This window comes from Notolepis coatsorum, assembly GCF_963971535.1.
Source record: "Notolepis coatsorum genome assembly, chromosome: 3".
Classification (NCBI taxonomy): Eukaryota; Metazoa; Chordata; class Actinopteri; order Aulopiformes; family Paralepididae; genus Notolepis; species Notolepis coatsorum.
The window spans coordinates 203250895-203395073 of NC_140167.1; the positions used below are offsets into that span (position 1 = coordinate 203250895).

Sequence of the window (144179 nt, forward strand, 5' to 3'; positions counted from 1 at the left end):
CATCACTAATGTCACTGTCTGGCGAATAGATAGATTTTTTCCCCTTAACAATTGTATGTTTTGAGCTGTACTGTACTGTACCCATTCTGCAATCTGTTAATAAACTAAAGGAGACAACAGACAAGAAATTAATTTTTTTATTTAAAATTAGACGTCATTGGAAGAGTTTGGCATGTAGCCTAGAACATACAAGAAATACATTTTTTTATTTAAAATTAGACGTCATTGGAAGAGTTTGGCATGTAGCCTACTACTAGAGGCATGAACATCCAACCTTGCCTTTAGAGGCTTTCATAGCTCGTCCCACAGTGGTTTCGTCCTGTGAAAACCATTGACACAAGAAGACAGTGATGTGGTCAGTTTACTGCATTTAGCACAGAGACAACAGAGTGGAACAAACAGACAAACAGCCTCACCTGATCGGAGATGCTTTTTCCATATCGAGTCAGTGTGGCACAGTGCTCACAGTTATTTGTCATGAGTTGATAACTCGTACTGTTTTTTAACAGGTCGATGATGGTCGCCAACTGTCGTTCTCTGGGTTGTTCCTTCAATCCACCATCTGAACGATTGGTATTCTCATAGTGGTGATCTACCACCGGTTCAGCCTTTTTCTTGTTGGCTGCTATAGTGTCGAATTTACAGCCTCCTCCAGCTGCAAAATAATGTAGCCAAGAGTAAAGACACTAACCCTATCAAAACAGCAGTCAAAGTGTATATTTTAAGCACTACATTTGTTTAGCAAAATATGAGCTTATAAAAATCTCTGCACATTGCATCGGAAACCGGATGATTTAGGCCCCGTTTAGACGGAAACGCTAGCAGGTGAATCCGCAAAAATATTTTTACGGATGTGCCTTTCGTTTATACGGAAACGGCGTTTTTACGGGGTGAAACCGTAAAAAAGTGAGACTACCTTCCAGGGTGGAATTCCTAGAAACGCAAAAGCTTTGCGCTCTCGTCTAAACTGTTAAACCGTATAAATCTGTTAAAACGATGACGAAAGGGTTGTCACGGCTCTGGTCGCGCGTACTGCTTACGTCACAGGTAGCAGGTATGCGCCAGAAGCCGAGACGTAAACAAAGCAAGTATGTCTGACTAACATCAACGGAGATCACCTGAAGGCTACATTGGCAGTACTTTTAAATACACAAGAATCTGTCCCGCGGCGTGAGTGGACCCACTGTCTGTGAGTGACTCTGATTTGGTCCAATCACATTCCCCATCCACAGTCTGCGAATCAGAGGCAGAGTAGGGCGGGTCTTCACAGCACGTCATGTGACATATGCGCCAATCGTGTGACAGCGGTTCTCCGTCGTTACAGCCTCGTCTGCACAGAGAATTCCACCCCAAAACGCTTGTCTAAACGCAAAATTAAAAGTGAAACCGCAAGATGACTTTTGCGGTTTCTGTTCACAAAACGCTCGTCTAAACGTAGCCTTAGATGCGAGAACATGACTCTGTCCTAAGAAAGAGGAGACACAGGGCTTTTGATTTTTCTAAATGTTATAAAACTACACTACCCAGCTCACACCAGCCGCAGTCAAAGCTGCAGCTGCTTGACGTGGGAAAAAATCGAATCTAAGATCCTCTTAACAATTGTATGTATTGAGCTGTACTGTACTGTACCCATTCTGCAATCTGTTAATAAACTTTTCAATCAATCAATCAATCAATAGATAGGCCATACTGCCTCATTCTGCGCCGGATTGTGCCGACGCTGACACCGTATACTACTGCAATTTCAGGAACAGTGAAGCGTTGTTCAATGAGATACTGCAATTGGTCTTGAGTGATGATGTCCAATGGCTGGTACATTTCTCATCTGCAATTCCTCCAAGGCTGCATGCAATGTTGCAAATATCTCTTCTTCATTGTGGAGCGTACAAGTAGCTGCCAATCTAGACATAATGTGAATGATGCTCTCTAGGCGGTAGTAGAAATGGTCCAGATCTGCTCACTTAATGTGGATAATAATTCTGCGATATTGTCTAAAACCTCCTGAGGAATTGTTCCGTGTTGGCTGCGGAAAAAAAGATTTAGGACAAATTATTATATATATACAACAGTTGACCAATGGTTAATGGATAGACCACCGCAACACTTCCGGTATTCTGAAATCATGGGAGAGAGAGCGGGGGGAGAAAATGTATGTGGTTGTAACTACGGGTGTGTGGGGGGGGGGGGCTGATCCAATAGACTTGTATACGCCTCCTGAACACTGAGCGACCAATTCCAAGTTGATCTGTGCTTTCTCGGCCGAGCTATAGTCACTTTTACGCACCTACTCCCGAACGCGTATGGAGTCTAGGTTAATCAATCTGCGCATGCATAGTTCGGGAGTAGGTCCAAAAGTCTATTGGATCATGTCTACAGCACCCCCACAGCCATAGCTACAACAACTTAATTGACAGATTGCAGAATGGGTAGAATACAGTACGGCTCAATACACACAATTGTTAAGGGGATGCAGACCAGAGAGACTTTCGTCTTGTTTACATCATTTACACATTTTCAATTCATCAAGACATTTATGACATACAGATATACAGTAGTTTCATCCTGGCATTTATGACATACAAGATACAAATATACAGTACTGTTTATGAGAAAGATCATACAAAATATATATATACATTCGAGGGCGAAGAAACTGTACATTGGAGGGGGTTGGGTGGGTGGGTTTGGACATTTACCGGGCCAGTTTCAAATAGAAGCCACCCGTAGGTGCTCTTTGAGAGCGGTTTTGAAGGTGGGTAGGGATTCACATTTTTTTACGGCTGTGGGTAGGGCGTTCCACATTGATGTGGCATAATTGCGAAACGTGTTTAGTCCCTTGTTTGAGCCGAATCTGGGTTGAACATGACTTGTGGAACTCCCTCTGGTGTTGTGGTCGTGGAATTCACTGACCTTTGGGAAGTATTTCGACATGTACATGGGTATCTTAGTGGTGTAGTGTATCTTTTAGACCAGGCCCATTGCAAGTTGCTGTACTCTGTCGTATACTCTAAGGCAGTCATCCTAGGTTGTCAAAATGGGCAGGGGTGAGGTGGGTTCTAGGGGTAAGGTCAAGTAGTAGTCTGACCAGTTTGTTTTGTGATGTTTGTAATCTTGTTTTTAGCGCCTTTGAGGTGCTTTGGCACCCAATTGTCAGTATACCAGGTCTCCTGGCTCCTTGGACGAGGCGCTGACCTGCTCCTTGGACGAGCCCTCACACTGCTTGCCCTTCCCCTTTGCAGCCCACGACCTGTCAATTACACAAATATACAATGATTACCATAACTAACTAGCCTACCCCGTACACCCTACTGTAGACAAACATTCCTATAACACAGACCTGGGCATTGTACGGCCCGCGCGCGGGATGATTCTGACCGGCCCGCGAAAGATTACATGATAATAAAAAAAAAAAAAAAAAAAAATAATAATAATATTTGTTTTAATATTTTTTTTTTTTTTTTACTTTTTTCTTTTCATGTCAACGTTCACACGCACAATATATGCTTAGGAGACATGCTCAGAAGATGTTGGTTCTCTTTAGATCCACCTACATATGTGAACAGACATTCTCAGTCATGACGTTTACCAAATCCAGGTACAGATCCTCTCTCACTGATGAACATCTGGCAGCTGTGCTTCGCATCTCCACCTCAGACATGCAACCTGACTTTGATGGACTTGTTAAAGCTCAACAGAGACTGGATTTATCACACTGAATGAAAAGAATTAAATAACTGAAGAACACAAAAATGTGGAAATATAACAAGTGAAATGGGACACTTGATATTTTTTTTCTTTTTTTTGCACAGTTCTGAAAACATTAAATGTTTAATATAGGCATGTAAAGGGGGGGCGGAGCTGAGCGATCATGGAGTAGACGTGTTTCACATGAGCTCCCTTCTACCGTGCTGAATATACGTTTCTCCCCATTAGTCTTTATTTTATTTTTATTTGTTTTTTATCTGTTTGCTAGGTCGTCGTGTTTAGTATACATTCATCAACTTTTTTCGACTTTCTACGATGGCGGGGGTGGAAACCAGAGCCATGAAAGAATTAGGCACGACACCGGCACCGCCGAGCATGGCCGCACCGTCTCCCGCTGTCGGGGAGTTAAGCGAAGCTGTGCTCTTGGTCATGACCAAGCTACACGCAGACTCTGAGACACGCATCGCTGAAGCACAGAAGAAAGTACACGCAGACTCTGAGGCACGCATCGCTGAAGCACAGAAGAAAGTGTTGGCGGATTTCTGTATCAGCCTCCGTCGTGAGATATCAGAAGAAATACGGCTGGCGGTAGTCCCGCTGACAGACAAGATGGAGACGATTCACGCTGCCTCATCGGCTAATGCTAACGAACTAGCCATGCTAACGACGGAGGTATCATCACAGTGTGAGAAGATGGCGGGTCTTGAATCCGCCCTGCTGGCTAGGCAGGCTGAAGTCAACAAACTACAGTCGGCGATGGAGGAGATGCAGTCCCGGGATAGACGCCACAACGTCAGGATTGTTGGAGTACCGGAGACCAGCGGTGAAGGCCGTCTCTCTGAGACCATGCCCGAACTGCTGCAGAAGATACTAGGGACGGACGTCCTCCCCTCGCCTCCTATCTGTGAGTCGGCCTACAGAGCGGGCAGGTTTTCTCCCGGCGTGAACAAAGAACCGAGGCCCATCATAGTCAAGCTGAACAGACTCCAACAGAGAGAAATCATCATGCGGTCGGCTCGTACCAGAAGGGGTACTCTGAGGCTTGGCGATCACAAAGTGGCCATTTTCGAGGACTTTACACCGGAGGTTCAAGCTCAGAGAGCCGAGTACAAGGTGGTCCTGACTAAGCTATGGAAACTAGGCCTGAGGCCCACGTTATTCGCTCCCGCGAAACTATCTGTGTTGGAGAAGGTCGGTGGTCAGCGTTTGTTTTGGTCGTTGGCTAAAGCGAAGGAATATCTCGCGGAGACACCCGAGTCTGTTGCTTGATATCTATGGAGGGTGAGTGACTTGGCGGTTTGGGCCTATATACATTGATTAGGTCGACTATTCACAAACACTTGCTGTCATGCCCAGACATGCTAACTGTCCTCTGCCCATCCAACTAGCGGGGCTTCCCAATGACTTCTGTTACTTGCTAAAGCTGACCTCATGGTCGTACTTGTGTATCGCCTCTTTGGAAGCTAACGAGCTAGCTGAACAATGTACATAGTAGGCTAACGTGCTATCCGGATTCGTCACTAGCTTACGCGCTAGCCTCGGGCTAGCCAGCGGGCTTCGACTATGGTCTGCGCTGAGACATTCGAGACCCGTTAATGGTTACGTATTTTGGTAGCTGTTGCTGTTCAAAGGGACATTGGTTTGCACAGTTCAAGAGTGACCGAGTCCCTAACTAACTTCTGGTATGCTTTTTATTTTTATATCCAGGTTGTTTTGAGCTTTGGTGATCCAAAGTAGATGCCAAGGTCGGTTGAATATGCATATACAATATTTGATAACAGGTTGGGTCGGGTATGGCTTGCACTTCATGGCTATATGGTTATATGGCTTGCACTCTAGCCATTACCCTCTTTTCCTTTCTTTTTTCTTTCCTATTGTCGCTGTTTTTATGTCATCTATATGCGCGATTTAAATGTGATCCGGTTCTACCTTGGACTAACTGCTGACTCGCCTTAATTTTGTTTTGAATTTTCCGTGAGGCACTTATGCTATAACGTTGATACATTAATATGCAGACTCCAAGGTAGATGGTTACAGGTTGATGCTGAGTAATTATATAATAATTATTGTCGCTGTTTTAATGGCATTTGAATGAGCAATTTAACTGTGATCCGATCCTACCTTGGACTAACTGCTAATCTGCCTTAAATGTGTTTTGAATTTTCCGTGATCCACTTATGCTATAACGTTGCGACATTAATATGCAGACTCCAAGGTAGTTGGTTACAGGGTTGATGCTGAGTAATTATATAATAATTAGTGTCGCTGTTTTAAGGGCATTTGAATGAGCAATTTAACTGTGATTCGATCCTACCTTGGACTAACTGCTCCGACCGATATCTTTATTGAAACAATGTATGATGACAGGTGGTGTCAGGTGTTGCCTATTACCATCCCCGGATTGATTAATGAATGATTGTGTTTAATTCTATTCTTACATAGGTTAGGTCATTTCAGCCGTTGTGCCTGATCAGAGGGACGGCTATAGGGGTGCACTTTGACCATAACCCTTTTTTTTTTCCTTCCTCCTTTTTTTTGTCATTGTTTAATTGACACTGTTCACACAATTTTGCACAATTAACCTGTGACCCGAACCTGCCTTAGACTATCGGCTGGGATGCTTTAATTTAATTTTGTTTTGAATTTTCCTATACCTTTTTGGGCTATAACAATGTGATGTTGAAGCGCAGATTCGGAAATAGAGGGCTGCAGGTTGATGCGGAGTTATTATTTAATAATGGCTATTTTTACCATTATGGTTGTCTCATGTTGGGGCCAGGGCTCAGGTGGGTTTCGACCGATATCTTTATTGAATTTTATTTTATTATTATTTGTGTTTATTGGACTAGTGGGGGTTTACTCAGGGGTTTATCTAGAGGGGGGTGGGAGTGGGAAGCGTCTTATTGATCCATGTCTCTAGTGGGAAGTGATAGGAAGATGACCATCCTCAGTGGATGGGGCATAGGGTGGGGATTGGAGAGTGGGTATAGAGGAACTTATAGTAGGACGGGTGGGTTAGGGTTTAGAGTAGAAGGAGGGGGGGCTGTAGCTGGGGTGGTATTTTTATGTGTTCTATGTACTGTTGTCTTATATATGTGTAAGTGTTCCTCCTCTGAACTCCTGGGATTGACCGTCCGGGCCCGCCGGGATCGGCACCTCTGTACTCAGCCTGGCTGCACGGGTATGTTCTCTACGCACTTATACAAGCTCGACCATGGCTAAATTGAATATTTTAATTTGGAACGCAGGAGGGCTTAACGCCCCACACAAGCGTGCCAGTGTCCTTTGGCTATTGAAGAGGAGAAATATTGACCTTGCTCTCCTTAGTGAGACGCATTTAATGGTAGGTGACGTGTCAAGACTGGCAAATCGGCAATATCACGTTATCTCCTCATCCTCAGCCGATGATAAGACGAAAGGAGTAGTCATAGTTACAAGACGTAACCTTGATATCAAAATCTTGGATGTATGGTCGGACACGGAGGGAAGGATTACTATAGCAAAAGTTGAATTCTTGCATAGGAAGATGGCTATAATAGCATTGTATGCTCCTAACACATTTGATTCAGCGTTCTATAATACAATCACGAAGAATATGTTGGAACTTAATGGATACGCTCTCATTGTGGGTGGCGATTTTAATGCGTGCTGGGATGCGGAGATGGATAGGTCCGGGCCCTCTGAAACGAGCGACCAGAAACGGGCCTCTAAGGCCCTCAGGATGTGGGCCAAAGACACGGGGCTCACAGACCTCTGGCGCTTATGCAACCCCACCCTCAGAGATTACTCTCACCTGTCAGCCAGACACAAAAGCTTCTCTCGAATTGACTATGCATTCGCGTCCCCTAATATGTTTGATAGTTTCGATGTCTCATTGGTTCCCTTGGCTCTCTCAGACCACAAGGGGATTTTCCTTACGGCAACCTTTGGCAGGCTCTCCGCAAGAGCTCCCAGATGGCGTTTTAATTCGACCTTGCTAAAGAACGATGACTTCTGTTCTGAGTTCAGGAGTAAACTAGCTGAATTTTTGCAGATCAACGTTGGCACAGTAGAAGACCCTAGGGTCCTGTGGAACGCATTGAAAGGATTCATCAGGGGTCATGTCACACTATTTGCCTCCAATTTGCGAAAATCCCGGTCAAAAAAGCTAGAAGGACTGGAATCATTATATGCGGACCTATACGCATCCTTGCAAACTGACTATAATGAACGACTAAACACACAACGTAAGATAGTCAAAAAAGAAATAAACTCCATACTTAAACAACAGTCTGAGTTCTTGATACATAGGACAAGACAAAATTACTATTTTCACGGCTCCAGACCTAGCCATCTATTGGCAATGAAAATACGCTCAAATGATCATTTCTCAGATATCCCCTCGATTAGGACGAGCCAGGGTGCAGTCACCACTGATTCGAAAAAGATCAATGACACTTTTAAAGAGTTTTACTCACAGTTATATAGCTCAGAGGGTAATCTGGATGACTCTAGATTTGAATCGTTCATTGGTGGGCTTGAGATACCCCACATTTCTGAGGAAGAGGCCAAGGAACTGGGGAGACCGATTACTCTCGTAGAATTGAGGGAGACTATTGTTGAAATGCAGAGGGGTAAGGCGCCAGGCTGGGATGGTATTCCACCCGAAGTGTATTTAGCTTTGACCCCCAAGCATTAGTATCCTGGAGAAAATTAGAAGAAAACATAGTAGCCCCACATAGACTGCAGGACATAGCATACACTAAACTACCAATCAAGCACTGTGAACGGAAATTTGGCCCCATAATTACTCATGCGATCCGGATATGGCGTGAAACACAAAAAAATAATCCTAACCCACATAAATGGCACAATCATACTCCCTTATTCAATAACAATGCACTCTTAATTGAAAAACGACCTATAAGATTCCCTATATGGGAAGAGCAAGGCATACACTCATTAGGGGATGTTTTTAACAAACAGGGTTTTTGTAGTTATAGAGAAATATGCAAAAAAATTTATCTCACCAAGTCCACATGGCTTTTTTACATACAGTTACAGCTATGTTTGAAGTCTCACGGTGTTCCATTAGACATACCAATTGAACACCACAGATACCACAAATTCTTCTATGAAAGAGAGACATCGAGAGGTTTTGTTTCAGATTTTTATCATCAATTACTAACGTCCTCGTATGAAACCCTCCAACTAGACTCTGCCTGGAGGAGGGATATACCAGACCTGGAAAATGACTTTGATTGGCAAGGAGCCTGGGCAAATGTCCGACTTACATCAAGGAACCCGGACCATCAACAAATCAATCTTAACTATATTCACAGGACATACTTGACTCCTATAAGACTGAGCAGAATGGGTCTTAAACAAGACTCCAAATGCTCCCAATGTACAAATGGGGACGAAGGGACATTTATGCACATGTATTGGGACTGCCCTCCAGTTAAGGCATTCTGGAAAGATGTAACCCAACAATTATCAAAACTCGTATCTTGGAATATACCTGTACACCCCTCGGTATTACTATTGAATGATGTTTTTGAGTTTGCAGTAAATCCACAGCTAAAGAGATTGGTTTTATCGGGTATCACAGTAGCTAAAAAGCTGATCGCATCACGCTGGTTTCAACCGGAAAAAATGTGCCGGAAAGTTTGGTTTCTTACATATCTCGATGTGATTTATCAAGAAATATCTACAGCAAGAATTCTGGGTCTCAATGAATCCAAAATGTCAATGTGGTTAGAAGTGGTGGAGAGAATAAAAGCTAGCTTATAATGGTAGTGTCTGGTTAGGTGCGAGGGATAATGGAGGTACTACCCAAGGTGGGGTCCGGGAGGGGGGGGTTCGAGCTGGAGCATATGTGTGTAGGTTTTTAGATAACAGGTATTAGGGGTATATCTTATATAAGTCAATTAACTAAAATGTGATTTCATTGGATGTGCTCTGACAACTAATGCTTGTATATCTTATCGTGTGTTGTCATGTTTGTTTATGTTTGTATAAAAAATTATAAAAAAATAAAATACAAAAAAAAAAAAATGCAGAGAGAAGGGTAAAAGACTATACGATCATAGAATAGATATAAATGAAGTGAAAGATACTTCAAGCGTCCTACCGGCGACGGTGGAGGACACCGCCGGCGGGGATGGGGGTCCGCGACTGACGACCGCCAACGGTAACCCGATCCGCACCTACGGCACGAGGACCGTGGAGTTGTGTTTTGGGGGACAGCGGTTCACGTGGGAGTTTGTCACGGCCGACATCTCGTTCCCACTACTCGGGGCGGATTTCCTCTGTGCACATGGGCTCCTCGTGGACGTGAGGCACGGCCGCCTGGTAGACGCCCAGACATATGCTTCCTTGACATGTGTGCGCAATGAAGTAGTATACAGCGGGCTGGCCAGCTCGCTCGCAGAAGGTGACGTGTACCAACGCCTACTGCGGGAGTTTCCCGGCTTGACACAGCCTACGTTCTCGGCCGCGACCACCAAACACGGGGTCGAGCATCACATCGAGACTCAAGGCGCTCCCGTGTACGCTAGGGCCCGCCGGCTCAACCCTGACAGACTAGCAGTTGCTAGGTCAGAGTTTGCCAACATGGAGAGGATTATCCGACGCTCGGACAGCCCCTGGGCCTCGCTGCTGCACATCGTGCCCAAAGCGGACAGGGGATGGAGACCGTGCGGTGACTACAGACGCCTCAACGACGCTACCACGCCAGACCGCTACCCGGTCCCCCACATCCAGGACTTCTCAGGGCACCTGACGGGTAAGCTGTTCTTTTCAAAAGTAGACCTGGTACGCGGTTACCACCAAGTGCCGGTACACCCCTTGGACGTCCCGAAGACGGCGGTGGTAACACCCTTCGGTCTATTTGAGTTCCTACGGATGCCGTTCGGACTTAAGAACGCGGCACAGTCTTTCCAGAGGCTAATGGACTCGACGCTTAGAGACATGCCGTTTATTTTTGTCTACCTGGACGACATCCTCGTTGCCAGCTCATCGCCCGAAGAGCACCTTGGCGCACCTCCGATGCCTCTTTACGAGGCTTGGCCAACACGGCCTAATCATCAACCCGGCTAAGTGCCAGTTCGGGTTGACCTCCATACAGTTCCTCGGACATCTCATTGACAGGAGGGGGGCCGCCCCCCTCCCGTCGAAAGTGGAAGCCGTTTCCGCTTTCACACGACCCGAGCACTCAGAGAATTCCTCGGGATGGGGATGTTTTATCACCGGTTCATCCCCCGGGCGGCCCACACCATGCGGCCGCTTTACGAGGCTCTGAAGGACAAGTCCCCCAACCAGCCTGTCGACTGGACGGCCGAGAGGACGACAGCCTTCGCGGCCACCAAGACCGGCAACCGCTGGCGTTTTTCAGCCGTCAACTGACCCCCAGGGAGCGCAAGTACAGCGCATTTGACAGAGAGCTCCTCGGCCTCTGGTTTTCGTTTCATGCTGGAGGGCCGGGAGTTTACGGCCTTCGTCGACCACAAACCCCTCACGTTCTCCATGTCCAAGGTGGCTGAACCGTGGTCCGCGCGACAACAGCGCCAACTCTCGTATATTTCTGAATACACGACAGACATACGGCATATCGCCGGGAAAGCCAACGTGGTCGCAGACTGCCTATCCAGGGTCGTCATCGGAGCTGTGCAACTGGGCCTCGACTACGTCGCCATGGGCTCGGAACAGGCCTCCGACCACGACATCCAGGCCCTCAGGACAGCGGATACCAGTCTGCGCCTCAGAGACATCGCGATTGGCGGCTCGGGCACGTCCCTGCTCTGTGACCTCTCCACCGGGCACCCCCGGCCGCTGGTCCCTATAGGCTGGCGCAGGCGGGCTTTCGAGGCGGTGCACGACCTGTCTCACCCCGGTAGGAAGCCTTCGAGCAGGTTGGTGTCACAGAAATTTGTGTGGCGAGGGCTCAAGAAAGACGTGATGGCCTGGGTCGACACGTAGTTCCCGAGTTCCCGAGAGGAGATTCGACCACGTCAACGTTGACCTCGTGGGCCCGCTTCCTTCCTCTCACGGGTTTACCTACCTGTTCACTATGGTGGACAGGACCACCCGATGGCCGGAAGCCGTTCCCCTCGCCTCGACATCTTCTTCCGACGTGGCCCGCGCCTTTATCAGCACGTGGATCGCACGTTTCCGCCATAAGCGAACCTTTGGACGGACAGACAGTCAGTTTATGCTCTGAGATCAAATATATCTAATTGTGAATTTTGTACATTATAAATGAGATATCATACATAAATAATTTTCCCTTACAACACACATACACACACACACACAAATGCATTAACTCATACATGCATGAATACACTCGCATACACACCTTTAAGTAAAGGAGAAATGAGAACCCTCTCTTACCCAGTTGATCCTGACGCTGAGTCCACAAATATGTTAACAGAACATAAACACAATTAGAATCAACCAAATTAATAATAGTTCAAACAAAAAGACATATTGGTTAACACAAACAAATGCACAAATATAGGGTAATGTGCTTTCTTTACCAAACTATCATCTACAGCAAAACAGCATATCTGTACCCTATTGTAAAAAGTAAAAATGCCTGTCCTCAAAAGTCTCAGATAAGACATTGTGAATATTTGACTTCAAAATAGCCAGCCAATACAATACAGTGATTATTTCTAATAGCCTGCCTATCTGATATGCCACATAATATAATAATGAGAATACATTTTACCAAACGATTTGCCGAAATCACGCTGCATCCACCCCTGTTCTGTTCAGTCTGTAATCCCCTGTAATTCTTCGAAAATGTGTGTGAGAGGGGAGGGGGTTGAGCAAGGAGGCCCCTACAAATGTCCTAACCCAGTTGTACAGTAAATGACCATGTATGGCTTTGTCAGCATTCCAATGTACAGTGTGAGTTATAGGCCTATATTTGTTTATATCATCCACTGTACGAAACGATATCCGACGTTGTTATATTGTTAGCGTTGGTCCTAATGCTGTTAGTTACCGTTAGCTAGCGATGTCAATCTGATACCTTTTACATAATATGTCATTATTTAATAATAATTGTCACTGCTATCTGATTATAGGTGAATGTTGCATGCCAGTCAAAATGGAAATACCTGAGGGACAAATTATAGAAAAGATAGAAAGGCTGAGAAAGAGAAGAAGAGTGGAGCAGAAGGTGGAGAAAGAAAGAGGTGGATGTTTTTGAGCGTCCTGAGTTTTTTTTAGAACCTTATATCAGGACAGGGAGACCAGCACACATTTCAGGGAGGAGATGGAGAGACAGCAGACTGTGGACTCCTTGCTTGGCTCCATGTCTCCATCATATATGTAGCATCCTGAATATTCTTCTATTATTCAGAAGTGCTGACTTAACCTGTTACTTCCCCTGTGTGCACAAAGACATGATAACCAGTGTTTTTCTTTGATATCTCGCCCGGACTAATAATGCGAGGTTCTCTTCTTCCCTCCGGCTTCGATAGGATCATTAACGTGACATTAAATCATCTTTCTTCCTGCCTTGAGTGTCCCATTGTGGGACCAGTTTGCGGTCGCCAGCAGGGGGCGGTGGTGGCAGGAGGAGCGGAGGAGGAAGGAGCGAGCGAGTGAGAAGCTGGTTACCTGGAGGGCGGAACAGGAGGAAGTTCTCTTCGACAGTGAACTCGAACGTGAACGGACGTGTGCTCTCGAAGAGCCCCGTTGAAGAGCAACGGGAGAGAACGAGTAACTCTGCTATAACACGGGTTATCCTAGAAGTACAAGCGATAGAGAAGTGTGTGAACAGTGAAACGGAAAGAAGAACAAACTTCAGTAGATAACACTGGTTATCCTAGAAGTTGAAGCGGTATATTAGCTTGCTGCTAACGGCTATAGTGACTCTGAGTGTACCACTAGGCGAGCGTCGCTGAAGACAGGTGGTGCACATAGCCACGTTGTGTTAGCTGTATAGGCGACAGCAGGAGGGTCCACCAAGACCCACAGTTTAGCTGTGTTTAAGGTAGCCCACAGCTTAGCGCGCGCCAGCTCAGCCTTCAGCCCCGCAGTGGACGTCTCGTAGACGCAGCCGAGGACACCTCTTATTCCAGCAGAGGTCGCCACAACACAGCACGCTCCTCCAGCTATGCCACTGCCTCTGCTGTCTACCCCGGCCCGCTGGCTGTCTACCCCGGCCCGCGGGATCGCCCGACGGCCATCTTGTCCACCGGACGAGTGGTGGTGAGAGTGGACCCGCCATCTCTGTTAAGTACAGCGGTACTCAGTGTGCCAAAACAATATCTATTCGAAACGAACGCTAGCAGCAGCGTCTAGGGGTACCCCAACCATTTTAAGCCAGATTTAGCTAGGATCTTTTATTTGGTAACGTGGGCCCACATGTCATTTCTTTTTGAGTGTAATAATTGTGTGACGTTATTGAATTTCCCATTGAACTCCTTTAATATGTACCTGGGTCTTCCCCACCGCAAAACAGGGCAGTAGAATTAATGTAATGAGCACAAGGTGCCTATTTTGGGGAATAACGTTCCCCTGTATTGTGAGTGAGAGCACCCGGTGCCTAGTGTGAACCTATTGCATATTAACCACATTAAGATATAACCCTGTATCCGATACTTGACAAGGCCTTATATAAAGGAGACGTAGATGGGAGCATGCTGACCGCCCTGGAGGGCGAGGAGGACCAGAGTACCACCCCCCAGGTTAGTAAATCCTGGGCCCCATCCGCTCCTGCTGCCCGACCTCCAGTTCGACGTTCCGGGCCCAAAGACTGGGGTTCAGCTAGATTAAACTCTACTGCATCCCGCTACCAGGTGGCCGTGTACAACCACTCCCATAAAGCAGGGATAATCCACCCTGCTACATATATGCTAGAGGTATTGACTTTAGGGCCTGATCACTTCAGTGCAAGCAGGGAGTAGGAGATGAAGGTTGTTGTGGAATATTCAAATGAGCCAAACAGTGAAGCTGTAGGAGTCAATTTGTATAAAAATATAGAACATAGTTTATTTCTGTTTCCATGGCCACAGAAAAAAGTGATCAGTTCATCATCAGAGACACACCAGCGTCTGACCAGAAAGTGACAAAGAGGTCTTGGTCAGACATACATTAAATACATATTTTATATGAGATACCAGATATGATAAATATGAGAAGAATCATAACAAAGAATGAGTCTATGGCTTTTATGTCTTCACACACAAACTGGAGTCCAGGCCAAATGTCATATCTCCTCAACCTTGGCTGTTGTTTATAAGAACGCCGTCAGACTGTAACCTAGTGTCTTGCCTAGTATACTAGTTGATCATATATTAACTAGTCAAAAGCGGTACAGAGATTTAACACAGATGGACAGATAACATTTCCAGTCACAAGGTTTTTATTGTTAAACATTCTCAAAATGTGTGCGAGATACCACTGATGTAATCAGGTTTGTTTACATAATGGCAAACTATCCGATATATATATATATAACAATAGCTTTGGCATTTCGTGGAAAACTGGAAACTTAAATTGAATTATTCTAGTAATTTATCTCCAAACTGAAATATTGTGTCACCCAGACGACCCAAGGCTGGAGCACTGGAGCAGTGAGGAGGAGGGGGGATCACAGTTGATCCCAGTCAGCCGCTGTGCTCCTGGTCCTGCCACAACCCTGGCCCACTCTGTACCACCAGCGGAGATACCTGCTCCACCTGCTGCACAGAGGGAGGTCCCTGGCCTCCCTATCGTCCGCGGGGACAGAACCGCAGGGCTCGAACCTCCACCACCACCGCGGCCCTGACTACCTACCAGCAGGAAACACTGTGGATAATCAGGAAACTGCCAGTCCCAGTACCAGTCAATGGGGATGCATTTTTTTTATTAAGCCTGCTACCAGCTTTTGGTAGATTAGATGGCCGCAAAAACTCCCTTGTTCGAATGAAGTTCCAGCAGTTTTTGCATGAGGTAGAGTTTTCAGATTAGTTTTAGGTTTACTTTGTTTTATTGTAATCAGTTCAATTGTTTTTAGGTTTGCTTGTTTTTAACCCTTTCACTGCCACACAACAGCCGGTTAACCCTTTCACTGTGACAATACAGAAGGTTAGCCCTTTACTATCACACAACCGACGGCGATGCTCCGTCATTAGCATCATTAGCTCCGCGGATTGATGCTAATGATGGAGCATCGCCGTCGGTTGTGTGATAGTAAAGGGCTAACCTTCTGTCGTGTGGCAGTGAAAGGGTTAATGATTTAATTTAATTGTAATCAGTTCAATTTACCTGTGCCTTATTTGATGATCTGTAAATAAATAAATATGTAACACACTGTTTTAATAATCAGTTCAATGTCTTAAAATGTACCTGTGTGCGTGCCCATATTGTATTATCTGTATATATGCATTGGTCAAAGTTTAATCTTGATTTGCATCGTAATAGCCAAAACATTAATGCTAGTTATGAATAACATTTATACAAAATTGTTGGTAATAAATAGTTATTGTAGTCACCGTCCAAGAATTTTGGATACAAGGATAATCTTGGTTGAGCATGGGAACAACTCTCTCAAAACAAAGTGGGGTGGCTCTGAAAAGAGCCTTTGGGTGAATACGGGAGGTAGCAGTAGGAGCTCCTCAGATGATCCCAGGTGAATACAGGAGGTAGCAGGAGGAGCTCCTCAGATGATCCCAGGTGAATACAGGAGGTAGCAGTAGGAGGTCCTCAGATGATCCCAGGTGAATACGGGAGGTAGCAGTAGGAGCTCCTCAGATGATCCCAGGTGAATACAGGAGGTAGCAGTAGGAGGTCCTCAGATGATCCCAGGTGAATACAGGAGGTAGCAGTAGGAGCTCCTCAGATGATCCAGGTGAATACAGGAGGTAGCAGTAGGAGGTCCTCAGATGATCCCAGGTGAATACAGGAGGTAGCAGGAGGAGGTCCTCAGATGATCCAGGTGAATACAGGAGGTAGCAGTAGGAGCTCCTCAGATGATCCAGGTGAATACAGGAGGTAGCAGTAGGAGGTCCTCAGATGATCCCAGGTGAATACAGGAGGTAGCAGTAGGAGGTCCTCAGATGATCCCAGGTGAATACAGGAGGTAGCAGTAGGAGGTCCTCAGATGATCCAGGTGAATACAGGAGGTAGCAGTAGGAGGTCCTCAGATGATCCCAGGTGAATACGGGAGGTAGCAGTAGGAGGTCCTCAGATGATCCCAGGTGAATACAGGAGGTAGCAGTAGGAGGTCCTCAGATGATCCCAGGTGAATACAGGAGGTAGCAGTAGGAGGTCCTCAGATGATCCAGGTGAATACAGGAGGTAGCAGTAGGAGGTCCTCAGATGATCCAGGTGAATACAGGAGGTAGCAGTAGGAGGTCCTCAGATGATCCAGGTGAATACAGGAGGTAGCAGTAGGAGGTCCTCAGATGATCCCAGGTGAATACAGGAGGTAGCAGGAGGAGGTCCTCAGATGATCCAGGTCAATACAGGAGGTAGCAGTAGGAGGTCCTCAGATGATCCAGGTGAATACAGGAGGTAGCAGTAGGAGGTCCTCAGATGATCCAGGTGAATACAGGAGGTAGCAGTAGGAGGTCCTCAGATGATCCAGGTGAATACAGGAGGTAGCAGTAGGAGGTCCTCAGATGATCCCAGGTGAATACAGGAGGAGGTCCTCAGATGATCCAGGTCAATACAGGAGGTAGCAGTAGGAGGTCCTCAGATGATCCAGGTGAATACAGGAGGTAGCAGTAGGAGGTCCTCAGATGATCCCACCGTGGCACCTGTCCTGCTGCTGAGAAGTACCCAGTAAAGGTTTCCCTGACAATAATGGCCTCTCTGGTGGCGTTGTTGCTTCCCATCCTTCTGAGGGCCTGGGCACCAGGGAGTGGCTCTGCTGGCACCGGCACAGATCCATCGTCCCACCTGATTGATTGATTGATTGATTGATTGAAAACATTATTAACAGATTGCAGAATGGGTACAATACAGTACGGCTCAATACAAACAACGGTTAAGGGGATGCAGACCAGAGAAAGACTTGTCTTGTTTACATCAGGGTCCCCCATTTTCAATTCATCAGGACATTTGACAGATATTTATATATACCTCATGAAGTTGTGGAGCATGCATGTTGCTTTCACAACTTTCTCCGCAAGGCAGGCGTATGTCTGATTCTTTTTTAATTTTTTTGTCCGATTTTCTTTTAATGGATTGTGATTGTGAATTTAACTGTTTTTAAATTGTTGTACGGCGACCTTGAGTGCCTTGAAAGGCGCCTTATAAATAAAATGCATTATTATTATTAACCTCTGGAGACACACAGCACCCTCCTATACAGCCTCCAGTGAGCCGCCATGATGCAGAAGGAGCACTCCACTGTTCTTCTGGTGTGGGAAAGCCTGAATGAATGAAAACTTTATTTAACAGATTGCTGAATGGGTACAATACAGTACGGCTCAATACACACAATTGTTAAGGGGATGCAGACCAGAGAAAGACGTTTGTCTTGTTTACATCAGGGTCCCCCATTTTCAATTCATCATAACATATATGACATACATGACATACATGACATTTATGGCATAGGGACATACATGACAGGTATGTTACCTGTAGTTGAAGACCCTCTTCTCTCCCTACGTAGGGCCTCATAATGTGCCTTCGCAGAGGGAAGGCCTCATCTGCCACAAAGACATGGGGGACGGGGCTGGAAAAATGCGGTAGATGGACGCAAGCCCTAAGTTGCCTAAACCAGTTTGTCAATTTTATTATATATATATATATATTAGGGCTGGGAATTTATCTCATACATTTCGATTAATTAACTACAGAAAGAATTCAGTTAAAAAAAATTGATGCATTTAATCGCATGATGATTTTTCTTTATCGTGTAAGAATGTTACCTTTCAAAGGAGACCAGACTCATGCATGTGCTATAAGTATAATAAATCGCAAATAAAAAATTTTTCTTAGTCTGGTTTGTTCATAAAAAAATTTAATAAGAAATTGAGATCAAGAGTTTGATTTCTTTCAATGGTCAACTGTTCTGGAATGTACTTGAAAGTACTGCGTTTTACTTTTACCTCGAAAGTGCTTGAGTTTACAAAAGGTCCTTTGGGCTATATATATATATATATATTATTCCTAAAATTGCTGCACTTTGTTAAAAATTGCATCGATCCGTTGGTCTGTGTAGTAGCCAATACAGGATTTTTCTGCTTAAACGTATGTACATTCATTGATTCAATCGTATACCAAAATTCATTTGAATTAAAAAATGTTGCTTTTCGCATCAAATATTGATATGCGATATAACGTCTTGAATTAATTCGATTAACATTTTTAATCGAGTCCCACCACTAACATATATATTTTAATTGACAACCCAGCTAGGAAGGAGGTAGGGAAGAATGGATAGAAGTGGATGGAGACTGATGGACGAGGGCCCTGGAGGAACTGCCGTCAATTGAATAAGCTACACAACATCTGAATCTGCCAGACATCACAGAAGGGTTAGTTTTGATTAATTTCTCAAATGGAATTGGTCTCTACTATAACTCCATTTGCATTTCCCAGAGAATGTTGGTCAAAATTTACCTTCATAGGCAACGGCCCGCTTGAAATGGACCTCCAAGTGGCTCTTCAACTTTATTGGTTTGAATAAGGATGCATCACAGAAAGGGCAGTGAAAGTGCTGCATCCCTTACTTATACTTATGTTATTGGACATCACATAGCACAGAGTTTATTGTATATAAATGCCTGCTTTTTCATCCTGTTAATTGTTGCTTTTTATTAATTTATGTTGTAGAGCAAACAGTAAGAATCCCATTGTACTTTTAGTATAATGGCAAATAAAACTATCCAAATCTGAAAACGGGCATCATTTACATTTAGCCGACGCTTTTATCCAAGCCCTTTGAATGGCCATATCTATTGAAAACTGCATGTCCTTCATGCTATGCGTGTTTGGCACCTCATCAAATAAACATATCCACTTGTGCCACTTAATTGACCACCATCTTTAAGAGTACTGTACGACTTACCGGTATGTCAATATCATTAGCATTTTCATCAGCACTCCAAGTAACCACATTTTTCATCTCATTCATAACTGCTGCTAAGTTGTATTTTTTTTTTTTTTTTTTTTTAAGATTTTTTTTTAGCGTTTTTCATGGTCAGACATGACCGACAGAGGAGGAGAGGGTGAACGGGAGAAGAAGTGGGGAGGACATGAGACAACCGATGCCCCGGGAGCGGGAGGAGAGCTCGGCACGGCTGCGTGGGTGTGCCAGGCACCATGTGGTGCAGCCATGAGGGGGCGCCCGGCTGAGCTGCATCTTGAGAGAAGGAGCCGCGTAAGAAAGGCTCCACAGGTGGTTTGGAAAGAACAGTTGGCGACAAAAGAGAAGGGTCAACCCTTTCATTGCCACACGACAGCCGGTTAACCCTTTCACTGTGACAATACAGAAGGTTAGCCCTTTACTATCACACAACCGACGGCGATGCTCCATCATTAGCTCTGCGGATGCGGAGCCAATGATGGAGCATTGCCGTCGGTTGTGTGATAGTAAAGGGCTAACCTTCTGTCGTGTGGCAGTGAAAGGGTTAAGATGGCGATGACAAATGTAAATAAATGGTTTAGGGAAAGACTAGACACTCGCATGTATACTTTTGATAAGGTCAATTTAATTAATTTAAAAAACATACATAAAATACAACAATCATATACATAAAGAATAAAATGGTCCATTTAATCGATTAAAAAAATACATAAAAAATAACAATCTTATACATAAAAATTAATAAAACACAATTATATATATACAGATTAAAAGGTTAAAAGGAAGGGGCAGAGCTCTGTGGGCGTGGCTGGTTCTGGAGACGAGAGGACAGGGAGGGAGGACCGGGGCACTTGGAGAGCAGGGGGTTTGGGGTGGGACGTTCCTCGGTCTCCTTCAGCTGGGGTAGAGGGGCAAACACAAGTTCAGTCACTGCTGCTCCATATCCTGTCAGTGGTTTTCAAACTTGGGCAACCAGTAGGAGGCCACGAGGGTCCAACGATGAGGGCAAAAAGTTACATTTTCCATTTTCTTTGGTCAGTTAAAAACCGACCAAAGAGCTCAGGTGTGAAAGCACCCTCAAGCTCTTAAAGGGGACATGCATTATAAATGGCTTTTTCCAGTGTTTAGCATTGTTATATAGTAATAGGGGTTAGTATCAATGGGTCTGCGTCTCCAAATACCATATTGGCGGATTGCTCTCATTCAGTTGAGACAAACGATTTCCTCCTCCAGTTAATTAGGTCATTCTGATTTAACTCGCTCGGTGACGTAACTGGGAGCTGGTGGAGCTGATTGTGATCAGATTGGCTGTGGTTGTAGCGCATAGTGAAACCCGACACTTCCTCAAAAGGGAGAGGCAGAGAGTGAGAGAGGGGGAGAAACGGATAGAGAGAGGCTCATACGCTGCGTTTCTCTGAGCGATCTCTCCTCAGCTGTCTGCCCCTGCTTAGTTTACACACTCGCGACAGAGCACACATACGTCACGCTGTCGTCTCTCTCGAGTCGGGAGCACTAGCATATCACTAATATCTTTGCACATGCTCCCACGCGCACGCCCTTATTCCGATCCGTACAATAATAATCACAGAGGTATATATTGTCATTTGAAACAAGTTACCAATGCATTGTCCCGTGGGATTATGCCCCCCGTAGGGCTGACCTTCGATTTTTTTTTGGAATTCGAAGCTTCGGGGCAGAGATTAGATTTTACTTCGAAATTTTTGTGAGACTTGTACAGCACTTTGTTCAACTTTGTCAGTGCTGTAAAGTTTAAACCTTTTTAAATCTTAGTTGTTTAAACCTTAGACAAACTAAACACTTTGCTTCCATGAATTATTGTAAGCAGACATTTGAGGCTTTATAAAAGCAGCACAATGAACACAAATCTGTCAGTGCCGAGTCCGACCTCATCTTAAATAACAGCATTGATTGTTGTAATTAACAGAGAGGCAGAGTTGATTTTGCAAAAAAAAAAAAATTCTCTATCATAATCGAATCCCATGCCCATCGAACGAAGTATTTAAGACGGCCCTAGCCCCCCGCGGCAAAATTAATTAGTATCCCCCTCAGTCTCTCCCCATCTCTCTCTGTGCCAGTCGCAGACTGTGGATGACTGTCACTCAGTGAAAAAAAATGTGGCTTTTGAGTACTTTATTAGAAATATAAAACAATGATTTTTCTAATATAAAACAATGATTTTTTTTTTTTAATAAAACCTTACAGATGTGTTCAATAGACTCACAGGAATTGTGTAAAGTTGCCCAAATAGTTCTAGGAATAGCAACGTATGTCCCCTTTAACACATTCGGCGCCAGACCCGAGATATCCCGGGTTAACTCGCCATGTGTTGGGCGCCAGACCAGAGATCTTTTATTCGATATTTTTATTCATTATTAATTTCACAGACCTCGGTGTTCCCATATAGGGAATCATTCTGAGATCGCCAAAGTGCAATACCGGCCGCATCCTGCTTGGTGGCAGTATCGCCCACCCTTTGAAACCTTATATCTCACCCTGTGTCACATTTAAACCCCTCCAGGCGCAGAATTTAGACGGAGCCAAGTAAACCGCTTCATCCGACCACTTCGAAGCGCATCTACCACACTCGATCCATAAATTGTGCCAAATTATGTCCGGGACCAGATGGACATCAATACTGGAAATCGCGATCAGACAATTGGAATATTCTTTTTGGAATAACCCTTATCAAAAGGATTACATGACATCAACTTCACCCTACAATGTTTTCATATCGATCCAGCTGATCAGCGTGTGTGGTGTTCAAAACGAATGCAGTTAATTTAACCCTTTCTCCGCCGATGATGTGTTTACACGTCGTTTTTAGTTGTATTTGAACTAGGGATGTCCGATATTATCGGCCGATATCGGCATTAAAATGTGATATCGGAAAATATCGGTATCGGTTTTCAAATTATTATTATTATTTTACATTCTATAGAAATTATGTCCGATATTATCAGCCTACCGATATTATCGGCCGATATCTGCATTAAAATGTGATATCGGTTGATATCGGTATCGGAAATTAAGAGTTGGACAATATCGGTAAAAAAGCCACTATCGAGCATCCCTAATTTGAACATAAGTTAGTCCAAATAGAAACAGTCATAACTAGGGATGCTCGATATTGGCTTTTTTACCGATACCGATATTCCGATATTGTCCAACTCTTAATTTCGATACAGATACCGATATCAACCGATACCGATATATGCAGGGTTTCCCCCCAAAAAAACTGAATAATTTCAGGTAATTAATAATTTCACTGGATACATTCAAAAGGCTTTCTAAATGTAAGCATTATCTGTGCAAAATATGATAATTAAAAAAGTAAAAATTAACATTACATATCTCTTGTTGTTGAATTAAACCAACATGCATACTTTTGACAATAAATAAAATAAGAATTGGTTCTTACTTGCTTGGGTAAATAAAGGTTAAATAAATGTAAAAAAAAAAAAAAAAAATGTTTTTTTTTACCGATACCGATATTTTCCGATATCACATTTTACTGCCGATATCGGCCGATGATATCGGTCGGCCGATAATATCGGACATCCCTAGTCATAACACATAGTGTGAAAGTAAAAAAATAAAGTACCATTAGGTACCCTGCTACATCTACTGCAGTTTACTTGACTGACATCTGTGTTGTGCATGTATTGCGTGTGTGATAAGAGCGTAAAAAGTACCTTGTTATTGCGCTCACGGAGAATATTACGTTTCTCCTCCGCCGAGTTGGTAGGCAAGGCACTGGACACTCCTGGCATGGAGAACGGACACATGACTGTTAGATTATTCCATCTATGTCGAGACAAATGCACTTGAAGACACCCAGTGTTGCATTTAGTTCCACTTTTAGGCATAGAAATATAACCATCTTAACATAGAGAGGGGGGGGGGTCCCATCTACAACAGTATTTAGGAGAGAGAACCCGTAAGGAGTTGCCAGCAGATGGCAATGATGGACATGCGCAACAAATTCTGGAAGGCGGGAGAGAGGTGTTCAAAATATAGAACGTAGAACTATTCATTTAGAACAAGCTTGTTCAAAGTAACCATGTCTATTTACCATGTCTATTCTAGTTATATTATTATTACTACTACTAGTATTGTTTTATTGCACAATCAAAGCGGGCACGGCCAACCGCATTTCACTGTATGCCCCGGTATGCATGTGATGAATAAACGCTTGATTTGCCCTCTCCCCTTATTTCTCTCTTTTAAAAAATAAAATTGGCTACAATAGGCTTCATTTTGGTACTTGCAGATGAGTCAAGTAGGCCGTCTTCACGATGAACGAGTCGTTTCCGTTCAGGGAGTTCCCTCGATTGTGGGATGTTCAATATCAAGCCCCAAGTGATGTAGTCACTCGAGTGGTGTATGGCAATACATATTACAGGAAAGACAACTGTGAGGAGCTTGGTATAAGATGTGCTGCAGGTGTTACCTGCTGTGAGGAACTTGGTATAAGATGTGCTGCAGGTGTTACCTGCTGTGAGGAACTTGGTATAAGATGTGCTGCAGGTGTTACCTGCTGTGAGGAACTTGGTATAAGATGTGCTGCAGGTGTTACCTGCTGTGAGGAACTTGGTATAAGATGTGCTGCAGGTGTTACCTGCTGTGAGGAACTTGGTATAAGATGTGCTGCAGGTGTTACCTGCTGTGAGGAACTTGGTATAAGATGTGCTGCAGGTGTTACCTGCTGTGAGGAACTTGGTATAAGATGTGCTGCAGGTGTTACCTGCTGTGAGGAGCTTGGTATAAGACGTGCTGCAGGTGTTACCTGCTGTGAGGAACTTGGTATAAGACGTGCTGCAGGCGTTACCTGCTGTGAGGAACTTGGTATAAGATGTGCTGCAGGTGTTACCTGCTGTGAGGAACTTGGTATAAGATGTGCTGCAGGTGTTACCTGCTGTGAGGAACTTGGTATAAGATGTGCTGCAGGTGTTACCTGCTCTGAGGAACTTGGTATAAGACGTGCTGCAGGTGTTACCTGCTCTCAGGAACTTGGTATAAGATGTGCTGCAGGTGTTACCTGCTCTCAGGAACTTGGTATAAGACGTGCTGCAGGTGTTACCTGCTGTTTGGTATAAGACGTGCTGCCAGGCGTGTACCTGTTTTAAGAGGCTGCATCTTTGCACCGATGGCAGTAAAGCCTTGTTCTATGAAGGCGTGCACAGCTGGAGAATTCTTCTTCAGCCAAGGAGTCATGTCCAGGTCAGGATGCTTCTGCTGGAACTCCCACAGCTCCATCACGCCCTGCACACAGTTTAGATCAAGATTCACAGCTCCATCACGCCCTGCACACAGTTTAGATCAAGATTCACAGCTCCATCACGCCCTGCACACAGTTTAGATCAAGATTCACAGCTCCATCACGCCCTGCACACAGTTTAGATCAAGATTCACAGCTCCATCACGCCCTGCACACAGTTTAGATCAAGATTCACAGCTCCATCACGCCCTGCACACAGTTTAGATCAAGATTCACAGCTCCATCACGCCCTGCACACAGTTTAGATCAAGATTCACAGCTCCATCACGCCCTGCACACAGTTTAGATCAAGATTCACAGCTCCATCACGCCCTGCACACAGTTTAGATCAAGAGTCACAGCTCCATCACGCCCTGCACACAGTTTAGATCAATATTCCATGACTTTGAGCACTTCAATAACCTTAACAATTATTCCTGGTTTGCTAAAAAAAATAAATAAAAATCAGCTAGAAGCATTTGCAAAATACATTCCGGTAGATTCCAAATAAAGGGACCAATTTGTAAAGTTTGATACAGGGTTCCCAGACATGCAAAATGAAATTCAAGGACTTAAGTACTTTCCCAAGCACTATTTAAAAGGATACAATTCACTTTTAAAATGCCGTTTTTTTATTGAATATTTATGGCTTAAAAACCAATTTCCGACAATTAGTTACTTTAGATTTGAATTTCAAGGCTTTTTAAGCACCTCGTTTAAAAAAATTGGCTGTTTAAGTAATTCCAGACCTTGACTTTTGTAAAGAATCAAGCACTTTAAGCACTCAAAGGAGCTTGTGCGAACCATGTTGATATTTTGAATAGTTTGAACATAAGAAAGTTCTGCATGTGGGTATCATGGACAATGAGAGCTAGCATGGAGAGGGTGGCTCTAGGATGATGGAATAAACTGTTGAGCCTCCCCGACGTGTCGTGGGCCTAACTTGAAACACCAGCGAAGGGAGGTACCAACTTGATAACCCTGGTGATAGGCTCTCACTGCCTGTCCATCTATACACACACATGTTGGGTGGTGGTCATTATGGGCCATGTGGTAGAGTTTGTAGCATCAGCGTCGTTAATACCCAAGCTCACATGTTTTTGGGGCCGTTATGGGCCATGTAATACATTGTTCCATAGCATACGCATGTTAACTTTCTTTTGGCAATGGGATTGGTTTCGTCCTAGAGAGTACTTATCATTAGGGCACAAGTATGTTGTAGGATTTATAATAAAACGCATGTAGTATTGAACTGATAAAGCAGTAGATCAACTGACCTCTTTGGCAATTTGTGACTCCTCTTCGCCAGTTTGCGTGCGGATCTTCTTGAAGATTTCAAACACCTCTTTCATTGCCCTAGGGTCCTTTATAGAAAAGGAGAAAAACGCTTTTAACTGGCATAGTGAACAAGCATAATGTAATGTGTACAATATACCGTTTGCTGACACATCCAGTCTTCATCCATCCGTGTGTTGACATACCAGGTTCCTTTGCCCCCTGTCGCTCATCGACTTCAACACCTTATTCAGGTAGGAGACCAGCGCAGACTCGCTAGTGTTGGCAATCAGGGTCAGGTGGTTCAGGATCTAGTCACACAACAAATAACAAGACTTGAAATTTCACGAAAACTATATATACTTTATGTACATATACCCATCATGTCTTATTCTTATTACTTGTATTATTGCACAAATGTCTTATTCTCATCCTATTCTTATTGTATTATTGCACAATCGTTGCGGGCAAGACCCCCCGCATGTCACTGTATACTTGTATGCCGTGACAAATAAAACTCTTGACTAGACTATAATAGCATCATGTCATCTCAAGGAGATTGTGCTTAGTTTGGTCAGTTTCCTCTTTCAATAAACAGATGTAGGCATTCTGCACAACGGCACTTTCGTGAAGCGATTGTGAAGTCCTCCAGGTTCCACAATCTGTTCCAAAATGAAACATGTACATCTTTGGCGGTATTGCCATATTATTATGATTTAACGTCAAGTCTCGAGCACCACATGCACACACACCGTTGGGCCGGCGAGGCGGCACAGAGTATATAGCAGGGTCTTGAGCGTGCGGAAGGGGTCGGACTTGAACTGGCGCAGCCTCTCTCTGGGGAAGACCCTCATAAAGTTGTGCAGGTCCAGCAGGATTGTGTCCAGGTTCAAGCTACCTATGGTCTCTGGGAGGAACTTGAACTTCCTCCATAGACACTGAAAAAAGATAAGCACAAGACTCGCCATGTAAACATTTCTTTAACCCTTTCACTGCAAAGGGTTAACTCTTTTTTAAACTGTAGTGTGGTAGTGAAATGGTTAACATTCTATAGTGTGGTAGTGAAAGGGTTAAAAAGGCCCCATCTGCAATTCCTTTTTGACTATATGAATGTGGGGTATTTTCACATGCATTCTTTGAAGGTTTTATGTGTAGATGGAAAATAAGTTTGGGGTCAAATCAGAATACAAGTGTTTTACTTCAGTGTTCGCAAACATTAACAACATAAACTACAAAAAGAAAAACAGTGTTCGCAAACATTAACAACATCAACTACAAAAAGAAAAACCATGCTCATCTGTAGTCAAACAAAATCCTTGTTTCCATTCATACATTTTTTTTGTGATGGGGCTACCCATTTGTTTAGTCAACATTAGTTTGGCCTTTTAAAAATCAGAAAGGTCTTTATTGCCAAGTAGTTTACACATACAAGACATTTTATTTGGTCGTTTTTGGTGCGACATTAACTGACAGACAATAAAATAAAAAGGTGGAATAAAATATAATATTAACTAAATTAAGATGGAAGCAATAGAATATAATTGTGAAATAAATAGGCCAGGGCTGTACAACTAAAATAAAAAAAGGTGGAATAAAATGTGATAAAGTAAATTAAATAGAAGCACAATAGAATAGTATAATTATGGCTGGAACACAGGCACACAGACTGCTCCGAGCACAGCTTCATATGCCAGCATGTTAAGCCTCAAACTTTTCACACACTAGACGGTTAACCATCTGTAGTGTGGTAGTGAAAGGGTTAACCTTCTGTAGTGTGGCAGTGAAAGGGTTAAAAACATTCTCCTGGTTTCCCCAGAGGTGGGTTTTACCTTCATGACAAGGTCAGAGAACTTGGTGTCCCCGGAAGAGGACATGACGGACTCCTGAAGTAACAGCAGTAGGGCACTGAGAAGGAAAAGGAAAATGTATATTATAGCACTTTACAATTTTGTTCCTCACATTTGACCCATTCACTCACATCGACGGCAGAAGCAACCATGCAAGGTGCCACTGCCAATCTGCTCATCGGGTAGTTAGGGGTTAAGGGTCTTGCTAAAGGACACTTCCGACAGGCAATCGAACCGGGAACCTCCGGATTACCAGACGACTGCTCTACCTCCCGAGCCACAATGACTTTGTTTGAATGCTACATCAGAAACAGAGCGGTGGACTAGTTGGTTCACACCTGAGTAGGTTGGTCTGCTCCGCCTTCTGGAAGAGGCGTCCCAGCAGCTTGTTGACAGAGTGGATGACCTGCGGTCCGTCCTGCAGCGCCTCCACCCTGGGGTCCAGCAGCACCGTCAGCAAGCCCGCCACCAGGTCCTTCAGCACCGCACAAGAGGCCTGGAGCGCCAGCCGCTCGATCCCCAGCATCTAGGAAGAGAGAGAGCCGGTTAGCTACCAACCAGACCACAGCTTCATAATTTTATTCCATTTACGGCAGACCAGAGCCGGAGACATCCCAAACAGGTTACACACACGTACAACAAACAACGTTTTCATCACTGTAGGTATATATATATATATATATTAGGGATGTCAGATATTATCGGCCGATATCGGCATTAAAATGTGATATCGTAAAATATCTGTATCGTTTTTCTTTTCTTTTTTTTTTACATTTCTATAACCTTTATTTACCCAGGCAAGCAAGTAGGAACAAATTCTGATTTTATTTATTGTCAAAAGTATGCATAATGTTGTGTTAAGTTGGAAAATATCGGTATAGGTAAAAAAGCCAAAATCAAGAATCCCTAATATATATATATATATATTAGTGCCGTCAATCGATTAAAATGTTTAACTCGATTAATCGCATTAACAACTTTGGACGCAACAAGGCACTTCCTCAAACAATGAGCTTGGCAAACATCACAGTACTGCATAAAAGTGGTAAGGATCCACTAGACTGTTCATCATACAGACCTATAAGTCTTTTAGATCATGATTATAAGACTACCACCAAAGCATTAGCGAAAAGACTTGAAACCATCACGCCGAAATTGGTAAACCCAGATCAGGCTGGATTTGTTAAGGGAAGATATGCTACCGATAACATCAGAAGGTTATTAAATATAACCAATCATTTGAATCTAAAACAGAGGTCCTCTCTACTCCTATCTCTGGATGCAGAGAAGGCTTTTGACAGAGTCGAGTGGAACTTTCTTTTTAACGTGTTGCAAAAACTTAATATAGGGTCAAATTTTATCCAGTGGATTAAAGCAATTTATCAAACTCCAAAAGCAGCAGTTATTACTAATGGCAATACATCTGATCCGTTTCTCTTAATGAGGGGAACAAGACAGGGGTGCCCAATGTCAAGCTCATTATTCGCAATAATAGAAATTTTGGCTGCATCTGTACGAGACAACATTAACATAAAAGGAGTGTATATCGATAAGGTTGAACACAAAATATCTTTATATGCTGACGACATTGTTCTATACATTGAGCAACCAGAAAACTCCTTATTACATCTGTTGTGAAGGGCCAGATTAAAACTGAGAATCTACCTTTATTGTTTGATATACTTTGTATATTATTTATATATACACGGAATATCCCTTTACCTGCATTCAAACCAGAGTAATATTCGCTCTCCTTATTGGACAGCGCCCTAGGCGCCACCTCGCAAGCCCCCAACGTCAGGTTCAAAGACAAGTTCAGGCATGTCAGAACATGCCCGGAGACAGCGTATTGATCCCAGACAAGGACTGCGGTTTGGGACTAGATAATCACTTAAGTATATATACAGCGCAAGGTGCGCACAGCAGTACCTTACCCCACCTTACCCCGATCACCTGCTTGTCCATCAAAACAAGCCAACGTAGTTCATCGTGGTGAAGTGAGCAACCGTGCGTTGAGAACATGTGCGAATAGAATAGTAAAGTGTCAGAGTTTAATGCAGTAACGTCAAGTTCGACCTAATCTAATGTGAAGTAAATAGTCGTTCATTTATTGTATATCGTGCGGCCACAGTTCGTTCGTGTGTAGCATTACCCAGCGGTTCGTCGTGTTTTAGCTAGTGTACCTTAGCCAGGGTGTGTGGCCTAAATACGTCGCCCACACCCGAGGAGGCTGGCTAGCTGTCATCAGTGCTATCGAGCATTTGGATTACAATTATTGCTTTGCTGCTGATCGTTGGATTTACAAGGACCGACTTCTGTACGTGGAGTCCCTTTATTCCTCATTGAATCAGACTGAGTATCCGAACATTCCTCTACCCTCTAGGCCTTACAACCCCGGAGGGAACCCAGTGTCTCCAGGCGGTACCAGCGTTGCCTTCTACAGTTGCTATTATACGACCGGTGGCATCAACTTAGACCCATCGTAGGATTCCTGCTATTCTTAGTGACTCATGCTATTGACTGACTTTACGCATATTCTTCGCCATACAAGCGCGACCCTAATTCTCATTCTGTAACCTAATGTTGCATAATAATAAAATACCCTCAAATACTATTTCTTTGTCAATGCCGTGTTCTTGTGAGTGTTCACCATCTATATTCGATGTACTGTCTGGCCAGTAATTAAAGTACATAACTAGCAGTGGTTTAATCTATCACAATCTTTAATACAGTCAGGGTTTTGTAACCCCTCAGTTACAACATCTGTATAACACAATCGAACAATTTGGAAAGTACTCAGGATACAAGATAAATTATAATAAATCTAATGCATGTCTCCTACATATGAAACCAACAAAAGAAATGCAGAAATCCTACCCATTTCGATGGTCACCAGGAGGCTTCAAATACTTGGGAGTACACCGCAATTAAATGATTTTTTTGAAAAAAAATTACACTCCTCTTACAATTGAAATTAACACAGATCTAGGTAGATGGGACAAACTACCCCCATCCCTTCTAGGAAGGATAAACGTCATCAGGATGAATATCCTTCCGAGATTGAACTTTCTCTTTCAAAATGTACCCTGCTACCTATCTATAACATATTTTAACATATTGAATAAACGTATCTCAAAATTTATTTGGTCCAATAAAAAACCAAGGATTAAATTACTGACTCTTATGAAACCTGAGTCCATGGGTGGTCTAGGTCTTCCCAATCTCCAACACTACTACTGGTCAGCCCAACTTCGAACTATAGTATCATGGTCATTGGGAGGACCAGACTCACACTGGATACAGATAGAAGCGGGACAGGTTGATCCTTTACCTCTAAACTGTTTTTTATAAAGAATTTTGACAAAATAGAAAATATAAAGCAATATTTCACGGTTGTGAATACCCTATCTGCATGGAAAGATTGCTCGAAAAAGTTTGGCATAACTAAATGCATCTCTGTTTATTCACCTATTCATCAAAACCCTGACCTAAAAAAATATTTTCATTCAACTGATATAAACAAGTGGAGACACTTGGGGGTAACTCAACTTAAAGACCTTTTTCATAAAAACTGGAAATTAAAAGCATTTCAGGAGCTAAGAGAAGAATACAACATTCCTAACTCAGACTTCTTAAAATATATGCAAATTCAAAGCACTTTAAGTTCACTTACTAAAGAAAACAAGTTAAGCTTTGAAATGACAGAATTGGAAGAAAAACTAACTACCTCATCCACAATTAAAGGTAAAATCAGTGAACTATATGAAATTCTAAATAATGAATGCCAAACAGTCTTCCCAGCTCTATTAAGATGCTGGGAGACGGACCTGGCAACGAAATTTGAAGAAAACAATTGGCAAGATATCTGTGATCGAACTTTCTTTCCCTTTACAAGCAATAAGATCAAATAAAGTAATTTCAAATTTATTCATAAATTCTACCTTACTCCTGTAAAAATGCACAAAATCTCGAAAGAAAACTCACCAAATTGCCCAAGATGTAAAATTAAAGAAGGAACATTTCTGCATATGTTCTGGCAATGTAGCAAATTGAAGCATTTCTGGAACAAGATCCACTTATTTACTAAATCTGTCATGGAGTTGGAATTTGAGTTATCACCATGTGTCTATCTATTAAATAATATAACAAACTGCCACTTAGACCAAAAGAAATGCAGACCGTTGGTATACATAACATATTTTGCAAAGAAATGTATACTTCTTCTATGGAAAAATGAAATCGCACCAACATTCAATATGTTCATAGAACAAATATCTCAGTTTCTTCCCTTAGAAAAGATAACGCTTGAAAAGCACAACCAGGGTCACTTATTTCAAGAACTTTGGAATCCACTCTATACTCAACTGGAAACTCTAATGTAGTCCTATAAATGTGTCATATCTAAATAACAGACTTGGAGTTTTAGCAGATTAGATTAGCTGATCTGTTGAGGCTCTTTGTCTGTGTATAAGTGCCTGGTTGCCTGCGCATGGCTGTCAAACCCTGCCCCCACGGGGTCGGGTCTGGGAAAGGGAGCTGAACACGCAGCGGCCCGGACCCTTCTCTGTCGGAGTAGCCATCGATAAGCGGGTGTGAGCAACTGGGTGCTATAAAATGTCACTGTTTACAATACCGACATTTGCACTTTTATTCCTTATTTACTTATGATTTACCTACCGTCCCTTTATTTTTATTATTATTATTTTCTTTTTTTTGTTGTCTAATTGTTTATTTGTGTGTATGTGGGCAAGTGTATGTGTGTATGTATGCCTGTATACGCGTGTGTGCGCATGTACGTGTGTGTATGTCCCAGTGTGTGTGAGTGAGAGATGGGAGAATGGATTGAGTGGGGAGCACAAGGAAAATTGTTAAAAATTGTTCATGAGTGACACTGAACATTCTGTAGATCTGTCGATTGAATGTGAAACCTCATGAAAAATAAAAAGATTTAAAACGATTAATCGCATTTTCTTTCTACCTTAAACGGATCTTTTTCAAGTTCCAAGTTTTAATACTCTTAACATGAGTCAACAAATGCTTGCTTTAAGCAGCCATTTAACACAAAAGGATGACCCTCATGCATTGCAAATTTGCATCAAATTCAAAACAGAGTGATGCACAAAATAATAATTTAAAACAATGAATAAAGTGTGCATGAAATAAGGATAAGGGAAAGAAAACGTTCACCCACACAAGGGCTGAGTAATCACACACCCCCCCCTCACACTCTCCCAGCTCTCTTTCCCCTTCCTCATCTCTCACCCCCCCCTCTCTCACACACACACACTTCAGAAACAAACATAGCATCAATGAGAGCATCAATAATACACCCGAGTGAAGTCTAGTATTTAAAAAAAAAAAAAAAAACGTAAAAGGTAATTGTGAGTTAAAAAAAATAGTGGCGTTAATAGAATCGGGCGACTTTGACGGTGATCTTGAGGAGCATTGCAGACGAGTCAATTTAAACTCTCCTCTATATTCACTACCAGACTATATAATGTACTACAGTATGTCTGTAGTGTGGTAGTGAAAGGGTTAATGTCACAACCTGCACTAAGAGCAAAGGGCTCTTTCAGCAGCAATGGTACTCGACATGCTATTCACTACTCTGTTAGGACAGGGGTTCCCAAACTTCTCAGGCCGCGACCCAAAAATAACGGGGTCAGAGAGCCGCGACCCCCACTATTATAGGAGGTAAAAAAAAAATTATAAATGGAAATGTATGGTTGAAACAGGCACACGTTCAAACGCACACACTAATAAGCATTGGAGGCTTTTAACCAGGGCCAAACTGGGGAAATCATTCAGGCCAGGAAATATAGTGCAAAATATAGCCCCATTCAGGCCACTTTTTAAGCAGGGGGTCTGGGGGCTAGCATATGTATGATTAGCAACAACACTGATTTTGATGGATTTTCAGTTTTTTGTAATGTCAGATTGAAAATAATACAATCTTTTATTAAACTTCAGCCCTGATCATAACACTACATATTAATTTTATAATTCTAACCCTTTAAATGCCAGTGTGTGTGATGGCATATACAGTATTTGCAATATATCAAATGCAAAGTAGATTTGTCTGGGGGGGATTATTACAGGCTAGCATGTGCCAATGATTAGCAACAACAGTTTTTTTGTAAGGGTCCCGCCTCCACCAATCACATGCGGCTCCTTTTGTGTGTGTGAGAGCAAGAGAGAGACCCAATCCATTATTATTATTATAATTATAGAGAGATAGTTCTCCAACTTGACCTCCTGGTTGTTCCCCACCTAGGTTATCTAACTATTGCGCTGCTGCAACTAGAAACACTGTCCTGGCCTGCTTCTAAGTTCAGTGGCCTGACTGCAAAAATAAATAAATAAAATTGTTTCCCTTTTAAATATTTTTTTTGTATGAGTCTATTCAATCAGTTTAAACCAATGGGGGTTTTCTTCACAGTTGCAGTTAAAGATTAGGCTACACTAATATTATAGTATAAGATGTCACCATCACTTTCATACCAACCTTATTGGATTATTTATGAATATAACTCATTTAATCAGATTAATCACTTTAAATATATATATATATTTTTGTTATAGAGTAAATTATTATTTTTTAAAGCTTCAATAGAAGCTTTGAATGTTAAAAAATGACATTCGGTTAGTGGCGAGTGCCTTGCCCACTGCGCCAATCAGCCGCCCCACGCTCACCTAGGATTTGACTTGATTAAACAAAGCAGTCGGGGCAATGGCAAGCCGAAAACGGTTGCAAGTGTTACACTTTACAAAGCTAGATGCAGACAACGCTCGCTGCAATATTATATACAGTATATATATTAACAAATTCTAAATAAATAATAAATTATTTGAAGTTTTGAATTCTCTTTTACAACTGAGGTAGGTAGATTACATTTTTAGAGACTAAAGTACCGAAAAAAGGAACAGTTGGGTACCGGTTCAAATGTGAAGGTACCCAACCCGTGACAACATGAGGGGGGGGTAAATAAATAATTCAGTGCCAATCTACGCCTACAACAAGAGGGCACCGAGTTGCACCCATTTCACAGAGGAATATTTGAGCAGAGCAGCCACCAGTTTCAGGCCTCTTCTTTGTCCACAGTATACTCACAGTCAGCATGGTGCCCATGATGCAGGTGTAGAGCTTGGGGAGGTCTTGCTTGGGCTGGTGGCCCGTGAGTCTGTTCTGCACGAGGCCCAACTGGAGGCAGGCGGCGGCGAGGAACTGGTCGACGTGACCCACCATCACGTCACACGACGGGCCGTCCCGGATCATCATTTTGTCAATCTACACACAATGAGGGGGACATGTGAGATGGCTCACACACTACTGTGTCGTGTGTGTAGAGGACATGGCATGCCGGTGTGTGTTGGATGTATACCTGTGTCAGGGCCTGTATGCTGCTGTCGATGTCTCCAGAGGCAAACTGAGTTATAGCCAGGTGGAGAGTGGCGGCTACGCTTGCGTGGAGATCTTTAGGGGGAAGTGGTTGGGCTCTGGTAATGAAACTGAGACAGGAAAAAGGATTAGCGTCTCAACTTAGAATCTCAAACTTAGAGATTCATCAGACCAGCAGTATTGTCATCTACACCCAAATTTTGATCGCCATGCCTCTTTTGGGGGAAAACATCTCGGGGAATAAATAGTGGTGTTTATTCATAAACTATAACTTTAGGACAAAACTTAATCATATTGAAGACCATCAAGGCAGATAGTCATTACATCTTAGTTGTAAGTCACTGAGATTCATAAGCGTAATATTAAAGGTAATTATAAATGGCCTTTTCCAGTGTTTAGCATTGTATCCTAGCAATTGGGGATTATATCAATGTGGTCTGTGTCGTTAATTATCATACAGTCTAGTCTCGAGTTCACGAGATCTTCCCTCACTCAACTAAGCTGTTCTGATTTGACGGTATTGCTGACGTGAATAAGGTACTGATTTGCAGTAACGCCCCCTCTATGGTTGTAGCGCATAGTGTAACCCGACACTTCCTCAAACGGGTTTTGACAGAGAGGCCGAGAACGGGCGAGCGAGAGAGAGAGGGACCGGCGGGACCGTGCATAAGTGTGTAAATGTGTGTGCACCATCTCTCTCCCTCGTCGGAGCATTTACACACAAACTTGACTGCGTGTGTGTCGGGACGCATCTCTCTCGTATGTATCACGCTGTGTGGGTGACTGTCACCGAAAGCGCTTATGGGCGGAGCCCATCCAATAACAGCCTGAAATCCTGAGGTTGAAAAATTATGCTTTTGAGTACTTCATTAGAAAATGAAAAAAGAAAAAAAAAACATACTTCCATAGACTCACAGGAATTGTGTAAAGTTGCCCAAATAGTGCAGGGAATAGCAATGCATGTCCCCTTTAAGTCACTGAGATTCATAAGCGTAATATTAAAAGTCCAGGTAAGGAAATTAGGAAACATCCTACACCCGACTGATGTTATCAGGCCCATTTCCCCAGTGGTGTGATGCCCAGTGGAGGCCAGTGTTGGAAAGAAATTGCTTGACTTAAGATGATCCAGCGGAACGCTTACATTTTTGGAAACGTTTCATTAGTGCAAGTGTTTATACAGGAAAAATATAGCGGTCAATAGGAACCATGTAAGTTTTCCTCAAAAGTAGGCAGGGTTGCGCAAAAGAAAATCCCAGGTGTGCCGGTCTGATGAATGCGGTTATCAGACGTAATTTTAACATGGTGGCATGCACACACTATAAATAATGTTTTTTATCTTTAGATGACAATTGAAGCTAGATTTTCATCAATACCAGTGTGGCAGCCTAATATTATAACCATTTCCAAGCATACATTGTGCTCAAACACCAGCTGCTTCCAGGGTCATGCGCTTCTCCGTTAGATAAACAACATAATCTACATATCATATGTATGGTTTTTTTCCAAGATGGGCAGTTTTGGGCACTGGAACACATCAAGCTCATAATTCAAATTACATTTTCCAATTGGGAACTTCCGACCTCAATACTTTGAATGGACTGTCAGACGAGTCATCAGCTGGATCTCAGTCCCTGGACCTAAGACACTAGAAACATCATATCCAACTGCTTAGGAGACCCTATGGTCTGGGAATGCAACGCTACCTGGAGGGCAGCTGAACAGAACAGCGTCAACTACTCAAGAGATGGGGAGAGTGAGCAAAGGAGCAACCACCATTATATCTCTAATGAAGACGAAATAGGTGGCGCCGAATTTGCCTCCAATGGCGCACTAGTTGCAAGACCGCATCTGGTCTGTCGTGTAGATGGGGAACTACTCTTCCTAGATTACTCTGTTGAGGCTCAGAATGTGTGCGCGTGTGTCTTACTCGGGCCAAGGAAAAGGCTCCACGTCGTCAATTTGCACCAAGTCCGGTAGCTTGCAGACGGAAGGAACGCAAAGGTCGCCGAGCAGGTCTTGATCAAGGGAGAATTCGGCTGGGGTGTTGGCAGGCGGGGCCTCGCGCTGGGCCACCAGAGCATGTGGTGCAAACTGCTCAATGAGACAGCCTATCTCCTCCAGGCACTCTGTACAGAGAGAGGGAGAGAGAACATGCAGTACAAAACATTAAAAACACATAATTTGGTACGCAGCATTTCCAATATTAGACAGCGGTTCGGGAAGTAGAGCAGTCGTCTGGCAATCCAGAGGTTGCCGGTTCGATTCCCGCTACTCCCGGGCAGCTTGTCGAATTGTCATTGAGCAAGACACTGAGGGGGCTTTCTCACTAGGCATCCGGGGACGAATCGGAGCACGATCGCCCCAAAAGTAGTGTAATGAGAACGCTACGTTCCGTCCCCGGGGACGGGTAATCGGGACCACTTGAAAAGGTGGTTTGGGGAGCGAATCAGCGTCCCCGGGCACAGAACGATTGCAAATGTGAGCACAACTGCACCAAAACACGGAAGAGGCTTGCTGTAATAAGTGCTTCTGTCCGAGTTGAGTTCTAACCTGCTTGCCCAGAATAGAGTTGTATTCATACTACAATTTAAAATTATTATTTAGGTCCGTTTGGGATAAGTCTATAAAGCTGATCCAACGAGGGAAGCTGCAATTATGTCTTTTCAGATGCTAAGATTGTGATAAGATATGTGCCCTCTCATACCACCTTAACGCGCCGTGTCCACTCGCTAAACTCACTTCTCACGCTTCTCTCTTCCTCCAAACGTAACAAACGCGCAGCTCTGTCTATGGGCATGCGTGCGTTAAGGCTGTTCCCAAAACCCGTTTTTGGGATTCGAACTTCCGTCAGGGTTTTTCCGAACAGATGTTCGAACCTTCGTTTTTAATTTAATTTTTATTTTTTTTTATAAATATCCTCAAACTAAATCCTCAATTTGAATAAAGTGATTAAATTAGTCTCTAATGAATATAACTCAGTTTTTAATACTATAATATTAGTGTAACCTAATCTTTATCCATTCTACAACTGAAGAAAACCCCCATTGGTTAAAAAAAAATAAAGAATTTGAATGTTTATTTAGAATTCGAATGCCAACGTAACGAACGAAGGTCCGAATGTTTGGGCTCAGCCCTAGCGTGCATGCATGTGCGTGTACATGACGCAAGTTGGGCGAGTGTGTGCGTGTCTCCGAGAGCCGAGGGAGAGATGAGAGATGAGAGAGAGAGAAGTGCTGCCGGTAAAGCATGTCTCATTCCATCTCATTTGATCCCGAAATGCTTTCGCAGAGAGCGAAGAGCAAAGAAGGAGCGCCAGCTATAGCAAACCAACTAGGCGCATACCGCCACCTGCTGTATCGGGGTGTTGCTCCCTCAAGTGTGCTCGGGGACGAAACCAGATTGGTAGTGAGGAAGCTGGCCAGCGGGGGAGTGGGGACTATCGTTCTCGAGGACGGAACGGAGGCAACTGTTCCTAATGAGAAAACGCCCTTAACCCCCAATTGCTCCCGATGACCAGGTTGGCACCGTGCATGGTTGCCTCCGCCATCGGCGTGTGAGTGAAGGGTAAAAATGTGATAAAATTTGCGAACGCTTAAACTATATCTTAAATTATGGCTATGGGTCTAATGCACCCGTCGCTTATCAATGACTTGCTTGCAGTCAACATGTATAAAACGGATTGTTTTTTCATGGTACATTTCAGTTTTGAATAAGAGTATAGTTTGAGATTTCTAGTAATTCCAGAGAAATCAGTGATAATAGCTCTTTAGTGGAATACACAAAACACGTAGTCATTTTTCAGCTGATTTATGAATAGTTTTCAAATAAACGCTAGATTATCGATAGTATATGTGTCTTTATGCACGCTAGAGAAGCAGGCTGAAAAATCGATTATCCGTGCCTTGCTCGGCACACTCCGATTGTGGAGGAAAAAAAATCTGATTAACCCAATACTGGTCAAATAGAGTCCTTACCTCACATCACATGTTCTGCAAAAAGATTAATCCAATTACTGATCGCCATTCCAAATATTGATCACGTTTATTGATCCAACGTTATAGTCCAAAACACATAATCGACCCTTCTCCCAGCCTCGCCAGTGAATGTGATAACACGATACTGCTTGCCCGAGAAGGGAAACCCCGGACCGGAGTTTTTTTCTGATGCAGTCCAATCCAATGATGTGCAATACCATCCGGGAGACGATAGGCGGCGGTATTTGCCCTTTGCGAGCTCAGACCCATTCCCAATGATAACGTCAGGCTGGATATCGCTAATAAAAGAAATAACGATTAAAACCAGAGTTTTCTTGGCACACAACGCATGGCGAGTTAACCCGACTAATCTCGTGGTTGGCCCTGAATTAGTTAAAGGGGCAAATAGAGTTCAGTCCATTATTTCTTGGGTCAGGCAATACAGGGTTAAGTTCACAATCCCATGGCCGTTTCTATACTGTAGTTGAGGAGATTACTTTTACAGAGTGAAATTGTAAAAATTAAACCAATCCAGTTTGCGAGGACCGCTTGGAACCCCTTGAGGACTTGTGGGGGTCCCCGAATCTCCACTCACCAGCTCTCTGTTTGGAGTTCTTGGACTTGGTGCCCTCCATGAGCAAGGGGAAGATCTTGCTGGCAGGGTAGACCTTACACAGCATGCCCATGATGCCCCGCACATCCTTCCTGACCACGTCCTTCGACTCGCCCATCTGCAGGGGAGGGAGAGAGTGCCAACAGAACCAACAAACAAGCGGCCGAGTCAATGGAGATGAGCCACTGCCACCAGCAACTCGACTGATAGTCATTTAAAATAAAGTTCAGTCTGTTCATCTCACTTCAATCATTTTTATTGCAGAACATGGTATTTTCTCAAGCAGACAGATGTCAACACTGTAATCTGTGTTGCATGTACCTGACAAACTGAACTGTTTGTATTACAGTCATATTCCAACTTAACTGAATGCACATGTGTGGACTACTGTACTATTACAGGTATTGAAATAAACAATGCAACTTCCTTATACAATTCTATTTAATTTTTAATAAATAATTAAATATAGATACTTGCCGTCCCTGTATCGATACAGTATCGCCACGCAAAGTATCGCGATACTACTACGTATCGATATTTTCCCCCACCACTAACTGATAAGTCATTTAAAATCACAATATCATGAGATTTTCATTATCGTGATCGCAAAAACGTACAATAGCAGCGTATGGGCTGGTATTGACGGTCCACCCACTATACAGACCTTGAGGACCAGGTAAGGGATGAAGGCGTTGGCTTCCGAGTCACTCAGGTGGTAGTCCTGTCTGCTGAGAGAGACGAAGAGCAGCTTCAGAAGCTCCAGGGCCTTCATCAGCACGCTGGTGTTGGTGTCAAAGAAGCGCAGGGTGAACCACTTGAGGACCAAGTCCAAGCAGGACAAGATGGCCTCGTTCTCCGCATCCAGATGCTGGTGCAGGTTCAAAAGAGGGAAGAGGAGTCAGTCGCACTAATATATACAAGATCACTCAGAAAAACATTCTGCCCTTTCATATGTTGAAAGATTGGACACATTCCCATTATAGAGCTCTGAACACATCTCATCTCAATACTAAATACTTAAAAAAATATTAAGAACGGGAGTGGTTCTTGTATAGTAAATAGATGGATACAGCAAGATAGCATAAGGACATATGTACACTACAATACTATAAGGACATATTGTATAGCATAGTATTGTATAGTAGTGTACATAAGACCCAGTGCCTCATCCGTAGCCAACACTGTATTGCACTATCGCAGGACCTTAGCATGTCTTTTACCATGCATTTAAAAAAAATGCTTAAATGTACATTATACCCGTTATGTGTTATTCTTATTACTTGTATTATTGCACAATCGCTGCGGGCATGACCACCCGCATGCCTTGTATGCCGTGACAAATTAAACTCTTGACTTGATCAGAAATCCTAAATAAAGTGCCGTACTAATCGACCACAGGAGAAAAGGTAAATTACATAAGTTATATTATAATATATTACGTATTGTATTTTATTGTATTGTACGTATTTTGTCTTCCGACGAAACCTTGCATGATTAATCTCACCATGGGAGCATAATATACAGTGTGTGGATATCCTTCTTTCCCGACCCATGTATTCATTCCATTCTAAACATAACGTTAGTTTACAAAACATGACCCGTCTATATAACGTTGAGGAACAAATTATAAGTGTGTGGGTGTGTGTTTTGGTGAACATTGGACTGCAAACAGAAAATGCATCACAGTTAGACAGTAGCTACTGTTAGCTGCCCTTCCGGATTAGCTTTGAGCTAACTATCTTTCCCGACCCATGTATTCATTCCATTCTAAACATAACGTTAGTTTACAAAACATGACCCGTCTATAACGTTGAGGAACAAATTATATAGACGGGTAATGTTTTGAACAACTAACGTTACGTTTAGAATGGAATGCTAACTGTGATGCATTTTCTGTTTGCAGTCCAATGTTCACCAAAACACACCCACACACTTATAATTTGTTCCTCAACGTTATATAGACAGGTCATGTTTTGTAAACTAACGTTATGTTTAGAATGGAATGAATACATGGGTCGGGAAAGATAGTTAGCTCAAAGCTAATCCGACCTGTTTAACCACTAGCTTCTGTTAGCTAATGAAGGCTAATGCTGGCTGAGCAAGGAAATTAACAGTAAACGTTTTTACATGAAATACAGCCCAAAAACCCTGCTGACAAACGTTTGCTTGTAATAATACAAACGTTTCATTGCCTCTCTGTGACGACAAAGTTGTTTAAATAAGGGGAGAAAAGTAGCTAAAACCAATGTATTTGGATGGGACAGGAAGTACCATTGGCAACCGGAAGTCAGCCGGAAGTGCCTACTTTCAGGTTGTGCAAGTGGAGAGTTGCATTATGTTGGCGGAACGATAAGACATCAATACTTGGAATGGCGATCAGATAATTGGAATATTCTTTTCGGGGTACATCCTAGTCAAGGTAAGGGCTATATGGTATCAATCTTGCGCTGATCCAATAATGTTTTCATTGCGATCCGAGCATATGTCTGTAACGCTACTCTTAACGTATTCCGTTGGTGACGATCAAAGCTTCGAAACCCCCGCCCCCCCCCCCCCCCCCCCCCCTACATTCATGATGGAACATATAACTGATCATATGCATTTGATTTTTTTTAAGTAGCGTGTGTAGGGACAAAGCGCCAATGCATTTACTATAATACACGTTGCGACTTATAACCAGCCTCTCAGGAATTGGCCCGGATCATTCTGAAATAACTCTTATTCACCACGGTATAAAACGGGAACGTATGGATGGAAAATTATTATTTTTTTAATCTTGACCGGAAGAAACCCAGTGTCAAATGACTATAGTATTGAATGCATGGCTATAATATAGAATTAGCTCTACAAACAAGGTGACCGATTACACTGGTTTAATGGGTGACATGAGCCTATACACTTCCCGGAAGGGGCGTGGCACCCAATGTGTTAATGTGATGATCTGCACAAACAAAAATACTGTCGGTTTGGTTTTTTACAAACGTTATTAACCTCTTTCACCCGTGCGGTCAGACCTGTCGCAAAAATAAAAAGCAGACTGTATTTACAGTAGATTTCATTCTGTTCTTCATGTACGCCTGGTGATACTAAATCCAAATTGAACTCGGCCATTGGAAAAGAGTAGATTTGGTCTGATCCATAGATGTGCACTTTGGCTATATAATAAGGTAATTTATAGGCCTCATATGCTATAATAATATTTCAAATTGCATGGCTCCAGAATGATGGCAGAAGTCAGTACTGCATCTACAAAACCTTCCGTTTGATCTCAAGAAGATGCTGAACGAGCTCAGTGGCAGTTCTTCATGTCTGGTCACTGTCAAAGATGCAAAGAAAAATCATATTCTCCTTTGTTTCATCACAATTTAAGCAAGCCTAGTAATAGACACAATACATTTCACTGAGGTCCATAGATACCGCAATCTACCATTTACATGTATTTTAGGCGGATTTTCAGAGAATAGGGCTCCGGGCTTAACACATTTGGTGCCAGAAACGCTTTCCAGCGTTATTGCCCACCATGCGTTGTCTGCCAAGATCGCTGTACAGCGTTTTGAGATTAATATTTCATTTTTTTGCCATGGCATTCATAATTCATCCAGCCAACTTCCGGACTCCAGTGGGACCCTAGATGTGACTGCAACGGCTCAATACCGCCGCCCTGGTGGATGGTTGGGAGAGTTCCTCACAAAAACCGGAAGTGCCATCGGTGCATCAAAGAAATTCCTCCGGCAGTCTCGCTACGGGACTCCCGACTAGGGTTGGGCACCGAAAAATGGTTCTAATGGAACCGCTTCCGGAACCGGAAGTGACATATTTGCATTTCGATTTTAAATTTTTTATTTTTTTTTGCATCAAGTCAACAGAAAATTTATGAAAACTCGAAATAAGCTGTGACCCGTTTTGACCTGCACCTCAAAGAATCGGAATAGAGAATCGTTTAGAACAGGAATCGATATGGAGAATCGGAATCGTTCAAATCCAAATGATTCCCAACCCTACTCCTGACAAGACACTATAGTACATATGGATCGCTTTCTAAACTTAATAATCGACATGATTTTGGAGTTTATTGCGCCATACAAACCGGAAATGGACCTAGGCGATCGGCGTCGAATAATTGGGATATTTCACCACCAGTCTCATCGGCCCGCGGTAAGGGGAATATAACGTTATTTTCAGACCGATTGTTTATTCATTTCACTGCAAACCATCTGATCAATACATCACCCATACTACATAAAGCCGTTACTGATGATCAAGGAATTATAAACAACCCCCCTCCACGCATGAAGCATAATGTATACCGATCATATACATTTGAATTTTTTAATATAGCGTGTATGGGAGAGAAACGACAATCGATAATCTATCATGCGATGGGCCTATAACTAGCGTTTTTGGAATTACAGCAGAAAAGATTAAAAACGCTTATATTCTCGAAGGTATTAACACAACAATGTATGAAAGAAAAAGTATAACGTTCCCACATCCTGAACAATAGATAATCGATGTTGAATGGGAGATGTTGAATGGGCCATAGTAATGTCAATATAGCAATACAATTAAAAAAGTTATAGCCCTGCAAAGAAGGTAAACATCTCCATAGGCTTTTAATGGTGGCAGAGAGGGGTATGAGATGGGCACAACCCCCGGCGGTCAATGTGTTAAGGTTATTAAGAGTATTATTATATCATAGTCCATCTGACGTTTTTAACAAACAAAACGGTTGAACATTTAGCAAGTTATGGTTATTTCAATAGTACATGCACCATAGACATGCATGTTACGAGTGGGCATGCTACACCCACGCAAGATGGCCGTGTGTCGGTCTCCGTTGGCCAGCAGCGCGGGTGAGTCATCTAAATCTAGTGCTATTAGGGATGTCCGATATTATCGGCAGATAGGCATTAAATGTGATATCGGATGTGATATCGGATTTTTATTTTTATTTTTTTTAACATTTCTATAACCTTTATTTACCCAGGCAAGCAAGTAAGAACAAATTGTGATTTTATTTATAAAATCAAAAGTATGCATAATGTTGTGTTAATTCCACAACAAGAGATATGTAATGTTAATTACCTGAAATTATTCCGTTTTTTGGGGGGGAAACTCTGCATATATCGGTATCGGTTGATATCGGTATCGGAAATTAAGAGTTGGACAATATCGGTATAGGTAAAAAAAGCCAATATCGAGCATCCCTAAGTGATATACATCCATGACTGCAACTCACTCACCCCTCCCCTGGTACATTAAAAAAGCAGCCACAAAGTCAGACCAGGGACTCTAACAATTAAAATATTCCGACTGATCCCTATAAGCAATAATTGTCTATAACTCACTTTTCCTTTGGGTGCTCCTCCTCCCGTCTTGGTGTTTTTGGCATCGTGTTTGCCCTCCGACGAGTCTGAAGCCGGGGGGGGCTCACATGGCGCTGCAGAGGACAGAGTCAACACTTAATCACAACGCTCACCCATGCTTGAAAATCAACAGGGACACGTTCCCCTCGTTTGGATGAAGACAGGAGGACCGTACCTGTGGTCACCTTGGCAGGGGGACCACGTGCAGCTGGTTTAGCAGGAGCAGCTGGTTTGGCTGGCATGAGCGACCGTGCCTTGTCAAGCAAGGCCACCACCTGGTCCTTAGAAGAAGGCTACAGTGGAGAAACATAAGTAAACAAAAGCATAGTCACATTTCCTAAACAAGCTGGAATACGTTGCAGAGAACCAGGCATACAAATTCCCACTGAAGAACAAGGGCTTGAAAAGGGCGATTGGAGGATCACAAAAAGAGGGCAGGGTTTAAGACGGACCAATTGACCTCATGGCACAAGCGCAGTCACTTAATCCAGTCCACGTGGCCTACCTTGAGTTTCCCTGCAGCCTTATTCATCTTATCAAACCCCAAGTGCGTCATGAAAACAGGCAGGGCATCCTGGGCCTTCTTCCTCACGTCTCCATTGCGGTCTTCCAGGCAGACATACAGAGGGGCCACACACAGCATCAGGTCAGAGGGCACAGATCGCATGGAGGTCAGGCGCTCCGCCAGCCAGCCCAGCACCTAGGGGGAGGAGCCATCGAGAGCACAGATGAGCCCGTTGACATGGTGCAACAGCTGGTGCCTTATTATGCCTACCATTGCCATTAATTAAGTGACCTAGCACACACCACCCCTGCCCCTAATGGATGTCAAGAAGTTATACATAAACAATATTTGCAAAAGATTGCACATTTAACCAGTTCCTGCTATAGGCCGACTTGGAGCATAACATTGGTCAAATAAGCTGCTATCAATTTTGGCCAGTTGTTGAAACCATATGCTATAAATCAAACTATGTCAAACTGTAATCCTTTAAGTGGATGGAAGAGTTGTTGGATAGGAGGAGCAGTCAGAGGAAAGTCTTACTTCCGATAGTTTCCCTCTAAACACATCAAACTTCCAGACAGACTAATTATGTAATTAAAATGAGATGGGAATACATGTTAATATTCTATTTATGAGAATTCTCTTTATTTCAGGTCAGAGAAATGTACCATTTCCATACTAAAGAACATCCGTTTGTCTGTAACCCAGACCACCATAGGGCATCATCTCGCCATGACGACACCAGGATCAATCAATCAATAAATTCCATATTGGTCAAGAAGAACTAGTGGTGGTGGTGGTGGTCCCACCTCTTGTCTGAGGAAAGGGTTCTCCCTCTTGAGCTCCTCGGCGAGGTCCTCTCCCTCCAGCCACTCCTTCATACCAGTCTGCTCCACCCAGATGGTCAGGGTGGCCAGCGCTGTGGCACGAACAGTGTTCTAAGGTAAACGCACACAAACAACCATGAGGGGGACACGGCAGTGAGCAGCAGGGGTGGTCAGAATATTAGTTGATGAATTTTCACATAGTGTAAACACTGTTCGCCAATGAGCTCTCTTTGGTCGACAGGCCTTAGTATTCAAACTGCACCCATTTTCCAACTCTGTACCTTACTGTCTCCCAGAGCAGTGATAACTGGCACGCCAAGCGCTTTGACATGCTGTTTGAGGGCAGGGCCCATGGCCGTGGCCATCTGCTGAAGGATAGACAGGGTCTGCTGGACCTGAAACACACCAACAGGATGGTATCACACACACACACGCACACTAGTGCCACATCAAGCATCATGGCCAACGTTTGTGGCAGCAATGGACTTCCTACCCACCAGGATCTTGTTGGAGTCGCCAAGGCGTGCCTTGAGAGCGACGGGAAGATCTCCCACAGAGGGCTTGATGAGCTTAGCCTCCGAGATGACGGCAGCCACCTCATCTAGTCCTTCCTTCCGGATCTTCCAATTTTTATCCCCAATCTTAGCCAGCAACTCCCCTGTGATTTTATCACTGCAAGAAGAAATATGGACAAAGGTCAGCTGAAAACCATATAACCGTCTAAAATGTGCTATATATAATTCAGCCACTAGATTCTGCACTAGAGCACCAGCCACAAACAATGGTGTGCCTGTGTGATTTGTCCATAGCCTCTTGTTTGCGAAGACGCTCTCCGATTGGCTAGCCCGCGTACAGCGAAGAAGAAAATACCCTCTCCGATGGTTTAGCTCCGAAGGGTCTCTTCCGCCTTGTACATATATATTCTCTGCTTCGAAGTGGTTATGCTTTGGCCCTCTTTCGAAGTGGGTTATGATTATGATTTTATTACAGATCCCCATTAGCTGGTGCCATGGCAACCAGCTAGTCTTCCTGGGGTCCAAAAAAATAAAAAAAATTATTGCAAAACAGAATAAGTTATGCTTAGAGTTATAGTTAGGGTTGGGCTAACCCTAACCCACTTCGAAAGAGGGCCAAAGTATAACCACTTCGAAGCAGAGAATATATGTACAAAGCGGACATTTATATCCCAGAGCCCTTCGGAGCTAAACCAATCAGAGAGGGTCTTCGCTGTACGCGGGCTAGCCAATCAGAGAGCGTCTTCGCAAACAGAGGCTACAGGAAAAAATCATGCGGGATGCCTAGATAATTACAATTATTGTACACTATTTTGAAGCTGCGTATCAAATTAAGTGCAGATCAATCCGTCTACTACCATTAGTTTATACTATAGTCGTCAGAAACATTAACATTTTTGGTTGAAAATGAAGTTGATGAGCAAGCAAGCCGCCATTTTCTTTTTGAAAACGGAGCAGCGAAATAGGGACCAGTCAACAACTAGCAGCATATTTATCCAATGAGGTGCATTCCACATGTGGAAATGGGAAGTAGGGTAGGGGATACATGCATACAACTCATTTGACACCCAAAGATAAATAAATCATAAAATCCATAATATTTTTTTGGGAGAAAGCAACTTAATTCTGCACCTTTACACCTTTTATAAAATGATAAATAAAGAAGAAAGATCACTAACGCTCAGTCAGAGTAGAGCTGGAGACACTGACCTGATGTCTGTGCGGGGAAGCAGGTCCATAACCGCTGCTGGTCCCCCCTCTTCCTCCTGCTCCTCAGCCTCGTCGTCATCCTCCTGGCCCCCAGGCCCCTTAGTGGAGCCCCTGGTAGGAGCAGGAGGCTTCTGGCCCTGCATCTAAAACACAGCACATTCAGTCAGTGAACATATACGGTCATACTTCAAGGAGGCCCGACGGCACGGAACAATTTCAAAATGGTCGTTATTCCTGTGCTCTGGGACAGTTCAGTCAATATTTGTTAAGAATGCTTGAATTTGTGTCGTCACATGGATGTAAAGCCTGGTGCTGAGGCACCGACTATAGAAGGTTCCGATTTTTGGAACCCTAGCCCCATTAAAATGTCTTACCTACCAATACTGAACCTTCAGTACAATCAAAGCTGTTCCCCAATACTAGCTCCGGCTAGTTAGTTAGCCACAAAGCAATGCAAAGTAAATGGGTGAGGCTCACTGAAATTTACCCCACAGTGCACACAATGTAAATTTCGGTGAGCTTGTACAGACGGGAGCTTAAACAAACATTGTTTGGACCTCCAAGTAACGTCACACAGGACTTATAAAAAGGTAGCATTTGTTGTGTACAGTTACCTTCTGGAACTCTGCGTCTATCGCGGAGATAGCCTTCTCATCCTCAAAGAACATCCGCAGAGGAGCGCCCATATACAGATACATGACACCCATCAGGGAGATGGTTGCTGCTCGTGTGACGGATCATATTGGTCTGCGTTGTGTTTGATGTTAAATGAGAATGTCCCGAGGGGGAGTCGAACAGGGGGCTCCCGCGTCTGCGGGCGACGACACAGGCCGCTGCACTAAGAAGTGAATTCACTCCTAACTACCGTACCTATGCGTCTGTTAACCCTGTTATGGGGAAGTGAGTTTAATTTACTAGCCCGCACTGCCACAGTCACTCGTCAACACACCTGTTTCCGTGACTGTGGACATACCCACGGGCTTCCCCGTTACACTCACCTCCCTAAACTCACGCCCCTCAGGACATCCGGGTCACGGCACCACTGTGACGGATCATATTGGTCTGCGTTGTGTTTGATGTTAAATGAGAATGTCCCGAGGGGGAGTCGAACAGGGGGCTCCCGCGTCTGCGGGCGACGACACAGGCCGCTGCACTAAGAAGTGAATTCACTCCTAACTACCGTACCTATGCGTCTGTTAACCCTGTTATGGGGAAGTGAGTTTAATTTACTAGCCCGCACTGCCACAGTCACTCGTCAACACACCTGTTTCCGTGACTGTGGACATACCCACGGGCTTCCCCGTTACACTCGCACAGCCTGCAACACAAAACAGGGTTCCCAGACATTGCTAAATGAAACGCAAGTACTTTTCCAAGCAACATCTTTCATTTTAAAAGGGCATTTAAAAGGATACAATTCACTTTTAAATGCCGTTTTTATAGAAGAAAGATCAGATCCAATATGTATGGCTTAAAACCATTCCGACAATTAAGTTACTTTAAAAAAATTAAAATGTAATCTCTTGATTCAGACATTTCTTATCATGGATGAACAAACTCAATGCGAATGGTTGATTTGAATTTCACAGACTTTTTAAGCACCTCGTTAAAAAATAGGCTGTATTAAGGAATTCCAGGCCTTGGCTTTTTTGGTAAAAAGAAATCAAGCACTTTAAGAACCTTGTGCGAACTCTGACAAACACACCAAGATGCCACCTAACATTTCTGCCGCAGGAAAAACTACCGTATGTGATATGTCGTTTGTAACAATAAAATTAGATAAAGCCCTGCGACTCCAAATAAGTACGCCTTCCTACCTACAGCATAGCTTTGAGCCAGGAAAGCTCAGACACACGCTGTGCTGAATAAGAATTAACTAAGGCTGAAACACTCACAGGATTGTTGGCTCGCAAAGCAGTCTTGATATGGTCGAGAAAAGCCTTCACGTTTATTCTGGAAGGAGAAGGGAGGCGCTAGATTAAATACAACTGCAAACAAACAGACAACATTGTTAATCGACCCAAATCTGAACCCCATCCCAATGTCACCAGCTTACCCTGCAAAACCAAACTCCTTCACAGCATTACCAAGCCAGCTCAGCGTTTCAGCTTGGTTCTTGGGATTCTTCTGGGCAAAGGCCAGAGACACCACCTGAGTAGATTTGTTGTAGAATCCGTTAACACATTCAGTGCCAAAAACAACTTAAGTAGTTTCTGAATCGTTATTTTTATTCATTATCCATCCAGGGAGACCGTTGTTACCATAGGGAATGAGTCTGAGGTTGCCAAAGTGCAATACCGGCCGCATCGAGCTAGACGTCGGTATCGACCACCCTTTGACACCTTGTATCTTGGCCTGTGCGTCGATCTAATGTTTCCGGGTCGTTTTTGTTGTTGCTCAAGCTGAGCGGTTATAACGGTCGGAGTGAGAAGAATCAAATGTTCCCGATACATGATGTGTGGTGGATTATGTTGGCGACACGATGGACATCAATACTTGGGAATCGCAATCAGATAATTGGACTATTCTTTTTGAGGTACATCCTAGTCAAGGTAAGTGCTATATGATATCAATCTTGAGTTGATCCAAGCATGTCTTCACCTCGATCCGAGCGCGTGTGTGTAACGTTAGTCCACAACGTATGCCGTTGGTGGCGATCAAAGCATCAAAAAACGTCATGCATTCATGATTAAACATAATACCTATGATATAGATTTGAGAATAATAGCGGGTCCAGGCAACAAACTGCAACAGTTATAGTATACACTTATAAGGCCATTCCTCATCATTTCAGGAATTACCCCAGACCGATCTAAAAAACACTTATATTCACCACGGTATAACGCTTGAATGTATGCATGGTAAAATTCTCTTTTTTGCATCTTGACCGGAAGAAAGTCACTGTCAAATGACCATAGTATTGTATCCATAGCTAGAATATAGAATATAGTTATAGCTCTACAAACAAGGTGACGGACTCGTATCTTTTAAAGCGTGGCATTGAATAGATGGGGCGCGAAAACAGCACGGCACTCAAAGTGTTAAATCAAACTACCCCAAATTAAAAATAAAGAAGAGCGCAGTGCACTCATAGCCAGAAGGGCTTCTCAGATCCTTGCCTTTACTAAACAAATAAATCAGAACAGTTTTCCCTTTATTAGTTGAATAAATATGGAACAAATAAACTCGATCAATAAGTAGGCTGGATCAGTGCCGTTGACAAATGAAAGCCATCAGCTATAGTAGAATAAATACATCATTTAGAACAGAATAACGTGCCCATCTCTACTAGTTACCTGCTCAGCAGTCCAAGGTAAAGAGCAGGCCTCCCCGATGGCAGTCAGGGCTTCCTTGGCCTTCTCTCCACACTTGGCGTCTCCCACCTTGTCAACCAGAGCATCCAGCACCACAGAGGCAGACATCTTGGAGAAACGACCCCTCTGGGCTACTGCTGCCACCACCTGCAGCTTCAGCTGCATCACCTGAAACAATGAAGAATAGGACAAAACATTAAGCAAATACAACATATTGCTCCGTGTCTAATGGAATACAGGTAGCCTTATCCAATGGATAAGGGTTAGGCCTAACAAAATAAATTAGTTTGGTTCCTGTTGGTTGTTGTCAGTTAAGGCCATGGGTAGGTAGGGAATTTATTTTATTTTATCCCACGGCGACTATGGATAGGGAATTTCTTTATTTAATAAAAATGTTCACGACAACATGGATGCATGTACTCTGCCAGTGCCAGCATGTTTAATATCCATAATACTAAAGGTTAAAATACAAAGACACTGTACTACAAAGGTAGTAGTATTAAAAAGACTTTAACTAAACTTAGTTTAAAAAAAGATTTCTTGAAAACTCATAAAATAAATTTGGGTCGCACCTAAAATCGGCAGGGTCGGTCGGCAACCGGAACCAAACCATTTATTTTGCACGGCCTTATCATCCATTGGTAAATACTGTATTGTGGGCAAGGACCTGAAAGTTAGTCTCCTTCCAGCCTGGTTTCTTGGCCAGCATGCGGACCAGAGCCTGACAGGGCATCTCACTGCTCTCCATTGCCTCCACAGCCTGGACCAGACAAGAGGATCACAAAAACACTTTCATACACATGGGAGGCAAAGCAATAGCAAAGAGACGCTCTGCGAAGGGTAACGTGAGCAAAATATAAAGACTAGGGATGTGATTATTTTTTTTTGCTAGTCGATGTGTCGGAGGCATCCATTACGAAAACATAAGACAGACACCGTTTGCAAAAATAAGTGCTGGTGGTGACCTTGAGGAACTCCTCCATGCTGGCCAGCCTGTCCTTCCAGTTGGCGCTGTGCAGCTGCTGAACGCAGGAGGCAGGAAGCACAGTAGCGGCTTTCTCTTCACACGCCTCCACCTGAGATCAGAGCAGCACACCTCAGTATGAAACGTATCTCAAACCCACCACTTGCATTAAAAAAAAATAAGTCATCAGGGTTTGATTTAGCCGGCGTTTCTCTTCAGCTCATAGTCACTCACGGAGAGTTCCGTCTCCACTGCCTCCTTGGCGTCTGCCGCTTTCTTGGTCTTCCCTGCTGCCGCCTTGCCTTTCTTGGCAACTCCTGGCTTGGGTTTCTTAGGTCCTCCTTCAGCCTAGACCATCACAGGAAAAAGGATTCTTAAAGAGGACTGAAACACAGCTAATGAAACACAAGCCTTCGCTGCCCTAGTGGTTCATATTTTCAGCCTGCTGCACACAGCCTGATGAACAATGATCTTGTTTTAACTGTGGAATCTGTGGAATCTGGGTGTGCTTCGATAATGGTAACATTAGATTGATACTGTGGATCATAAGACCCTTTATCCCGCCTATAACAGTGTGTTGGCATCAGAGGTGCTGCTCTCTTATGCATCTTCAGTCGTACTTGACTGATTAGGAGTTTGTCCATCTGGGTGAATTCTCCTCAAATGTGGCCCCTCTTACCCGTGGTGTCCCCCAAGGCTCCATCATAGGCCCTTTAGGTTCTATTTTACATAAGCATATCGTTTCTTTTCACTGTTATGCAAATCTAACTTCCTTTAAAAGTAAAGTGCAAGGATTTTCTTGAGCCTCTGCTAGCTGCTCTTGCAGACATTAAGACTTGGATGGACCTACATGTCCTCAATATTAACTCATCAGCGCCAGACCCGAGTATAGTCGGGTTTTCATCGTTATTTATTTTATTCGATATTTCCATTCATTACAGGCACACGGACATCTGGGTTAACATGGGGAATCATCCTGAGAATGCCAAAGTGCAGCACTGGACTTGCGATCAGATAATTGGAATATTCTTTTGTGGTACATCCTAGTGAAGGTAAGGCCTATATGGTATCAATCCTGCTGTGATCCAACCATGATTTCACTTAGATCACAATATATGTGTGTAACGTTACTCTACAACGTGTGCCGTTGGTAACGATCAAAGCATCAAAAAACTACCCCCACCCCCCCACCCTTTCATGCATTCATGATGAAACGTGCCGATATAGATGCGATTTCGAAATAGTAGCGTGTACAGGCGAGAAACGGCAACGTTTTTAGTTGCACGTATTGCTGCATAGCGTTTTCGGGGATTAGACAGGACTACTCTAAAACTATGGTCGTATTCATCACGGTATAAAATGGGAATGTATGGATGAATAAAGGTCCCCCGTTTTGCTATTCGGGCAATTTTACACAATTCCTGAGAGTATAATATTGAACACATCTGTAAGGTTTTCAAAAAAAATCTTTGTTTTGTATTTCTAATCAAGTACTCTAAAGCAGCATTTCAAGCTGTTTTGGGCTGGGCTCCGCCCATACTCGCAAAGCGCTTTGAGTGACAGTCACCCACACAGCGTGATACATACAAGAGGGAGCGAGCGAGAGAGAGAGGAGAGATCGCTCCGTGAACGTGTGCGAGCGGCTCGACCGGCGATTGTGTGTAAAATGCAGGTTGGAGAGAGAGAGGGAGAGTCAGGGACGTGAGCGTGCGTATGCGCTGTGTGAGAGGCTGCGATTGTGTGTAAAATGCAGGTTGGAGAGATAGAGAGGGAGAGAGTCGGGGACAGAGAAACCGCTTCTGCATTATTCCCACTGCTCCGTTGTTGAGCGAATTGTTGATTCTGGGCGGTGACTACAACCAGGGGCTGAGCAGATCAGTGCCTTATTCACGTCAGCAAAACAGTCAAATCAGAATGGCTTAGTTCAGTGGGGGAGGATCTCGTGATATCTGAACTAGAGCAATCCGCCAAAATGAGAATCTGAGACAGACAGTTTATACAACCACCTAGGGGTGGACGGTATGGTCTAAAATGTATATCACAGTATCATTTGAAGCATAGACGTAACGGTATATATCACGGTATCATCGTTTTTGATAATTTTTTTTATTTTATTTTATATAATTTTTTATAAAATATATATAATTAGACTTGTACTTGAATTATCTGCGAGACATCGCCACCACGCAACAAGCTCCACTGTCTGTGTACTCTAGTAGCCTCCAGCTACGGCCAGGATTCTCCGGAGCTGCACCTGGACCTATACTCGAGTAGCCTCGAGCAGAGCTACGGCCAGGATTCTCCGGCGCTGCACCTGGACCCTATTGTATTGGTATAACGTTAGCAAGCCCTCAGCTCGAATACGCATCGAATCAGTGTTATAAGACATTGATATCAGGAGCTATCTATAGCTACTGCTAGCCGGATATATAACGTTAATACAACGCCTCAGTGAATTATTTAGTTCAATGGGACATTTCGTTTTGAACGGTGAACTAACAGATAACAGGTAGCACACACGTCTCTACTAGACTTTGTGGAGCGTTTGTTGATGTCAGGAGCTATCGGTAGCTGGCCGACTAGATACCGTTCGGTTAGACAATGCCTCATCATGTATTAAACTAAAAGTGAATAGTTGACTGGGTCATTTTGTAACGGTAGCTAAGCTAACGTTAGCTCAGGGAGACGCCGCCGTCCTCCCGACAGCTCCCGTGTCCCGTCCCACTAGACCCGTGTTTACATGCGTGCTGTAGGGACTGGCACGCCCACTGCACGAAGCCTCCTAAATAACTTTTTCCAGTTCGCACATATCTATTATCTATGACTAATTCTATCTATTTTTAGGGGCAAATGCGAGTGAAATAGTCGCGCTGTGGTTACATGACGTCATTGCTACTTTAGAGCTGCACTACCGGTTACACGGTATAGTTAAAATCCATACCGTAGAGCAAATTCATACCGTTTATACCGTCCACCCCTACAACCACCCATTGCTAGAAAACAATGCTAAACACTGGAAAAGGCCATTTATAAGACAGGGGACCTTTAACACATATAGAATTGATAGTCAATGTCAAATGGGCCATAGTATTGTATCCATAGCTATAATATAGAATATAGTAATAGCCCTGCAAACAGCCACGTATTCCTATATTTTAGAGCGTCGGCCTTTAACAACACATCAGGCATATCGCTGTAGCGTCCATTGAGTTAATGACAGTAAGACATTGATTGAAAACTTTATTAACAGATTGCAGAATGGGTACAATACAGTACAGCTCAATACACACAATTGTTAACACTTTCAGTGCCCAGCAGGGGGCGCACATTTAGTGCTTGAATGCCCACCACCCACTGCAATGTTAGCCATAATTAACAGATTAAGCGATATTAATGCTATGCGTCTAATCTGCCCGTCGCATTATCAATGACTCATTTCCAGTCAACATTGTCAAAGCGGATTGTTTTTTTATCGGTTCATTTCCGTTTTATAGCATTTTGAAAAGCCCTCGTTTTCACGGAAAAATAAGATTCCATGAAAATCGCCCTGTACTGTAATATTCTAGAACGTTGTAATTTTTCGGCCTATTTATGAAGTTTTCAAATAAACGCTAGATCGATAGTATGTGTACGTGTGCACACTGGTGCCGCGCGCTGAAAATCCGATTATCTCCGTTCCCGATTGATCTTACAGTCAAACAGCCATATCACATTATAGGGGAAAAGCTTATATCTCCGTGAAAACGGGTCAGATTATCCTAAGACTGGTAAAATAGATTCCTTACACGAGATCAGATGGTATCCAAATGGATTATTCCAATTCCTGATCGCCATTCCAAAAATCTATCCTTTTATTGATCCCATGCGTATACTGTAAAACACATTACACGCTGTGCTGAGGGTCCAGAATGAATCTGATCGGCTCCGGTATGTGTGAGAAGTAAAATGTGGATTCCGGAGGGTTTTTTTTCTCATCGATTTTCATCGAGTCCAATCCAAAATGGTGCATTACCATCTGGGAGATGATAGGGGCGCTTTTTTCACATCAGAGCACCTGGCAGGGCAGGATTACCAACGGTAGACTCGGTTGATGAAATATGAATTCAGATCACTAATAAAAAAAAATCCGAGAATTCTCGTGATGGGCATTCAATGTGTTAAGGGGATGATAATATAATAATGATAATGCAGGACCTGTTGCAGAGGTCTTTATTCGGCATGGAACGACACTCAATGTTTTAGTGGTACACAGTGGTTAGTTTTTTTTTTTTTAGCACACACCGGAACACACACGCATGCATTGTCTCTTTAGGATCGCAGATGCGATTTGTCTCTGCGATTAACCCATCCCGTCGTCCTTCACCCCCCCCCCCCCAAGGGCAGCCGGGAGCAGACAGGAGTCAACGTGAGCCGCGCCAGGGGACCAATCCAAGTGCTCCTGTCAGTCTTCGTCAAGGACGCCACAGCGTTAGCGATCTGTTGTTGTGCATGTTTTTCCATTGGGTTTCTTATCGGGGGGGAAACTCTTGCGAGCACGGGGAGAACATGCAAACTCCACACAGAAAGGCCTGGGAGATATCCCACCTGGGTACCTGGCATCATGGAAACCTGGTCCCCAAGCGGGAATCGAACCCTGGACCTTCTTGCTGTGAGGAGACGGTGTTAACCACTACACCACCGTGCCGCTTGAGAAACACCACTACACCACTGATGCAGACCAGAGAAAGACGTTTGTCTTGTTTACATCAGGGTCCCCCATTTTCAATTCATCAGGACAGAGGTTAGTGTTTTGGCATCTGGACTGTATAGAAAAACAAGTCTGCTGGTGTTTTAGGGCCCCTCGATGCCAAAAAACGCTCTTTTATCAAAAGCCTTGGTGTCACTTTTGAGATTTAAATTTGACAAGACTCCTTTGTTCAGTTGAGGCTTTTGACTAACGTAAAGCCCTACCTCTCTCCCAATGACCTGGAGAGGGTTATCCATGCCTTCATATCATCTAGGCTGGACTATTGTAATGCCTGGCTGTATGTGGGTCTAGACCAGCTCTCCCTGCGATGCCTGCAGCTGGTGCAGAACGCTGCTGCACGCCTCTTGACCGGCACAAAGAAGCGTGAACACATAAAACCAGTGCTGGCTTCCCTGCACTGGTTCCCCATTCGCTTCAGAGATTTTTTTAAATTTTATATTTCCAAGCACTATTTCATTTTCAAGGATGTCACTCGAAGGATACAATTCACTTTTAAATGCAGTTTTTTTAAGCATCTTCTTGGCCTGCTTGCCAGCTAGAGCATCACACGTGAAGAAATGAGCGTGTGAGACAGCGACTAGTCAGATTTTTATTAAAAACAAAAAAAGCGATTTCTTGTTTGAGAACAATTTGATCATGGATGAACAAAACATTCAATGCGAATGGTCGATTTGAATGTCAAGGACTTAAAGTTCAAGTTTCTTTAATAGTTGTCATACAGAAGTACAGAATACTTTTATACAAAATGCTTCTTACTGTTACGCTCCAGAGACTGTGCAAGACAAGATAAGTATGAAATAAAATAACATAGTATAGCATGTAAATTAGAAGTAAAAAAAAATGAGGTCACAGTGTTCAGTATAGACATATGTACAATGTTCGATGCAGAATAGACGTTACTGAGTTACCATATAATATACAATACTGTGCAGTGTACTAATACAATACTATATAGTGCAAGGCAGAAATGGGATGAGGTGCAATTTAGGTACAATTTACAGTGGGTGTACGAGTTGTAGTGCAAATCCTTTATCAATAAATATAAAGTGTGTTTGTGTGGTTTAAGTGAGTGTGTGCGTGTGTGCTGTGTGCATTTGATGGTTGTTGCATAGTGTTTATTGTTCGTTTAGCAGCCTGATGGCCTGGGGATAGAAGCTTCTTCTGAGTCTTTCTGTGCTCGCCTTAAGACTCCGGTATCGCTTGCCTGACCGCAGCAGTTCAAAGAGGCAGTTGTTCGGGTGGCTCGAGTCCTTAATAATTCTCTTAGCCTTCCCCCTGCACCGCTTGTTGTAAATGTTCTGGAGGGTGGGAAGCCCCCCTCCAATTGTGCGTTCGGCTGAACGTGTCACTCTTTGTAGTCTGCTTCGGTCTTGTGCAGTGCTATTCCCAAACCAGGAGGTGATGTTGCCAGTCAGGATGCTCTCTATTGTACATGAGTAGAAGTTCCTAAGGATCTTCTGACTGACTTGGAACTTCCTTAGGCGCCTGAGGAAGTAGTTGTGCCTTCTTCACAACACTGTCAATGTGTGTGGTCCATGTCAAGTCCTCGGATATGTGGGCTCCGAGGTACTTGAAACTGTTCACTCTCTCAACCGGTGCCCCGTCGATGCTGAGGGGGCTGTAGTCCTTGACCCCTGACCTCCTGAAGTCCACAATCATCTCTTTTGTTTTGCTGACGTTCAGGGAGAGGCAGTTCTCCTGACACCACTGTGACAGATTCTCTACCTCTTCCAGGTAGGCCCTCTCGTCGTTGGCAGAGATCAAGCCCACCACTACTGTGTCATCAGCAAATTTGATGATTGTGTTGTTGTTCCGCTGTGCCACGCAGTCATGCGTGTACAGGGAGTAGAGGAGGGGGCTCAGAACACAGCCCTGGGGGGCCCCTATGTTGAGCGTGATGGATGAGGAGGTGCAGTTGCCTGCTCTTACCACCTGGGGTCTGCCCGTCAGGAAGTCCAGGACCCACTGGCAGAGGTCATAGTTCAAGCCCAGGTCCCTGAGCTTGGCTATGAGTTTGGAGGAGACTATGGTATTGAATGCTGAGCTGTAGTCGATGAACAGCATTCTCACATAGTTCCCCTGCCTCTTGTCCAGGTGTGATGCTGCTGTGTGCAGCACATGGGCTATGGCGTCTGTTGGGGCGCCCATAAAAGTGGACCTGTTGGGGTGATATGCAAATTGCAGGGGGTCCAGGTTGATGGGGAGGGAGGAACAGATGTAGCCCTTTACTAGCTTCTCAAAGCACTTCATGGCTATGGAGGTGAGGGCTACAGGGCGGTAGTCGTTGAGGCAAGCGGGCGTAGATTTTTTGGGTACAGGGATGATGGTGGACTTCTTCAGACAGGTGGGGATGACAGCCTGTTCCAAGGACAGGTTGAAGATGTCAGTGAATACCGGGGCCAGTTGGTCGGCACAGACTTTTAGGACGCGGCCGGGGATGCCGTCCGGTCCTGCTGCCTTCCTGATATTAACTTTTTTAAAGATCCGTCTCACCTCATGCTCTGTTACCCTGAACACTGAACTCCCATCAGCAGACCCCCCCCCCCCATTGCTGTGGTTTGTAGGCTGGTGTTGTTATTCACAGCCTCAAACCTTGCATAGAAGGAATTGAGATAATTTGCTAAGGAGATGTCACTGTTCAGTTTGAGGGGGGTGCCTTTGTAATCTGTCATTGTTCTGAGGCCCTGCCACATGCCTCTAGAGTCAGCCTGTTCAAACTGAAGTTCAACTTTATCCCTGTAACGCCGTTTTGCCTCCATTACTGCTCTCCTGACGTTGTATCTTGCCATCTTGTGTTCTTCCATGTTGCCTGTCACCAGCCCCGTGTTGTATGCTGATGTGCGCACTTTCAGAGCCTCACGGACGGATTTATCTACCCAGGGCTTTTGATTTGGGTAGATTCTAATTGTGGACTTAAGCACAGTGTAAAAGAAAATGGGCTGTATTCCAGGCCTTGACTTTTTTTTTTCTTTCTTCAAGCACTTCAAGGACCTTGTGCAAACCCTGGATATTGTAAAATCAACTGGTGTGAGGCAAGAGGACAACCCAGTAAAATTCCAAATCTAAAACGTCAGGCCTTACCTTCTTCGGAGGCCCTGAAGGCTTGGCTGGGGCCTCAGGCGCCGCCTTGGGGGCAGGCTTCTCCTGTTCTGCTCCTCCTCTCTTCCCCCCGGCCAGCGCCATCTTGTCCGCACACTCTTTATCTGGAGAACAAACAATTACTGAAGCAATCAAGCCATAAGAGGTATGGGACTGGGCCGACTGACCGTTCTAAAGAACTGAAGTCATCAAGAGAATTTACAGGAAAAATACTTTTAAAGCCTTGTTCGAAATAGGTACACTATTAAACATTTAAATATGCATATAAAAAAAGCATTTTTTTTTTTTTTTTTTACTAGAAAGCACAAATCTCCGGCAGGCGGGACGGCCTAATAACAGATGTATGATGAACTTTTATCTAAAGCCATGAAAGAGTAGTGCTGCATATGACCCGTTCTACATTCTTTGTGGAGCATCTGATTAGAATGTTTTGGGGTTGTGTGGCATTATGAAAAGACAGGGGGGCTATGGGAATATAATAACGCAAATGAAAAGCAGCCATCTTCCTTGTGAAAAAAAAATAGGACCTCTTTTTCTGCATTAGGAGTAGCCTATAGACCAGGGGTCAGCAACCTTTTTGACATGGAGTGCCTGTTTGAAATATAGTTGTAACTAGGGCTGCAATGATTAGTCGACATAATCGACGACGTCGATTATAAAAAATCGTCGACGAGAAATTGTTGCGTCGATTAGTCATTAAAAAAATAAATAAAAAATAAATAAAAATTTGTGCACTACCTATCTTTGTGAGAGTGGCTTCTCAGGGTTCCTTCCAGACAACATCATAACATGCTGATCCCATAGCAAATTTGACATTGAAAACATTGTTCCCCTGCAGGAGATGATGATCAGACTAGACACAATACATTACACACGCACTCCTCTCACTCACACACAGCGATCAGAGTAAGACACACACATACACACTCCTCTCACTCACACACAGCGATCAGAGTAAGACACACACACATACACACTCCTCTCACTCACACACAGCGATCAGAGTAAGACACACACATTCACACTCCTCTCTCTCACACACAGCAATCAGAGTAAGACACACACACATTCACACTCCTCTCACTCACACACAGCGATCAGAGTAAGACACACACACATACACAAATTACACAGTACACACCTCTCACTCACACAGCGATCAGAGTAAGACACACACACAAATTACACAGTACACACACTCCTCTCACTCACAGCGATCAGAGTAAGACACACACACACACGGACTCCTCTCACACACAGCAAACAAAAGTTATTTAAAGTACACTTCCACTTTAATTTGTATTATTTAATTTATTTATCTTGTTATGAGTGATTGCTGTATTGTTCTTCAAATACATTTTCATTTAAAGTGGCTTAAAGATCCAAATTCAAATGTTTCATGAGTAATTATTTTAATTTGCTATGGGATCATCATGTTATGATGTTGTTGTTTGGTCCTGACAAGAGTCTCAAAGTCTGGGGTGATGGTAGACAAGCAACTCTGAGGTCATGCTCAATGTCCAATCTGTTCCTCTGCTCTGTCTTCAGCTGGACCAGAGCTGAGAAGCCACTTTCACAAAGATAGGTCATTTATATATAAAAAAAAAAAAAAAAAAAATTGTTGTTGTTTACATTGGTTTTCGATTAGTCGACTAATCGAAAAAATAATCGGCAGATTAGTCGACTACCAAATTAGTCATTAGTTGCAGCCCTAGTTGTAACTAGTGTGCCTCAACAATATTACATGCATCGTAATTTTTTTTCTGATAATCAGGTATTTTTAATGCTAATCTTTACATTATTACATCATTATTGTTATTGTTATTATTAACAATATTATTATGATGGTTGTATCAACCCTAAATCTGAGTTTGGGGGGGGATGGGGAATGCAATGCAGACAAACAGCTGCATACAGTGCGACCATTTCACTCACATTTGCCCATTCATTTTTGGACACATCACACACCATCGGTGTGTGTACTGTACGTGTGCTGTCATAGCTCCACCTACAGGCCTAATGGAGAACACCAGGATGTGAATGGAGGGTGAATGTGAGGTATATCGTGTAAATAAGTTTTGATTGATCGCAAGACTACACTGTAAAAAAAAATTATAATAAGTTACCAGAACTTAAAAATATTGAGTTCAGTTACTGTGCATTAAGGTTCAGTTTTCAATCCATAATAAGTTAACAGAAAAATAAGTACACAACCACATTATTTCAACCTAATAAAACTATGTTTATTGTCATTGTTTTAAGAACACAAGTTGACTTGGTAATACTCACATTTTGAGTAAAAAAAATGGCTTTTAACATGTGCAATGTTCAATGAAATAGAAAAATAAATAATAAAAATTGTTGATTAGGGCGGCTACATGGCGTAGTGGGCAAGGCGCTCGCCACGAAATCTGGAGACGCTGGGCTTGCCTGTTCGAGCCCAGCGCTCCACATTTGCTTTCAGTTTAGCTGGTCGTCCGTACTAATACACATTGGCCGTATTAGGGGGTGGGAAACTGATGGGTGGGGATCGGGCGTTGTGGACAGCGACTCCTACAGGTCGGTTGGTGCGCCTGCGCAGTAGAATCAGGAAGTGTCGGGGGCAGCGTGAGCCTCCCACGCGTTACTCCTCGCCACTGAGAGATCGAGCTGCGCAGGTGAAAAGATGCGACTGCTGTTACCTCAAGTACCGGAGGGGACTTGTGCTATGTATGACTTAGTCCACATTGCAGCCGGCTTGTGGGAGGCAAGAAACAGCGTTCGTGACAGGGGAGGGTTGAATTGGATGTTACGAAATTGGGATGGGAGAAAATATAGAAAATGGGAGAAAAAGTGGATAAAAAAATAATAATAATTGTTGATTAATCCCACTGGTCACAATGGTGACCGTAATAATGTTTTTGTTATAAGGCTCTGCAAATGTTACTGAATGATGTAGCAATGTATTTCCAGCTAAATTGAAATAATAAACAAATAAAGGGTCTCAATTAAATATGTGGTAGTAAAAGAACCTGTCGGAGGATTTCAACAAGATAAATGCGACAACAGTGCAAAATATTTCATTATAATATTTCAGAGCAAAAAAAAAAAAGAAAAAAAAAATATATACTTTTTTTTTTTTTTTTTTACTGCTGCCCCCTGTGCCTATGCAAATGCCCCCGCGTGCCTATGCAGGCACGCGTGCCTAGGGTTGCCGACCCCTGCTATAGACCTACACACTAGACCTACACACACACCAGAGTGGTAGTGGCCCATTAGCAGACTTAAATCATTTGGGAATATTTCCAATATAGCTAATTAACTGAACTATTTATGATGATCATCAACTATCCAGTTATAGTGTATAGTTTGTGTGAGATAGGATAGATTGCGAGTAAATATGTCGAGCATGAAACCTGAGATTTGGTGAACATCCTTTGATAATATTATAGCAAAATATCTCTTGAATCGTCTGCCATTGTAGCTAGCCGTTACCGTTTAGTTGGACTTTGAATGAAAAGTGAATTGAACCCTGTAGCTCACCTTGTCAAGCTTGAGTTTGTCAAGGTCAGCCAGGAAGGGGTTAACCGCCTTCTCTCCAACCACCTTCATGATGGTGGCCAGCGCCTCGAACGCAGCGTCACGCACTTCAGGAGCAGAATCCATCACTTGCTACCATGGGGACAGGGAAAACAAAACTGATCAATAGCAAGCAATATTTTGTTTCCTGTGATGCATTTATTAATTAAGGGCGTGTTCACACCTAAAAGTCCGGGGATAGTCCGGACTTTCTGGTGGACCAAATGTGAAAATGATACATTGTTTGATTTTGGTCTGCGTTCACACTACCCTTTTTGGTGCGGATCTAATTTGTAAACAAAGGACATACAGTCGCATCTATTGGACTATAGCACTCACAACAGTTGCCGGCAGCGTAATGAGATACGATTACGAGCGCGCCAGCCGCCACTAAGAGTCTGTCACTCATTTGCTCTAGATTAGGTACTATATAAAGTTCGATCGCGTTCACACCAACAGCAAACGCACCATGGTCCACTTTGAAACGAACAGAGTCCCAACTTTTCAAGAGGACCATGGTTCGGTTGTTTGGTCCTCAATATAGTTCGGTTTGCGTTCACACCTGTACAAACCAAACGGACTATTGATCTAAAGGGACCATGGTCCACTTAAAGTGGACCAAACAGGGTAGGTGTGAAATGAAATGGTTACAAATGAATGTACCATCTACAATGTCATTGGATCAATGGAATAAAGTAGGGATGTCCGATATTGGCATTCAAATGTAATATCGGTATCCAATCTTTTTTTTAACCTTTATTTACCCAGGCAAGTAAGAACAAATTCTTATTATATTTATTGTGAAAAGTATGCATAATGTTTTTTGGGGGGGGGCCCCGCATATATCGGTATTGGAAATTAAGAGTTGGACAATATCGGTATATCGGATATCGGTAAAAAGCCAATATCGAACATCCCTAAAGCATTATTTTGAAGGTTTCCAAATGAGCAGTGGTGTTGGAGCGGCACTAGCTGTGCGCACCTTGAGCAGGGCAGCACAGAGGGGTTTGAGCAGGGCCTTGGGCAGGGTGGAGGCGGCGCAGAGACGGATGCTTCTGGCCAGGAACAAGGAGGCCTGCTGCTTTACGTTCGGGTTCTTGTTGTCCATCACAGCCAGGACGTCTTCGCTCAGGTTCTGGAGGGTGGTCTGAGGACATGATGCAACAACACGGTCAAAATGGAATACATCTAACAGACATGCCTAGTTGTCAAAGGAATGATGGCATGGATGGATCACTATGGCCCCTGTGCAGATACTCTCGATACCCTACATCACAGCATTCCTTTGGCAAATATGCTCTACGGGCTCTTAATTGGCTTCGATAGACTAAGCATCGATCCAGTCCTGGAGTTTAATTACAGGAAGATTAAGTACAGGCAGCTCCAAATGCACATGAGACATTCTATTCATTAACCTCTTAACTGGCGCCCATAAAAGTGGCCATTTTTAAACTTGAACTTGAGGACTGCATACTTTTTTTTCCAAACCAAAATACTACACTTTATACTTATAGCATATGCAAGATAACATTCTGAAGTTTGATACAATAAAGAAAATTTACTTTTTTTGTAGTACCGTAGTTGCAATAACTAAAATAAATTTGTATTGCTGAAATTCGGAATCGGATCCCTGATTCGCTCATCCCCACATCACATGGGGTATCATTGGGAAGCCACTCATTGGTTACAACTACGGGTGTAAAGGTACATGTAGCCGTACCGAACGGAACCGTTTCATTGTGTACCAAAGGAATACAACGGTATGTTAACCACTAACGACCGCCCACTGGGGGCTTTTCCCCACAAATATTATAATTTTTTTACAAGTACATTATTAATATTCATTGACAGCCCTACAAGTACAATTAGTTACTGCACACTACATCACCCCTGAGTGGAACATGGAAAGCCAAACTTTCCCCCACTGTACCGAAAACCCGTACCGAACCGTGACTTCAAAACCGAGGTACGTACCGTAACCGTACCATGGTTTGTGTACCGTTACACCCCTAGTTACAAACCTGTCAATAATTTGAGATCGCCAAATGATTGACAGGAGTCGCGGGTGGTATTCGAAAAAATAAGTCTGCTGGCGCACGCCTCGCATATCAGCATGCAACTCGAGAACCGCCGAGCAGATTTTGTCGATCGACGGCAACAAATTAGGGCTTTAATTTAATCTATATTGTATTAAAAATATATGCACACAGAGCCGCTAGGTCACCAAAGTGGTGTATCGGGCCAGTGGGCAAATAGTCCTCAAAACGTCCCGGGTCAGTGCCAGTTAAGAGGTTAACAAACTTCCTTAATATTAGTTTGTTTAGAGACTCCTGAGGAATGGAGCTGTAAATGGTCAGGGAATTCTCTTGGTTCACCTCTCAACTAGCTAATGTGTTCTGATGCATGAAAAGCGCAAAAATAAATCTTAAAAATAAAGAAACCCAACACAGGACATGGACCGAGATGACAGGAGATCAGCGAACAAGAACTTAATGGAACCCAACCACTCACAGTTAAGAAGACGGCATCAATAGCCTCTTGTAGCTGCTGCACCACCTGGGGCTTCTTCTCCTTGAATTTCTCCAGAAGCGTCGACACCACCTTTAAAGAAAGATTCAAACATCACTCGGGTGCAGTTAGCGCTGCACAATTAATACAACATCTAAATAGCAACATGGCCACGTGCAATTCATAGAGATATAGGAATTCAAGCGCATACATTTTTTCTTAATTTTATCTCCTGACCGAACTTAAGTCATATTCTTATTTTAACCTGCACTGTATATTTTGAACATATTTTCTATTGACCGTTTGCTTTTACGTAATATAAATGCCGTTAATTCATTAAATCAAATGATTTTTTTTGGGTTGACTGACTTAGTCATAAAAATAATCAACCATCTACAATACATACTGTAACTTTTCAGTGCAGGTTTTTTTATTTACATTGTGACAACTGAACAAGCTTATGACTTGAACAAGGAACTAAAAGGGAAACGTGCAAGAAGTGCAGCTTACATACAGAAAACTCCTAATTCTGGGTTTTATGCAAGCATAACAAAATATGGATCTCATAATATTGTTATAGGCTATTGTCAAGAAAGGAAGTACATTATTTTTAATTGTGGCTTTAATTCGTAGCCTTAAGAGAAGCAGTCTCCTAGCAGCTTCATTAATCCCGATCCGTCTCAGCCACAGCATAACTGAGACCGGCTATGGCAAAAATCATATAGACTACTGTAAATAAAAATAGCCTATAACATTATAAAGGATAGGCTATAGGAGGGGTTCCCAAGATTTCTTCCCCAGAGCCCCACGATTCCTTGGAGACATAGGAATGTGATCATAATGATATAGGCTACTGGTCCGTTGGCGAGGAGATAGCCCACAGCGGATAGCCATTAGAATAGCCAGGGGTGGCCAACTGGTCAATGTGCCATCCATATGGTAAAATAATAATTTAATTTTTTTATATATATATTTTTTATAGTGCTGTCAGGCGATTAAAAAAATTAATCTAATTAATTACAGGATTTGTAATTAATTAATCTAATTAATCGCATTTTAATCGCATAACCATTTTATGCCTGATATTTTTCAATATTATTCATATTTCAAATTGCATGTGTCCGGATGGCAGAATTCAGTACTGTATCTACAAAACCTTCTGTTTAATCATCTTCCATCTATTAATTTGCTTAGATTTTTCAGGTCTGGTCAATTTGAGCATGGTGTTATTCACAGTCAAAGATACAAACAAATGTATTGATATTCTCATTTGGTTCATTACAATTTACTCAAAAATTTTTTTTCATTCAATCAATCACCGCGCAGATTGATTGATTGAATGAAAATGTTATTAACAGATTGCAGAATGGGTAGGCCTACAATACAGTACGGCACACAATTGTTAAGGGGATGCAGACCAGAGAAAGACTTTCGTCTTGTTTACATCAGGGTCCCCCATTTTTTATTCATAATGAATTGTAAGTAAGGGTGCAACTTGCACCGTGCAATCCATTCTTTGTGGATCTAGCCCACAGTATTTCTGACACTGGGAATACATTCCCTGAGATTCATAGATGTCCCTAGAATCAGATACCAAGAACATGCAAATGGACCATATTAAAAAAGAAAAAAGTCTGTAAATGTGTATTCTACATTCTTATGGAATGAATGAGATACAAAAAAAATATTATAAAAAAAAAAAAAAAAAAAAAAAAAACTTTTTTTTGTAATTAATTTTGAGTTAATTTTCATAACGCGATAATTTGCTGTGTAATTAATTAATCTAATTAACGCGATAAACTGACAGCCCTAATTTTTTATATATATATATTTACAGACTTTTTTTTTTTTTTTTTTTTTTTGTCCATTTGCATGTTCTTGGTATCCGATTCTATGGATCTCAGGGGATGTATTCCCAGTGTCAGAAATATTGTGTCGTTACTAGGCTTGAGTAAATTGTAATGAACCAAAAAAGGAGAATATCTATTCATAATTTCTTTTTAATCTTTGACTGAAAACACCATGCTAAAATTTTCCAGACCTGAAAAATCTTAAGAAAATGAATAAAGAGATGATTAAATAGAAGGTTTTGTAGATACAGTACTGAATTCTGCCATCCAAATTTGAAATATGATTTATAGAATATCAGGCCTATAAATTACCTTATTATGGCCAAGTCGCACATCTATGGATCGGGCCAAATCTCGCCTTTCCAATTGCATAGTTCAATCTGGATTTAGCATCACCAGGTGTGATTCACAAACCGTGAATGAAATTTTTTTAATGCATATTTCTCCACCATTTATCAGATTGCAACGCCTTTTTTTGCTAGACTAGTATTATGGCAATAACGTTCAGGTTTGTGGGAGATAATTATTTTATGGTTTCATAAGCGTAAAGATACAAGGACAACAGTTAGATTAACGATCAAGTTAGTTTACTGTATGCAGGCTTCGCAGGGCTCCGTGTCTGTGCCATGCGTTATGCGCAAGTTACTGTTACAAAATACCCTGTATGCCTCTACAAATCATATTATACCAGGTAGCCAATTGATGGAAAATCCATCACGACTAGGAATCAAATTGACGGAAATCCGTCACAGGACGGAGAACTTTAATCCCTGAATATATCAAGCAAAATGTATATCAAAATACCATTATAAATTAAGTATTGTGCTACTACAGAGATGCCCTGGCCTACAAATTGCATTTAACGGACTTAAAATACCGGTAAATACTTTTTGTTGTACAGACCCCGCCCCCCCACCCAAAAATTATAAAATCACAAGAATTTAAATACGTTTTTCAATTAAAAATGATTGCCTGCAACTATATAAAAAAAAATCAGCCTTTATATCAGTTATAAAGTCATACGAGTCAGTTTGTTCATTCATGACATAAAGGGAACTTACATGGCCAGCATATGTGCCAAACTTCTTCCTCAGACCAGAGGCCAGCCCAGCAAGGCATTTCGCCGCCAGAGATACCAACATAATATTGGAGTCTTTGCCAATGACCTTCAAACAAAGAGTAAGAGTTAGTGTATGTGGTATACAGTCGGGTTGGGTTACCGAACTCTGTACGAATTACATCGGTAGGTACTACGGAGTACCGATTCACGCCAGATCGAGTGTAATATGCTAGACAAGAGGGAGCCTTTTCCACAAATATATATACATTACTAAATATATGACCCGTCTGTTGGGTCTTTGGAAAGACCAGACAAGGTCAGAGGAGTTTGACAATTTTTACTGAGGATGGCCAGATAATGTTGATATTTAAAAAACACAATACATGATCATGCTATTTATTTTGTGTGGCGTTACAATACAATTTTCTAAATAACAAAAACGTATTCATTTACAACTGAAATTACATTTTAGAGTCAAGAGGTACCGCTGGGTACAGATACTCCAGGAACTGGTACCGGTTCAAATGGGAATTACCCAACCTTAGTACCATTAGGCTGGAATCTGATGCAGTAAGCAGTAGGGGTGTAACGATGCATCGATTCTAATGTGACGATTCAACTGCATCGATTTGAAAATGTTAGAATAGATTATAATCAAAATGAAAGAATAAAAGAGTGTGTGTATTGTTTTTATTGACTTAGTCCATTCATGCTGAGTGAATCAGTTCCCCCAGCCACATTTGTGTATTCAAATTTTTTGGGGGAATTAAAGAAAATGTATCGAATCGTGGTCAAAAGAGATTTCATGATGCATGATTGAATAGTTGCCTGAAGAATGGTAATCTAAATGAATGGTTGTGAGGCGGCATCGTTACAGCCCCAGTGAGCAGACTGAGGTGGCATCGTTACAGCCCCAGTGAGCAGACTGCAGTAAGGTGGCATCGTTACAGCCCCAGTGAGCAGACTGAGGTGGCATCGTTACAGCCCCAGTGAGCAGACTGAGGTGGCATCGTTACAGTCCCAGTGAGCAGACTGCAGTAAGGTGGCATCGTTACAGCCCCAGTGAGCAGACTGCAGTAAGGTGGCATCATTACAGCCCCAGTGAGCAGACTGAGGTGGCATCGTTACAGTCCCAGTGAGCAGACTGCAGTAAGGTGGCATCGTTACAGTCAAAGTGAGCAGACTGCAGTAAGGTGGCATCGTTACAGCCCCAGTGAGCAGACTGTGAGGTGGCATGGTTACAGCCCCAGTGAGCAGACTGTGAGGTGGCATGGTTACAGCCCCAGTGAGCAGACTGCAGTAAGGACTAAGGTGGCATGGTTCCAGCCCCAGAGAGGTGGCATGGTTACAGCCCTAGTGAGCAGACTGTGAGGTGGCATGGTTACAGCCCCAGTGAGCAGACTGCAGTAAGGTGGCATGGTTACAGCCCCAGTGAGCAGACTGCAGTAAGGACTAAGGTGGCATGGTTCCAGCCCCAGAGAGGTGGCATGGTTACAGCCCTAGTGAGCAGACTGAGGTGGCATGGTTACAGCCCTAGTGAGTAGACTGAGGTGGCATGGTTACAGCCCCAGTGAGCAGACTGCAGGTTACAGCCCCAGTGAGCAGACTGCATGGTTACAGCCCCAGTGAGCAGACTGCAGGTTACAGCCCCAGTGAGCAGACTGCATGGTTACAGCCCCAGTGAGCAGACTGCATGGTTACAGCCCCAGTGAGCAGACTGCATGGTTACAGCCCCAGTGAGCAGACTGAGGTTACAGCCCCAGTGAGCAGACTGAGGTTACAGCCCCAGTGAGCAGACTGCATGGTTCCAGCCCCAGTGAGCAGACTGCAGGTTACAGCCCCAGTGAGCAGACTGAGGTTACAGCCCCAGGGAGCAGACTGCAGGTTACAGCCCCAGACTCCAGACTGCAGTACCATAGTTACAGCCCCAGACTCCAGACTGCAGTACCTTCCTCAGCGCCTGCACCGTCTCCCCGTAGTCTCCCGCTTCCAGCTTGGGGTTCTGAACCAGCGTCTCCAAGGCAGCCAGGGCCTCTTTCCTCTCCTGCCACTTCTTTGCTTCCTGCAATGAAACACCGGAGGACGTTCATTTACCAGCTACCAGGGGTGGGAATCGCCAGAGGCCTCACAATACGATAGTATCGCGATAAATCTTTTTTTAATTTATTTATTATCTTTTTCAACTGCAAAGTAAAGCTTTGTCAACATGTTTTATCTAATAAAATAAAGTTCAGTCTGTTCATCTCACTTCAATCATTTTTATTGCAGAACATGGTATTTTCTCAAGCAGACGGATGTAAACACTGTAATCTGTGTTGCATGTACCTGACAAACTGAACTGTTTGTATTACAATCATATTCCAACTTAACTGAACGCACGTGTGTGTGTGGACTACTGTACTATTTCAGGTATTGAAATTAACAATGCAACTTCCTTATACAAAAAAACTTAAAATGTAATTTGTATGAATACCGGTAATTAAATATCAATACAGTATCACCACGCAAAGTATCACGATACTACTACGCATCGATCCCCCCCCCCCCCCCCCCCCCAGGCTTATTCAATGAATACTTTAATAGGAAGACGAGCGAAGCTTACAATCTTTGAATAGAAGTCATTGGGCAATTTGGAGAGGATTTCCACTGGGTCCAGGAGTTCATAGGAGTCCACCTGTGGCACAGTGTTCTCCATCTCCTCACCTAAGAAAGATTCAAGAGTTTTATTCATCACATAGTGAAATGCGGTTGACCATGCCCGCTTCGATTGTGCAAAGGCACTGGATCATATGTACACTCTTATACAATGTGCCGTTTTTGTCCCCATGCTATACTTGCGGTTAATATAAACACACAAGAAATGGACACTTGTTGTAAAGTGACCTGTGGTGCGTGTGCGCGAGTGCAGAATGTTGTGTGTGTGGAGAGATCAGTGTTCATTGTTCTGATGGGCTGAGGGAAGAAGCTGAGCCTTAGGTTCGCTGTTCTTGTTGTGCGTGTATACGGAAGGCGGAAGCGCTTGCCTGACCGCAGCAGTTTGAACCGGCTGTTGTTGGGGTGGTGAGGGTCCTTCATTATTCTACAGGCTCTGGATTTGCACCTCCTATTGTATAAATCCTGCAGGGGTGGTAGTGCAATACCCGTAGTCCATTCTGATGAGCGCACCACTCTCTGTAGGGCCTTCCTATCCTGGGCTGTGCCATTTCCAAACCAGGCAGTGATGTTCCCAGTCAGAACGCCCTCTACAGCCCCGGAATAGAAGGAGTGGAGTATCTTCCCCGATACTCTGAACAACTTCCTTAATTGTCTCAGGTGGTAGAGGCGCTGCGTCACCTTTTTTAACCACAGTGGCTATGCGAGTTGACCATGTCAGGTCCTCTGAGATGTGGACCCCCAGGTACTTAAGAACTGCTCACCCTGTCTACGATAGACCCATTTATCCACAGTAGCTTGTGTGTGCCCTGCTGTATTCTCCTAAAATCCACGATCAGCTCCTTGGTTTTACCAATGTTCAGGAGTAGGCTGTTATCCCTGCACCAACGTGCCCCAGTACATCAGCCACCACCCCGTCCGCAAACTTCACTATGGAGTTGTAGTTGGAGCTGAACCTGTGAGTACAGCAGGGGACTGAAAACACAGCCCTGGGGGGACCCGATGCTCAGGGAATAAATATCTTTATTCAACAGATGTTAAAAGGACCACCGTACTAGTCTTAATGAGTTTTAGCCCATTTACTAATCAGCACATATTTTACATTACCCCTGACCATTATACACTTTTTCAAATAATTTTCTTTTTGAAAATTCTTCAAAACATTAGTGATAAACCTAGCCTACCTGGTCCGTGCTTACACTTCCTTTTTATGGTAGGCAGTAATTGGACCAACATACAGTCACCTTTATAGAACGCATAATGCAAGCTGTTTTAAAGGCCATTAATGGGATGTAAAAGGGAAAGCTGCCATTCACCACTATGCTACACTAGGAGAGCGGTAGTGTAGGGTGGGAGGATGTTGGTGGGATGGCTACCGGTGTGGTCCTAAAAGATGACGCTTCACTTTACCTGCATTTAAAAAAAAAATAGGATGGTTCCTCACGATACGATATTATCACGATACTTAAGTCACAATACGATAGTATTGCGATTCAAAATATATTGAGATATGCTGAGTATTGCGATATATTACCTTTTCTCAACTGCAAAGTTAAACGTTGTCAACATGTTTATCTAATCAAATAAAGTTTTCAGTCTGTTCATCTCACTTCAATGTCAACACTAATCTGTGTTGCATGTACCCGACAAACTGAACCGTTTGTATTACAGTCATATTACAACTTAACTGAATGCACACGAGTGTGTGGACTACTGTACTATTATTACTAGAAAAAATATAGATACTAGGCGTCCTTGTTGTCGATATTTCCCCCCCACCACTAGTAATCACATTCTATTACACAGGGATTAAAGCAAAAAAATCTGACTGACTCCTGAAGTCATATTCTTATTTTAACCTCCACTGTATATTTTTATTTAATAGTCTTAGCTAAAAAGGAAAAGACAATATCAGGGTCTGACAGCACTACAATTACATCTTCATATCACAACAGGCTGAGTCTCCCCGGTAGAGCTGCCGCGCTAACCCTTCGATAAGCTTTGTGGTCCAGGCAGAAATGTGTCCATAAATCCATCGTTAGATCCAACACTGTCCGAATGCATCTTGCGATTATTATCCATTTCCGACGACAAACTATTTAGCGTAATCCGTCTCTCGAGTCGCTGCATCCATTGTTCGTCATCATCAGCCCGCGCACCCCCACACCAATGACTCTGCTTGGGGGCGGCGGCGGAACAGAAAAAAGCCCCTTTTAAAATCATATTTGAAGCCGCCGATTGGCTCAATTTAGTTGCAATCTGTATGCATCTACAAATCATATTATACCAGGTAGCCAATTGACGGAAAATCTGAATCAAATTGCCGGAAATCTTGGGCGGCTAGGTGGTGTAGTGGGCAAGGCGCTCGCCATCAACGCTGGAGACGCTGGGTTCGAATCCAGCTCTCGGCGTTACTATCAGCAGTGTTAGGGGTGGGAAAGCTGATGGGTGGGTCCTGGGCGTTGTGGACAGCGACCCCTACAGTTCGGTCGGGGCGCCTGCACAGCGAGGGTAGGATCTGGAGGGAGGTAGTGTGACCTTCCACACGTTACTCTCCCGGTGAGAATCTGCGCTGCCAGGCTGGCTGCCGGCTGCACATGCGTCGGAGGAAAGCATGAGACAGTCTCCGGCCTCTCGGACCAACAGTAGGGGGGAGTGCGTAACAACCAGGAAGGGGGTTGAGAATTGGCATAACGACTAACCGTGGGATGGGAGAAAAATCGGAATAAAGGAGGGGGGGGGAAAGATAATTTTTTTTTTTATTGCCGGAAATCAGTCTCAAGACTGAGCGCTTTAATCCCTGTACACAGCACAACTTCTATGAACAATATTTGTCACCGTCAATGATCAAGAGGTACATGTTTGTTGGATTTTGAAGCTATAACTTGGGGCCATATATGGAATTGTTATTTTTGGTTAGGGTAATCTTAAGTAAAAACTAATTTTAAAAAGTTAATCCATTTCCAAAACCTGTACTGTACATCCAACAGAAATTTCAGGCTTGGAAAACATTTTGCATATTACACAACCACTGCAACGCTAGTAATGCCAGTTGTGTACCGTCGGCTTGATCCACGCCACCTTCTGGCTGCCGTTGCTGCTCATATTTGGCCCGCAGGTCCTGCTGGGAGCGCAGGAAGCGGCTCTGCCGGGGGGCTCCCGAGGGCAACTTAGCCCACTCCTCATCGAGCTCCTTCAACTGGTGACAAGACACAACAATACAACCAACATGTTAATACACATGAAAGTATATTTACCCCTCATCTTTTTGAGCGCCACACCCTCCCCCCCCCCCCCCCCCCCCCCCCCCCATCTTTACTTAATGGCGCCAGCGTTAGACCATTTTAGCGATATTTGCAGACCCATCATGTGTTCTGTATTATAGCTATGGAGACAATAGTAAGGCTCATAGGCAGGCATTGTTTATAGTCCATCACTGACTAACTAGTTAATTTCTACATAGTGTAGTTTGTGCACCATCACACGCTAAACATCGCCCCTTTTCAAAATAATCCAGTCTTTTTTCATAGATCGCAAGATATGACGAGTTATATGCAATATGCCCAAATCGTTCTGGTTGATCGCCTGAAACCCCAAATCAAAAAGGTATATACCAAGGCTGTCAAAGTTAACGCGGTATTAACGCACAATTCTATTAATGCCACCATTTGTTTTAACTCGCGATTAACTTTTGAATTTGATGCAAATTTGCAATGCATGAGGGTCATCCTTTTGTGTTAAATGGCTGCAGAAAGCATTTATCAAATATCTGGCCCCTCCTAGGCAGCTGGGTAGCGCAGTGGACCAAGCGCTCGCCTACCACTGCAGAGACTCTGGAGGTCAGGTGAAAAGAAGCGGCTGGCGACTCCACATGCATCGGAGGTGGCATGTGGTAGTTCTACACCAGTACACCCTCCCCAGGCTGACAGTGGGGCAAATACAGAAAACCCAAAAATATAATATAAAAAAAAAAAAAAAGTCCCCTCCTGCCAATAACATTGAATACCTGGACAATTCCAAAAGATACGAGAGTGGTTTGCCTCCCTCTGGCCACACAGTCTCCAACATGGTTGCTCTTGATTTTGGGAGTTATGACAAATCTAGTCATGTTTTTCCAGCAGAATTCTGTTTTTGAGTTAGTCGAGCTACATTGAGTTCTGCACATGTTCTCCCATTCATAAATCAGTTATTTCAATATTTTATTAATTTTCCCAATTTGTTTTAATGGAACTTGTGAGTCAGTTCAGGCCTGAACCAAGCCATTATATAATTAAGACAGTTTTACTTGTCCTATTTTTGTATGCCTGAATGAATATCTGTATAACACAGTCTATTGGACTTACACATTTACCTCTTTTAGACCCGTGAGATGAGCGTCATGGTGGATAACGTCCGGCTACAGTACCAACATACCTCGGTGTGAAGCTTGACAGAACACGGTCATTCAAACACCTGGAAGGTGCCAGGGGAAAAACCGCCCGTGCCGCGCTGATACGACGACTAGCCGGCACCACATGGGGAGCCTCAACAAAGACACTGTGCATCTCCTCACTGGCCCTGGTGTTGTCTGCCGCCGAGTACTGCGCCCCGGTCTGGTGCCGTAGCACCCACGTGAAGAAGCTGGATGTTGTTCTCAACAGCGTCCTGCGGACAGTCTCTGGTTGCCTACAAGCCACACCGGTAAACCAACTGCCCGTACTCGCTGGTATTGCCCCGGCTACCATCAGACGAGAAGCAGCCACACTGGCCCTTTCCCGCAAGGCACAGATCAGTGCATCCCTCCTCCTTCACAATACCACCACGACGTGTGTGCGCCTAAAGTCACGGTGCCCCTTTTCCATGCAAGCCTACTCCACACAACACCATCTGACACTTCCAAGGCCTCCTGGGTCAGGAGGACGAGATGGAGGGACCAGTGGAGGTCAGCAGAACCATGCAGGCTGCACCTCTACATCAATGACCCTCTGGATGTCCCTGGTCAGGACTTGTCCCAGAAGCAGTGGACAACCCTCGACCGCCTAAGGACCGGCGTTGGACGCTACGTCGCCTCAAAGACAGTGCCTCATGCGAGTGTGGAGCCCCTGCACAGACTGTGGAAAATATAATCACCAGTGGCCCCAAACACCGGCCACCATATGGAGAACGCGGTCTGATGGAACTGGACGATGAAACGTTGGCCTGGCTTGCCTCAACTGAGCTGCAGGTCTAAAGACACACCAGAAGAAGAACCTCTTTTAGAAAATACTGGCGTAGCTGTAGGCATCTTAAAAAAAATTAAAAAAGCTCACCAGTTCTCCATTTTCTAACATTGTACAGAATGAGGAAATACCATGGAGAGCCCATTCTTTAAATGTTTGATTATACATTCTTGGTTTAAATCCTAAATCGAAGGCAAACCACCTCAGGATCCCGATCCTTTTTTTTTTTTTTACTTGAACCGTTTCACAATTTTAAACCATGTTCGCAGAGTGAGCACAATAAATGGGTTCAAGGTTCTATATAGGGTCTAGGCCTGCTGTCCCATCTCCAATTACTGCCTGGAGTGGGATATCAGTTGATTTAAATGCCTCCCCTTTCTTTAGGGAGTTGAAGTGTCCGATGGTAGTTCTTAGTTTTTTCCCTCGCTCCATATGACCTAGAAATCAATTTGTCCCACTCATTAAACTGTTTAGCAGGGATTTCCACTGGTATGGACTTTAATTTGGATGTTTAAGGGCTGGTAATTTGCTTCATATAATTTCGTTAAGACCTTATATTTGATGGATTTCATGTTCAAATTTTATTTAAATTATAATGTTTTTATTTCTCTTGGAAGAGTCTAGTCATAGGCAAGCGATCACGTGTCGCTGGTATCAACAAGAACCTCCAAGTCCAACTAAAGAAAATTGGATGGACATTATTAGGCAATATACACAATGGAAAGACTTACTTAAAATGTTTTAAATACTGGGCCCTTTTGTTAATTACCACAGCCTGCGGATGTATAATTTTGAAATTATTCACCATAATAATTGGGAAAGTTAGAGAATAGAGTATTAATCATGTGAAATGTATACTTTTGTAATGGGACACTAATAATGCAGCCCTGGAATGCGTTTATGTTTTCTTCTTTCATCCGACAGTGAATAATGCCATGCTAACATTCTCCAGGCATGAAATATTGCCACCGAGCTCATTTAGCACCTTCTTGAGATCACGTGTACAAGAAATCTAAGCAAATTAATAAAGGGCAGATGATTTACAGGGGGTTTTGTAGATACAATACTGAATTTTGCCATGCGGACACATGAAATATGAATATAGCATATCAGGCCTATAAATTACATTCCGGTCAAGTTACACATCTATGGATCGGGCCAAATCTCCCCTTTCCAATGGCAAGAGTTCAATCTGGATTTAGTACCACCGGGAGCCCCTGACAGGGCAGCAAACACAATGAATGAAATCTACTGCAAGTAGTTGCTTTTTTATAATGTAAATATCTGCCATTTTTCATCAGATTGCAACAAGTTTTTTTTTGCCAGACGTTCACAGAAGGTAGAGAAACTAACTGCGTTCTATTTTATGGCAATAACGTTCAGGTGCGTGTGTTCCACCCTTGAGATATGATCCCGAAAAAACTATAAAGAAAAAAGGTTCACGCTAGAAAAGGGCTGGCATGAGCTGGGAAGTGTAGTTTGTTTTATGAAATCGTTCGAAGGACTACACACACACTTATGAGTTTGCTTTACTTCCGCCTAAATCCTAAATGTTGGCCATGGTTTCTATAGATGAGATCATTTCAAGCACGTTTCACGTTTCCCCCCAAAACTGGCTTGGTTGTTGTTGGAGGGAGAGAATGTAGGAACAGTATCGATTTTGGCCCCAGGATCGAAAAGATCCAACGGTACAGAACCCTGGTCAAGAGCAGACTGCAGCTAGACTGACCTGTAGAACCCAACCCTAGTCAAGAGCAGACTGCAGCTAGACTGACCTGTAGAACCCAACCCTAGTCAAGAGCAGACTACAGCTAGACTGACCTGTAGAACCCAACCCTGGTCAAGAGCAGACTGCAGCTAGACTGACCTGTAGAACCCAACGCTAGTCAAGAGCAGACTACAGCTAGACTGACCTGTAGAACCCAACCCTGGTCAAGAGCAGACTACAGCTAGACTGACCTGTAGAACCCAACCCTGGTCAAGAGCAGACTACAGCTAGACTGACCTGTAACAACCCTAGTCAAGAGCAGACTACAGCTAGACTGACCTGTAACAACCCTAGTCAAGAGCAGACTGCAGCTAGACTGACCTGTAACAACCCTAGTCAAGAGCAGACTACAGCTAGACTGACCTGTAACAACCCTGGTCAAGAGCAGACTACAGCTAGACTGACCTGTAACAACCCTAGTCAAGAGCAGACTACAGCTAGACTGACCTGTAACAACCCTGGTCAAGAGCAGACTACAGCTAGACTGACCTGTAACAACCCTAGTCAAGAGCAGACTACAGCTAGACTGACCTGTAGAACCCACCCCTAGTCAAGAGCAGACTACAGCTAGACTGACCTGTAACAACCCTAGTCAAGAGCAGACTACAGCTAGACTGACCTGTAGCCCAACCCTGGTCAAGAGCAGACTACAGCTAGACTGACCTGTAGAACCCAACCCTAGTCAAGAGCAGACTACAGCTAGACTGACCTGTAACAACCCTAGTCAAGAGCAGACTACAGCTAGACTGACCTGTAGAACCCAACCCTAGTCAAGAGCAGACTGCAGCTAGACTGACCTGTAGAACCCAACCCTAGTCAAGAGCAGACTGCAGCTAGACTGACCTGTAGAACCCAACCCTGGTCAAGAGCAGACTGCAGCTAGACTGACCTGTAGAACCCAACCCTGGTCAAGAGCAGACTGCAGCTAGACTGACCTGTAGAACCCAACCCTGGTCAAGAGCAGACTACAGCTAGACTGACCTGTAGAACCCAACCCTAGTCAAGAGCAGACTGCAGCTAGACTGACCTGTAGAACCCAACCCTGGTCAAGAGCAGACTGCAGCTAGACTGACCTGTAGAACCCAACCCTGGTCAAGAGCAGACTACAGCTAGACTGACCTGTAGAACCCAACCCTGGTCAAGAGCAGACTGCAGCTAGACTGACCTGTAGAACCCAACCCTGGTCAAGAGCAGACTACAGCTAGACTGACCTGTAGAACCCAACCCTAGTCAAGAGCAGACTGCAGCTAGACTGACCTGTAGAACCCAACCCTAGTCAAGAGCAGACTACAGCTAGACTGACCTGTAGAACCCAACCCTGGTCAAGAGCAGACTACAGCTAGACTGACCTGTAGAACCCAACCCTGGTCAAGAGCAGACTACAGCTAGACTGACCTGTAGAACCCAACCCTAGTCAAGAGCAGACTGCAGCTAGACTGACCTGTAGAACCCAACCCTAGTCAAGAGCAGACTGCAGCTAGACTGACCTGTAGAACCCAACCCTGGTCAAGAGCAGACTGCAGCTAGACTGACCTGTAGAACCCAACCCTGGTCAAGAGCAGACTGCAGCTAGACTGACCTGTAGAACCCAACCCTGGTCAAGAGCAGACTACAGCTAGACTGACCTGTAGAACCCAACCCTAGTCAAGAGCAGACTGCAGCTAGACTGACCTGTAGAACCCAACCCTGGTCAAGAGCAGACTGCAGCTAGACTGACCTGTAGAACCCAACCCTGGTCAAGAGCAGACTGCAGCTAGACTGACCTGTAGAACCCAACCCTGGTCAAGAGCAGACTACAGCTAGACTGACCTGTAGAACCCAACCCTGGTCAAGAGCAGACTGCAGCTAGACTGACCTGTAGAACCCAACCCTGGTCAAGAGCAGACTACAGCTAGACTGACCTGTAGAACCCAACCCTGGTCAAGAGCAGACTACAGCTAGACTGACCTGTAGAACCCAACCCTGGTCAAGAGCAGACTGCAGCTAGACTGACCTGTAGAACCCAACCCTGGTCAAGAGCAGACTACAGCTAGACTGACCTGTAGAACCCAACCCTAGTCAAGAGCAGACTACAGCTAGACTGACCTGTAGAACCCAACCCTAGTCAAGAGCAGACTACAGCTAGACTGACCTGTAGAACCCAACGCTAGTCAAGAGCAGACTACAGCTAGACTGACCTGTAGAACCCAACCCTGGTCCAGAGCAGACTGCAGCTAGACTGACCTGTAGAACCCAACCCTAGTCAAGAGCAGACTGCAGCTAGACTGACCTGTAGAACCCAACCCTGGTCAAGAGCAGACTGCAGCTAGACTGACCTGTAGAACCCAACCCTGGTCCAGAGCAGACTACAGCTAGACTGACCTGTAGAACCCAACCCTAGTCAAGAGCAGACTACAGCTAGACTGACCTGTAGAACCCAACCCTGGTCAAGAGCAGACTACAGCTAGACTGACCTGTAACCCAACCCTAGTCAAGAGCAGACTACAGCTAGACTGACCTGTAGAACCCAACCCTGGTCAAGAGCAGACTGCAGCTAGACTGACCTGTAGAACCCAACCCTGGTCAAGAGCAGACTGCAGCTAGACTGACCTGTAGAACCCAACCCTGGTCAAGAGCAGACTGCAGCTAGACTGACCTGTAGAACCCAACCCTGGTCAAGAGCAGACTGCAGCTAGACTGACCTGTAGAACCCAACCCTGGTCAAGAGCAGACTGCAGCTAGACTGACCTGTAGAACCCAACCCTGGTCAAGAGCAGACTGCAGCTAGACTGACCTGTAGAACCCAACCCTGGTCAAGAGCAGACTGCAGCTAGACTGACCTGTAGAACCCAACCCTGGTCAAGAGCAGACTACAGCTAGACTGACCTGTAGAACCCAACCCTGGTCAAGAGCAGACTACAGCTAGACTGACCTGTAGAACCCAACCCTGGTCAAGAGCAGACTACAGCTAGACTGACCTGTAGAACCCAACCCTGGTCAAGAGCAGACTACAGCTAGACTGACCTGTAGAACCCAACCCTGGTCAAGAGCAGACTACAGCTAGACTGACCTGTAGAACCCAACCCTGGTCAAGAGCAGACTACAGCTAGACTGACCTGTAGAACCCAACCCTGGTCAAGAGCAGACTACAGCTAGACTGACCTGTAGAACCCAACCCTGGTCCAGAGCAGACTACAGCTAGACTGACCTGTAGAACCCAACCCTGGTCAAGAGCAGACTACAGCTAGACTGACCTGTAGAACCCAACCCTGGTCAAGAGCAGACTACAGCTAGACTGACCTGTAGAACCCAACCCTGGTCAAGAGCAGACTACAGCTAGACTGACCTGTAGAACCCAACCCTGGTCCAGAGCAGACTACAGCTAGACTGACCTGTAGAACCCAACCCTGGTCAAGAGCAGACTGCAGCTAGACTGACCTGTAGAACCCAACCCTAGTCAAGAGCAGACTACAGCTAGACTGACCTGTAGAACCCAACCCTGGTCAAGAGCAGACTACAGCTAGACTGACCTGTAGAACCCAACCCTGGTCAAGAGCAGACTACAGCTAGACTGACCTGTAGAACCCAACCCTGGTCAAGAGCAGACTGCAGCTAGACTGACCTGTAGAACCCAACCCTGGTCAAGAGCAGACTGCAGCTAGACTGACCTGTAGAACCCAACCCTGGTCAAGAGCAGACTGCAGCTAGACTGACCTGTAGAACCCAACCCTGGTCAAGAGCAGACTGCAGCTAGACTGACCTGTAGAACCCAACCCTAGTCAAGAGCAGACTACAGCTAGACTGACCTGTAGAACCCAACCCTGGTCAAGAGCAGACTGCAGCTAGACTGACCTGTAGAACCCAACCCTGGTCAAGAGCAGACTACAGCTAGACTGACCTGTAGAACCCAACCCTAGTCAAGAGCAGACTGCAGCTAGACTGACCTGTAGAACCCAACCCTAGTCAAGAGCAGACTGCAGCTAGACTGACCTGTAGCCCAACCCTAGTCAAGAGCAGACTACAGCTAGACTGACCTGTAACAACCCTAGTCAAGAGCAGACTGCAGCTAGACTGACCTGTAACAACCCTGGTCAAGAGCAGACTACAGCTAGACTGACCTGTAACAACCCTAGTCAAGAGCAGACTACAGCTAGACTGACCTGTAGAACCCAACGCTAGTCAAGAGCAGACTACAGCTAGACTGACCTGTAACAACCCTAGTCAAGAGCAGACTGCAGCTAGACTGACCTGTAGAACCCAACCCTAGTCCAGAGCAGACTGCAGCTAGACTGACCTGTAGAACCCAACGCTAGTCAAGAGCAGACTACAGCTAGACTGACCTGTAGAACCCAACCCTAGTCAAGAGCAGACTACAGCTAGACTGACCTGTAGAACCCAACCCTAGTCCAGAGCAGACTGCAGCTAGACTGACCTGTAGAACCCAACCCTAGTCAAGAGCAGACTGCAGCTAGACTGACCTGTAGAACCCAACCCTAGTCAAGAGCAGACTACAGCTAGACTGACCTGTAGAACCCAACCCTAGTCAAGAGCAGACTACAGCTAGACTGACCTGTAGAACCCAACCCTGGTCAAGAGCAGACTACAGCTAGACTGACCTGTAGAACCCAACCCTAGTCAAGAGCAGACTACAGCTAGACTGACCTGTAGAACGCAACCCTAGTCAAGAGCAGACTACAGCTAGACTGACCTGTAACAACCCTAGTCAAGAGCAGACTACAGCTAGACTGACCTGTAGCCCAACCCTGGTCAAGAGCAGACTACAGCTAGACTGACCTGTAGCCCAACCCTAGTCAAGAGCAGACTACAGCTAGACTGACCTGTAGAACCCAACGCTAGTCAAGAGCAGACTACAGCTAGACTGACCTGTAGCCCAACCCTAGTCAAGAGCAGACTACAGCTAGACTGACCTGTAACAACCCTAGTCAAGAGCAGACTACAGCTAGACTGACCTGTAGAACCCAACGCTAGTCAAGAGCAGACTACAGCTAGACTGACCTGTAGAACCCAACCCTAGTCCAGAGCAGACTGCAGCTAGACTGACCTGTAGAACCCAACGCTAGTCAAGAGCAGACTACAGCTAGACTGACCTGTAGAACCCAACCCTAGTCAAGAGCAGACTACAGCTAGACTGACCTGTAGAACCCAACCCTAGTCAAGAGCAGACTACAGCTAGACTGACCTGTAGAACCCAACCCTAGTCAAGAGCAGACTACAGCTAGACTGACCTGTAGAACCCAACCCTGGTCAAGAGCAGACTGCAGCTAGACTGACCTGTAGAACCCAACCCTGGTCAAGAGCAGACTACAGCGAGACTGACCTGTAGAACCCAACCCTGGTCAAGAGCAGACTACAGCTAGACTGACCTGTAGAACCCAACCCTGGTCAAGAGCAGACTACAGCTAGACTGACCTGTAACAACCCTAGTCAAGAGCAGACTACAGCTAGACTGACCTGTAACAACCCTAGTCAAGAGCAGACTGCAGCTAGACTGACCTGTAACAACCCTAGTCAAGAGCAGACTACAGCTAGACTGACCTGTAACAACCCTGGTCAAGAGCAGACTACAGCTAGACTGACCTGTAACAACCCTAGTCAAGAGCAGACTACAGCTAGACTGACCTGTAACAACCCTGGTCAAGAGCAGACTACAGCTAGACTGACCTGTAACAACCCTAGTCATGAGCAGACTACAGCTAGACTGACCTGTAGAACCCAACCCTAGTCAAGAGCAGACTACAGCTAGACTGACCTGTAACAACCCTAGTCAAGAGCAGACTACAGCTAGACTGACCTGTAGCCCAACCCTGGTCAAGAGCAGACTACAGCTAGACTGACCTGTAGCCCAACCCTAGTCAAGAGCAGACTACAGCTAGACTGACCTGTAACAACCCTAGTCAAGAGCAGACTACAGCTAGACTGACCTGTAGAACCCAACGCTAGTCAAGAGCAGACTACAGCTAGACTGACCTGTAGAACCCAACCCTAGTCAAGAGCAGACTACAGCTAGACTGACCTGTAGAACCCAACCCTAGTCCAGAGCAGACTGCAGCTAGACTGACCTGTAGAACCCAACGCTAGTCAAGAGCAGACTACAGCTAGACTGACCTGTAGAACCCAACCCTAGTCCAGAGCAGACTGCAGCTAGACTGACCTGTAGAACCCAACCCTGGTCAAGAGCAGACTGCAGCTAGACTGACCTGTAGAACCCAACCCTGGTCAAGAGCAGACTACAGCTAGACTGACCTGTAGAACCCAACCCTGGTCAAGAGCAGACTACAGCTAGACTGACCTGTAACAACCCTAGTCAAGAGCAGACTACAGCTAGACTGACCTGTAACAACCCTAGTCAAGAGCAGACTGCAGCTAGACTGACCTGTAACAACCCTAGTCAAGAGCAGACTACAGCTAGACTGACCTGTAACAACCCTGGTCAAGAGCAGACTGCAGCTAGACTGACCTGTAACAACCCTGGTCAAGAGCAGACTACAGCTAGACTGACCTGTAGAACCCAACCCTAGTCAAGAGCAGACTGCAGCTAGACTGACCTGTAGAACCCAACCCTAGTCAAGAGCAGACTACAGCTAGACTGACCTGTAGAACCCAACCCTGGTCAAGAGCAGACTACAGCTAGACTGACCTGTAGAACCCAACCCTAGTCAAGAGCAGACTGCAGCTAGACTGACCTGTAGAACCCAACCCTAGTCAAGAGCAGACTGCAGCTAGACTGACCTGTAGAACCCAACCCTAGTCAAGAGCAGACTACAGCTAGACTGACCTGTAGAACCCAACCCTGGTCAAGAGCAGACTACAGCTAGACTGACCTGTAGAACCCAACCCTAGTCAAGAGCAGACTGCAGCTAGACTGACCTGTAGAACCCAACCCTAGTCAAGAGCAGACTGCAGCTAGACTGACCTGTAGAACCCAACCCTGGTCAAGAGCAGACTGCAGCTAGACTGACCTGTAGAACCCAACCCTGGTCAAGAGCAGACTGCAGCTAGACTGACCTGTAGAACCCAACCCTGGTCAAGAGCAGACTACAGCTAGACTGACCTGTAGAACCCAACCCTAGTCAAGAGCAGACTGCAGCTAGACTGACCTGTAGAACCCAACCCTGGTCAAGAGCAGACTGCAGCTAGACTGACCTGTAGAACCCAACCCTGGTCAAGAGCAGACTACAGCTAGACTGACCTGTAGAACCCAACCCTGGTCAAGAGCAGACTGCAGCTAGACTGACCTGTAGAACCCAACCCTGGTCAAGAGCAGACTACAGCTAGACTGACCTGTAGAACCCAACCCTAGTCAAGAGCAGACTACAGCTAGACTGACCTGTAGAACCCAACCCTAGTCAAGAGCAGACTACAGCTAGACTGACCTGTAGAACCCAACGCTAGTCAAGAGCAGACTACAGCTAGACTGACCTGTAGAACCCAACCCTGGTCCAGAGCAGACTGCAGCTAGACTGACCTGTAGAACCCAACCCTAGTCAAGAGCAGACTGCAGCTAGACTGACCTGTAGAACCCAACCCTGGTCAAGAGCAGACTGCAGCTAGACTGACCTGTAGAACCCAACCCTGGTCCAGAGCAGACTACAGCTAGACTGACCTGTAGAACCCAACCCTAGTCAAGAGCAGACTACAGCTAGACTGACCTGTAGAACCCAACTCTGGTCAAGAGCAGACTACAGCTAGACTGACCTGTAACCCAACCCTAGTCAAGAGCAGACTACAGCTAGACTGACCTGTAGAACCCAACCCTGGTCAAGAGCAGACTGCAGCTAGACTGACCTGTAGAACCCAACACTGGTCAAGAGCAGACTGCAGCTAGACTGACCTGTAGAACCCAACCCTGGTCAAGAGCAGACTGCAGCTAGACTGACCTGTAGAACCCAACCCTGGTCAAGAGCAGACTGCAGCTAGACTGACCTGTAGAACCCAACCCTGGTCAAGAGCAGACTGCAGCTAGACTGACCTGTAGAACCCAACCCTGGTCAAGAGCAGACTGCAGCTAGACTGACCTGTAGAACCCAACCCTGGTCAAGAGCAGACTGCAGCTAGACTGACCTGTAGAACCCAACCCTGGTCAAGAGCAGACTACAGCTAGACTGACCTGTAGAACCCAACCCTGGTCAAGAGCAGACTACAGCTAGACTGACCTGTAGAACCCAACCCTGGTCAAGAGCAGACTACAGCTAGACTGACCTGTAGAACCCAACCCTGGTCAAGAGCAGACTACAGCTAGACTGACCTGTAGAACCCAACCCTGGTCAAGAGCAGACTACAGCTAGACTGACCTGTAGAACCCAACCCTGGTCAAGAGCAGACTACAGCTAGACTGACCTGTAGAACCCAACCCTGGTCAAGAGCAGACTACAGCTAGACTGACCTGTAGAACCCAACCCTGGTCCAGAGCAGACTACAGCTAGACTGACCTGTAGAACCAAACCCTGGTCAAGAGCAGACTACAGCTAGACTGACCTGTAGAACCCAACCCTGGTCAAGAGCAGACTACAGCTAGACTGACCTGTAGAACCCAACCCTGGTCCAGAGCAGACTACAGCTAGACTGACCTGTAGAACCCAACCCTGGTCAAGAGCAGACTGCAGCTAGACTGACCTGTAGAACCCAACCCTAGTCAAGAGCAGACTACAGCTAGACTGACCTGTAGAACCCAACCCTGGTCAAGAGCAGACTACAGCTAGACTGACCTGTAGAACCCAACCCTGGTCAAGAGCAGACTACAGCTAGACTGACCTGTAGAACCCAACCCTGGTCAAGAGCAGACTGCAGCTAGACTGACCTGTAGAACCCAACCCTGGTCAAGAGCAGACTGCAGCTAGACTGACCTGTAGAACCCAACCCTGGTCAAGAGCAGACTGCAGCTAGACTGACCTGTAGAACCCAACCCTGGTCAAGAGCAGACTGCAGCTAGACTGACCTGTAGAACCCAACCCTAGTCAAGAGCAGACTACAGCTAGACTGACCTGTAGAACCCAACCCTGGTCAAGAGCAGACTGCAGCTAGACTGACCTGTAGAACCCAACCCTGGTCAAGAGCAGACTACAGCTAGACTGACCTGTAGAACCCAACCCTAGTCAAGAGCAGACTGCAGCTAGACTGACCTGTAGAACCCAACCCTAGTCAAGAGCAGACTGCAGCTAGACTGACCTGTAGCCCAACCCTAGTCAAGAGCAGACTACAGCTAGACTGACCTGTAACAACCCTAGTCAAGAGCAGACTGCAGCTAGACTGACCTGTAACAACCCTGGTCAAGAGCAGACTACAGCTAGACTGACCTGTAACAACCCTAGTCAAGAGCAGACTACAGCTAGACTGACCTGTAGAACCCAACGCTAGTCAAGAGCAGACTACAGCTAGACTGACCTGTAACAACCCTAGTCAAGAGCAGACTGCAGCTAGACTGACCTGTAGAACCCAACCCTAGTCCAGAGCAGACTGCAGCTAGACTGACCTGTAGAACCCAACGCTAGTCAAGAGCAGACTACAGCTAGACTGACCTGTAGAACCCAACCCTAGTCAAGAGCAGACTACAGCTAGACTGACCTGTAGAACCCAACCCAATCCAGAGCAGACTGCAGCTAGACTGACCTGTAGAACCCAACCCTAGTCAAGAGCAGACTGCAGCTAGACTGACCTGTAGAACCCAACCCTAGTCAAGAGCAGACTACAGCTAGACTGACCTGTAGAACCCAACCCTAGTCAAGAGCAGACTACAGCTAGACTGACCTGTAGAACCCAACCCTGGTCAAGAGCAGACTACAGCTAGACTGACCTGTAGAACCCAACCCTAGTCAAGAGCAGACTACAGCTAGACTGACCTGTAGAACCCAACCCTAGTCAAGAGCAGACTACAGCTAGACTGACCTGTAACAACCCTAGTCAAGAGCAGACTACAGCTAGACTGACCTGTAGCCCAACCCTGGTCAAGAGCAGACTACAGCTAGACTGACCTGTAGCCCAACCCTAGTCAAGAGCAGACTACAGCTAGACTGACCTGTAGAACCCAACGCTAGTCAAGAGCAGACTACAGCTAGACTGACCTGTAGCCCAACCCTAGTCAAGAGCAGACTACAGCTAGACTGACCTGTAACAACCCTAGTCAAGAGCAGACTACAGCTAGACTGACCTGTAGAACCCAACGCTAGTCAAGAGCAGACTACAGCTAGACTGACCTGTAGAACCCAACCCTAGTCCAGAGCAGACTGCAGCTAGACTGACCTGTAGAACCCAACGCTAGTCAAGAGCAGACTACAGCTAGACTGACCTGTAGAACCCAACCCTAGTCAAGAGCAGACTACAGCTAGACTGACCTGTAGAACCCAACCCTAGTCAAGAGCAGACTACAGCTAGACTGACCTGTAGAACCCAACCCTAGTCAAGAGCAGACTACAGCTAGACTGACCTGTAGAACCCAACCCTGGTCAAGAGCAGACTGCAGCTAGACTGACCTGTAGAACCCAACCCTGGTCAAGAGCAGACTACAGCGAGACTGACCTGTAGAACCCAACCCTGGTCAAGAGCAGACTACAGCTAGACTGACCTGTAGAACCCAACCCTGGTCAAGAGCAGACTACAGCTAGACTGACCTGTAACAACCCTAGTCAAGAGCAGACTACAGCTAGACTGACCTGTAACAACCCTAGTCAAGAGCAGACTGCAGCTAGACTGACCTGTAACAACCCTAGTCAAGAGCAGACTACAGCTAGACTGACCTGTAACAACCCTGGTCAAGAGCAGACTACAGCTAGACTGACCTGTAACAACCCTAGTCAAGAGCAGACTACAGCTAGACTGACCTGTAACAACCCTGGTCAAGAGCAGACTACAGCTAGACTGACCTGTAACAACCCTAGTCATGAGCAGACTACAGCTAGACTGACCTGTAGAACCCAACCCTAGTCAAGAGCAGACTACAGCTAGACTGACCTGTAACAACCCTAGTCAAGAGCAGACTACAGCTAGACTGACCTGTAGCCCAACCCTGGTCAAGAGCAGACTACAGCTAGACTGACCTGTAGCCCAACCCTAGTCAAGAGCAGACTACAGCTAGACTGACCTGTAACAACCCTAGTCAAGAGCAGACTACAGCTAGACTGACCTGTAGAACCCAACGCTAGTCAAGAGCAGACTACAGCTAGACTGACCTGTAGAACCCAACCCTAGTCAAGAGCAGACTACAGCTAGACTGACCTGTAGAACCCAACCCTAGTCCAGAGCAGACTGCAGCTAGACTGACCTGTAGAACCCAACGCTAGTCAAGAGCAGACTACAGCTAGACTGACCTGTAGAACCCAACCCTAGTCCAGAGCAGACTGCAGCTAGACTGACCTGTAGAACCCAACCCTGGTCAAGAGCAGACTGCAGCTAGACTGACCTGTAGAACCCAACCCTGGTCAAGAGCAGACTACAGCTAGACTGACCTGTAGAACCCAACCCTGGTCAAGAGCAGACTACAGCTAGACTGACCTGTAACAACCCTAGTCAAGAGCAGACTACAGCTAGACTGACCTGTAACAACCCTAGTCAAGAGCAGACTGCAGCTAGACTGACCTGTAACAACCCTAGTCAAGAGCAGACTACAGCTAGACTGACCTGTAACAACCCTGGTCAAGAGCAGACTGCAGCTAGACTGACCTGTAACAACCCTGGTCAAGAGCAGACTACAGCTAGACTGACCTGTAACAACCCTAGTCAAGAGCAGACTACAGCTAGACTGACCTGTAGAACCCAACCCTGGTCAAGAGCAGACTACAGCTAGACTGACCTGTAACAACCCTAGTCAAGAGCAGACTACAGCTAGACTGACCTGTAGAGCCCAAACCCTGGTCAGGAGCAGACTAAAGATCCAACGGTACCCAACCCTAGTCAAGAGCAGACTAAAGATCCAACGGTACCCAACCCTAGTCAAGAGCAGACTAAAGATCCAACGGTACCCAACCCTAGTCAAGAGCAGACTAAAGATCCAACGGTACCCAACCCTAGTCAAGAGCAGACTAAAGATCCAACGGTACCTAACCCTAGTCAAGAGCAGACTAAAGATCCAACGGTACCTAACCCTAGTCAAGAGCAGACTACAGCTAGACTGACCTGTAGAACCCAACCCTGGTCAAGAGCAGACTACAGCTGGACTGACCTGTAGAACCCAACCCTGGTCAAGAGCAGACTACAGCTAGACTGACCTGTAGAACCCAACCCTGGTCAAGAGCAGACTACAGCTAGACTGACCTGTAGAACCCAACCCTGGTCAAGAGCAGACTACAGCTAGACTGACCTGTAGAACCCAACCCTAGTCACGAGCAGACTACAGCTAGACTGACCTGTAGAACCCAACCCTAGTCACGAGCAGACTACAGCTAGACTGACCTGTAGAACCCAACCCTGGTGAAAAGCAGACTACAGCTAGACGGACCTGTAGGAGATCCAGGTTCACAACCCTAGTCAAGAGCAGACTACAGCTAGACTGACCTGTAGAGGCGCCAGGTTCACAACCCTAGTCAAGAGCAGACTACAGCTAGACTGACCTGTAGAGGCGCCAGGTTCACAACCCTAGTCAAGAGCAGACTACAGCTAGACTGACCTGTAGAGGCGCCAGGTTCACAACCCTAGTCAAGAGCAGACTACAGCTAGACTGACCTGTAGAGGCGCCAGGTTCACAACCCTAGTCAAGAGCAGACTACAGCTAGACTGACCTGTAGAGGCGCCAGGTTCACAACCCTAGTCAAGAGCAGACTACAGCTAGACTGACCTGTAGAGGCGCCAGGTTCACAACCCTAGTCAAGAGCAGACTACAGCTAGACTGACCTGTAGAGGCGCCAGGTTCACAACCCTAGTCAAGAGCAGACTACAGCTAGACTGACCTGTAGAGGCGCCAGGTTCACAACCCTAGTCAAGAGCAGACTACAGCTAGACTGACCTGTAGAACCCAACCCTGGTCAAGAGCAGACTGCAGCTAGACTGACCTGTAGAACCCAACCCTAGTCAAGAGCAGACTGCAGCTAGACTGACCTGTAGAACCCAACCCTAGTCAAGAGCAGACTGCAGCTAGACTGACCTGTAGAACCCAACCCTAGTCAAGAGCAGACTGCAGCTAGACTGACCTGTAGCCCAACCCTAGTCAAGAGCAGACTACAGCTAGACTGACCTGTAACAACCCTAGTCAAGAGCAGACTACAGCTAGACTGACCTGTAGAACCCAACGCTAGTCAAGAGCAGACTACAGCTAGACTGACCTGTAACAACCCTAGTCAAGAGCAGACTGCAGCTAGACTGACCTGTAGAACCCAACCCTAGTCCAGAGCAGACTGCAGCTAGACTGACCTGTAGAACCCAACGCTAGTCAAGAGCAGACTACAGCTAGACTGACCTGTAGAACCCAACCCTAGTCAAGAGCAGACTACAGCTAGACTGACCTGTAGAACCCAACCCTAGTCCAGAGCAGACTGCAGCTAGACTGACCTGTAGAACCCAACCCTAGTCAAGAGCAGACTGCAGCTAGACTGACCTGTAGAACCCAACCCTAGTCAAGAGCAGACTACAGCTAGACTGACCTGTAGAACCCAACCCTAGTCAAGAGCAGACTACAGCTAGACTGACCTGTAGAACCCAACCCTGGTCAAGAGCAGACTACAGCTAGACTGACCTGTAGAACCCAACCCTAGTCAAGAGCAGACTACAGCTAGACTGACCTGTAGAACCCAACCCTAGTCAAGAGCAGACTACAGCTAGACTGACCTGTAACAACCCTAGTCAAGAGCAGACTACAGCTAGACTGACCTGTAGCCCAACCCTGGTCAAGAGCAGACTACAGCTAGACTGACCTGTAGCCCAACCCTAGTCAAGAGCAGACTACAGCTAGACTGACCTGTAGAACCCAACGCTAGTCAAGAGCAGACTACAGCTAGACTGACCTGTAGCCCAACCCTAGTCAAGAGCAGACTACAGCTAGACTGACCTGTAACAACCCTAGTCAAGAGCAGACTACAGCTAGACTGACCTGTAGAACCCAACGCTAGTCAAGAGCAGACTACAGCTAGACTGACCTGTAGAACCCAACCCTAGTCCAGAGCAGACTGCAGCTAGACTGACCTGTAGAACCCAACGCTAGTCAAGAGCAGACTACAGCTAGACTGACCTGTAGAACCCAACCCTAGTCAAGAGCAGACTACAGCTAGACTGACCTGTAGAACCCAACCCTAGTCCAGAGCAGACTGCAGCTAGACTGACCTGTAGAACCCAACCCTAGTCAAGAGCAGACTGCAGCTAGACTGACCTGTAGAACCCAACCCTAGTCAAGAGCAGACTACAGCTAGACTGACCTGTAGAACCCAACCCTAGTCAAGAGCAGACTACAGCTAGACTGACCTGTAGAACCCAACCCTGGTCAAGAGCAGACTGCAGCTAGACTGACCTGTAGAACCCAACCCTGGTCAAGAGCAGACTACAGCTAGACTGACCTGTAGAACCCAACCCTGGTCAAGAGCAGACTACAGCTAGACTGACCTGTAGAACCCAACCCTAGTCAAGAGCAGACTACAGCTAGACTGACCTGTAACAACCCTAGTCAAGAGCAGACTACAGCTAGACTGACCTGTAGAACCCAACCCTAGTCCAGAGCAGACTGCAGCTAGACTGACCTGTAGAACCCAACCCTGGTCAAGAGCAGACTGCAGCTAGACTGACCTGTAGAACCCAACCCTGGTCAAGAGCAGACTACAGCTAGACTGACCTGTAGAACCCAACCCTGGTCAAGAGCAGACTACAGCTAGACTGACCTGTAACAACCCTAGTCAAGAGCAGACTACAGCTAGACTGACCTGTAACAACCCTAGTCAAGAGCAGACTGCAGCTAGACTGACCTGTAACAACCCTAGTCAAGAGCAGACTACAGCTAGACTGACCTGTAACAACCCTGGTCAAGAGCAGACTGCAGCTAGACTGACCTGTAACAACCCTGGTCAAGAGCAGACTACAGCTAGACTGACCTGTAACAACCCTAGTCAAGAGCAGACTACAGCTAGACTGACCTGTAGAACCCAACCCTGGTCAAGAGCAGACTACAGCTAGACTGACCTGTAACAACCCTAGTCAAGAGCAGACTACAGCTAGACTGACCTGTAGAGCCCAAACCCTGGTCAGGAGCAGACTAAAGATCCAACGGTACCCAACCCTAGTCAAGAGCAGACTAAAGATCCAACGGTACCCAACCCTAGTCAAGAGCAGACTAAAGATCCAACGGTACCCAACCCTAGTCAAGAGCAGACTAAAGATCCAACGGTACCCAACCCTAGTCAAGAGCAGACTAAAGATCCAACGGTACCTAACCCTAGTCAAGAGCAGACTAAAGATCCAACGGTACCTAACCCTAGTCAAGAGCAGACTACAGCTAGACTGACCTGTAGAACCCAACCCTGGTCAAGAGCAGACTACAGCTGGACTGACCTGTAGAACCCAACCCTGGTCAAGAGCAGACTACAGCTAGACTGACCTGTAGAACCCAACCCTGGTCAAGAGCAGACTACAGCTAGACTGACCTGTAGAACCCAACCCTGGTCAAGAGCAGACTACAGCTAGACTGACCTGTAGAACCCAACCCTAGTCACGAGCAGACTACAGCTAGACTGACCTGTAGAACCCAACCCTAGTCACGAGCAGACTACAGCTAGACTGACCTGTAGAACCCAACCCTGGTGAAAAGCAGACTACAGCTAGACGGACCTGTAGGAGATCCAGGTTCACAACCCTAGTCAAGAGCAGACTACAGCTAGACTGACCTGTAGAGGCGCCAGGTTCACAACCCTAGTCAAGAGCAGACTACAGCTAGACTGACCTGTAGAGGCGCCAGGTTCACAACCCTAGTCAAGAGCAGACTACAGCTAGACTGACCTGTAGAGGCGCCAGGTTCACAACCCTAGTCAAGAGCAGACTACAGCTAGACTGACCTGTAGAGGCGCCAGGTTCACAACCCTAGTCAAGAGCAGACTACAGCTAGACTGACCTGTAGAGGCGCCAGGTTCACAACCCTAGTCAAGAGCAGACTACAGCTAGACTGACCTGTAGAGGCGCCAGGTTCACAACCCTAGTCAAGAGCAGACTACAGCTAGACTGACCTGTAGAGGCGCCAGGTTCACAACCCTAGTCAAGAGCAGACTACAGCTAGACTGACCTGTAGAGGCGCCAGGTTCACAACCCTAGTCAAGAGCAGACTACAGCTAGACTGACCTGTAGAACCCAACCCTGGTCAAGAGCAGACTGCAGCTAGACTGACCTGTAGAACCCAACCCTAGTCAAGAGCAGACTGCAGCTAGACTGACCTGTAGAACCCAACCCTAGTCAAGAGCAGACTGCAGCTAGACTGACCTGTAGAACCCAACCCTAGTCAAGAGCAGACTGCAGCTAGACTGACCTGTAGCCCAACCCTAGTCAAGAGCAGACTACAGCTAGACTGACCTGTAACAACCCTAGTCAAGAGCAGACTACAGCTAGACTGACCTGTAGAACCCAACGCTAGTCAAGAGCAGACTACAGCTAGACTGACCTGTAACAACCCTAGTCAAGAGCAGACTGCAGCTAGACTGACCTGTAGAACCCAACCCTAGTCCAGAGCAGACTGCAGCTAGACTGACCTGTAGAACCCAACGCTAGTCAAGAGCAGACTACAGCTAGACTGACCTGTAGAACCCAACCCTAGTCAAGAGCAGACTACAGCTAGACTGACCTGTAGAACCCAACCCTAGTCCAGAGCAGACTGCAGCTAGACTGACCTGTAGAACCCAACCCTAGTCAAGAGCAGACTGCAGCTAGACTGACCTGTAGAACCCAACCCTAGTCAAGAGCAGACTACAGCTAGACTGACCTGTAGAACCCAACCCTAGTCAAGAGCAGACTACAGCTAGACTGACCTGTAGAACCCAACCCTGGTCAAGAGCAGACTACAGCTAGACTGACCTGTAGAACCCAACCCTAGTCAAGAGCAGACTACAGCTAGACTGACCTGTAGAACCCAACCCTAGTCAAGAGCAGACTACAGCTAGACTGACCTGTAACAACCCTAGTCAAGAGCAGACTACAGCTAGACTGACCTGTAGCCCAACCCTGGTCAAGAGCAGACTACAGCTAGACTGACCTGTAGCCCAACCCTAGTCAAGAGCAGACTACAGCTAGACTGACCTGTAGAACCCAACGCTAGTCAAGAGCAGACTACAGCTAGACTGACCTGTAGCCCAACCCTAGTCAAGAGCAGACTACAGCTAGACTGACCTGTAACAACCCTAGTCAAGAGCAGACTACAGCTAGACTGACCTGTAGAACCCAACGCTAGTCAAGAGCAGACTACAGCTAGACTGACCTGTAGAACCCAACCCTAGTCCAGAGCAGACTGCAGCTAGACTGACCTGTAGAACCCAACGCTAGTCAAGAGCAGACTACAGCTAGACTGACCTGTAGAACCCAACCCTAGTCAAGAGCAGACTACAGCTAGACTGACCTGTAGAACCCAACCCTAGTCCAGAGCAGACTGCAGCTAGACTGACCTGTAGAACCCAACCCTAGTCAAGAGCAGACTGCAGCTAGACTGACCTGTAGAACCCAACCCTAGTCAAGAGCAGACTACAGCTAGACTGACCTGTAGAACCCAACCCTAGTCAAGAGCAGACTACAGCTAGACTGACCTGTAGAACCCAACCCTGGTCAAGAGCAGACTGCAGCTAGACTGACCTGTAGAACCCAACCCTGGTCAAGAGCAGACTACAGCTAGACTGACCTGTAGAACCCAACCCTGGTCAAGAGCAGACTACAGCTAGACTGACCTGTAGAACCCAACCCTAGTCAAGAGCAGACTACAGCTAGACTGACCTGTAACAACCCTAGTCAAGAGCAGACTACAGCTAGACTGACCTGTAGCCCAACCCTGGTCAAGAGCAGACTACAGCTAGACTGACCTGTAGCCCAACCCTAGTCAAGAGCAGACTACAGCTAGACTGACCTGTAACAACCCTAGTCAAGAGCAGACTACAGCTAGACTGACCTGTAGAACCCAACGCTAGTCAAGAGCAGACTACAGCTAGACTGACCTGTAGAACCCAACCCTAGTCAAGAGCAGACTACAGCTAGACTGACCTGTAGAACCCAACCCTAGTCCAGAGCAGACTGCAGCTAGACTGACCTGTAGAACCCAACGCTAGTCAAGAGCAGACTACAGCTAGACTGACCTGTAGAACCCAACCCTAGTCCAGAGCAGACTGCAGCTAGACTGACCTGTAGAACCCAACCCTGGTCAAGAGCAGACTGCAGCTAGACTGACCTGTAGAACCCAACCCTGGTCAAGAGCAGACTACAGCTAGACTGACCTGTAGAACCCAACCCTGGTCAAGAGCAGACTACAGCTAGACTGACCTGTAACAACCCTAGTCAAGAGCAGACTACAGCTAGACTGACCTGTAACAACCCTAGTCAAGAGCAGACTGCAGCTAGACTGACCTGTAACAACCCTAGTCAAGAGCAGACTACAGCTAGACTGACCTGTAACAACCCTGGTCAAGAGCAGACTACAGCTAGACTGACCTGTAACAACCCTAGTCAAGAGCAGACTACAGCTAGACTGACCTGTAACAACCCTGGTCAAGAGCAGACTACAGCTAGACTGACCTGTAGAACCCAACCCTAGTCAAGAGCAGACTACAGCTAGACTGACCTGTAGAGCCCAAACCCTGGTCAAGAGCAGACTACAGCTAGACTGACCTGTAGAACCCAACCCTAGTCAAGAGCAGACTACAGCTAGACTGACCTGTAGAACCCAACCCTGGTCAAGAGCAGACTACAGCTAGACTGACCTGTAACAACCCTAGTCAAGAGCAGACTACAGCTAGACTGACCTGTAACAACCCTAGTCAAGAGCAGACTGCAGCTAGACTGACCTGTAACAACCCTAGTCAAGAGCAGACTGCAGCTAGACTGACCTGTAACAACCCTAGTCAAGAGCAGACTGCAGCTAGACTGACCTGTAACAACCCTGGTCAAGAGCAGACTACAGCTAGACTGACCTGTAACAACCCTAGTCAAGAGCAGACTACAGCTAGACTGACCTGTAACAACCCTAGTCAAGAGCAGACTACAGCTAGACTGACCTGTAACAACCCTAGTCAAGAGCAGACTACAGCTAGACTGACCTGTAACAACCCTGGTCAAGAGCAGACTACAGCTAGACTGACCTGTAGAACCCAACCCTAGTCAAGAGCAGACTACAGCTAGACTGACCTGTAGAGCCCAAACCCTGGTCAAGAGCAGACTACAGCTAGACTGACCTGTAGAACCCAACCCTGGTCAAGAGCAGACTAAAGATCCAACGGTACCCAACCCTAGTCAAGAGCAGACTAAAGATCCAACGGTACCCAACCCTAGTCAAGAGCAGACTAAAGATCCAACGGTACCCAACCCTAGTCAAGAGCAGACTAAAGATCCAACGGTACCCAACCCTAGTCAAGAGCAGACTAAAGATCCAACGGTACCTAACCCTAGTCAAGAGCAGACTAAAGATCCAACGGTACCCAACCCTAGTCAAGAGCAGACTACAGCTAGACTGACCTGTAGAACCCAACCCTGGTCAAGAGCAGACTACAGCTAGACTGACCTGTAGAACCCAACCCTGGTCAAGAGCAGACTACAGCTGGACTGACCTGTAGAACCCAACCCTGGTCAAGAGCAGACTACAGCTAGACTGACCTGTAGAACCCAACCCTGGTCAAGAGCAGACTACAGCTAGACTGACCTGTAGAACCCAACCCTGGTCAAGAGCAGACTACAGCTAGACTGACCTGTAGAACCCAACCCTAGTCACGAGCAGACTACAGCTAGACTGACCTGTAGAACCCAACCCTAGTCACGAGCAGACTACAGCTAGACTGACCTGTAGAACCCAACCCTGGTGAAAAGCAGACTACAGCTAGACGGACCTGTAGGAGATCCAGGTTCACAACCCTAGTCAAGAGCAGACTACAGCTAGACTGACCTGTAGAGGCGCCAGGTTCACAACCCTAGTCAAGAGCAGACTACAGCTAGACTGACCTGTAGAGGCGCCAGGTTCACAACCCTAGTCAAGAGCAGACTACAGCTAGACTGACCTGTAGAGGCGCCAGGTTCACAACCCTAGTCAAGAGCAGACTACAGCTAGACTGACCTGTAGAGGAGCCAGGTTCACAACCCTAGTCAAGAGCAGACTACAGCTAGACTGACCTGTAGAGGCGCCAGGTTCACAACCCTAGTCAAGAGCAGACTACAGCTAGACTGACCTGTAGAGGCACGAGGAGATCCAACGGTACCCAACCCTAGTCAAGAGCAGACTACAGCTAGACTGACCTGTAGAACCCAACCCTAGTCAAGAGCAGACTACAGCTAGACTGACCTGTAGAACCCAACCCTAGTCAAGAGCAGACTACAGCTAGACTGACCTGTAGAACCCAACCCTGGTCAAGAGCAGACTACAGCTAGACTGACCTGTAGAACCCAACCCTAGTCACGAGCAGACTACAGCTAGACTGACCTGTAGAACCCAACCCTAGTCACGAGCAGACTACAGCTAGACTGACCTGTAGAACCCAACCCTGGTCAAGAGCAGACTACAGCTAGACTGACCTGTAGAACCCAACCCTGGTCAAGAGCAGACTACAGCTAGACTGACCTGTAGAACCCAACCCTAGTCACGAGCAGACTACAGCTAGACTGACCTGTAGAACCCAACCCTAGTCACGAGCAGACTACAGCTAGACTGACCTGTAGAACCCAACCCTAGTCAAGAGCAGACTACAGCTAGACTGACCTGTAGAACCCAGCCCTAGTCAAGAGCAGACTGCAGCTAGACTGACCTGTAGAACCCAACCCTAGTCAAGAGCAGACTACAGCTAGACTGACCTGTAGAGGCGCCAGGTTCACAACCCTAGTCAAGAGCAGACTACAGCTAGACTGACCTGTAGAGGCGCCAGGTTCACAACCCTAGTCAAGAGCAGACTACAGCTAGACTGACCTGTAGAACCCAACCCTGGTCAAGAGCAGACTGCAGCTAGACTGACCTGTAGAACCCAACCCTAGTCAAGAGCAGACTGCAGCTAGACTGACCTGTAGAACCCAACCCTAGTCAAGAGCAGACTGCAGCTAGACTGACCTGTAGAACCCAACCCTAGTCAAGAGCAGACTGCAGCTAGACTGACCTGTAGCCCAACCCTAGTCAAGAGCAGACTACAGCTAGACTGACCTGTAACAACCCTAGTCAAGAGCAGACTACAGCTAGACTGACCTGTAGAACCCAACGCTAGTCAAGAGCAGACTACAGCTAGACTGACCTGTAACAACCCTAGTCAAGAGCAGACTGCAGCTAGACTGACCTGTAGAACCCAACCCTAGTCCAGAGCAGACTGCAGCTAGACTGACCTGTAGAACCCAACGCTAGTCAAGAGCAGACTACAGCTAGACTGACCTGTAGAACCCAACCCTAGTCAAGAGCAGACTACAGCTAGACTGACCTGTAGAACCCAACCCTAGTCCAGAGCAGACTGCAGCTAGACTGACCTGTAGAACCCAACCCTAGTCAAGAGCAGACTGCAGCTAGACTGACCTGTAGAACCCAACCCTAGTCAAGAGCAGACTACAGCTAGACTGACCTGTAGAACCCAACCCTAGTCAAGAGCAGACTACAGCTAGACTGACCTGTAGAACCCAACCCTGGTCAAGAGCAGACTACAGCTAGACTGACCTGTAGAACCCAACCCTAGTCAAGAGCAGACTACAGCTAGACTGACCTGTAGAACCCAACCCTAGTCAAGAGCAGACTACAGCTAGACTGACCTGTAACAACCCTACTCAAGAGCAGACTACAGCTAGACTGACCTGTAGCCCAACCCTGGTCAAGAGCAGACTACAGCTAGACTGACCTGTAGCCCAACCCTAGTCAAGAGCAGACTACAGCTAGACTGACCTGTAGAACCCAACGCTAGTCAAGAGCAGACTACAGCTAGACTGACCTGTAGCCCAACCCTAGTCAAGAGCAGACTACAGCTAGACTGACCTGTAACAACCCTAGTCAAGAGCAGACTACAGCTAGACTGACCTGTAGAACCCAACGCTAGTCAAGAGCAGACTACAGCTAGACTGACCTGTAGAACCCAACCCTAGTCCAGAGCAGACTGCAGCTAGACTGACCTGTAGAACCCAACGCTAGTCAAGAGCAGACTACAGCTAGACTGACCTGTAGAACCCAACCCTAGTCAAGAGCAGACTACAGCTAGACTGACCTGTAGAACCCAACCCTAGTCCAGAGCAGACTGCAGCTAGACTGACCTGTAGAACCCAACCCTAGTCAAGAGCAGACTGCAGCTAGACTGACCTGTAGAACCCAACCCTAGTCAAGAGCAGACTACAGCTAGACTGACCTGTAGAACCCAACCCTAGTCAAGAGCAGACTACAGCTAGACTGACCTGTAGAACCCAACCCTGGTCAAGAGCAGACTGCAGCTAGACTGACCTGTAGAACCCAACCCTGGTCAAGAGCAGACTACAGCTAGACTGACCTGTAGAACCCAACCCTGGTCAAGAGCAGACTACAGCTAGACTGACCTGTAGAACCCAACCCTGGTCAAGAGCAGACTACAGCTAGACTGACCTGTAACAACCCTAGTCAAGAGCAGACTACAGCTAGACTGACCTGTAACAACCCTAGTCAAGAGCAGACTGCAGCTAGACTGACCTGTAACAACCCTAGTCAAGAGCAGACTACAGCTAGACTGACCTGTAACAACCCTGGTCAAGAGCAGACTACAGCTAGACTGACCTGTAACAACCCTAGTCAAGAGCAGACTACAGCTAGACTGACCTGTAACAACCCTGGTCAAGAGCAGACTACAGCTAGACTGACCTGTAACAACCCTAGTCATGAGCAGACTACAGCTAGACTGACCTGTAGAACCCAACCCTAGTCAAGAGCAGACTACAGCTAGACTGACCTGTAACAACCCTAGTCAAGAGCAGACTACAGCTAGACTGACCTGTAGCCCAACCCTGGTCAAGAGCAGACTACAGCTAGACTGACCTGTAGCCCAACCCTAGTCAAGAGCAGACTACAGCTAGACTGACCTGTAACAACCCTAGTCAAGAGCAGACTACAGCTAGACTGACCTGTAGAACCCAACGCTAGTCAAGAGCAGACTACAGCTAGACTGACCTGTAGAACCCAACCCTAGTCAAGAGCAGACTACAGCTAGACTGACCTGTAGAACCCAACCCTAGTCCAGAGCAGACTGCAGCTAGACTGACCTGTAGAACCCAACGCTAGTCAAGAGCAGACTACAGCTAGACTGACCTGTAGAACCCAACCCTAGTCCAGAGCAGACTGCAGCTAGACTGACCTGTAGAACCCAACCCTGGTCAAGAGCAGACTGCAGCTAGACTGACCTGTAGAACCCAACCCTGGTCAAGAGCAGACTACAGCTAGACTGACCTGTAGAACCCAACCCTGGTCAAGAGCAGACTACAGCTAGACTGACCTGTAACAACCCTAGTCAAGAGCAGACTACAGCTAGACTGACCTGTAACAACCCTAGTCAAGAGCAGACTGCAGCTAGACTGACCTGTAACAACCCTAGTCAAGAGCAGACTACAGCTAGACTGACCTGTAACAACCCTGGTCAAGAGCAGACTACAGCTAGACTGACCTGTAACAACCCTAGTCAAGAGCAGACTGCAGCTAGACTGACCTGTAACAACCCTAGTCAAGAGCAGACTACAGCTAGACTGACCTGTAGAACCCAACCCTAGTCAAGAGCAGACTACAGCTAGACTGACCTGTAACAACCCTAGTCAAGAGCAGACTACAGCTAGACTGACCTGTAGAACCCAACCCTGGTCAAGAGCAGACTACAGCTAGACTGACCTGTAGAACCCAACCCTGGTCAAGAGCAGACTAAAGATCCAACGGTACCCAACCCTAGTCAAGAGCAGACTAAAGATCCAACGGTACCCAACCCTAGTCAAGAGCAGACTAAAGATCCAACGGTACCTAACCCTAGTCAAGAGCAGACTAAAGATCCAACGGTACCTAACCCTAGTCAAGAGCAGACTAAAGATCCAACGGTACCCAACCCTAGTCAAGAGCAGACTAAAGATCCAACGGTACCCAACCCTAGTCAAGAGCAGACTAAAGATCCAACGGTACCTAACCCTAGTCAAGAGCAGACTAAAGATCCAACGGTACCTAACCCTAGTCAAGAGCAGACTAAAGATCCAACGGTACCTAACCCTAGTCAAGAGCAGACTACAGCTAGACTGACCTGTAGAACCCAACCCTGGTCAAGAGCAGACTACAGCTGGACTGACCTGTAGAACCCAACCCTGGTCAAGAGCAGACTACAGCTAGACTGACCTGTAGAACCCAACCCTGGTCAAGAGCAGACTACAGCTAGACTGACCTGTAGAACCCAACCCTGGTCAAGAGCAGACTACAGCTAGACTGACCTGTAGAACCCAACCCTAGTCACGAGCAGACTACAGCTAGACTGACCTGTAGAACCCAACCCTAGTCACGAGCAGACTACAGCTAGACTGACCTGTAGAACCCAACCCTGGTGAAAAGCAGACTACAGCTAGACGGACCTGTAGGAGATCCAGGTTCACAACCCTAGTCAAGAGCAGACTACAGCTAGACTGACCTGTAGAGGCGCCAGGTTCACAACCCTAGTCAAGAGCAGACTACAGCTAGACTGACCTGTAGAGGCGCCAGGTTCACAACCCTAGTCAAGAGCAGACTACAGCTAGACTGACCTGTAGAGGCGCCAGGTTCACAACCCTAGTCAAGAGCAGACTACAGCTAGACTGACCTGTAGAGGCACGAGGAGATCCAACGGTACCCAACCCTAGTCAAGAGCAGACTACAGCTAGACTGACCTGTAGAACCCAACCCTAGTCAAGAGCAGACTACAGCTAGACTGACCTGTAGCCCAACCCTAGTCAAGAGCAGACTACAGCTAGACTGACCTGTAACCCAACCCTAGTCAAGAGCAGACTACAGCTAGACTGACCTGTAGAGGCGCCAGGTTCTGCAGTGAAGGCCGTAGTGCGTCTCTGATCCACCTGTAGACCTCCACAGCCAACAGCCTGGCTTCGTCTCTCACCGACTTCTCTCTGGACTCAAACAGCTTTGGCAAAACTTTGACTACGGGCTTCAGAGTCACCGTCTTGGACCCAAATTCACTGGAGGGAGAGAGGCAAAGAATTCAGTCGTACCAACACATGGTACAAGGTTTTAAGAAATTAAATGAATGGGCGTTTCCAGTGGGGATGGCAAAAGATGTCCCATTCATAACACTAGTGCAGTGCCCGTTCCGAATAGGCCAATTGCTTTTTTTTTTTTTGATCTTTTCCCCCTCCATTTTCCTCCGATTTTCTCCCATCCCAATGTTAGTCGTATGTCAATTCCCAATCCCTTTCCTGGTCGCTGCGCACTTACCCGCCACAGTCAGATCATCTGGGAGAGTGGAGGCCATCACGTGCTTCCTCCGACACACGTCCAGCCAATCACCGCTTCTTTTCACCTGGCAGCGCGGATCCTCCCCGAGAGGGCGTAGCGTGTGGAAGGATCACACTATCCCACTCAGGCAGTGGTGCAGTGGCAAATTGACAGTAGGTCAAACGCTGCGCGCGCATGCACAGTTTTTTTTGGCTGCTCTCGTCCTGCAGCTGGATACTATTGCCTCACAGCGCGGCCGTCAGCGCGCGGCCCAGAGAGCGCCGCTGGCTCTGCGGCTCTGCAGCTGCATGCTTCTCCGGGAGTCCGGTTGGATAATGCCATGTAAAAAGCGATTGCGCGTACTTCAGCCTCAGTGACCGAGGTATAACGCCGTTATACCGAGTTATACCAGCACTGCACCACTGCACTCAGGTCCTATCCGCGCTTAGCAGGCGCCCCGACCGAACTGTAGGAGTCGCTGTTTACAACGACCCGGACCCACCCCGCCAGCTTCTCCCACCCTCTAATACAGCCAATTGTATTAGTGTGAACGGCCAGCCAAGCTGGTGACAACCCCGGAGCTGTGAGCTGGATTCGAACGCAATCTCCGCTACGCCACCTAACCGCCTAGTATCTTGCGTTTTTAATATAAATTCCATTTGTGTGCTGCACATGGTATTGTTTGTTTTGGAAGCAAGAGCGGGCGATGGGCAGCGTCTTAATCATTGGAGCAAAAAAATTAAAACTAAAAACCACCAGGGCAGTGTGGACGCTAGGTACAAACATAACAAATCTTCTGCAATTTATAGCAAAAAACGTATTTGTCTAAACGCAGATAGTTGGATGCACAGTTCAATATATCCTACACCTCAGAATGACACAACATATCTGTAGGAGGCTACCATGGTGGTGTGTTGGGATATAGTCTCTCCTGGTGATGTCATCACAACGAAAGGCAAAAAACACCCAATTTTGTCTGTACAGGTCAACCGTGCAAGGCTGAGAAAAACTGTCGACTTGTACAGACTCAAAAGAATAAGATTTCCCCCCTACTTTGTTATTAAATCATGTGGAATTCACTAGAGGCTGAAAGACAAAACACCAACATGGGAAGTCTGAGTGACTTTACAAAACCAACCACCATTTTCACTTAAGAAGTGTTCGCTCCTGGCCAAAGTGCCAGTTTAGCTTGCATAGCCTTCCACGGGTCTGACGTGTCGGGGCCACTTCCTGGCTCCACTCACCAGAGAGCTCTGCGTATGGTTTCTACACAGGCGACGACGACTTTAGGGTTCTTATTGTCAAGCCCCTTGATGAGCTCCTCCTGTACAACATCTGCTTTCTCGATCTCCATGTACATGAGGCAGAGGTCAGAGCCCAGCTCCTTGGCCCGGGCCTTGGGCTGGTTAAACACTTTGCACACCACGCCGCTCACCACTTCACCTGCCGTTCTGTGGACAGGAGAGGAAGTCTAAGCAGGGTTCCCACAGACATTGCAAAATGAAATTCAAGGACTGAAGTACTTTTCTAAGCACTATTTTATTAAAAGAAATGCATTTAAAAAGGATACAATTTACTTTTAAATGCATTTTTTTAAAACACATTTCCGACAACTTGTTACACTTTAAAAATATATATTTCTTGATTCAGAACAATTTGATCATGGATGAACAAAACTTTCAATGTGAATGGTTGTTTTGAATTTCAAGGACTTTAACCACCTTGTTAAAAAAAATTATTTAAGCACTTATTAAGGACCTTGTTAAGGCATGGAACAAATACAGGACGTGTCCAATTGTTCAAATCAACTCAAGTGAGTCATTACTGTACCTGCCAGCCTGGTGTGCATTCTCTACATAGGCCAGAGCCGCTTCCAGTCCCTTCAGCTGGACTATGGCATTGGACTCAGTCACAAACTTTGTGATGATGCCCTGAAACCTCCCCCATTCTGGACTCTTTTCGTCCAAGATCTGGAACAGCTTGAGAGCCTCTTCAAAGCCACTTAGCCTGGCCTTCCATACCTGGAACAGCAAGAAGGGACAAGGTAGATTACAGAACAAGCTCAGAAGGTCACTGCACCACTTTCCCCATCAGGGTATAGGTGAAGCTATGTTTTATATAGAGGGGCTGTGAAACGGGAACTATAGCCATTTAAAGTTACCCACTAAAAGTATTGACATTCGAGTCACGATTGTGACAGGGGGGGGGCAATGGGGAAAGGTTAACCATTGATTGAAAACTTTATTAACAGATTGCAGAATGGGTACAATACAGTACAGCTCAATACACACAATTGTTAAGGGGATGCAGACCAGAGAGACTTTCGTCTTGTTTACATCAGGGTCCCCCATTTTCAATTCATAACATATGACATACAGATAAGACAGTAATGCTACATCTATACATTTATAACATACCAGATTTGCAAATACAGTACAGTTTGTGATACAAAAAGAGTCTAAAAAAGAGTATATACATTTGACGTAGAAACTGTACATTGACTGTACCAATTACCTTGTGTTCACATTTCTGGTCGACCGGTAACTTCATCCACACGCTGTCATCCCCCATGGTTCTTTCTCGGTTTAGGTAGTCTTCAATAAAACCACCAACTTCAATTAAGACAAGACCAGAGCAGCAAAGACAACAGTATAACGACAACAAAACAAGGTGCATCACAACATGTATATATATTTCTCCCCCACCCCCTCCTAATGTACAGTCTCCTCCCCATCATATGTATATATTCTCTGTCAGGATCTATGGGTAACAGTACTGTATATTTGCATATCATATATGTCACAAATGTAACAGTACTATATCTGTATGTCATGCATGTTGTGTATGTCATAAATGTCACTATGAATTGAAAATGGCGGACCCTGATGTAAACAAGACAAACGTCTTTCTCTGGTCTGCATCACCCTTAACAAGTGTGTATTGAGCCGTACTGTAGTCATTCTGCAATCTGTTAAATAAAGTGTATTCATTCAACAAAGTTAAACCTCTGCCCCGTGTTACTGCTGTAGCCGCACACGTTACTAGCTAACCTAGCTGGCCAACGACAACGTCAGTTGGACATCGACATTAAAAAGATCGCCAACACAACGTGGCCTAACGTTAGCTCGTCGATATAGTTCTGTAGTGAAAAGCCACGTTCGTTTTTATGTAAAGCATTGAAAATGTCTCCGATGATTTGATACAGTCAGACAAACGAGCGTTGTCGTCAATAGAGCTAGGAGGACAACGACGCTAGTAGCTAACGTTAAAGACACAATGTGTGAAATAATAACATTAACGCCTTACCAAACGGAGCGACGGGTGTAGTAAAGGAAAGAATTTAAATTAAAAGAAAGAAAGAAACACTCAGAGCGAAGGTAAATGCTCCTGAAAAGCCTCTTCTTCTTCTTCTTCTTCTTCTTCTTCTTCTTCTTCTTCTTCTTCTTCTTCTTCTTCTTCTTCTTCTTCTTCTTCTTCTTCTTCACAGCGCTTCACTTGTTGACCATTTATTTCATTTGAAATAGGAGCGTCTTATGAAGCTGACCGCTGATTGGTTCACCGCGTACATTGGACGATTTGAATTAGCTTCCTGTTCCTCCACCAATCACCGCAGCAGGCCACAAGCTGAAGCCTGTTCGCCGTCAGCGTGATTACCAAACCTAGCCGCATTTCTCGGAGACGCTCTCTGATTGGCACTGACTGACGCTCTCTGATTGGCCACTGACGCGTTTGCCCAATCCGTGACGAGCTGTGTCTTTGCCCATTTCCACGTCAAACAGCCTGCAAACTACCTGGTGTTCTATCGCCATGCTCTAAGACAAACTCTAACCATAACCAACTTCGAAGAGTGCCTAAGTTTAACCAGTGTAGAATCAGGCGTCGGCCAATCAGAGAGCGTCTGCGAGAAATGCGGCTAGGTTTGGTAATCACGCTCACTGTCATCCTAACCGAAGTTATTTTTAAACATAGCCGCATTTTGCGGAGACGCTCTCTGGTTGGCCACTGACTGACGCTCTCTGATTGGCCACTGACATGTGCGCCCAATGGCGTGACGAGCTGTGTCTTTGCCCATTTCCGGGTCTAACAGCCTGCAAACTACCTAACACCTAGTTTATCACTGGTTAAAGGGGAACTCCACTTTTTTTGGAAATTAGCTTATTTAACATCTTCCCTGGAGTTAGACAAGAAGATGCATACCTTTTTTGTCTCTGTGCGTGCATTTTAGCTTTGGGAATAGACGCTCCGTTAGCATAGCTTAGCTTCATCACTGGAAGTGAGGCAGGACAGTAGCCTTACAGTGCCTTACAGTGTATTGCAAGGTCTGACATTGACCAAACTTGATATGCATGACCTTGGTGGGCTCTAGGTCAACTCCTGAAAAGGGGGTCAATGTCAGACCTTGCAATCAAAAGTTAGGGGGCGCACTGAAATTATGGCAAGGGTTATTAGCCCCCTAACTTTTGATTGCAAAGTCTGACATTGACCCCCTTTTCAGGAGTTGACCTAGAGCCCACCAAGGTCATGCACATGGCCGTAGCCAGCTATGAGGTCACCGAGGTCCGGACCTCGGTAACTATTTGCTAGTGGGCCGTTTGGTCAACGACCGGGGCCGGCCCAATAATCGAGTAGGGTCGAGCTGCAGACTCGGAGCCTCGAGGTCCAGATTGGTACTTCCGGCCTGCCACAGGACTAATGCGGAAGTATCTCGAAGTACGTCTGACGTAATAGTCCTGTGGCAGGACTATGCGGAAGTATCTCGAAGTACGTCTGACGTATCTCGAATTACGTCTGACGTTTCTCTACGTTAGCTAAGCGAACATTAAACGTTGTATTCATAAAATAATATAAAATCAGCAGCATGGGGAGGGGAGGTACAGGTAGTAGAAGACATAGAGGTACAGGTCACATAATTATAGTACAGTGGAGAAGTAAAAATGGAATAAAAAGGCAGTGTAAACAATATACAATATTATTAACTCTAATAATAACACGCCTCGCGGGCTCATTATAATACGAGAGCCGTGGGTCTGCATTGTATAGAGCGGATCCCCTGGCCGTATTCAAGCGCTGGAGCGCTTTGCGATGGATCAAACTGTATTAATATAGTAGTAATAATAGTAGTTGGCTAGTTGCGCGCTTCTGGCCACCTCCTGCAGTGCGCGCATACACACATACTGTCTGTAGCTATACAGTACGTGCAAAATTAATTGTCAAGAGCCAATCGCACAGGTTGCCTCATCTCATCTGGCTCTGCAAATAGATCTAGAGTCTGAATATCATATAATAGCCTGCTGATGATCTCTCTCTCGAGTCAAATCCATTCTGAGAACGGAATGCAGTGCCCGCGACGAGGGTCTTGATTGATTGATTGATTGATTGATTGATTGAAAATTGTATTAACAGATCATGCTGGACCTACAAAAGGCCTTTGACACTGTCAATCACTCCATTCTTGATTGAACATTTTATTAACAGATTGCAGAATGGGTACAGTACAGTACAGCTCAATACACACAATTGTTAAGGGGATGCAGACCAGAGAAAGACTTTCGTCTTGTTTACATCAGGGTCCCCCATTTTCAATTCATCAGGACATTTATGACATACCAGATTTGCAAATACAGTATTGTTTGTGATACAAAAAGAGTCCAGAAAAGAGAGTATATACATTTGACGTAGAAACTGTACATTGGAGGAGGTTGGGTAGGTGGGGGGGGGGGACTGTACATTGGAGGTGGTTGGGGGGGGGGGGGGGGGGGTCGGGTAGGAGGGGTGGGTGGGGACACTGTACAACTGTACAAGCAAAACTGTACATTGGAATATTGACAACCATACTTGGTAATTTACTGTACATTGGAGGGGGTTGGGTTACAACACAGGAGCAGAGTATAAACAACAGTACAGTACTGTTTCTCATTCCTGTACTGTTGTTTATACTCTGCTCCTGTGTTGTAACCCAACCCCCTCCAATGTACAGTAAATGACCAAGTATGGTTTTGTCAATATTCCAATGTACAGTTTTGCTTGTACAGTTGTACAGTGTCCCCCACCCCTCCTACCCGACCCCCCCCCCCAAGGCGAAAGTCTTTCTCTGGTCTGCATCCCCTTAACAATTGTGTGTATTGAGCTGTACTGTACTGTACCCATTCTGCAATCTGTTAATAAAATGTTCAATCAAGAATGGAGTGATTGACAGTGTCAAAGGCCTTTTGTAGGTCCAGCATGATCTGTTAATACAATTTTCAATCAATCAATCAATCAATCAATCAATCAATCAAGACCCTCGTCGCGGGCACTGCATTCCGTTCTCAGAATGGATTTGACTCGAGAGAGAGATCATCAGGGTCCGTGTACGTTTTGATAGTTCGTTTTTCGTTTCAAAAGGAAAAACGAAAAAACGAAAAAAAACGGAAATACGAGGTGTTTCCTATTTCCGTTTGAAACCAAACTCGAAAAAACGGGGAAAAACTGAAATACGGACCTGTTTTTCGTATTTTGGTATCAGAATCAAATGAAAAAAACGAGTCAATAATGGGCCGTGTAGGGCCGTGTACGTTTTGATAGTTCGTTTTTCGTTTTTGATGTGAAGAATGGAGAACGGAACCACGTGACAAGTACATTTTTCAATGTAAAAGCCATGCACGATCTAACGTTAATGAATATGTATAATAACGTTATGAATAAATACATGCATACAGATCTATACCAGGGTAACGTTATGATACATACATTTTTTGTTTTGTGCATTTCATTTAGACATTATATTTATTGTCCGTGTGATTGAAAACTTTATTAACAGATTGCAGAATGGGTACAACAGTACAGCTCAATACACACAATTGTTAAGGGGATGCAGACCAGAATAAGCCGTGACATGGTCGACAAATCATATTGATTTGCAGTAGGCAGGCTTTTTATTTGATCAACAGAAAAATAATCGTAACTATACATTATAATCTAGGTATTTTGGCGCATTAGTATAGCCTCCGGTATTTCATCAGTGCAATACATATGCCTAATTTCTATGCGCAATTTGTACACATCCATCGTTACTTCTGTGTATTCTAACGTGCAGTAAAATATTACATGGACTTTGTTAACTGTGTAAATACACGTACACTACAGTAAAGTGTGGAAAAACATACAATCTAAAACTACTTACAGAAACTGACCAGCAGGTGTCGCACTGTCAATTATTATTATTATTATGCCACATAATTATGGCATCCATCACTCACCCAAATGTGCTTTCTTTTTCCTCAGAAATTTCATAATGTAGGCTATTTGGTCTAAAGACTGAGTTTCATACAGATCTATACCAGGGTAACGTTATGATACATACATTTTTTGTGCATTTCATTTAGACATTATATTTATTGTCCGTGTGATTGAAAACTTTATTAACAGATTGCAGAATGGGTACAAACAATACAGTACAGCTCAATACACACAATTGTTAAGGGGATGCAGACCACAATAAGCCGTGACATGGTCGACAAATCATATTGATTTGCAGTAGGCAGGCTTTTTATTTGATCAACAGAAAAATAATCGTAACTATACATTATAATCTAGGTATTTTGGCGCATTATTTAGTAGTCTCCGGTATTTCATCAGTGCAATACATATGCCTAATTTCTATGCACAATTTGTACACGTCCATCGTTACTTCTGTGTATTCTAACGTGCAGTAAAATATTACATGGACTTTGTTAACTGTGTAAATACACGTACACTACAGTAAAGTGTGGAAAAACATACAATCTAAAACTACTTACAGAAACTGACCAGCAGGTGTCGCACTGTCAATTATTATTATTATTATGCCACATAATTATGGCATCACTCACCCAAATGTGCTTTCTTTTTCCTCAGACATTTCATAATGTAGGCTATTTGGTCTAAAGACTGAGTTTCCACTGTGCTGTATGCCTTTGGAAGATACTCTCCCAATTCTAGGGAGATCTCATGTATTTATTCTCCCTAGTAATGAACAATTTATTCAACATTGCACATACTTTCAATAGCAAAAACACCATAACAATAACATGAATTTACATAAATTAACCAGATATGGCTGCAGAACATAATTGACTTTGAACTTTACGAGGTCCTCAATAGAAAGTAAAAAAATGCAAATATTACTATTGCACTTTACTGTTACATTTGCACTCTGGTTGGATGCCAAATGTCTTCGTTGTACTGTATAATGACAATACATTTTAATCTAATCTAATTAGACTGATACTTCATGCGCGGGGGCTCTTGCATCAGCCAGGGACCTGTTGTAGATATACGTTGCAGACTTCGCATTTTTCAACACCTTCTGAGAAGGAGTGTATTTGTCAGCTGAACCAGTGTGATTGATCTTGCATGACAGTAAAGCACAAACAGTACTGTTGTCCAATGCCAGTCTGTTTTCTGTGACAATCTTCTTCACCATACTGAATACCCTTTCAGAGCTGGCATTGCTGTGTGGAATGCATAACAGAGCCTTCATAAGTCTCGCCAGCTCACTGAACTTCAAGTCCTTGCCTAGAAGGCCCCAAAATCTGTCGATTCTGTCTTCTTGGGGGAGCTGCTCGGTCTGGTATACGGCGAGTTCCTGTGACAGCAGATTCTGATCGAAACTCAACTGAGGGAACAGGGCTCCTAGCCTTCTCACTGTAAAACAAAACCATACAATACATTATACAATACAGTCAAAGTATCTTGCTGTCTTCAACTGGAAATTATAATTCTATTCTAACTGGAAACTGTTGCTAATATCTACCCGTCTTTAAAAAAGGGTTATTACATGGCGTTTTCACATTCGCCAAAATGCTTGATTGTGATCAGTGGTGCAGTCGTAATATGGGAACTGGTAACACGCCACGCCACGTGCACGCGGGTACGTGCATGCGCACGCGCGCGGGGGTACGTGCATGCGCACAGAACAGATTTTTATTTTTTTTTTAAATAGAGAAGCTGAAAAAGGTAGCAGGATGTAGCCTTCAATATATAAAGAAATTATATTGTCAACAGATATGGTTGAAAAACAAACAATGTTTTAAATGCAATACCGGTAGTTACAATTTCTTTAATTGAATCAACTTAAACTAGAAAAGTAAATAAACTAAATTAACAATGTAAGTTACATTGTTAATTTAGTTTAATTGAATTAACTTAAACTAGAAGTAAATACAAACTAAATTAACAATGTAACTTACATTGTTAATTTAGTTTGTATTTACTTTTAGTTTAAGTTAATTCAATTAAAGAAATTGTTTTACACACAAACACAAAAGCAAACTTAAAATAATCAGACAACTTGTGTTTACTTGAAGTTTGTGTGTGCAATGTGCATGACTCCTAGTGCACAGCCAGGGAGGTTTGGTGATGAACCTTGTGGTGCGCTCACACCCACTCGCGCGCGCAGTTATACACACACACACACACGCACACACAAGCGCATATACGCAAGTGCAATCTTTCTATCATACACGCTCTTCTTGCTCTCTATTTGTGTGAATGTGCGTGCGCGAGAGCAATTGGAAAGCTGGCGCGCAGCACGGCAGACGCTTGATTCAATCATAAGCAGGTAGACCCCCATCACGAATTCCGAGCCACATTAGTATTCACCTCCACTGCCGTCACACAGAATGAAGGGGGAGATGCATTCAGATAGCCAACACCCAGACACCTAGTATACCTGCGCTTTTTGTTATGTAAAACGGTGGCCGCCGGCCGGGTACTAGTCACAACGAATGGATACAGCGCATTTTTGTGTGCGCGTACACGCGAGTACACATCCGTGCGCGATCGCGCATACTTAGTTCTGCCTCAGTGATCTAATAACACGGCGTGTAACCGCGCATGTGCACGACTGCACCCCTGATTGTGATTGGTCAATAGCGCTCGGTTGCCCATAGCAGCGGTCAATTATTTCTCGATAACTGACCGCTGGCATGGGCAACGCGCAATAATGACCGCTGATACGGGTAACAGAGCGCTATTGACCAATCACAATCAAGCATTTTGATCGCCACTAGATGGCACCATCTACCAGGCTATGCACAGCTCAGTGCATGTTGTGCTGTTGTGAGGAGCCACAGAAGTGATCTTAAACTGTTTCTATACCTGTCATTGGAGTTATGTCAAGCCGCGATGCAGGGTCTAGCACTGTCAGGTCCTTCAGGAGTTGGGAGTCAATTGGAAAGCAGGCGATCATCTTTCGTATAAGTGCTTCATAGAAGGCTCTTCTTACAGTTCTAAAACAGTAAAACAAATCATATTCATTAGTGTCATTTCAGGGCACACAACAGACTTCTCAAGTTGAGATCATAACTACAATAATAATAATATACTCACTGAAAGATTTTCTTCCTGGCTGAGACAGGGATGTCTGCCTGTTCGATGAATGCACGTGTCTGTTCTCCAATGAAGAGCGCTTCATCTGCCAGCTGATGTCCCTCTCCATATTGCACCTCCTTGAGAGGCACACCCATGATGGACCTGGGTGGTATGAGGAAGGCCAAAAACTGCCTGATCAGCCGACACATACCACGTCCTCATTGCTGTTGAAGTATGCCTATATGGAGAAAATAATCAATGGAAACATACCATAATACATGGAGATATCGGCGGAGTGGAGTTTAGTATTACAATCTTACCTTCAAAGCCTCCCACTGGTTGAGTACTCTCAGTATGCATGTGTGCAGACTGAGCCATCTGATAGTGCAGTAGTTATCTGACTCTGTAAACTCCTGAAACTCCTTGAAGAGCTCACCCCTCTTTGCACTGAAAACAAGAACATATTTTGTAGGTAAAAAACAAAGAAGTTCCAGGCACTCTTCATATATATACACTCTTCATCTAAACACTGGATTCACACTACAAGAACGCTGCAGCCCTCCTTGTTCTAGTTTATATTTTGTAGGTCTGCTCATGGTGTAGGCTACTAATAATAATATATGGGATTAGTTATGAGTGTGTGTGTGTGTGGGGGGGGGGGGGGCATAAGGGAGAGATGGGGGTACAGGCAAGAGGAGAGAAATTGTAGTTTTTACCTTTGGTCAAAGTGGTTGTGTATCCCGGCCAAAATGCTCACCACTTGGCTGCTTTGATTCCACAACCAGTGGCAAGCTGGGCAAGGTGGCAAATGCAGCCCAGGTCCTGGACATTAGGCTGGCTTCCCCTTACTCTGCTAATAACAGAATTGTACCGGCCTTTCATGACACTGGCGTTGTCGGAGTTGAAGGCAACAAGGTTCTCCCATGGAATTCCTCTTTTGCTATTGGAAAAAAATAAAGATATGCCCATAAAACAACCTGACAAAAGCTGCTATGCTCTAATATTAGCTGTTACAATTAAATGCAAACTAGGTAGACAGTGAAATTATCTTACCTCAATACTTGGGATATCTTCGCATATAAGTTCTCAGCATTACCCACATTGCATATGGGCATGTCTAGGAACTTCGTCATCATCTCCAGATTGGACTCATCGTAGATTCTTGCAAGAATGACAAATTATTTGTCGTTGTTTCTGTTGTTCGATTCGTCGCACAACAATGAAAAAGGCTGAGCTATGCTTGTAACGTCGTCATCACACTCCACAGCTATGGCACCTGTTGAGCAAGAGTCCATTGATTAGATTTGATTGTCCTTTATATTAGCAAACAGTATTATTTATAGATCCTTTTCACAGCAGCCATTTAACAGAACGCAGGGTAAATCAAATCAAATCAAATTTATTTATAGGGCCCGACAACACACGTTAATGTCCCCATGGGCCGTACAGGTCTTCTTTAAACAAGTCAAGAAGACAACATAACAATAAGTCAAGAACAGAACAAGAATACCATAGGGTCCAAACATTTTTTAGATGAATGCAAATAAATGAAAGAATGCAAGCACTCCCAGACATACCCCACGCGAAGGTAAGGAAAAACTCACTAAAACCTAACAATAGGGAAAAAAGCTCCACAGGCAATGTGGAGGAGAGAAACCTTAGAAGGGCCGTTCAAGGGGGGATCTCCCTTCTTAGATGTCGGTGATAGTAGTGTTGCAGACGGACAGTAGGCTAGTATATTGTCTATTCATTAGTAACGTTAGCTGCTAGCTAGTCTGTGGCTAGCAATGAAAGCCACAAAATGGGGGAGGGGAGCCTGATGTAAACAAGACGAAAGTCTTTCTCAGGTCTGCATCCTCTTAACAATTCTATGTATTGAGCTGTACTGTACTGTACCCATTCTGCAATCTGTTAATAAACTTATCAATCAATCAATCAATCAAACAGCAAACACGTTGGCAGCTAACGTTAGCTAGATGCTAACGTTGACTAACTGGGCTGGATATACGATTTGATTGATTGATTGAAAAGTTTATTAACAGATTGCAGAATGGGTACAGTACAGTACATCTCAATACATACAATTGTTAAGGGGATGCAGACCAGAGAAAGACTTTCGTCTTGTTTCCACCAGGGTCCCCCATTTTCAATTCATCATAACATATATGACATACATGACATACAGATAGACAGTACTGCTACATCTATACATTTATGACATATCAGATTTGCAAATACAGTACTGTTTGTGATACAAAAGTGTCCAGAAAAGGAGTGTATATACATTTGGCGTAGAAACTGTACATTGGAGGAGGTTGGTGGGGTGGGGTTGGGTGGGTTGGGTGAGGGCTGTACATTGGAGGTGGGGGGGGGGGGTTGGGTAGGGGACACACACACATTTTACACTGTACATTGGAATGTTGACAAAGCCTTACTTGGTCATTTACTGTACAACTAGGTTAGGACATTTGTAGGGGCCAGTTTCGAATTGCAGTCTCACGTAGGTGTTTTTTGAGAGTGTTTTTGAAGGTGGGTAGTGATTCACATTCCTTTACAGCTTTAGGCAGGGCGTTCCACATTGATGTGGCATAATTGCGAAACGTGTTTAGTCCCTTGTTTGAGCCGAATCTGGGTTTTACATGATTTGTGGAGCTCCCTCTGGTGTTGTGATCGTGGTATTCACTGACCTTTGGGAAGTATTTTGACATGTACATGGGTACCTTGGTCGCGTAGTGTATCTTGTAGACCAGGCCCATTGCAAGTTGCTGTACTCTGTCGTCTACTCTAAGCCATCCTAGGTTGTCAAAGTGGGCAGGGGTGAGGTGGGTTCTAGGAGTCAGGTCAAGTAGTAGTCTGACTAGCTTGTTTTGAGATGTTTGTAATTTGTTTTTTAGTGCCTTTGAGGTGCTTTGGTACCATGAGGTGCAAGCATAGTCGTAGTACCCTTGAATGAGTGCTCCTGCTAGAGTCTTCAGGGTATTCTTGTTTACCAGAGAGGAGATCCGGTACAAGAATCGCGTTCGTTGGTTGACTTTTTTTTATTACATTGGATGCCATTTTGTCACAGGAAAGATTAGCCTCTAGGATGGAACCCAGGTAGGTAATTTCATCTTTCCTTGTGACAATATTGTCACCCACTGTAACCGAGAAGTCGTCAGTCTTGCTGAGTTTGTTATTTGAACCGAAGAGAATGGACTCTGACGATAGCTAACGTTAGTTCGCAGTCAAAGTCAAACGTTAGCAAACTAATAGTTTGGTCTATGTTTCTAATACATGCCGTCAAATATTATGTCTTTATGAATTTACCTTACCTTTGAGCAAACATAAGTGTCCTTGGTAATGGTCTTCACATTCAGTTGTTTATGTGGGCGACGACACAATACAATCCACCGCTTGCACGTCTCTAGTTTTCGTATGGGCTTCGGGAAAGGAATGAAATATACTCCGAATTACAGGTACCCCACGCACAGCGTTTCACCATCAGATATTATTTAAATAATAACATAAAACTGAACTCTTGGCAGTGGTTTCGATCACAGCCGTCTGCGTCTGGTTTGATACAACCTTCTTCTCTTCTTCTTCAATAAATTAATGGCAGATCGCGACCACAAAAGGCGCATACCGCCACCTACTGTACAATCCATTAAACCCCATAACACACAAAACAGATTCCCTATATGGGAAGAGTGAATGAATGAATGAATGAATGAAAACTTTATTTAACAGATTGCAGAATGGGTACAATACAGTACGGCTCAATACATACAATTGTTAAGGGGATGCAGACCTGAGAAAGACGTTTGTCTTGTTTCCATCAGGGTCCCCCATTTTCAATTCATATAGACATTTATGACATACACAACATACATGACATTTATGGCATAGGGACATATAGGTATTTGGTACTGATACATTTGTGACATAGGCGGTATTCAAATATACAGTACTGTTACCCCTAGATCCTGACAGAGTATATACATATGATGGGGAGGGGACTGTACATTAGGAGGGGGTGGGTGGGTGGGAGGGAAATATACATACGGCGGGGAGGGAATATATACATGCGGTGGGGAGGAGACTGTCTATTAGGAGGTGGTGGGGGTTTTGGGCATTTACGGTGGCCAGTTTCGAATTGCAGCCTCCCGTAGGTGCTCTTTAAGGGCGGTTTTGAATGTGGGCAGGGATTCACATTCCTTTACAGCTTTGGGTAGGGCGTTCCACATTGTTGTGGCATAATTGCGAAACGTGTTTAGTCCCTTGTTTGAGCCGAATCTGGGTTTAACATGATTTGTTGAGCTTCCTCTGGTGTAGTGGTTGTGGTATTCACTGACCTTTGGGAAGTATTTTGACATGTACATGGGCACCCCGGTCGTATAGTGTATCTTGTAGACCAGGCCCATTGCAAGTTGCTGTACTCTGTCGTCTACTCTAAGCCATCCTAGGTTGGCAAAGTGGGCAGGGGTGAGGTGGGTTCTGGGGTTCAGGTCAAGTAGTAGTCTGACCAGTTTGTTTTGTGATGTTTGTAATTTTGTTTTAAGCGCCTTTGAGGTGCTTTGGTACCATGAGGTGCACGCATAGTCATAGTACCCTTGAATGAGTGCTCCTGCCAGAGTCTTCAGGGTATTCTTGTTTACCAGAGAGGAGATCCGGTACAAGAATCTAGTTCGTTGGTTGACTTTTTTTATTACATTGGATGCCATTTTGTCACAGGAAAGATTTGCCTCTAGGATGGAACCCAGGTAGGTAATTTCGTCTTTCCTTGTGACAATATTGTCACCCACTGTAACTGAGAAGCCGTCGGTCTTGCTGAGTTTGTTATTTGAACCGAAGAGAATGGACTCTGTTTTGCCCATGTGTAATGATAGTTTGTTATCAGCGAGCCATATGCAGATTTTGCCTAGTTCCGTGCTGAGGGTTTTTTCAACCTGCAATTTGTTCTTGTCAGAGACCAGCAGGGCTGAGTCGTCCGCAAACAGGAACAAGTTGCAGTCACAGGCTGACGACATGTCATTTGCATAAATTAGGAAGAGTAGCGGTCCTAGTATGCTTCCTTGTGGAACACCACAGCTCACTGTGAGGGGGGGGGGATAGAGTACCGTTTACCTCTACCATCTGTTCTCTCCCCTCCAGGTAGGATTGCATCCAGCTCACTGATAGAGCAAGGCATACACTCATTAGGGGATATTTTTAACAAACAGGGTTTGTGTAGTTATGGAGAAATATGCAAAAAAATTTATCTCACCAAGTCCACATGGCTTTTTTACATACAGTTACGGCTATGTTTGAAGTCTCACGGTGTTCCATTAGACATACCAATTGAACACCACAGATACCACAAATTCTTCTATGAAAGAGAGACATCGAGTGGTTTTGTTTCAGATTTTTATCATCAATTACTAACGTCCTCGTATGAAACCCTCCAACTAGACTCTGTCTGGAGGAGGGATATACCAGACCTGGAAAGTGACTTTGATTGGCAAGCAGCCTGGGCAAATATTCGATTCACATCAAGGAACCCGGACCATCAACAAATCAATCTTAACTATATTCACAGGACATACTTGACTCCTATAAGACTGAAAAAAATGGGTCTTATACAAGACTCTAAATGCTCCTTATGTACAAATGGGGACGAGGGGACATTTATGCACATGTACTGGGAGGGACTGCCCACCAGTTAAGATATTCTGGAAAGAGGTGACCCAGCAACTATCAAACCTCTTAACTTGGAATATACCTGTACACCCCTCTGTACTACTGCTGAATGATGTTTTTGAGTGGGCAGTACATCCACAGCTAAAGAGATTGGTTTTATCGGGTATCACAGTGGCTAAAAAGCTGATAGCATCACGATGGTTCCAACCGGAAAAAAATTGCCGAAAGGTCTGGATTATTACATATCTCGATGTGATCTATCAAGAAATATCTACAGCAAGAATTTTGGGTCTCAATGAATCCAAAATGACATTGTGGTTAGAAGTGGTGGAGAAAATAAAAGCTAGCATATAATGGTAATGTCTGGTTAGGAGCGATGGAAAATGGATGGATTATCCAATGGGGGGTCTGGAAGGGGGGGGGGGGGGGGGTACGAGCTGGAGCATATGTGTGTAGGTTTTTAGATAACAGGTATTAAGGGTATATCCTATATAAGACAATTAACTAAAATGTGATTTCATTGGATGTGCACTGACAAATAATGCTTGTATATCTTATCGTGTGTTGTCATGTTTTGTTTATGTTTGTTTAAAAAATAATAAAAAAATAAAATACAAAAAAAACAAGGAGGGAATATTACAATGTGTACAGTAATGTGTAACTAGATTTCAAATGGCTGTGCAAATAGTGTATAATGCTGTCTTGAGAATTTTCAGGTAGTGTCACCAAGATCTGACTTTTTTGCATTGGAAAACACTTACAGAGTGATCTGTCATAATGAAAACATTTGAAGAGAATGAAGAGAATACATGTAAATTTGAACAATTTATTGAATATTGGCAAATGGCAAAAACGCTCAATGGCAAAAACACTAAAGAGGGTGAATATCCTCCACATACAAATTTATTTGGAATAACAAACCACCACGTATAAAAAGATCCACCGCACAGAGAAACAAAGCAGACGGAGGTATGGCATTTCCAGATTTCTACCACTACTTTAAGGCGTACACTTTAAGACCACTAACAACATGGTTTGATCCCCAAGCATTAGTATCATGGAGAAATTTAGAAGAAAATATAGTAGCTCCACATAAGCTGAAGGGCATAGTATACACCAAATTACCAATTAAGCAATGCGAACGGAAATTTGGCCCCATAATCACTCATGCGATCCGGACATGGCGCGAAACACACAAAAAATATCCTAACCCACATGAATGGCACAATCATACTCCCTTATTCAATAACAATGCACTCTTGATTGAAAAACGACCCATAAGATTCCCTATATGGGAAGAGCAAGGCATACACTCATTAGGGGATATTTTTAACAAACAGGGTTTTTGTAGTTATAGAGAAATATGCAAAAAATTTAATCTCACCAAGTCCACATGGCTTTTTTACATACAGTTACGGCTATGTTTGAAGTCTCACGGTGTTCCATTAGCAGGCATGCGTTGTTCATGGCACGGGGTACCACTCAGTGGTACCTCACTGAGTATTAAAGATTTGAGCAGAAGCGCGTGCACGCACATGCACGCGCTCGCGAGAACGCGCTGCGCTCGGCTCGGATCGTTGTGTTTACCTGCGGCGCTACCTCGCATTATCATAACAATAGCCGCTATAGGCTGGTGTCTTCAACCAGTCTGGGACTCTTTGTGATGTAAATATGGAACGTCCCAAGTTGCCGCTGCCCACAGAGTGCACCGCCGTCCAAAGGTGAACGACGGCGAACGAAGGGCCAAATCAAAACAGCCGTCAATTCCGAATTGACAACTGTTTTGATTCAACCCCCCACCCACCACCACTCACCCCCGGACAACAACACACTCTGCAAACAGCAGCAACCCGGGACATTCCATATCTACATCACAAACTTCGGGACTGAGTAGATAATTAATTAATCTTCTCTTTATTTTTATTATTTATATTAAAACTGAATCAAACCATAAACAAGGTTGCCTGTTGGGATGTTAGATCCTAATGTGAAAAACTGATTTTATATGTCTGCACTTTATGTGCTCATTTTATGCCTGTCTTAATTCTGTTGTGAAGCACTTTGAGCTGCAGTTTCTGTATGAAAGGCTATACAAACAAAGTGTATTATTGTGCGCGAGGGAACATATGCGCATGCGCGCGGGGCCGCGCGTGCGTGTGCGTGTGCGCGCGGGGCCGCGCGTGCGTGTGCGCGCGCGCGTGCGCGCGGCGTCATTATCCTGCGTGGCGGCTCAGCCCATAATAACAACGCAACGCTGTCCATTAGACATACCAATTGAACACCACAGATACCACAAATTCTTCTATGAAAGAGAGACATCGAGTGGTTTTGTTTCAGATTTTCATCATCAATTACTAACGTCCTCGTATGAAACCCTCCAACTAGACTCTGTCTGGAGGAGGGATATACCAGACCTGGAAAGCGACTTTGATTGGCAAGCAGCCTGGGCAAATATTCGATTCACATCAAGGAACCCGGACCATCAACAAATCAATCTTAACTATATTCACAGGACATACTTGACTCCTATAAGACTGAAAAAAATGGGTCTTATACAAGACTCTAAATGCTCCTTATGTACAAATGGGGACGAGGGGACATTTATGCACATGTACAGGGAAGGACTGCCCACCAGTTAAGATATTCTGGAAAGAGGTGACCCAGCAACTATCAAACCTCTTAACTTGGAATATACCTGTACACCCCTCTGTACTAAAAAATAAATAAGAGGGTGAATATAAAAAAATTAGAAAAACCTAAAACAGCGACTCCTACAGTTTGGTCGGGGTGCCTGCTCAGCGAGGATAGGATCTAAGGGGGGTAGTGTGATCCTTCCACACGTTACACCCTCTCAGTGAGAGTCCGCGCTGCCAGGTGAAAAGAAGCGGTTCATTGGCTACACGTTTGTCGGAGGAATCACGTGATAGCCTCCACTCTCCCAGACCCACTGTGGGGGGTAGGTGCGCAGCGACCAGGAAGGGGATTGGGAATTGGCATAACGACTAACATTGGGATGGGAAAAAAACTGAGGAAAAAGGAGGGGGGAAAAATATCAATAAAAAATAAAAACAAAAATGCAGGGATGGAACCTTCCTGGCTGATTTAATGCCGTATTGTGTCCTTGAACACATTGACGACGTCCTCCATCCCCGTCAGCTCAAACATTCTGTCAGGGAAGGTTCCATCCCTACATTTAGGGCAATACGGCGTGTTCGCCGTCCATTGGGCCATACAGACCCGGCACCCGACGAGGCTTCGGCAGCATGGTGCCACCACGGGGTTCACCATCACATCTGCAAGATAAAAAAAATGTATTGGAACAATTTTAGATCATATAATTATTATATTAGTAGGCTATGTAATGATAATGGTAATAATAACAATTCTATGACTAAAGTCAGTAGGTATTTCCATTTGAATATGAGGATAACCCCTTAAACTCAATTTCCCCATGCATTTCCATTGTATCCCTATGTATCTCCAGTTTTATAAACCACTTGTTCCATATTGTAGGACAATGTCACATGCATATAGTGTTGCATGCATATAGTGCTGGTTGCAGTTTCATTTAAGCCACATCACAGTAAAATATTCAAAGCCAAAATGCCATTGTTTTATGGCTGCAGCTTTACACCAAACATGCATGGCTTTAAACAAAGCTTGTCAGAGCAGTGTGCATTTGTAATGATGAACCCACTAATGGGACTGGCCAGTTTGAAGAGGGTAATGCAATTATTACTTCAATTTAAAACGTCTGAATATGGTTTGTTAGTAGAGAATCAAGGTAAGTTACTAGCCTCTGCAAATAATAAATTGGAAGGTGAGCTGCACACTGGACACCTGATCGTCTGTCAGGGCCAGTGTGCTGACCTTGTTGGCCCGGGCGTACTGGCCCAGGTCCCGCAGGGTGTCCCTGATCGCTGGCAGCTCTCCTGCTGCCAGCACCAGCTCCTGGACCTTCTCCAGGGCTCCGTCATCTATGCGACTGGGGGGGGTATACAAAAATACAAAAAGTGAGGCGAGACAATGTAGTCTTGGCTTCACTTGCCAAAATCCAAGCAAGTCTGGGCGGCTGGGTAGCTCAGTGGACTAAGCACTCTCCTACCACCGCAGAGACTCTGGGATCGAATTCAGCTGTCAGTCATCCCTACTAACACAATTGGCAGTGTTAGCGGGGGGGGGGGGGGGGCTGCTTGCGTCATCGCTTAGTAAGGTGGTGTTCAAAAGGGCTCAGTGACTTGAAATTACACATGAGACTATTTTTGTGTATTTAAATGTCACTCTTCAGAGCCTATTGTGGTGAAAGAACTGAGTCTTGCATTCAAAAACAGGTGGAGGCTTAGATAAACACCATGCTTTACCTTGTGCTCTTCCTCTTCCTGCTCTGTAACAGCTCCTTGTGGGAGCTGTGATGGAGGGCAACTATTTTGCGGGCGTTTTGCCTCCAAAAAGCTACGCCTAAAGAGAAGATAATAGAGTTAAAATAGAAAATTAAAGTGCAGTACTTTTTGTCAATTTTAACAGATTATTTTTTAAGGTTAATGTGGTTCTGATAAAAGGCACAACACAGATCTAACACCCTTTATTCACATAATGAAGAAAACATTTATAAAGGGAAGAAATCTTGGGAAAGACCACAGAGAGAGGGACCCCTTCCTGCCAGCCAGGCTATATTAAATGATCCCTACATAATAACCTTTAAAACAAAACAAAGTGTTGCCATACCCTTTAAGTGTTTACCATACCCTATAGTATAGGAATTACGTTTTTACAACATACCAGTTGTCCCGGGCCCTTCCACCAGGCGGTTGCCCTGTCCATCACAGAGGACCACCTCCTCCTCTGCCCCCAGGTCCTGCTGCACCTTTAGGGCCATAGTGGCCACATTTGCCTCCCTCTCGTCAAATTGAACATAGAGGGTGTCTCCACAAACAAGGAGTCCACCCTCCACCCTCCCTACTGAGATGCTCCTTTTGAGAGAGACAAACAGAGATGGAGAGAAAGATAGAGAGATACGAGATTGTTTATGTCATTCAGCCTTTTACAATGTTTCTATGTTTTCAAGAATAATTCTATAAGGTTGCCCTCAGTGCATGCATTGTAATAATGTATGTTTGGCTCAAACCCCCCCCCCCCCCCCCCCCCAAACATTTGGTTTAGGTTGGAACAAACCTTGAAAGAACCCTCGCTTGGGGTGCAGGTCCTGGACGGCCAGCGGAAGCCACAGGCCTTGCACTGAATTGAAATGGTTGTGGTGGCGGTGGCACTGCTACACGTGCAGGTGGTGGCAAGGATGGGGTAGGGGCTTCGTCCCCATGGACCTCATACCTCCTCTCCTCTCCATAGCCCCCCATAATAAAGCCCATTTCGCCGGGCAGCAACACAACGCCATCATCAGAGATGAGGTAGATGCTGGATGGCGTCAGCTGCAAATATAATGATGACAAGACCTTTAAATTATCATGAATGAGTACATACAGGGTTAGGGTTATAAGTATACAGGGCAGACAGGTGGAGGACTATGAGGCACCGAATGGGGGTACCATGCACTCAAAGTGACGAAACTTACATATAATTATTTTAAAGATCTATGTCTGTAGATGATATTTTGATATGATAGCCCTTCCTGAGTGGTAGCTGCATGTGGCAGAGACTATGTGATCAAAGGCCAGACAGGAGAGGAGGGGGGAGGGGATTCACCTGCATCTCTGGGCAGAATAGTTTTTTCACAGGAAATTCACTATTATTTTACAGATTGTTTTTCTACTTTAAGTGTAAATACCAGTACAATACAGACCTTTGATCAAAATATTAACCATTATCATTAAATAAAGGTTGTGATTTGTAAATCTGCACCAATGCAGATATGTACTGTATTGTACCCATTCTGCAATCTGTTAATAAAGTTTTCAATCAATCAATCAATCAATCAATCAATGCAGATCTGGAAGCCCTTGTTCTCAGCTCAGAACACGATAGGACAAAATGTTTCAATGGATTATTAATTATTTTATGAACCAGACGAATGTATGAGAAGATAATTAAATTATCAATGCTTAGTAATTTGTATTTGTGGAGAATATTACAGTGGTGATGCCGACTATATTTTCTGTCCAAAATCTTCAGAGCTTTCGTCGCGTACAGGTCAGGGTCAAAGCGAGGGCATTGCTCAGTCAGCCAGACTTTCCGTCTCTAGGGTGAACATCAAAGGCCAGAGGAGAGGAGGGGGGAGGGGAGAGGATATTTCACCTGCATCTCACTTTTTCAGTGTGCAGTTTCTTACACTGTCTGGTTTATAAAAATAAAAATAAAAAGAGAAATTGAGAGTGATTTCCCCCCATTGGTCAACTGTTCTGGAATGTACTTGAAAGTACTGCGTTTTACTTTTACCTCGAAAGTGCTTGAGTTTACAAAAGGTCCTTTGCGCTATGTTATAATTGCTGCACTTTGTTAAAAATGGCATTGATCTGTTGGTCTGTGTAGCTAATAAGAGGATTTTGCTGCATAAATAGTCAAGTCAATTTTATTTTTATACAACGGCATGCAAATTTCTCGATTCTGATTGGCCATTCACACGTCTTTATTGGCAACAATCCACGGTCCTGGGCTCAGGACCCGCCCACAACCAAATCACATAACCCTCCCCGGCTCACTCCGGGAGAAAACAGGATCGCGGACAACAAATGGTTATGTTGAAAGCACCATAACGACTAAATATGAAGCGATTCTGTCAAGGAGAATGTGTTAGTATTTTAAACAATGTTGGATGATGTAATTGATGGGTCTTGACTCAATCTAGAACAAAAGAAAAATCGCGGATTGATTGATAGATTAATTGATTGATTTAAATTTCTTCCTTCCTTCCTTTTTTTTTTTTTTAATTTTTTTTATTATTGCAAAACAAAACTTATTAAAAGTCAGTACTCAACACACAATGTATAATGAAACTTTCAGTAAAGGTGGTTAAAATATATGCAAGTACAGAAACAGGATAAAACAAAAATAGTCAATAATAACATTTTAACCGTATACCGTGTATATCCAGCGAAGTTACAATTATATAAATGTTAGTATATAATATACCCCGAATACCTATTTTCTAAAACCCTACACACATATGCTCCAGCTCAAATCCCCCCCTCCCGGACCCCCTCTTGGATAGTACCTCCATTATCCCTCACTCCTAACCAGACATCACCATTATAGGCTAGCTTTTATTCTCTCCACCACTTCTAACCACATTAACATTTTGGATTCATTGAGCCCTAGAATTCTTGCTGTTGATATTTCTTGATATATCACATCAAGATATGTAAGAAACCACACTTTCCGGCACATTTTTTCCGGTTGAAACCAACGTGATGCAATCAGTTTTTTAGCTACTGTGATACCCGATAAAACCAATCTTTTTAGTTGTGGGTTCACTGCAAACTCAAAAACATCATTCAATAGCAATACCGCGGGGTGTACAGGTATATTCCAAAATACGAGTATTGATAATTGTTGGGACACATCTTCCCAGAATGCCTTAACTGGTGGGCAGTCCCAATACATGTGCATAAATGTTCCTTCGTCCCCATTTGTACATTGGGAGCATTTGGAGTTTTGTATAAGCCCCATTTTGCACAGCCTTATAGGAGTCAAGTATGTCCTGTGAATATAGTTCAGATTGATTTGTTGATGATCCGGGTTCCTTGATGTAAGTCGGACATTTGCCCAGGCTCCTTGCCAATCAAAGTCATTTTCCAGGTCTGGTATATCCCTCCTCCAGACATTGTCTAGTTGAAGGGTTTCGTACGAGGACGTTAGTAATTGTGAATAAAAACCTGATACAAAACCTCCCAATGTATTTCTGTCATAGAAAAATTTGTGGTATCTGTGGTGTTCAATTGGTATGTGTAATGGAACACCGTGAGATCTCATACAAAGTTTTAACTGTATGTAAAAAAGCCATGTGGACTCGGTGAGGTTAAACTTTATGCATATTTCGACATAACTACAGAGGCCCTTGTTATTAAAAATATCCCCTAATGAGTGTATGCCTCTTTCTTCCCATACAGGGAATCTTATAGGTCGTTTTCCCATTAAGAGAGCATTGTTATTGAATATGGGAGTGTGATTATGCCATACTTGATTGTTAGGAAATTTCCTTTGAGTTTCCCGCCATGTCCTGATTGCATGGGTTATTATTGGGCCAAATTCTCGCTCACAATGCTTGATTGAAAGTTTAGTGTATGCTATGTCTTTCAATCTCTGTGGGGCTACTATGTTTTATACCAAAGCCTCGGGGTCAAACCATATCTTCTTCAATGGTCTTAATGTGAAGGCATTAAAATATTGTAAAAAATCTGGGACTGCCATGCCACCGTCTGCTTTACTTCTCTGTGCGGTGGATCTTTTTATGCGAGGTGGTTTGTTATTCCAAATAAATTTGTATGTGGAGGTTTGTAATCTTTTCCAGTAGCCCTCTGGAGGAGGTAACGGAAGCATTGAGCTGAAGAAATTGATTCTTGGTAATACATCCATCTTAACTATTGATACCCTTGCCTGTACTGAGTTTTTAAGTTTTGCCCACCTGTCCAGGTCGTCCTTGATTTTGTTCTGTATTTTTGTGTAATTGTGCTTCACCGTTTGTCTTATGGTGGGGAATATTTCCACTCCCAAGCATCTGAAATGTTTTACCATCGGTATCGCACCTGGGAGGGTTATATCTTTTTTTGCAGGGGTGTTAAGTGGAAGGAAAGCCGACTTCGGCCAATTTATCTTAAATCCCGATAAATCACCAAAGTTCTCAATCAACTTGAGCAGATGAGGCAATGTGGTGTTGGGGTTTTGCATGAACAATATTACGTCGTCCGCATATAAACTAATTTTTTGTTGTGTGCCCTTGATTACGATTGGTTCTATGGATTGGGATTGTCTTATATATTGTGCTAAAGGCTCTAATGATAAATTGAATAGTCCGGGACTAAGAGGGCAACCCTGTCTGGCAGAGCGTGATACCGGAAAGATTTTGGAGATGATTGTGCCTGTTGTAATCATGGCCGATGGGTCCTTGTATAGTACTTTAATCATATCAATGAAACCTTTTCCTAACCCCATCCTTTCCAATACTGCCCATAGAAACGACCATTCCAACCTGTCAAATGCTTTCATAGCATCCAGGGATAGTATCGCCTTAGGTGTGATGTCCTCTTTGTCTGTATCTAGTACGTGCAGTATTCGCCTTATGTTATCATTGATCAGGCGACCTTTTATGAAGCCTGTTTGGTCCGTATGAACTAAAGACGTCATATGCTTTTGCAATCTGATGGCTAATATCTTAGAGTACAGTTTGACATCGGTTCCGAGGAGGCTTAAAGGACGGTAACTACCGCATTCAGTGGGGTCTTTGTCTTTTTTGTGAAGAACTGAAATGAGTGCGGTATTTTGGTGTTCGATGAAGCTTCCCTCTTTGACTGAGTATAAGATCATATTTAGTAATAAGGGTCCAAATATGTCCCAGCAAGAAATGTACATTTCTGATGGGATACCGTCAATTCCCGGAGCTTTGCCGTTTTTCATTCCGGATATGGCCTTCTTGAGTTCTTCTAATGTGATCGGTACTTCTAACTGTTTAGCGTCTTCATCTGTAAGTTTAGGGAGAGTAATTTGATTAAGATATGTGTCTAATTTGTCTTGATCAAAGGTCGTTTCTGAGTTATATAAATCGGAGTAGAATTCTTTGAATGTATCGTTTATTATTTTGGGTTCTGTTACTAGAGCTTGTTGTTTCCTAATGGCAGTTATATCTGCAAATTTTGCATTAATTCTTAGTCGCATGGCTAATAGGTGACTAGGTTTAGAACCTTGGAAGTACTGCTGTTGTCTAGTGCTGCGTATTTGCAATTCCGATTTTTGTCTGTACATTGCTTTGATCTCGGTCTTTAGAATGTTAACTTGGTTATCTAGTCTAGTAGAGTTGTTGTATTTTAAAGAATTAAAAAGCGTTGAGTAAAGCGTTTCCATTTCAGACAGTTTTGTGTTTTGATTTTTGCGCAATATGGAGGTAAATCTATCCGAGAAATCCTTGATCATACTCTTTACCGACATCCATAATATTCTGGGATCTTGCACCGAGTTAGCATTAACTTGTAGGAATACTGTGAGAGCTTCTTTAATTTGTGTAATGAATTCCTTGTTGTTAAGCAGCATCGAATTAAAACGCCATCTTGGGGCCCGGGTAGATAATGTACCAAATGTTGCTTTCAGGATTAAGTAGCAGTGATCTGATAGCGCATTGGGTGTCATTTCCACTTCGTATTTATCAAATATTCTCGGGGATGCAAAGACGTAATCAATTCTGGATAGTGTGTTGTGTCTCGCCGAACGACAGGAGTACTTGCGGGTCATGGGGTTAAGTGAACGCCATAAATCAGTTACTCCTGTTGATTTCGACCAATCTTTTAATGCTTTAGATGAATTCTTTTGTTCGCTGGAGAAGGAAAGGTAAGTTTTGTCCATCCTAGGGTTCCAAATGGCATTAAAATCCGCACCTATTATGTATGAGTACTCGGGATGGTTTAACATTTCTCCTGTTAGTGAAGTGAAGAAACCCACTTCGTACAAATTCGGGGCATATACCGCTGCCAATGCAATTTTCCTGTTATTGTGTATAATCCTAGCTATAGTTATGCGCCCCTCAGCATCCGACCATACCCCTTTCAATTCGATATTTAATTTGCGTCTGACGACTATGGCTACCCCTCTAGTTCTCGTAGCAAAAGAAGAGTGACCAATATTATGGTATATGTTATCCGCTAACGTATTTATGTCTCCCTCTAAAATGTGCGTTTCGCTTAATAGTGCCACGTCCACATGTTCTTTTTTCATCAGTGTAAGCACGCTTTTGCGCTTGTGTTGTTTGTTTATCCCACCGGTGTTCCATACCATTATATTCAAACTAGCCATAGTCTATGCATGTTTTCGTGTAGTTTTTGGTAATGTTTCTGGAGTATGAAGCTACAATAGATGCACATCCAATTAATGAGGTCCCGTTGAGAGCTGAGCTTAAAAACATATATATATACAAATAAAAATCCCCTATTTTCCCCTCTCCCAGAAAGTCGAACATGCCTGTGTTCCAAGAACACATCCTCCGCGATTGACTTTCTCCCATGGTCCACCGGATTGCCCAACCTGAGCATTGTAATCCTAATTTTCCTATGCTCATTGCCATAGGATCTAACATTTCCATTCTATTGCAATAGAATGTCGCTTTTGGTCTTGCACCTTCCCTTACTGTAATGAAGTATTGTGATAAATAACCTAAAGATAAAAATAAAAAATAAAATAAAAAGAGAATAAACCTTTATCGACATATTCCTTTGAACCCTCCACCAACGTGTGAGGGAAAAAAAAGGAAAAGATTGTAGATCAGTATTGACACTTAATGTGAAGAACATTGGAAAAGAATAATGTAAGTTACAATATATTTAAAAAATATATAGTAATATTGACACCTTAATGTGAAGAACATTGGAAAAGAACAATGTAAGTTAAATTATATTTAAAAAATATAGGGTGATGAGAAGAAAAAATTTAATAAAATAAAAATCAATGGAAAGATATAGATAAGGAATAAGAGATAAATAATTATCAACGTGGAGAAGCCACTAGAACCGATTTAACTGATTAGATAAGATAGAAAAGCAGCGCCTTTTAGCGCTTCAATGTGCCTTTAATGGAGTGATTACTTAAATTGTTAGAATAACCTTGCTGTGCCCATACGTTTATGTGTGGATAATTTTAAAGTATTATTAAGGGCTGATTGCACTTCATTTAATTTATATATGCTATGTGTATGCACACCGAATGTTATTGTTAGAGTTGTATGCTTCGTTGTCATGGTGCCTTATATTCTAGAAGGTTGTAGAATATACTAGTGCCTAGACTATTTTACTTCGTTGTCATGGTGCCTTATATTCTAGAAGGTTGTAGAATATACTAGTGCCTAGACTATTTTACATTCCAGAATGATCTAAGAGACCCAGGGCATTTGAGCGATAAACCCAGAATATTCCAGATAGATCTTTTTGCATTGATATTTATTTGTCCCCTCAGAGACCAGAGACTGAAATTATAATGTATTATGAATCGTATTATACACAGTAAACATTGTTATAGACGACTTGCATATCGTTTGCTACTTTGATGAACACAGCAATGTTATTCCAACATTGGTGGAATGACCTCATTGATGAACACAATAAAGTCATTCCTACACTGGTATATATTTAGAGAGAGGCTTAACTGATTCCGGCATTTCCGTCATGCTTTGGGTTATTTGCTGCATTTTGAATCAGGAAATCCTCAGCATCAAAGGGTGTAAATGGACCTGACCTGCGGCCGTTATTGTCCAAGAATGATAACAGCGCCGGATATGCTAGCCTTGGCTTGTGGCCGGCTGTGTACAGCTTTTGCATCACAACTTTGTATGGTTGACGTCGGATGATGGCCTCTCTGCTCAAATCTTCGTAGATAAATATTGGTTTATCACCATACTTCAGCTTCCCACGTTGGTTGCGAGCATATTTGATGATTTCATCCCTTGTTGTAGTTTTCCGCAGAGTGACAATGATGACTCTCGGCCCGTTGATATTTTGCCCCTGGGAACCAATTCTGTAAACTTGTTCCACTTCTGGCACTTTGTTTGGATCGGAGTTATTCAAAATCGTTGATAACTCGTTTGGAAAGTTGATGTCATCGCAGTTCACTGATTCATCAAGCCCCACAATGCGGATGTTATTCCGCCTGTGGTAACGATGGGTTTCTAGTTGCCTCTCCATCACTTCGTTTTTAAGCAATTTTATTTCCCTCCGGTATTCATCTTTAACTTTTTCCATCTCTTCTCCCATCACTGTCATGATACCTTCGTTCGCCTTGACTGCTTTTGTGTTTTCTGTCACCGAAATCTCCACTGTCGTGATTCGCTCTGACTGTGCATCGAACGCTTTCTTGACTTCTTCTAATTTCTCATCGATGTGATCGAATTTAGCCTCGATGCGATCGAATTTAGCCTCGACGTTTGCCTCGAGCGCCTTGATGTGTGTAATCTGCAGGTTAGACTGTTCTACCATCTGTTCTTTCATCAGGTTAGACTGTTCTACCATCTGTTCTTTCATCAGGTTAGACTGTTCTACCATCTGTTCTTTCATCTGGTTAGACTGTTCTAACTGTTCTTTCATCATGTTAGACTGTTCTACCATCAGGTTAGACAATGTGTTGAAATCGGGTGGATTTCTGCTTACTTCAGTTGACGGCAAATGGTAGATAGATGCAGTGACGTTGGAATCCATAAATCTGGCTGCTCTCCCTCTCACGGAGCTTGAATCTGTACCTTCTTTTATGTTGGTCTCTATTGACTCTCTTTCGGGGACCGTAATCGATGATCCCGGTACGTTGTCCTCTTCCTTCTCCTCCTCGGAGCTTGTCGCCGTCGGCTCAGAACCAGCGACGGTTCGGACGCGTCTATCTCGTTTTTTTACGTCCTGCGCCGTTGAAGTTGCCGTAGTTATTTTCTCTGCCTTCTTTCCACCTTTAACCATATTGTCTTTTGATATGGTTAGTAGAGGGTCTTAACAATACATACGATGTGGTCTATTCTCTTTCTTTACTGTCCAAATAATGTTTTTAAACGAAATTAGCGTTAGTGGGAGCGGAGCAATTGCAAAATGCGTGTGCTACATGTTGTAGCGTAACCGGAAGTCAAAAATCAAAAATTTCTTCCTTCCTACTTTCTACTGACTGCAGCGTTCTCTCTCACTCCGACGCTGGCGTACCCACAAACACACACACACACATACACACACACACACACACACACACACACACACACACACATACACACACACACGCACACACATACTGTGACACACACACACACACACACACACACGCACACACACACACACACACACACACACTCCTGTCTGCAACAGCGGGGGAGTCAGACTGAGAGAGAAGCAGCGCTGTTTTAAGTGAGCATGGTCTATTGAATTGATTGATTGGTTGATTGCTAATTTTATTACTGTACCCCTGGTTTCCAACTGGTTAAGTTTAGGCTAAAAGAAATAAATTAAAAAATAGGGCGAAGAAAACGTTTTTTTCCTATAGGGCAAAGAAAACGTTTTAATACATTTTCAATCAATCATTCCAATAATACACAGTTGGATGTGTTAGTTGGTTGGATGCACTTCAAGCTGCTTCCACATGAGGCAACTTCTCTCAATCATTCCAATAATACACAGTTGGATGTGTTAGTTTGGTTGGATGCACTTCAAGCTGCTTCCACATGGAGTTGTGGGAACTACTTTTTCTGGCGGATGGTTTTTTCAATAAATCTTCGATTAATGTGTGTTTATTGTATAGAAATAAGGTTGGATGAATCTGGCAGTTGTATAAAAGCTTTACACCACGTGCAGTCGTGATTTGTGACCAATAAACCATGCCTAGGGGGGTCTAACGACCCTCGGCTGCGCCTCGGGCCTAACAACCACCCCTAGGCATGGTTTATTGGTCACAAACCACTCCTGCGTGTGATGTAATGCTTAAATATAGCACATTTCCAGGCAGCGTGCTTCAAAGGCATACATGTCGATAAAAAACAAAATAATACAACACAGTAAAACAATGAATGTAATAAAAACAGGTAGAACACGGTAAGGCCAGGGAGAATAGGTTTTGTATATTCATTGATTCACTCATCATATACCAAAATTAATTTGAATTGAAAAATGTTGCTTTTCGCATCAAATATTGATATGCGCTTAAAATGTTATTACTTTCGATTAATTAACTATAAAGTCTCGAATTAATTCGATAAAAAAAGCCTACTGCATGGCTCACAATCACCCCAGGCCCTGACAAGAAATAGTATAGGCATATTATTTCCTGTAGCTGTATAATACATACCCTCTAGTCGGTTACTTGTAATGTGTACTAACCTTAAATATCCTCTCCAAATTGTCTATGGTGACATCCATCTCCCGAATTCGCACGGTGCGAAGTTCACGGAAAAGGGTCACTTGGATGTGGGCCATGTTGCATGTATTGAAAGACAAGTTCTGTGAGCAAAGGCATATTTGTGGGCGCAACCTATTTTTATAGTTAACCTTTTGCGGTCGTTGTATTTTGATAGGTTGACTTTTAACCTTTAACCTACAGTAACGAGAAAGCCATTTATTATAATTTTATTAATTAAACATCATAAATATTTGAAACATTTGAAACCTTCAAAAACATGAACCAGTGATTTCCGATACATTTTATTTAAACGAGAAAACCGTTGTTTAAACTAAGGTTAAACAACGGTTTTCTCGTTTAAATAAAATGTATCGGAAATCACTGGTTCACGTTTTTGAAGGTTTCAAATGTTTCAAATATTTATGATGTTTAATTATGCGTGTGTTATTGAAATCAGACTGGGGGTGCACGCAGTATCAACAATAAACCACACTTCTTTGATTTTCTTCATACCCAAGGCACAAGCATATCACAATAAAGTTCCAATCCGTGATCCTTTTTATCTTAAAAATGTGGCGTTTATTCACAGACATTGGAAATTAGCTTATAAGTCTGTCTTACTACAGTGAGTGTTTATAAACATTACCAACCTAAATAAAAAATTTAGAGCCACAAAGTACAGCAATTACAATTAAAAACTGTTGCCTGGTGTTCGCCCTTAAGAACTGAGTCAATGAACTAGAGTATACAATAAGAACATTTATTACATGGCGTTTTAACATTCGCCAAAATGCTTGATTGTGATTGGTCAATAGCGCTTGGTTGCCCCTGACAGCGGTCAATTATTTCTTGATAACTGACCACTGCCATGGGCAACGCGCAAAAATGACCGCTGATACGGCCAGAGCGCAATCAAGCATTTTGGCGAATGTTAAAACGCCATGTAATAATAAGGTAATATAAAAGTGGCCTATGTCATGGTTTGCACATACATTGAATGTTACAATCACAGAGTTCATACGTGTGTTTTTACCAGGATTCTGTTTTAGTCAAATATAATGTATAATTATAAATATAACACTATAATGTAAAAGGAAGACTGAGATTCTCAAATGAATGGAATAAGTACTCAAGTAGGCAAGCACACAAATCATTTAAAGGGGCACTTCACCAAAAAACAATGCTGATTTATTTTGGACATAATCTCACACACATCCAAAAACTAAAAAAACACATATATATATATGGATGGATGGTTCTCGAGATATGCGAAGGACAGACACACACTGTAGTGCCACCATCTGGCCAAATGGCACCAAATTCAACCTTACACTTCCCTGGGCAATACACCCACCAAGCATGAATTCAATCAGATGAATGGTTCTCAAGATGTGCAAATTACAGACACGCATCCACGCAAAGATGGGGGGGGGGGGGGGGGGGGGGGGGGGGGGTTACAGGTGGGTTAGGTAGTAATAATAATAATAGAACATAGAACAAAGTGCAAGTAGTAATGATAATAGTAATAACAGTAGTGAGTGGCAGGATTCAATCAGACAGTAGTGATAGTGATGATGGCCTACATGGTCCAAACCGGAGTAACACACTACACCAGAGTCCGTGCAGTGTTTATTACTAAGCGTCAGATAGTCCTAACAGTTCTCGAGGTCACCAGCCGTTAGCTCTCCAGCAATTGGCAGCAGTCCGTGCCCACGGTTGTGGAGCCTGATGGCTACCATGGCACGAAATACTGGCCAAGGCGGTTTGTGGTGTGTCATGGGGGGATAATGCTCATCCTGGCTAGCTCCTCATAGAGGGGGTGGGGTGGGATTTTCCAGTATAGCATCGAGGGCAAGGGGCAATGTGTGACTAGGGACAGCCAGAGGACAATCTGAGCAGACCAGTGGGTGGTAGATGAGACGACTTCCCACGGGCACACATGGTGCAGGCGGACACGAAGGCGTGGGTATCAGTGTTCATGGCAGGCCATGGTGCCTTTTAAGCCTTTCACTACCACACTACCAAATGGTTAACCCTTTCACCGCGAGAATACAGAATGTTAACCATTTCACTGCCACACGACAAAAGGGGTTAACCCTTTCACAACCACACTACAGAAGGTTAACCCTTTAGGCGGCTTGGTGGCGCAGCGGACATTGCGCTCGTCACCAACGCAAGAGACACCGGGTTCGAATCCGGCTGTCTGCGTTGCCTCCGGCTTGGGCCGTCCGTCATACTAACTCAATTGGCAGAGTTAGCGGGTGGGAAGTCGAAGGGTGGTAGTCTGGTCGTTGTGAACAGCGACTCCTACAGGTCGGTTGGGGTGCCTGCACAGCAAAGTCAGGAAAATGGCGGGGGCAGTGTGAGCCTCCTACACGTTACTCCTCGCCAATGAGAGTCCGCGCTGGCAGGTGAAAAGATGTGACAGGCTGCCTCCACATGTATCGGAGGGGACATGTGATGCAAGGCTTCTATCCTCCCTACAACCGGCCAGTGGGGGGCATATGCGAGCAACGATCAGGACAGGGGAGGGAGAATTGGCACGAGAGGTAAATTGGGATCGGGAGAAAAATCACAGAAAAAGGAGGAGAAAAAGTAGATAAAAAAAAAAAAGGTTAACCCTTTCACTACCACACTACAGATGGTTAACCTTCTTTTTTTGATGTGGTTTGATTTGATTTGATTTGATATTTTTTATTTTCGTGTCTTACATACAGATGTATGCCCAGCCCATATGGGCTTACAAGACACATAACAATAAGTATATAATAATATACTTTACCAATTACTTAACAAATGACATAGACCAAGATGGCCATAAAAAAAGAAAAATACAAGAAAATACAATAAAACGTAATATAACACAAGCTGTACTCAATGTAAATAAACAGAAAAACAGAAAAACAAGGTGAATTCAAATACAATTATATAGGATACAGTGTGTTTTGTCTCAGGTGCCATGCCTTCTCCAAAAATCCTGCAAAACCGAAGATGTCCTCCACAAAAAAACAACTCAACATACAGCTCTCAGACTGCCAAAACAAATCTGGGTTTGCAATTTGAATTTTTTCAAATAAAGCCCTCCTCAAAGTGGTGTACAAAGGGCAATAAAAAACAAAATGATATTCATCCTCCACCACTCCCAGATCACACAGAACACACAGCCGCTCCTCCTCAGGTTTACCCTGGAATCTACCCACTTCCACAGCCAAAGGCAGGGTGCCAGACCTCAACTGGGCACACAGAGACCTCCGTCTTCTCTTTAAGTTTAACATTACATAAGGTTCAGTAAAATACTCATTTTTAATTGCAATATATTTTCTAAGTTTAGGTTTTTTCAAAATGTGGTAGTGAAATGGTTAACCTTCTGTAGTGTCTACCACAGAAGGGGGGAAACACTGTACAAACAAGCAAAACTGTACATTGGAATATTGACAACACCATACTAGGTAAATTACTGTACATTGGAGGGGGTTGGGTTAGGACATTTACAGGGGCCAGTTTCGAATTGCAGTCTCCCGTAGGTGTTCCTTGAGAGTGGTTTTGAAAGTGGGTATAGTGATTCACATTCCTTTACAGCTTTGGGTAGGGCGTTCCACATTGATGTGGCATAATTGCAAAACGTGTTTAGTCCCTTGTTTGAGCCGAATCTGGGTTTAACATGATTTGTGGAGCTCCCTCTGGTGTTGTGATCGTGGTATTCACTGACCTTTGGGAAGTATTTTGACATGTACATGGGTACCTTGGTCGTGTAGTGTATCTTGTAGACCAGGCCCATTACAAGTTGCTGTACTCTGTCATCTACTCTAAGCCATCCTAGGTTGTCAAAGTGGGCAGGGGTGAGGTGGGTTCTAGGAGTCAGGTCAAGCAGTAGTCTGACCAGTTTGTTTTGTGCATGTTTGTAATTTAGTTTTTAGCGCCTTTGAGGTGCTTTGGTACCATGAGGTGCAAGCATGTAAGAGAGTTTGTAAGAGTTTGTAAATGGATGAGAGTTTGTAAATGGATGTTTTGATATAATTTAGCTGTTATTAAATCAAATCTCCATTAAATTCATCAAGTATTTCTACCGTTTTCTGGTATACGTTCACCATGGAGACAGGCGAGAAGAAGAAAAAATCTTATCGCCTGTCTCCACGGTGGTAGAATCCGTTTTCAAGTTTTATTTATTTGTCACATATAAGGTAAATTATAGTGAAATGCTTGGTTCACTATGACCCTCCTGAAATTGTGCTTCATACAGTAAAGAGTTAAAGAATAAGGACCAAACACCATACAAAAATATACAATATACAAAATGCTAAAACTAAATGAGGTAAATAAATAAGTGTATGTGTTCCTTTTCGAACATGTAAATTGAGTTATGTTTTGCTTTTGTTTATTTATTTATTTTTTCATTTAATTTCTTGAGATCAATGATTTGTTTAGATTTTATATTGTTTGTATTTATTTACATGTTCGAAATAAAGATTTCAAATCAAGAATAAATAGATCAGTTTTCAAGAAGTTTTCAATCAATCAATCAATCAATCAATCAATCAAAGACTCATTTCGGCTTCCGTAATATGTTCGGTTTTCTTTGCGCGCCAACCCATTGGCGCCACAGTTTGAACCAAAGCCCTATAAAAAGATCTCTCCCACTTTTAAATAATCTCTCTAACGGTCACTGGTTTGAACTGATCATTATGGACTCCAGCCTGTTACCATACTTGGCGGTTATAGAGAACATGGTTAAAAGTGGCTATAGCGATGAAAATATACGGAACCACTTGGTATTTGAATGTGGGTTGCAAAGAGGAGCTTCCATCGCAAATATTCGCCGTTTTTGTACAGAACATGGCATACAACGACAGCGAATGAAGGACCATCAAGTAGAAGCCGCCGTCTTCACTGCAATACAAGAGGTAGGCTACAGTTAAGTTTTACGTGAACATGGGTCTACGCTGGTTATATTGTTACATTGTATATTGAAATTCGAGAAACGACAGACACAGAGAAAGCCCATCTATTTATTCTTCTATTTACTTGTCATAACTTCTTGTGTTTTTAAATGTTTCCGAATCCTGAAACGTTCAGATTATTTCCAGGTTTATGTGGAACATATTAGACATTTTCTATAAGCGCTTTCTCAGTCGCAATTTCAACCTGGATGAACAGACATGTTTCTCACTCATTCGAAAGTTAAGCTACTATAAATTAACAACGTAAATAAACTGAACCGCCAAACATATCAAAATAGGACACCGAAATTAAATAACCTATTCGTATCTGGGGAGGGGTTATGAAAATGTACAGAACTAGGTTGATGACACAACCTGAAACATGTTTCTGTCAGATGGCAGCTGCTATGCTCGAGCTACGGGAGAACGTTACTTAACTTGATGCACGCCAACAAGGTCACGAAAGGGGCTAGTTACAGTGTGTAAACTATCGCTTACTTGTTTATAGGCTATGTTGTAGCCAATTTAATGATTTTCTGCAGTTACTTTATTGAATGAAGGCACTGTTACCATGAAGGTGTTGACCAATTATCTGGCAGTGGGCACAGGAGGCGGGGCTCAGATGTGCTCAGGCAGAGCCTGTATGTGTTCACAGGTGTGCAGCGGGAGGGAATTGGGTAATTATCACAGGGAAGCCACACTGTCTTTTTTTTTAATCCACTTTTTCTCCCATTTTTCTATATTTTTCTCCCATCCCAATTTCGTATCATCCAATTCAACCCTCCCCTCAGTCCCCTGTCACGAACGCTGTTTCTTGCCTCCCACAAGCCGGCTGCAATGTGGACTAAGTTAGTGTGTTGTGTTCATTCATAGTTAAAGACAGCCGAGGTTGAGTAGTTTCTTCTGATATTCCATAGTAAATTACACGTTAACGTTACAATGTTGCGTTGTGTTCACTCATAGTTAAAGACAGCCGAGGTTCCAAGTGATTCGTTGCAATGTACGCGGAAATGCCATAGCATTTGTCTAAGCGGCGTGAAAAGAAAGGCGCTTTACCGTAGTGGCGTGCGGTGACGAAAGCTGAAGCATTTTTGCACTGTTCCGCTGTTATTAAGCAACACGCGCCCCCGACACTTCCGATCCCCACCCATCGACCAGCTAAACTGAAAGCAATGTGGAGCGCTGGGCTCGAACAGGCAAGCCCAGCGTCTCCGTCATTCGTGGCGAGCGCCTTGCCCACTACGCCACGTAGCCGCCCGGAAGCCACACTGTCTTTTAACCGTGCGTGTTTGTTTTGTTTTCAGTTATATTGAGTCACTTTTTGGGTTTTATTTTGTAGCACTTATCCTGTGTTTAAGTTCCAGTTTAAACACAGAGGTTACAGTATGCTTATATTTGTCCACACTGCAAGTAAGAATAAAAACTCTCAAAAGTCTTTTTCTGGTCTGCATCCTCTTAGCAGTTTTGTATTGAGCCGTATTGTACCCATTCATTCTGCAATCTGTTAATAAAGTTTTCAATCAATTTAATTACATTTTATCTTTACCTTAAGACTGGTCCTACCTATGGCAGGAAGATGATGACTGGCTATCTTGCAGCCGCGGGAGCCTGTGCATCAGAGGGTCGTGTGGGACATGCGTTGCGCAACATTCATCCACCATATCATCGGGAACGATGCAGGGTAGGTTTTTTTTTTTATCAAATGTATAGCCTAATTATTATATTTTTCCCACATTTGAGAGCTAGTTGGAGGAACTTTTAAAAAGGATTTTTTTTTGCTAGGATGTTATTATGTGGTTGCTAGGCTGACAGGTGGTTTCTATAGGGTTTTTTCTATATAGTTGCTACAGGTGGTTACACCTAGACAAGCAGCCCCACTTCATGCTTTAGCTGTTTTCTCAACTTTGAACTTTGAGTATGGTTTGAGTATGCTGTTCTTTTTTGTCTGTCTTTAAGGGAGCCAGGAACCTCAATCCGGTTCCATATACTGCAGCCTATGTGGGTCACAAGATCCACATGGACCAAAATGAGAAACTGGTGATGTTTGGCGTGACCCATGTGCTGGCGATTGATGGCTTCTCCAGCAAAATTGTTGGACGATCCACTATGCCTGTTAAAAACAACCTTACCATATACACTGACGTTTACAGGTAATGAACAGGTCATTTAAAACCAGAGGTGCGTTCCTCATATCAACTCTGATTGCACGCACGCTAATGACGCCACGTGCACGCACGTTCCCGCGCATGCGCATAAATGTTCCCTCGCTTAAGCACAGACTAAAGATGGTGCCTAATTGCCTCTACGAATGGAATGTAACACATTTCATTCACAAGTTAGGTGTGAATTAGGGATGTCCGATATTATCGGCCGATATCGGCATTAAAATGTGATATCGGTATCTGTTTTCAAAAAAAAAAAAAATATATATATATATATTTTTTTTTTTTACATTTCTATAAGCTTTATTTACCCAGGCAAGCAAGTAAGAACAAATTCTGATTTTATTTATTGTCAAAAGTATGCATAATGTTGTGTTAATTCCACAACAAGAGATATGTAATGTTAATTACCTGAAATTATTCCATTTTTTGGGGGGGGGGGGGACCCTGCATATATCGGTATCGGTTGATATCGGTATCGGAAATTAAGAGTTGGACAATATCGGTATCGGTAAAAAAGCCAACATCGAGCATCCCTAGTGTGAATGTATCTGAGAACGTATTTAACACACCTGACGACCGGCGCTATTGATATGCAAAGTAGCCAAGGTGGGTACTTATAGCGAGTTGGCGAGTGCAGCGCATTCCTGTGTGCATGCACGTGCCGTGCAAATCCGTGCATGCGCTTTTGCTCAAATCTTTGGGTGCACGGAGTGCAACCCTGTACCATGAAGAACGCATCCCTGTTTAAAACACCTTTGTCCCTGACTCCCTGTACCCAAAACACCAAAGTATACTCTTGTCTGAATAACTCTGTCCACCTTGTGGAAATTATCCACAAAGGCCAAACGGCTCGTTTAAAGGCACAGTTTCTGAATTTGGCTGTGTGCATTTCTCTGTGGACTGAGCGTTTTGATACTTTCACAGTATTTATATGGCACCACCTACTACCTACCTAGACCTGCTTTATAATAATTAGGGATGGGAATCGAGAATCGGAATCGATTGGGAACCGGTTCCTAATTGTCAGATTCCTGGAATCGCATGCCTCCGTGACTATCGATTCCTCTTATCGATGCCATGTTTTTCCGACAGTTGCGCATTTAAAAACAATAACGTTAGCGCCACGCATGTTGCTAACAAATTCTCTTTTGCAATAACGACCTGTTGAATGCAACTGCAGTTCAATAGATTAAATTAGTTCTCAAATACATTATTTTATTTAAGTGTATAGTTAATCTATTTTTTACAGTTTTTGTATTTTTCTGACATGGGGGCTCAACAATAAATGATAAATGACAATCAGAAATGTCAAGTTGCATGTTGTTATTCTAACC

At 44.3% G+C, this 144179-nt stretch overlaps 2 protein-coding genes and 1 long non-coding RNA gene across 3 annotated transcripts in view; 1 reads left to right on the forward strand and 2 right to left on the reverse strand.

The window, feature by feature from the left end:
• Nucleotides 1–23999: 23999 nt before the first annotated feature.
• On the reverse strand, nt 24000–107353 carry LOC311226137 (cytoskeleton-associated protein 5-like; the record flags this gene model as incomplete). Its single annotated transcript, XM_084311511.1, has 40 exons — nt 107268–107353; nt 106584–106774; nt 105998–106204; nt 104326–104497; nt 75347–75485; nt 72237–72337; nt 71583–71696; nt 69636–69740; nt 66728–66817; nt 65199–65363; nt 64181–64309; nt 60641–60829; nt 53047–53160; nt 52814–52924; nt 52516–52608; nt 51831–52016; nt 50591–50685; nt 50356–50487; nt 49827–49852; nt 49149–49255; nt 48535–48677; nt 47308–47482; nt 47092–47205; nt 46793–46921; nt 45984–46178; nt 45654–45771; nt 45461–45552; nt 40777–40980; nt 40095–40230; nt 37453–37651; nt 35509–35635; nt 35238–35414; nt 28465–28652; nt 28109–28184; nt 27032–27217; nt 26486–26590; nt 26282–26368; nt 24865–25009; nt 24198–24743; nt 24000–24073 (listed from the first exon to the last, which is right to left on the reverse strand). The coding sequence occupies exons 1-40, from the start codon at nt 107322–107324 to the stop codon at nt 24000–24002; spliced, it is 5739 nt and encodes a 1912-aa protein (XP_084167637.1). The 5' UTR covers nt 107325–107353.
• Nucleotides 107354–112007: 4654 nt separating this feature from the next.
• On the reverse strand, nt 112008–118638 carry LOC311225443. Its single transcript, XR_014619507.1, has 7 exons — nt 118397–118638; nt 116139–116361; nt 115802–116025; nt 115406–115532; nt 115104–115323; nt 114873–115003; nt 112008–113417 (listed from the first exon to the last, which is right to left on the reverse strand). It is a non-coding gene; the product is annotated as an uncharacterized lncRNA (long non-coding RNA).
• A 22613-nt stretch (nt 118639–141251) lies between these two features.
• The window catches only part of LOC311226138 (uncharacterized protein), a gene marked incomplete at both ends in the record, with an annotated part of 4125 nt that continues 1197 nt past the window's right edge, over nt 141252–144179 (forward strand). Inside the window, 3 exons of the mRNA XM_084311512.1 lie at nt 141252–141335; nt 142233–142361; nt 142637–142830. Coding sequence (XP_084167638.1) covers nt 141252–141335; nt 142233–142361; nt 142637–142830 — 407 coding nt within the window. The remainder of the gene's footprint in view (nt 141336–142232; nt 142362–142636; nt 142831–144179) is intronic.